Source organism: Rhincodon typus, chromosome 15, assembly GCF_021869965.1.
Source record: "Rhincodon typus isolate 14 chromosome 15, sRhiTyp1.1, whole genome shotgun sequence".
NCBI lineage: Eukaryota > Metazoa > Chordata > Chondrichthyes > Orectolobiformes > Rhincodontidae > Rhincodon > Rhincodon typus.
Window position 1 is genome coordinate 31,324,899 of NC_063346.1, and position 132,397 is coordinate 31,457,295.

The 132,397-nt window shown below is 38.8% G+C and overlaps 1 protein-coding gene across 5 annotated transcripts; it reads left to right on the forward strand.

Moving 5' to 3' along the window:
• Positions 1 to 34,775: 34,775 nt before the first annotated feature.
• Positions 34,776 to 110,598, forward strand: tshz3b (teashirt zinc finger homeobox 3b). Of its 5 annotated transcripts, XR_007263741.1 has the most exons (5): positions 35,376 to 35,792; positions 36,614 to 36,656; positions 39,365 to 39,468; positions 101,375 to 104,788; positions 106,650 to 106,860. XR_007263741.1 is itself a non-coding variant. In XM_020514456.2 (3 exons), the coding sequence occupies exons 1-3, from the start codon at positions 34,830 to 34,832 to the stop codon at positions 104,587 to 104,589; spliced, it is 3,408 nt and encodes a 1,135-aa protein (XP_020370045.1). In that variant the 5' UTR covers positions 34,776 to 34,829; the 3' UTR covers positions 104,590 to 106,860. The 5 variants fall into 5 exon arrangements, 2 of the variants coding, with proteins under 2 accessions (XP_020370045.1, XP_048461589.1); XR_007263740.1 differs by lacking the exons at positions 36,614 to 36,656; positions 39,365 to 39,468; positions 106,650 to 106,860 and adding exons at positions 34,776 to 34,885; positions 110,436 to 110,598 and having other exon boundaries at positions 35,656 to 35,792; XR_002258492.2 differs by lacking the exons at positions 36,614 to 36,656; positions 39,365 to 39,468 and adding an exon at positions 34,776 to 34,885 and having other exon boundaries at positions 35,656 to 35,792.
• The last annotated feature ends 21,799 nt before the right edge of the window (positions 110,599 to 132,397 follow it).

The window sequence follows — 132,397 nt, forward strand, 5'->3', positions numbered from 1 at the left end:
TGACTTTTGTGTCCATGATTAGCATGATTGAAACATAGAAGCATAGAAAATAAGTGCAGGAGTAGGCCATTCAGCCCTTCTACCCTGCACCACTATTCAATATGATTATGGCTGATAATGTAATTTCAGTTTCCTGTTCCTGTTTTCTCTCCATACCTCTTTATTTCTTTAGCCCCAAGGGCCACATCCAGCTCCATCTTGAATCTATCTAATGAACTGGCCCCAACAGCTTTCTGTGGGAGAGAATTCCACAGGTTCACAATTCTCTGGGTGAAGAAATTCTTCCCCATCTCAGTCCTTAATGGCTTACCCCTAATTCTTAGACTCTGACCCCTAGTTCTGGACTTCCCACATATTGGGAACATTCTTCTGCATCTAGCCTGTCCACTCCCAATAGGATTTTATATGTTTCTATGAGAACCCCCCATTCTCCTAAATTCCAGTGAGTACAAGGCCAGTCTATCGAGTCTTTCTTCATACGTCATTTATAAATTTGCTTCTGAATATTTATTTCACGATAGCTTTTATTTTGCATTTTGGCCAAGCAGATACTTTGATACTCCGTAAGAGAAAGAAGGTCAGGTCAGGACTACTGGTGATTGAAGAACTGAGATTACTGTCCAATGAGCTTTTCAGAGACTCCCCAGTCAGAAGGGGCTGACTAGATTGCCTTGTCCCCTCATTTTCCATCTCTTCCTCTTCCATTTTCTTCTGTTCCTCCCCTTGGTTTTCCTTTTCCTCTTCATGATCCTGCTCTTAAGCTGCTCACCATGATGCTGGTGGCAAGAGTTGTTCCCTTACGATGGAGATACTGTGCAGCATGCAGCAGCCCATCATGATTCTTAATATCCCTCCACAGCAGGCCCCAACACTGGGCACATTGCTTCATCAGAGCAATGATTTGCTGTGTTACATTTCATAAGGCACTATGGCCTTCATTGAATGCTTGCCATATATGTGTGATATGGTTGCATAAAAACTCAAGAAATAGGTACAGGAGTAGACCATTGGAACCTGTTCCCCGATTCAATTAAATCAAGGTTGAACTTAACTCCTCCTTACCATGCTTTCCCATATCCTTTCATTTGTCTGGGATCCAACAACCTATGAATCATTATCTTGAATTTACTGAGAATCTGATTATCGATCTAGAATAGAGAATTCTGAAGATTCACAATCCATTGAGTTAAGAAAATTTTCTTCATCTCATGTGCCAATCCCTTAATCTGAGATCGTGAACCTTGTTCTAGTCTCCTCAGTCAAGCAAACCTTCCTCCAGTGGACTACCTTATCAAGCCATTAAGAATTTTAAATGTTTCAATAAGACTGCTGCTCATTCTTCCAACATAGGGAGGTCTTGTGGCATAGTGTGTAGTGTCTCTACCTCTGAATCAAAAGATCTGGGTTCACTTACCAGTCCAGGGCTTGAGGATATATGTTCATATTACAGCCAAACAAGTTGACGATCAACCTGCAAATCCTTCCAATACACTGGGAGCAGAGAGTAAGAGCAGGAGATACTCCTGGTCAACCATGCCTAATGTGGAATGATACCCTCTCTGGGTCTGAAGCCTTTGGCTTGAAACTAATGATCAATTCTGGAAAAAAAAACAAGCCATGGAAAACAAGTGTAACCAGGGGTTTTGTCTGCCTTGTGCATCTCTAAACACAAGTCTTCTAATTTTCATTCTTCCAAACTCTTAAAAAAGAGCTTTGGTCTATTCAATATCACCTCTTAGGCAAGGAGACCAAAACTATACACACTACTCCAGGGTGGTTTCACTATGGCCCAAACAGTTGCAGTAAGACTTTACGCTTCTGCTCCAATATATGCTTTCTTGGCTCAAACACAACTGCCAGAAAGATATGGTTTCTTTTCTGCCCTATATGTTAGCTTGGCTTTCTTGTTTAGGTAGATGTCTTGAAGTTTATTAACAGTGCTGACTATTTACATAATTAAAACACTATAGGCTTAAACATAATCTATGTCCTTTGCTTACTAATGTTATTGTATATTACATACACATAACTGACTGACTGAACATACTATCCTGATACCATTACAATGAAAATAACTGAGGCTGAGGCATGTGCCTTTATACCAGAACATCAAATGTCATCATGTCACATAACTGGCTTAATGGTACACTGTTGTCCAGTCTTATATCTATGTAATATCACAATATAACCTCTTTTCTCTTTAAAGAATGGCATTCCTTTTTGTATAAAGATGCAAATAGGTACATTGTCTCTACACATTTAGATAACACCTTGATGGACATATGACATGACCAGCTCTAGTCTCTATATAGCTATCATGACTTAACAGTACAGCTTCGCTCTGCAGTGTGTTGTCTATCATCACAGATGTACATGCATTAATTATTATAGATGTATGCTTTTGTCTGGCATGATATCGCCAGTATCTGAAATACCATCATGTGTGACAGATGGTTGATGGTATACAATTTTTATATACCACCTATTTCTTCACATGACATGGCAATTGCTCTTTACAATGTTATATAACCTAGGATGTACACAACAATGTAATATCATTCCACAAACCCATGTGTACTGACGAAAATCTTGTCCTGGTTCACATTGGGATAACTGTCTGAAAGTTCATTGATCATGCTCTTGTACCATTTTCTTCCTTTCCATTTCCTGACATAATTTCCCAAAGCAATTCAACCAGTTTAACTTTCTGTTTTTCTTTATTACCCACTTGTTGATCCAGGCAGTAAAGTGATTCTTTCCTCAAATAAATGAAGTTCTGACAAACTGTCAATGGAGTGCCAATCCAAGTCAGATGTTTGTTTTATAGCTTTATTGTACTGTTAAAATACCAGTATAAATATATATATTGCAGCCTAGTGCTTTTCCAGTGGGTTTTTTTTTCAGTTTTTTGTTGGCTTTTATTTATTCTTTTGTTATTGCTTTAAAAGTAGCAGGCTTATGCCCATTCATGTTGTTTACACCAAAAAGAGTAGCGATGTGACACATGATTTATTTTTGTTTTTGTACCCTTACCTAAAAGCAAGATTGTGGAATCAACTGACATCTCCACGCAGGTGGGGTCATATTCATAGAGAAAATGCTCCTATTTTCGGTGTTTTTCTTCTGTACTTTGTTTCAGGATTGCATTGTGAGATTGGAGCTGTCATCTGTGCTTGCAAAACTTTTGTTTTTCTTTTTAAATTGGATCAGTTGTGGCTTCTTTTTTTGAGAGAGTGAAAGTACTCACAAATGTTTCTTCTCCACTGAGGTTACTGTGTTTTACTGCAGGTTATAGCACTTTACTTGTGGTTATAATTTTAACTTCAGTTCTGAACTCAGGGAGTGACTGTTAAGAAGAAAAATCATTACCACTGTCACTGCTGCTATTACCTTTTAGTACCAACTAGTCACCATTAAGTAGTTGTCACCATTAACCAGCTGCTCCCATTGGCTCTTAGTGCCCACTTGCTGCCATCATGATGTGGTTTCTTGGGTAAAACACTATTGCTGGTATGATATGGTCTGCCTTATATGTTAGCTCACATACCATATACCTCAGAGGCTGGATGGTTATTAAGACAGATGTCTTGAGGTTTATTAACAACAATAACTATTTACCTGCCTCAAAGGTACAAGGCCTGTCTGGTTTGGAATCTATGCAATAATGGAGCACTCACAGACTTCCAAATTGCTTGCTGTATCTGCATATTACCTTTCTGCAATTCATTTAGAAAAATATCCAGTTTCTTCCGACTATCTTGTCATGTAAAATAACTTCTGCTTTATTATTTTTCCAACCAACATGGATAACATCATTTTCTCCATACTGCAAATCATGTTCTTTCCCAATCATTTAGCTTGTCTATATCTCCTTGCAGCTTATCTGTGCCCTTCCATTGCTAACGTACCTACCTAATGTTGCATCGTTGGCAGACTTGGATACATTACATTTGGTTGGCATTATCTAAATCATTAATATAGATTGTAAATAGCTGAACCCCAGGAGGCCAGGCAGCATCAGAGGAGCAGAAAAGTTGAAAATTTCTGAACAAGGGTCCCGACCCGAGACGTCAACTTTCCTGCCCTCTGATGCTGCTTGGCCTGCTGTGTTCCTCCAGCTCCACGCCTGCAGCACCTGCAGTTCTTGCTACCTCTGAACCCCAGAAGGGTTCCTTGGGGTACCCCATTATTTATAGTCTGCCAACCTGTATTTCGTACGTCCCTGTTTTTGTCCAGTAACCAATCTACAATCCATGATAATACACTACTGCAATCACTTACAACAATATTGTCAAATGCTTTTTTGAAAATTTGAACCTACTCCATCCACTAGTCCCCACTTAGCTACCCTGCTCATTATAACTTCAAAAAGCTCCTAATAGATTTGTCAAATACAATTTTCTTTTCATAAATCCATGTTGAATCTGCTGTAATGTATGATGATTTTCTAAGTGCCATGCTAACCACATTCTTAATAATGGATTCTAGCATTTTTCCCACTACTGATGTCAAGCTAACTGTCTTACAGTTTCTTAATCTCTCTCTTTCCTTCCATTCTTAAACTGCGAATTGTATGTGATAGTTTTTAATCTGTATTAATCACTTGATTCTAAGGCATTCTGGCAGAACAAAACCAACAGATCTACTATCTCTGCAACGACCTCTTTTAAAACCCCAGGATATAGACAAGCAGGACCAGGGGATTTGACAGCTCTTATTTTCTTTTTTTTCTGTACTATTTATTTACAAATAATAAATTCTTTAACTTCCTCATCTTCACTAGACACTTGGTTCACATTATTTCTAGAACGTTTATTGTATCTTCTACCATGAAGACAAATGAAGTAATTTGTTTAAGGTCTGTTCAATTTCCATATTCCATATTACAATTTCACCCCTCTCTCTCTCTCTAATGAAACCACATTTGTTTTCACTAATCTCTTCTTTTCACATACCTAGAAAATCTTTTACAATCTATTTTTATGTCACTTACTCGCTCACCCTCACAATCTTGCTCTCTGCCTTTATTAAACTTTTGGTCTGAATTCTAAAATTCTACCAAATCTTAGTCTTATTGATCTTGTGACAACATCATAAGTCATTTTCTTTAGTCTAGTACCTTCCCTTGTTAAACTATTGGACCATTTTTCCAATAGAGTTTGTATTTCTTAAGGAATGTACATTTATTTTGATTCACAATGCTCTATATGCTTGTCATTCCTTCCTTACCAGCGTATCTTACAAGATTGCTTGATTTATTCAGGTTTAAAACCTTAGATTCATCTCTAACTAAATACTCTCAAATTCAATCATAATATGATCACTCTTTACCAGAAACCCTTTTACTACCGGCAATTAGTTAACCTTTTCTTATTGTATAATCAATCTAAAATAGCCTATTTCCCAGTTGGTAACTCAACAAACTGGTCTAGAACACTAAATAAAAGCCAAAAGAACTGCAGATGCTGTAAATCAGAAACCCTCAGAACCCTCAGTTCTGAAGAAGAGTCATCAGATCCGAAACATTAGCTCTGATTTTTTTTCACACCTGCTGAGCTTTTCCAGCAACTTCTGTTTTGGACTAGAACACTATTTTGAATGCATTCTATAATCTCATCTTTCACTGCCACACACTTCAATTCCCATTCCCAGCAGCAGCTAAAAATCTCCCTTCAGCGCACAGTCAACACACTATACAGATGCCATTCTGGAGCTTCAGCAAATCAAAACTGATGATCCAAATTTCTTACCTATAGAGTCATTCATTTCAAAAACATATCAATTGGAACTCAAAAGTTAACCTAGACTTTGAAGAGAAAAGGAATTAGAAAGGTTTCATTTAAAATCTCTTGATTTTACCGAATGGAATGTGTCCAGTGAGTAGCTCAGTCATAAAGAACAGGAACAACAGCAGAAGTTTCGGGTCCGGTGACCCTTCCAACTCTTATTTTTTTCTTCACAGATGCTGCCAGACCTGCTGAGCTTTTCCAGCAACTTCTGTTTTTGTTCCTGTTCTTTATGACTGAGCTACTCACTGGACACATTCCATTCGGTAAAATCAGAGTTAACGCTTCGTGTCCGGTCCAGACCCAAAAGGTTAACTCTGATTTTTTTCTTCCCAGATGCTGCCAGACCTGCTGAGCTTTTCCAGCAACATCTGTTTTGGTTCCTGATTTACAGCATCTGCAGTTCTTTCCGTTTTTATAAAGAACAGGAGGCCTCAGGTTTAATTCCCAGCTCATGCTGAGTTAACAGATCTCAACTCAACTTGGCTCTGATCCTATATCTTCTGCTATAATAACTCTCATACCTGGCTTGAATGGAACGTGAACTAGTTGGGCCAAATAGCCTGTTTTAGTGTTGTATTTTCCATGTATTTCATGTTCATGATCCACGATAATGCACATTGCTTTTTCATTCTTATCATCTTGATCACTGACAAGACTTCAGCTACATTCCATATCTCCTCCCAACTCCTTTTTGTTATGCAACATTCTTAGAAAGCTATTGTACAAGTCACTGACAACTGCATTTTCAAACTTTGAATTATCTACCCTCAGGCTGCTCACTCTCTTCTGCAGGTGTCAATCTGTGGAACTATATTTCTAAAGAAGGGAGCCGACCCGAAACGTCAACTTTCCTGCTCCTCTGATGCTGCCTGGCCTGCTGTGTTCCTCCAGCTCCACACTGTGTTATCTCTGATTCCAGCATCTGCAGTTCTTACTATCTCTCTCATCCTCACTCCCTTACGTTCAAGAAGTACAGTTTACAATGCATAGCTAATTTAACAGACATTGTTAGGTCTATTGTTAACTGTATATTAGTTGAGTGGTTAAGTGTATTCAGATGATGGACATTAATTAGAAATTAATTTTCACTCTAAATGTAGGAGCAAGCTGAAATTGTGATTTTTGAGAATGAGTCACATGTTTGAAGTCTGTGTGTCTGTAAATAAAAGCTTATAAAGTTTGTAAAGAATGTTCCAGCTCTATCCTTCACCACATGGCTATCAGCAATTGAACACAGATTGGACTCTATCACACAATAATCAGCTTGCTCTCCTTTCACCAAAAACTTTTCATTAATCCAAGATCACCCAAAATAGCAACAACGTAATAGGGATTTTTTCACCCAACATGCAATTTTTCTGAAATGCAATTTTCCTGCCCTTGACACACTCACCTCGAAGAAAATTCAAGGGGTGCTCCTAGACTCCCATGCCATGAAGACTGACTCGATCCAATTATCTGTTTCTGCCAGATCACCCCCTATCTCTTTCCTAATATTCCAAACTTTGACAAGGTTTCTCTGTATCTGAACCCACATCTTTTCTAGCTTCTTTTCTGTCTTTTCTAATGACCTCACTGCATGGTCCTCATGTCCAAAATCCTTCCTGTATTGTCTCACTTGCCTTTTCATTAAACTGGTGACCATCCCAATTGTCCTCCTTGTATCCATGCTATCTGATACTGTAAACTCAGGTACTGTTAAATTCTGTTTCAAAGCTAGCATTACCAACCCTCTTCTCAAAACAACGCTGACCTGGAAAACCCCTGTCCTTGCAAACCATCACAGCTGTCTGACTCCCACAACTGGCCTCAACATATTTGGGCTTGGGAGTGGAATGTCTTCCAGTGCTTCTCTTTCTGATTACTATTCACTGACCCTTCTATTGGAGGTATCTGTGTGTGTGAATATCAGGCGAGGAGAGAGTTGGATTTGGCTGCAGTACCCACTATGATTAACAGACTACTGGCAGTCACTGAATAATGGCTACTTGGATGAGCTATCAGAGGATGACTGGCCTCTTTGGAACTAAATGTCAGCCTGGAATAAATGTCTTCAGGAGAAGAGGAACAAGAGAGGTAATTAATTGATTCTAAAACCACTTAAAATTAGCCAAACTGGCTGAGTAAGAGTTAAAGAAGATAGCCTCTATGAAGTTTTTTTTTCATTTACAGTTAAGAATGATTCTTTATAATCACTGTAGAAATTTTACTCTGATATTATTCTGTCATTGAGCTGACATTGTTTTCTTCTATTAGTCAGTTTGTATATTACAATGCTTTAATATGTATTACCGGTACACCGTTGGTCCACAGAGCATAAATGACAAGATGCAACACCCCATCTCGTGTTTGGTCTACTATATTCCTATTCACAGTGCTGCCAATTTTTCTCTCATTTTTGGATTAACTTTATACATTAGAGTTTAATTTTACACCTAGTGTGGGAGACAGTGATGTATGGGTTACATCAAGCTTTACAGAAATTATACCATCCCTGGAGAGTTGAGACCTAGGGAGTGCCTAATCCTGCAGCAGGGTCGGTGAGAGGAGGTCGGTACTTGCCCTCTGAACCTTGGCACCCTGCCCTACACACAAAAAAACCTTCAGCCTGAGCACCATTTATTGATTTTTTTTATAGTTTTAAATCTTGTTCAAATTATCTCAAGCAGTGACCTTCACCAGGTGAAACTCAACTATTTTATGAGATAAAAGAAAGGGATGGAAGAAAAGCAAAGAAGCAGAATACAACATAGGGCCATTAATAAAATCAAACTGAGTACAGCAGGTATCATTATTGTCGTCCAGTATTTTTTATCTACACAACTAAACTAAAGAGTATTTGTAGCCTTTTTTTATTTCTGTTTTAAGTGGTTAATCTCATGAATGGTTGCTTTATATAACGTCGTAGCCCCTGCAGCAGTATGAATAATGGCCACCTCTCACCAGCATTCTCAATTTGAAATTGTGCTGGTATCTTGCTCTCTTTTACAGTCTGCTAAGAACAAGTGTCCCGTGAAAACGCTGTGTGGATCTGGCAAAGTATGCACTGCTATTACCACGTAAACTCCCACTGATCACATCTTTCAACTATCCATCCAATTATTTACTACAGCCTCCTTGTTTTAACCAGGAAGGTAATCCCACAGAAATATAGGCACAATAGACATCAAGGTGGACTTTGCAGCTGTGTCTCAAAGGAGTTTATACCTCAAAGTGCTCTTATCAAATGACCTGCCCGACCCTAGTGCAGGGCATCAGGCCACGTTTTATCCATATTAGTCCAAAGAAAACTCCCTTTAAAAACATGAGTTTTTTGAAAATTACTGCAATGATTAATCTTTACTCATGGAAGATGCTGCACCAAATTGAAGTAAGATAAACAATTAAATGTTTACACTGTATGAGAAATATATTTCCTTATGTATTTTTCTTGTTCTTGAAAAAGTTCTCACATGGGAAATGTATCTCTTCTTTCATTCCATGCCTTTTTTATTTATGCAATATATTTGTACTTTAATTATATGTTTCAAAACAAAGTTAAAATGTGCCATGCAGCTAAATGAACAACAGTGATATTCTCCCATTTCTCTCCTGTAAATAAAATTGCAGTTTCTCTCAAGCTTAACAACCAAATCTGCAAAAGACTGATTTCAGCAATTCTTAGTACTTTAAGCTTTTCAAGATAAATTTAATAGTGATGGTTTAAGAGTATCTTGGCCAATGTTGGATCATTTAAGGAACTGGTAGTATGCTAAAGGCTGACCGTGGGAGTGAACAAATGAACCTATTATGTGAAGGTGTTAAATGGTACATGAATTGTCCCTGTTTTTCAAGTACACAGAGTGCCTTTATAATTTCCTGTGACGGTTTGTGTAATTTAAAGAGGAAATACATAATGCAGATTTCTTTGACACTACATGTATCCCCTCAGAACACATTACAGTCAGGAGTGACAATTTCCCTGAGCTAGAAATAGAGTGAGTACTCTGCCGACAAATCTGCTCTGAGCTCTCAGTCTGTGCTGTACAACACAGCAAGTATACAATGTGGCTTCTGTCACAGACCTGTCATCTTGCTTCTAATTATATTTGGCACACTTCTATTAAAAAAAATAGAAATTGTCTTTATACCAAACTCATAGTATAAAAAAATTATGAAAATTGGTTTTCAGGAGAATGGGCACAATAGTGTGTGACAAATAAATGTTAAACACTGCATTGTCCCTCTTTCGCAATCAATATATTAATTATGATGGGCTATTCAATATCAACACAGGGCTAGGAAATAAATTCAGATCAATATTTGGATACATTCTATGAGTGAGTCAGTTTGTCCAAACTGAATAAGAAGCCTGAATGCAGTAAAGCACTGCAACCGGTGAGCAACATGCGCTTCTATTAGATTAGTGGGATCTCAGGCAAATACCACCACTAAATCACTGGGGGAGGGTACACAACTACCACGAGACTGCCAAAGACTAAAGCAGTATCCTCATTACTCCAGGATTATTGAAGAAAATGTATGCATATCAACTGATTGCCTTAACAAATGGCTCAAACATATGAACCATCATTCAGAAAAAAAAAGTCTACAGTGGTAGTCATTCCCTGCTCTAGTACATGCCTTGATAAACAAAAGGCCTATCAACTAAATGCCAAATTATATTGTTTCTACTCTCTATTTTATGAGGACAGCCTCAAACTGAGTGAAATTGGAATTAATAGATTCTTCAAATCAATCCATCCTGTCTCAATTCAGAACAATTGCAGACTGTCTCTTCAAATTTTCAGTTTCCAACTAATATTCTAGTCTGATTTTTATTCAGGGACTACATTACCTTCATCAAAGGGCTAATTGAAGATCACAAAATAAATCATACTTCATCTTTAATACTGGCAGAAAGACACCATATGTTTTTTTTTTAATTTCATGGAATGCGGGCTTCGCAGGTAATGCTAATGTGTCGCACATCTCTAATTGTCCCTAGGAAATGGTGGTGTTCTTGAACTATTGTAATCAATGTGCTGCTGCTTGGAAGGGAGTTTCAAGATTTTGATCCTGCAACAATGAAGGACAGCAATATAGCTCCCAATCAGAGTGCTGTGCGGCTTGAAGAGAAACTCGCAGGTGATGATGTTCCTGTGTTTATAGGATGGACAGCGCCATTGTTAGTTCCAGTGCTTAAGTTAATGCCGGGTAATCCATCTGGTTTTATTCCTTTTTTGACTCGCCTGTAGCAGTTTTCTACAACTGAATAGTTTGAAATGCCATTTCAAAAGGCATTTAAGAGACAGCTACATTCTGGAGTCACGTGTATGCCAGACCACATAGCCATTACTGAGAACAGCTTTCAATTTCACATTTCAAAAATAAAATTAATTAACTGAATTTAAATTTCTCTAGCTTTCACAGTGGAATTTGAAGCTCTATCCCCAGGTATTAACTTGGGCCTCTGGATTACTAGCCCAAAGACTTTAACACTATCCCATCATCGCTGCAAATCACAATTTGTAGAAAATGCTTATTCTGCCACTCTTAACAGGCCAAAATTTACAATATCATTTTTAATCAACCTAGGCAGTAGAGGGTGAAGTTTGGAGGGTGCTGCCAAAAGAGGCTTGGTGAGTTGCTGCAGTAGGTTTTGTATATAGGACACATTGCTGTCAATAGTGGATGCAGTAAATGTTGGAGTTTGTGCATGGGGGAGTTTGTGCATGGGGGAATTGATCAAGCAGGATGTCATACCCTGTATGGTGTGGTACATTTTGAGTGGTATTGGAATGACACTCATCCAGGCAAGTGGAGAGATTTCTATTATACTTTAATTAGAACTTTGTGGTACTTTATGGTTCCTTCTAACATGCACGTTGAACACTTCTAACATGAACCTTGTGGTACCCTATGATACCTTTTAACATATACAGTGTATGCTTCTATCTTGTAACTTGTGGAAGGCGGATAGCTTTTAACATATACGGTGTATGCTTCTAATTTGTAACTTGCAGAAGGCGGATAGTCTATGGAGAATCGGGAGGTGAGTTTCTTGCCCCAGGGTTACAAGCTTCTGATCTGCTCTTAAAACCATTATTTTTACATAACCAGCCAGCTCAGCTTCACAATTATCCCTCAGGGCACTGATAGTGTGTGAATCGACTATTGTAATGTATTCGAATGTCAAGAGGAAATAATTATATTCTAACTTGTTGGAGACGGCATTTGTGTGGCCGTAAACATTGTGTAATCATGAGCAAGCATTTCCACTTCTGATGGTATGCTGAATGGAATTTCAGTGATGAAGCAGCTGCTGATTGGCCTAGGACTGAAGAACTGGGGGTCTCGTGACACAGTGATGTCACCACTTCTGTGCGAGGAAGCTTGAGTTTAAGTCCTACCTGTTCCAGAGCTGGGTCATAATACAGGATAGTTAAAAATATCTGCACTTGCACTTGTAAATTTAGGGCTTTTGTGGCTCAATGGTAGTGTCCCTGCTTCTGAGCCTGGAAGTATGGGTTCAAGTCACATCTGTTCCAGAGTAGCATAATAACATATCTGAGCAGGGTGATTAGAAAATATCTCCAAGGCTTGTTCGTGCCACACTTCATAAAATTTTGCTTTGATTTTAAGGATGGTCACTCTTATCTACCCTCTTAAAGTCAGCTTTTTTTTCATGTTTAGACCAAGGCTGTAACGAGGTCAATTGCTGAATGGCCTGGCAGAACCCAAACTCAATATCATTGTACATATTATTACGATGTCAGTGCCAATCATTATCGTCATCAGTGATCCCATCCATCACCTAGGGTCATGGAGTCATACAGCCATATAATACAGACATAGACCCTTTGGTCCAACCCGTCCACGCTGACCATTATCTCAATCTGACCTAGTTCCATTTGCCAGCATTTGGCCTGTATTCCTTTAAATCCTTCTGATTCATATACCCATCCAGATGCCATAGAGTCACTGTCATGTGGCATGGAAAGAGGCCGTTCAGTCCAACTCATCCAAGGTTTCCCAAACTAAACTAATCCCATTTGCCTGCATTCAGCCCGTATCCCTCTAAATCTTTCCTATTCTTGCAGCTGTCCAAATGTCTTTTAAATATCATAACTGAACCTGCATCTACCACTTCCTCTGTCAGTTCATTCCATATACAAACCACACTCTGTGTGAAAAAGTTGACCCTCAGGTCCCTTTTTAAATCTTTCTCCTCTCACCTGAAAAATTATGACCTCTCGTTTCAGACTTCCCAACCTTAGGAAAGACCTTTGCTATTCACCTTATCTATGCCCCTCATGATTTTATAAACGTTTATAAAGTCACCCCTCAACATCCTATACTCCAGGAAATAAAAGTTTCAGCCTATCCAGCCTCTCCTTATAACTCAAAACCTTCGTCCTGGTAATGCCCTTGTAAAACTTTTCTGCAATTTAATATTATCCTTCCTATAGCAGGGAGACCAGAACTGTACACAGTACTCCAAAAATTGCCTCACCGATGCCCTGTACAACTGTTATATGATGTCCTAACTCCTGTACTTCTGATAAATGAAGGTAAGTGTGCCAAATGCCTTCTTCACCACCCTGTCTACCTGTGGCGCTACTTTCAAGAAACTATGTACCTGAATCTGTGAGTCTCTCAGTTCGACAACACTCCCCAGGGCCCTACCATTAACAATGGAAGTCCTGGCCTTGTTTGTCTTACCTCACATTTAGAGCCATAAATCTGTAGAGCTGTACACCAAAGGAACAGACCCCTTGATCCAATTCGCCCATGCCAAACAGATATCCTAAATAAATCTAGTCCCATTTGCCAGCATGTGGCCCATATCCTTCTAAACCCTTCCTATTCATATACCAATCCAGATGCCTTTTTAAATGTTGTAATTATACCAGCCTCCACGGCTTCCTCTGGCAACTCATTCCATACACACACACGCCTCTGCCTGAAAAAGTTGCCCCTTAGGTCCCTTTTAAATCTGTCCCCTCTCATCTTAAATCTATCCCCTCTAGTTTTGGACTCCCCCACCCTGGGGTAGAGACCTTGTCTATTTACCTTATCCATGCACCTCATGATTTTATAAACCTCTATAAGATCACCCCTCAGCCTCCGACGCTCCAGGGAAAATAGCGCCAGCCTATTCAGTCTCTCCGTATAGCTGAAACCCTCCAACACTGGAGACATCCTTGTAAATCTTTTCTGAACCCTTTCAAGTTTCACAACATCCTTCCAATAGCAGGGAGACCAGAATTCCACACAATATTCCAAAAGTGGCCTAACCAATGTCCTGTACAGCCTCAATGCACTGACCAATAAAGGCACGCATTTCAAACACCTTCAACGTTATCCTGTCTACCTGAGACTCCACTTTCAAGGAAATGTGAACCTGTACTCCAAGATCTCTTTGTTCAGCCAAGCGTCCGAGGACCTTACCATTCAGTGTATAAGTCCTGCCTGATTTGCCTTTCCAAAACGCAGCACCTCACATTTATCTAAATTAAACTCCATCTCCCACTCCTCCACCTATTCGCCATTTGATCAAAACCCACTGTACTCTGTCCACTACACTACCAATATTGGTGTCATCTGCAAACTTACTAACCATACCTTCTATGTTCACATCCAAACCATATATGTAAATGATGAAAAGCAATGGACCCAGCACTGATCCTTGTGGCACACCGCTGGTCACAGGCCTCCAGACTGACAATCAACCTTCTATCACCACCCTCTGTCTTCTACCTTCCAGCCAGTTCTGTATCAAAGTGGCTTGTCCTCCCTCTATTCCATGTGATCTAATCTTGCTAACTAGTCTTCCATGAGGAACCTTATCAAACGCCTTACCAAAGTCCACACAGATCACGTCCACCGCTCTGCCCTCATCAATCCTCTTTGTTACCCCTTCAAAAAACTCAATCAAGTTAGTGAGACAAGATTTCCCACACACAAAGCCATTTTGACTATCCCTAATCAGTCCTTGCCTTTCCAAATAAATGTAAATCCTGTCCCTCAGGATTCCCTCCGACAACTTGCCCACCACCGATATCAGACTCACCGGTCTATAGTTCCCTGGCTTTTCGTTACCACCTTTCTAAAACAGTGGCACCATGTTAGCCAACCTCCAGTCTTCCAGCACCTCACCTGTGGTTATTGATAATACAAATATCTCAGCAAGGGGCCCTGTAATCACTTTCCTAGCTTCCCACATAGTTCTAGGTTACATCCAATCAGGTCCCAAGGATTTATCCAATTTTATGTGTTTTAATATGTCCAGCACCTCCTCCTCTCTAGTATGGACATTTTTCAAGATGCCATTATTTATTTCCCCGATGTTCTCTATCTTTCATATGCTTCTCTACAGTAAACACTGATGCAAAATACTCGTATAGTGTCTCACCCATCTCCTGCATTTCCACACATAGGTGGCCTTGCTCATTGTCAAGGGGCCTTATTCTCTCCCTAGTTACTCTTCTGTCCTTAAAAAAATTTGTAGAATCCCTTTGGATTCTACTGAACCCTATTTGCCAAAGCTATGTCATGCTCCTTTTTTGCCCTCCTGATTTCCCTCTGCCTTTATACACTTCTGGGGTTCATTTGATCTCTGCTGTCTATACCTGATATATACTTCCTTCTTATTCCTAACCAAAACTCAATTTCAATAATCATCCAGCATTCCCTACACCTACCAGACTTGCCCTTCACCCTAACAGGAACATACTGTCTCTGGACTCTCATTACCTCAATTTTGAAGGCTTCCCATTTTCCAGCTGTCCCTTTACCTGCAAACATCTGCCCCCAATCAACTTTTGAAAGTTCTTGCCTAATACCTTCAAAATTGGCCTTCCTCCAACTTAGAATTTTAATGTTGAGATCTGGTCTATCCTTTTCCATCAATATTTTAGAACTAATAGAATTGAGGTCATTGGCCCCAAAGTGCTCCCCCACTGACACCTCAGTCACCTGCCCTGCCTTTTTTCCCGAGAGTAAGCAAGGTTTTGCACCTTCTCTAGTAGTTACATCCACACAATGAATCAAATTAAAATCCATCTGCCACTTCTTGACTCATTGGTCCAACTAGTCAAGATCCCATTGTACTCTTGGATAATCTTCTTCACTCTCCACTACACCATCAACATTGGTCTTATCCACAAACTTACTAATGATGCTTGCTATATTCTCATTCAAACCATTTATATAAATGACAAATAGTGGACTGAGCACCGACTGATGTGGAGGACCACTGGTCACAGACCACCAGTCCTAAAAACAACTTTCTATCACCACTGTCTGTCTCCTACCATCAAGCCAATTTTCTATCCAATTGGCTAGTTCTCCCTGAATGTCAGGTGATCTAACTTTACTAATCAGTCTATCATGTGGAACCTTGACAAAGGCCTTGCTAGTGTCCATGTAGACAACATCTACCACTCTGCCTTCATCTATCCTCTTGTTTATGCCCTCAAAAAATTCAAACAAGTTTGCGAGACACAATTTCCCATTCACAAAGCTATCCTGACTGTCCCTAATCAGTCCTAATTACTGTTTATGGACAGGAGGCTGATGGGATGGTAATTGCAAATGCAGTTAAAACATACCTGGATAATTTTCCATGTTGTTGGGGTAGATTCCAATATTGTGGTTGTAATTAATCAACTTGGTTAGGAACATTGCTAATTCTGGTACACAGGTCAGTACTATCACTGGAATGTCGTCAGTGCCCATACTCTTTTTCAGTATCCTGTGCCTCCATTGCACGCTGCTTCTGCTGTTTTCCATGCCAATCATCCTGTGTTGTACCTTCACCAGGTTGACACTTCATTTTTAGGTATGCCTGATGCTGCTTCTGGCATGCTCTCCTGGACTCTTCAGTGAACTATGTTTGATCCTCTGGCTTGATAGTGATAATAGAGTGGGGAAATGCCAGACCAGGAGGTTACATTTTGTTACAGGTTACAAGCACATAATGCTGTTAATGTATCCATTGTCTGAGTTGCTAGGCCTATTCTGTATCTTTCCTATCCTGCATGGTGGGACAGCTACTCAACACTATGGAGGGTATTCTCAATGTTAAGGCCTGTGCAGTCCAATGGATACTATCATGGACGGCAGCATTTGTGACTGGAAGATTGGCGAGTTTAAAGTTGAGTAGGTTTTTATTTCCCTTGTTGGTTCCCTCACCTATCACAGAGCCAGTCTTGCAGCTATTTAAGATTTGGCCAGCTTGGTCAGTGGTGGTGCCATTGACCCATTTTTGGTGATAAACAATTAAGCCCTGTACCCAGAGTACATTCTGTGCCTTGGCCAACCTTAGTGTTTCCTCCAAGTTGTGTTAAATATGGTGAAGTGCTGATGCATGAGCTAAGGGATGGTGGAAGGTAATAATCAGCAACAAGTTTCCTTGCTCATATTTGACCTAATGCTATGAGACTTTCAATTTTATTCCTTTTTTAAAAATTTCTGTAGCAGTTTTCTACAACTGAGTGGCTTGCTGAGCCTTTCAAAAGGCATTTAAGAGAGGCATTCTGGAGTCACATGAAGGCAAGACCAAAATAGCCATTACTGCAAACAGCTTTCAAATTAGATTTTCTTTCTAAATTAAGCAACCGAATTTAAATTTATCCAGCTGCCAAACTGGAATTTGAAGCTTTATCTCTTGGGTATTAACTTGGGCCTCTAAATTGCTAACCTAGTGACTTTATCATGATGCCACCATCCCCTCAGTAGTGATTGCAAAAAATGCTTCTTCTGTTACTCTAAATAGGCTAACCGTCGATTAATTATTATTAGAATTATTTAATTATTGTTAAAATAATTTTCAACTAACCTGCATGAAAACATTACAACTAAACTCCTGGGGAAATACGACTTGAAACCAGAACTTCTGGTCCAAAAGTAGAGGCACTACCACTGCATCACTAGGCCTTAGGCCAAACTTTATATGTTGTGAACAATGAGCCAAGGGAGGAAAAGGATCCAAGAGTAACATCACAACAAACCTGTAAATTTATTAACTGGTGAGAGACTGCTATTAGGGAGTAAGTATAAATGCTCTAAAAGTAAAAAAAGTATATTTCTAAAAACGAAGCAACTACTTGGATTTCACAAACGATCTCTAAAAGGGACATAAATCTAAATCAAGTCAAATTAAAATAAAACTATAAAACAAAACTGAAGGAAAATAAAGTTAATGTAAATGAAGTTACTATCAAGTTTTTATAGTAAGTTTGTATTTATTCTCAGGATAACAAATAGTTTTCAGAGTTACAGGATGGCAAGTCAGCAGTGACAGTGGAACGTACACCCTGTGGCAAGTGCGAAGTCATGGATATACCATGTGTTTCAATCAAACACATCTGTAGGAATTGTCACCAGTTACACAAGCTTGAACTTTAGCTTCAGAACCTGAACAGTGGCTAGAGTCACAGTTGCACATCAGTAAGGTACAGGACAATAGTGTTAGCATGTATAGGGACAGGGAACGTCACAGATTAGAAATGTACAAGCAGAGACAGAATGGGTGACTACCAAACTAAGAAAAACACAGGTAATGTAGGAGTCCCTTGAATCTACAGTGCTTTCCAATTGGTTTTCAGTTTTAGAAATGATAGAAGGTGATGTTTCTTAAGGGGAGTTTACCCAAAGACAGGATTTCAGTGAGATCAGAAGGAAATTAAAATGCAGAATCTCAAGAACAGTGATATAAAAATGGATTGTAGAAGCTTCTATAAGTAAGTTAAAAAGGAAATGTTTGGCTTATTCCAATGTGGATCCACTTAAAGTAGAGACAACACAGTGTGGAGCTGGAGGAACAGAGCAGGTCAGGCAGCATCAGAGGAGCAGGAAATTTGATGTTTTGGGTTGAGAGCCTCAGTTCTGTGTCGTCTCTGACTCCAGCCTCTGCAGGTTTTGCTATTTCCATTTAAAGTAGAGTCAAGTTAGACTGCACCTGGAGTATGTAAGCAATTTTGGTCTTCTTATCTCAGAAATGATACTATTGCCATAGAAACACTGTACTGAAGGTTCATCAGACTTGTTCCCAGGATGATAGGGCTGTCCTATGAAGAGAAATTGAGCAAATTGGACCTATATTCTCTAGAGTTTTGATGAATGAGAGGTGATCTCATTTAAACTTATGAAATACTTAAAGAGATAGACAGTGTAGATTCAGGTAAGATGTTTCCTCTAGCTAGGGAGTCTAGAACTAGGGGCTAAAATTTTAAAATAAGGGGGATACAATTTAGGACTGAGATGAGGACAATTTTTTTTTATTCAGAGATTGGTGAATCTTTGGAATTCTCTACCCTAGAGGCCAGTGGAAGCTCAGTCTTTGTGTATAATTAAAGTAGAGGTTGACACATTTTTGATTATGAATGGCAAAAAATGATTATGGACATCGTGCGGCTAAAAGACATTGAGTGTTCTATCAGCAATGATTGTATAAAATGACAGAGAGGGCTCAATGGCCTCCTTCATATCTATGTTAGCTCAAAATATCACAACTAATTTTACTATTGACCAGGTTGCCAAAATTATAAATACTTTTTAGGTGTCTGTATGGCAACATTACTAATACCGGTATTGTAGATCTTGCTTCACTTTTTTGAGCCAAATCTAAGTCAAAAGGAACGCACTATTCATAGGTTATGGTAAATATTTAACTCTTTGACACAGAGCAAAACGCTTACTGGAGACTGAAAGCAATTGTTCACAGAGCACAAAAGGATGCTGAAAATTAAACTAGGCCAACAACAGAAGATATAAAAAGACTTAAGAAGGAGTGCATTCTTTCCAGAAATCTACTTTGCCTATCAGAGTAGTCGGAATTATGTAAAATTAGCCTCCTGAGAATTTCTGAACAGCTTATGTCAACTACTTCAGGGATTTGAATGGGAATCTAAGGATATTTGCTGTTGTTCTCCAAAGGTGGATTTTTAGCTCTAAAGATGCATAAAAAAAAACTTCCTACAAAAATGTTTAAAGTATTAAGTAATAATCCTTGTCTTATTGGTTCCAAATTCAGGGTTATCCAAATGCTCCATTACAGTTTGGGTATGGATCGTATTAGAAGTTTCAGGTCTTCTCTCACATGTTCTTTTGGGCATAAAAGCATCTGTCACCCCATAAACAATATGACATTTAGAGATGTGCCTGTAGCACCAAACATTTAAGTAGGCAATGGCATAGCTCATCGGTACAACAATGGCACCCTTTGAAATCAATATTTTCTAATCAACCTGATTAGAGATGTTATTACACACCTCTGGAACAGGTGGGACTTGTACCCAGGCCTCCTGGCTCAGGAGGTACAGTCACCATCACTGTACCACAAAGGCCACACTGTCTGGTAAAATAAAGTGAATACTGATTTACTATCGAGAGATAACATGGTGTAGAGCTGGATGAACACAGCAGGCCAAGCAGCATCAGAGGAGCAGGAAGACTGACGTTTTGGGCCTAGACCCTTCTTCAGAAAAATTTAGAAAAGATTTATTATACCTGTTTTTCTTCAAACTATTCTGATAAGGCAGATCAGGCAATCACTTAGTAAGAAAAAACCAGATACAAGTCATAAAGCTTTTATTTCAGAGGAAGTGAAAGTACAGAGGAATTGATCAGGCTCACTTTATTCAGTTGTAACATATCTTCACAAAATAATACAAAGCAATGAATTTACGACAGCTTAGGTAAAGTGACTTGACTTCAACTCCTGATCGTCATCCTTTATGCTCCAATTTCTGAGCATGCGATAGTTTGTCCCTACAGCTTTCTAGTTGAAATCCTCAATCATTTTCTCAACCTGCACCTGTAACTCTGTTTTTATTTCACCATTTTCCCAATGAGAGAACCAAAGACTTCTCAACACAATGGGTATGAGGTGTTAATAACAATCAAGGTGAGCTAACAAATTCTTTAATATTTCTACAATCTTAATGCATATAATATACAATTAGGATATCTTCCACCATGACTTTGGAACATTGGAACTTTGGAAGACTACGGGACCAGTCCAGAGGATTCTAACACTTCCATTTATTTTAGTGACACCAACCAGCATTTCTTTACTTCCCACTGAATCATAAATCTGTCATTATTCATTTTTACAGTTTGATAGAGGGCTCACTCCCTGCTAAGTTGTTGGGTTGTTCCATATGTTAACAGTAATGCATGAATCAATAATTCCTTTTCCTAAATCATGTTCATAATTTCCTTAATGTATGAGTAGATTCCCCAGTTGTCTTCCTCCTACTTCTGAAATTCTCTGCATCCTTCATGATTACTCTTAAGTCATTTTTATTGTTGATCTGAAAATACATAGTTTTTAAAGTTGGCAACTGCCCTGTAGAAAATGGCTAAGTGCAAATATCTTTACTAGCTCTTTACTCTAAATATGTTTCAGAATAAAATGTTCTGTTACTTAGTGTTTCTCACGAATCAAGTAATCTGCATCAAGCTGCTATTAATTTCTGATGAGAATCTGTGACTAACTTCTATAGCTTGAATGGCCTAAAATACGGATTCTGAGGTCATATTCATTTGGTTCAATTTGATCTATTCTTAGTTAAAACTTAAGTGATGAATGGGTACACAGAATATTATTTTCTTTTTAGGTTTATTTTGTGTAGAAGTGAATATCTATTAAAAAAGATTAATTCTTGTTTTCACCCTTGTTTACCACAGGTTAAACTCCTCAAACATTCATTGCCACACCCTCTATAAAAAAATCCATTTGCAAGCCACAAGTGCTATAAACGAGCAGGTGGATTTATACAGTCTGGGCTGGGTAGCGTGGGATGAGCAAGTTATCTCCATAAGCCCTCAGTTGTGTAAATTCTTCTGGGCCCATTTTTCTAAAATGTTATGACTTCTACCGTTATGATTTTCACTGAACGTAGGCTGACACACAACAGAAATATGTGTCACTTGCTTTATAAATACAGACCCTAGAGTCCATGTTAGTTTAGGGATAACCAAAAATAATGTGGAAGAGAACCTACTCAGGGAAAAAGGATCATGAGAGTGATTAATCTACTTTTGTCTCACAGACAAATCATTGGGTAAGCTTGAATGTATCAAGTGACTCTACAAATAACTAGTTAGTAATAAGGAACTAATACCTTCCATTTTCTGGGTTTTAACAATATGTATCATTTAACAGTAATATATTTAACGTATAATTGATGCTGTATTTAAAATATTGTGCTATGTAATTTTGTAAAATGGCTTACAGACTCACAATTACTATACTAATACAGTTAGTTAGACTATTAATCATGTTAAAGTATAGCAAATGATTTTAAATGCAGCATATTCCAAATCTCAGTTGAATGGATACCCATAAATTCTTGAAAGGCAGTTACTCTGTATGCAAGAAGTAGTAAGTAGCTGAGCAATCCACAGGATGCTTTAACACTCTACAAAGCCAGCGTGTGAGAATACTCAATTAATATAAATTCTGAGTATTGTACTATCAATAAGAAGAGTATTTTAGTACCTGTTGCCACAGTATCAGGCAGGATTGAGCGTAAGGAATAGTCTAAATTAACCTGATATGAGTATTAAGGACTTGATTAAATATCATTGCAAGCCAATGCTTCAACAATTTAAATTTGATGCTATAATTAGATATTGTTGTGCTGTTCGTGACAATAGTATGTATCTCTCTCTTGGTACATATGAACATCTGAGATCTTCTACCAAGGTCAAATTTGGACAATTTGTAACATTAACAAATGTAAATGGTCAAGTTTGAATTTTAAGCTATTTAAGCTGTATAAACAGCAAAATGACATTTTCATATATTTTTCATAAACTGATTCAAAAATGCATGTTAAAGCACACAGTAAAAAACAGAACACAGCTTGAAACTTGGTCTACGAACATCCTAACTTAGAATATTTACAATATAGATATACGAATACACAGAAATGAAGTAAATGATTAGCTGAGTTGTAAAAATCTGCGTTTTCATTAGTAAAAGATAATTCAACTATGTGATCATACTACACATCTGGTACGTAAGGAAGTTACTGAAATTATTCTGGTTTTACAACAAAGGATTGCAAAATATTAAATTTCACCTACATCTAAAGCATTATTCATTAATTAACCATTAATTAATTCTTGATTGTAATTATTACCAAAACTTGAGCTCCTCCTCCTCACAGCAGAAATATCATAACTAGCATTATCATTTTAAAACAATCTATTAACCCCTTAACTGTGGATGTGCTCACTACTTTGTTAAAAATTCAAAGGATAATTTTTTTCACAAATTAATTTACATATTTAAAAAGCCTACTGTGACATTGGATGAGATGTGACGATAATAAGATAAGGCAAATTGGAGTTTGTAGCATTTACAGTTGTTTTCCCTTAGGTAGGAAGATGGATTGCAGGCTGAAGATAAAGTTCACGTTACCGGGTTTCTGGATATATTTATTTTTGAAAAATTATTTTAACTTTCCAAAGTTGGCTGGTAATTTATTGCAAGGCCTGAACGGAAAAATATTGTTCTTTAACATGTCTGAAGATGTTGGGTTTTCCAAATCCAGTTTGTAGATAGTGATGCATATCCTTTTTGAAGGAGCACATAAATGTATTAATTTTGATACTTCCCATCTATATTTCTGAAATACCAATTTTACAATTAAAAAACAATGTTGGGTGTTTCTGTGTCAATATCTGTAAAGTGAGTTTTAAATTCTTCACGCAAAATTTTCTGTCAATGCACTATTTCATCTCTGCTGTGCTTTTTATCCTTAAGCAGTTACTCCTTAACCAACAATTCTTAGCTTCAAGCAATTTTCATTATTTTTTGAAGAGGAACGGAAGCAAATGGAGAAATGTTATATTTGTTTTATTCATTTATTGAAAAGAATTTAAATTCATTTCCAATTCAGTTGAATATTCACTTCTTATTACTGCTGACTTCTCTCACTGGAACCCTCTGGTCTTCACTGGTGTGTTAAAAGAACAATTTAGTTCACACTTCAAAAGATATTGGAAATCTGCTGTTAGAACTGAATAATATCGAAATGGTGATGGGGATGGCGGGGGGGGGTACATGAAATTTAACAAGTAACATTTTGTGAAAGTCAGCATTTTTAAGCACAGGCAGTCTATGTATAAAAAGATGATTGATGGATTGGCACTGCAGTTTAGAATGCCGAAGCTTCAATAGTTAAACTGCAAACTGAGTGGATTGGATTACCTCAGTTCTACAAGACAAATTTCCAATCTTAGTTGTGCCATTAGGGAGAGGTAAGGTGGAAACCAAGTGCTTGTGCATATGGAAGAAATGAAGCATTGTTGGACAGCAAGCCACACTGGTCTCACACCTTCTAGGGGTACTTAACAGAGCAATACTGGAATGGTCGAAGGTAAGGTTGTTATTATATTTATCCTACGCAATATATTCCTAATTTTATATTTGCCAGTACAGAAAGTGTCAAATACTTTCCCAAAGAAAGGGAAAGAAAATTTTGGACATTTGTGCACATCCTGTCATGGTTGGATTGCTGATCGATATTGATTTGTGAGATGGAAGCAGAAGAATGAAACACACAAAAATGATGATTCTGGAAGTGCTAGATTCCCTCCTCTGTTCTATCACGTTTGAATTTTGTCTTCTTGAGTAATTTCTACATTCAGCTTTCAAAAAACAGAAAATCTTTAGTGACACAAAGAAAACATTTACCAGATTCCTTCTTCACAGGGCCACAATTTGGTTGTTTTATTGCTTATTTCTTGATGTTAGTTATACAATCCTAATTGTATGCTCCTTTTACTTGCTAATTCCTGCTTTTGTTGAGGTGAGCTTTAATTTGAGGTATACAAGCATTTGTACTTTCACTGTCACGCACTCCCCACCACTCCCCAACAATCTATTCGTCTTCAAAGAAGTAGGCTATTTGGTTTAGATTTAGTTTTCATCACATTGGATGATAATAACGAGGCTTCATCTAAAGAATATATTAACACACCCAAACTTTTTTTGGTTTTCAGGTTTAAAGGTCACTGCAAAACCCTTCTTTAGGCAAGACTTCTGGTCATTGTTCAGGTACGTCACAATTGGGCCAAAAAAAGGGTATAGTATTTGCCAGAGAATCATGCATGTTAAAATAGTCATAGTCTTTAAAAATATTTTTGTGATTAATTATGATGAGACCATGACCATATGAAGACTGTCAAAGATAATGGCAATTTATATCTAACACTCTGTAGATTTACATAAACCCTAATGCATTTTTCTCTTTCCAATTTTCCCACCTCCAGTCATGAAAATTCTAACAGACTTTATGTTTCCACATGGAGCAACTGACAACCTTCCAGTACCTGACTCAAGCAGTTATTCTCATTGTCTAAACCTAGACATTGAACATTGGGTGTCATCACAGCTGAGCTCAAGCCTGTTGTGCCCTGACATCCTATACCCACACTTGCCAGTCTGAGTAATTGGAGAATAGTGAGGTTTGAGAATCCCAAATTTCGACAGCAGTAAAGGCAATTCTTGTCATCTGACATTAAATCAGCTAATTCAGCTAACTTAGCAGAGCCCAAATGCAAACCTCAGATTGTGCCCACTTTATAGTTTTGTCCTATGCCAGTAGTAGATTCACCTATACTAAGCCACTGGATTAGCTTTGAAATTCCAGTGTTCTATAAAAATGTCAACTTTATCTGTGAATTGCTGAAGTAGTTGTTAATAAGGCTTAATCACACATCGGTTTCTTATGCACCAGGATTATTCTCATTTGTCCTGGTGCGCCATGATCTATGTTAATTTCCAATGTTAAATCCAATGCAGCGCTCGTGCAGAGTGTATTGACATGCACATTGTGCTGTGTAGATTTGTCCACTGGAGCTGTACAATGTTAAAAAGTAGAAAACAGGTAATCAGTATGTTTTACGACTGCTCTTCTTCACTTCTTACAGAAATATGACTAGAACCGTAATTCAGTAATGCAGTCAATATTTAATTGTAATTTACATTCATACTTCTACATTGATTCTTTAAAAAAATCATAGCGTCTGTCTTAATCTGTTTGAGGAAATTAATATGGAGTTAAAATATCTAAAAATGGGAATGGGGGAAGGGAGTAGGTGTGCGAAGTAATCTGTAAAATTTGGTAAGGCATTCGTGCTATACATCAATATCAACATGCAAGATAACGTGCCATCCAATACTTGTTTTAGGTGATTTGATTACACATCAATATTTACACTATGCTGTATCACAGTACTTAGCAGGCTGGATTGGAACTGTTTCTGCAAAATGGGTTCATAGCACTAGGTCATGGGATAGTCAAAACTATTGTATCCTTGGGGCCAACAAAATGATAATTAATCTGTACTTTTGGTCAAAGAAGCAGCTCTTTGCAACTCACTAATGAAAGCCAAGACTCAAATTTTGACAATTTTAACTGATTTCATGAAGTTTTCACTACATAGCTGAATTTTAAATCACTATCACATATTAACAAGAACTATTGAAAAATGTATAAAATAAAATCATCTTGAATGGTGTTTTACAAAGTGAATCCTGGCAGTGCCATCCTTTTATTATATTTTGTGCCTTTAAAGAATCCATACATATACTTGTACCATTAGCAGCAATGTTCAACAGTTTATCACTCATGTTAAAGATTGCCTGGTGAGTTATAAAATGGTAGCCTTTCCAGTTAATACAAGAATTCTGAATACCTGGTGCTGTAGACCTGAAATCATAAATACAATCAATGGTAGTGTGGGCACTAGATATCTCAGCCATTTTATAAAGCCTTTGCATTATTCCATGGCAAAACATCTCATCAGCAAAAAATGTTGAAATTTGTGATACTCTTCAGCCAAAACATCAAATACCATTATTGTCAAGTAAGTAAATGATTACAGCCTAAAGCCAACAATGTCACCTACTTGGAACTGAAATGACCCAGCAGCAAACAAAGCACAACAGCAGCCAAATTTGAATCTCTGGTGGCAGCATTCTATTCTGCGTGTCCTCTGAGACAGTGTTCTTTACTATGTTCACAAGGCATTCGACAGCAGCACCTGAAAGATGGAACTGTTTTCTCACTAGTGAACAACCATTGTAAAGACAATATTTGTTTTTCCTCTCACTCCTCCTGCTTTTGTCCACACCATTTAGTTCACATCAAAACTCAACTAAAATGGCCCATACCCAGATTCAACTCACCTTGAGTGGTTCATTCATATGCATACACCATGACCTCATTTGAATTAACATAATATAATCATTCAGACTGTTCATTTTAGGCAGTAGTTTGAACAACTTATATTTAACCATTTACTGAAAGTACATAATCCACCAACATGAACCATGTTGGAGGGGTGGGATGGGGTATATGCTGCAACCTAGACCAAAGGTTTTTGGTCCTTTGACCTTCCTTAAATTGTAGATGCAACACGTGAAATATTGCATTTCCATATAGCCGAGTTCCAATACTGGACACAAGTGCAAATCATTTGTGGTTGATAATTCCTAATCAATCATACTATTTGAAATACAGCACTTTGACTGGTTGAAACCTACAACATCAAATTTGGTTGAATACACTTATTCTTGATGGTATAGATTTCTTCACACACTTAGCAATCTGTTTTCTTATCAAATCAGCCCTGTCAAACTATCATCAGCATTCTGCACAACAGCTTATATCCTGGAAATTAAGGAAACCTATTAATTGTTTTATATTCAAAGCAGTCTACAGCCCCTCACATCAGCATTGCTAACCAAGAATGAAAATTAAAAGAAATTCTAACCAGATACCAGAACTTTCAGATCAATACATAAAAGGGCTAAGCAACAAGCATTTCACTGTGTCAACACAGCTACGAGGCAAAAGAAGAAACTATATTTTAACCAAACATAATTGCATAGTTGCTGTACAGAATATGGACACAAATAATATTCAAAAAATTAGAATATATTGTGATTGTTCTGTTGCATATTGCGTATACATTCTAGCTTATTGACATTTCCCATATCAACCAATGAACCACCAATAATCCTCTCCAACATCATTGCCTGCAAGATCTGCAATGACATCAATCACAAACCAAGAAAAACCTATCATGCAACTCACCAAATTTGGAATAAAACTCATTAATTCATATTCCTATTCATACAACACAATATTGGATCTAAATGTCTGAGAATGAAAGTATGTAATTGTTATTTACTGCAATAATGTAAAAGTACCTTTATCCAATAACCTTTACAATGATAAGTTCACTGCAACAAAATTAGTTAAGTTAATGAAGAATAATTATTGTTTCCCAAAGAGTTCAGATATCCCTTTGCATACTGAGGAGTTCTGATACATTTGTGCATCTTGCACCAAAACATTTATTACATTTCATGTATTATATGCAGAACTAACTTTATTAAGCTAAACAAATGTAAGCTATTTGCATTTTGTGCGTTGATTGTACTATTATAATAAATGTCACTTATACAATGGTATAATGTCACAAAATAATAACTCAGTAGTTTATAATATCAATACAAATGATTGAATCTATGTTCATTTATGAAAAGATATAGCAGAGTTCTTGATTCTCCTGTTAATTGTATATTACTTGATGCAATATTGATGATATTTTTAGTTTGAGAAATAATGACACAATTTTAATGTTTAAGGCTTTCTTGCATGCTAAAAATTAAGTGTGTCAAATTTTGCTAAAAACATCAAATGTGTTCATTTTGAGAAAAGGCAATATTGTGGAAATTGTTCATATTGTTTTGGAGCTGTGTGTGGAGGAGGCTGCAGAACTAATTCTTAGCACATAGTAATTTCTAAAATGCTGCTCTTAACTAAGTTCTAAATTGTGAAGTGTATCTTATGAAGAATATCCCAAATGACAATTTGCAGTCTGTGCTTTCCAAGATAGAGTAGTAAGGGCTTGGTGTCATTATATATATGTCTAGCCTTAACTAACCGGGAAATTAGAAGAAATACAGCTTACTCATGGATACAAGTGCAAACTCTCCTGTATCTGTTCCCACAAACCTTCTGCTTAACACACGCAGATTTTCATGCTTTTACATGCTAGAGATAGATATGTTCTTTATGATGCTTGTATGCATTCTATTTGGGTGTCTCAATTTTTGAAAATAAATACACTACGATAGGAATATATAGGATTGCAAATAGAAATACCTACAAAATAAGCTTCTTAATTATTTTACTCTTTTACTCACTGGTATGAGAAAATGGTGTCAAACTCATGCTTACAATTTATCCAGTTTACATGATAGAAGTGATAATTTTACTAAGATTTAAATAATCATTTGATTTGAATGTTTGCAATGGTATGTGAATCCCAGCACATCTGTGAAGCAGTGAAGGACATGCAATCACTACAGCTTCGTGTGTTCCATAACTGTTTCCACTCCTCTGCCTTGCTCTTCTTTTAAGACATTTTTCTGAACAAATCTCTTTGACCAAGTATTTGACTCCCTCTTCTAATATCAATTTTTGGTCTGGTTACACTTCTGTGAGACATCTTGGGCTGTTTCACGATGATAATGCTGTTGTGTAAATGCAATTTGTTGTGGTTTATGTCCCACATTATAGTTTTCTATCACTTTGGGGCACATTCATGGCATCAATAATGGTGACGATCAGTATAAAAAAGGTCGGTACTTGCACCTTGTATGCTCTGTGGCATGACTACTACTCACTAAAGCTGTGTTGCTATTAATTGTGATTATATAATGGTTCTTTTCTACTCTAAATGATTGATAAATTGTGTGTTAACTTGAATATTAGTTTCATTTTATGTATAAATCGAGCAACTAACCTTCTACGGCATCAAGTGTTCAAATTGTAAGCTGTAGGTTGATAATTCAACAGCAGGTGATAGGAGTATTGCAAAGGTTAACTGCTGACAGTGGAGACAACTATCACAATAAATATTTTTACCACTAACATTGATGACAATCAATATGGTGCTCATTGCAGCTCTAGTTCTGCTCATTTTTACTTTGCTATGATCTGGATAAATTCCTTAGGGAATTTTACAATTAAATTTTTAAGATGCTGTCACAGGCTTTTCAGTGGGAGGTTTGCATTTCTTTGGGAAGCTGTGATTGCAGCTGATGCTGTTCCTAGTTTTCAGATGTGGACTGCTGAAAAAATATTCACCGGCCAGTTTGGCATACAATAAAACCAGAGCATTTATGACGGCTGATAATTTTGAAAATGGTTAAAATAGATTGAACTGCTCTTTGAACTGAATTTGATGGAAGTATTTTAAAGAAAGGTTAAAATGAATCGGAGCTCCTCAGATAACTCCGAACATTTGCAAGCGCAGTCCAGTCCCTTTAACACCAAAACATGATGAAAAGTATACAACACGAGTATAAGGTCTCTACGTGACTACAGTAAACTTTGTGAAAGAGTTTTAATTGCATTTTTTAAAAGTATGTACGGAGATGCTAACTTGAATTTGTCCTGCATCGTTAGAAATCGGCTTCCCATTTTGAACACAAACAACTGTATCTCTGTGTTGGGAATACTGGTCGATGATGACGGAAAATAGATGTCCCCAGAAAAAAAAGTGAAAATATTTCACCAGCAGAACTAATTCGGAATGTACGGAACTACAACCGTTTGTAAAATCCTTTCCTGCTAGATGGTATTTAAACTGCAGAGTTTATCAGCATCTTAACGCCATTACGAAATGAAAGCCACTCGGTAAAAATGTTACTGTAACATTTGGCGAAATGGAAAGTATATGATTATCTTTGCAATAAATCTTGGTACATTGTTTTCAGATCAAGGACAATTTCTTAGCGGCTGCGGTGGTGGGTAATTTATAAATCAAATATTTCGGTTGTTTAGATAAACACGTCAACAAACGATCTTACAGTTCGTTACCATTCCTGTTGGATGTAGCATCGTATCATCAAAAGGATTTATATAAAAAAAAAACTGGATTCTCTGTGGGTTCTTTGCGGGCAGTGATATTATCTGCTATGGCAGAAATGCGTCTGATTGGAGAAGGCAGACAGCAACATTTATAATATTTTGTTTTAGCAATGGAGCAATTTAGCAATGTCATTCTCGGGTTCAACGCCGGATCATGAGCGACAGTAAGCTGTGCACCTTTTATGCGGCAACAAAGCTGAAACTCGACTGAAACTTCGAAACCTGTTCTGCCCCCATCAGCTGTCTGAGTTAAATGTAACGCCATACACATAACAATTACAATAGATGTTTTAAATATCAACCCTTGATATCACCAATTAATAATTAGAGGTGATGGTGTGACTTGTGCTTCGGAGTTGGATGGAAGATGTTATTTGGCCAGAAACGATCTCTTTGCTATGGCTTGCGTTTAATTTTTGATTCTGCAGTACAGCTTTCGGCGTTCCCTGTGACCTTTCTTTGTTAGTTAAGAACAGAGATGACTTTACAACTTTTAAAAGGCGGTCCATTTAGTCTTTCATTTCACTCGTTCGTTTTGATTAACGTGACTTTTGAGCTCAGTTCGGATCCCTCACCTGACTAAGACGATGTACGTGAGGGCCCTGAAGATTCCTTCGTGATCTAGTTTAAGGCGTTAAAACTGCAATTCGACATTCTCTGAGCGTCACTTTTAAAGAATCCAGAAACACGGCTTTTACTGCACATTTCGAGTCGCGACAGTCAACGCAAACTTCAATCCGCTGCTGTTTATTGCCTTGGTGTGTTTGCACTCATTTTGTCTAAAATGAAATTCCTCTACCCCGGGCTTAGCTAATGACCTGCTAATCAGATGTGTAACAGGATATGATCTGAGCATGTATTTACCGGATGCATATAAATACAGCCAGCACGCGGAGTATAGACCAGTCTTCAGAGAAAACACAGGAAACGTGCTATACAGTAAAACAATAAAAAAAAAGCTCGAAATGAATTGATCAGATATGTATCTGCTCGTCTGCAAGGCATCAGCTCAAATCAGAGTGACTTTGAAGCAACTACAGTCTCTGACCAGTACACACATCAAACTGGGAGTCTCTCGCCCGGTTCGAGCACAAAAGCTGCTTCGCTAGGAGTGTCTGCCTGGCAGATTTATTGTTCGGACTCCTAAAACTGCATAGAACCCGCCCAAATGATTACAATCACGAGTGGAAAAGATATAAAACCCATAACTATCAGTCATCTGAGCCCAGGCAGGGCAAAGGACTTTTTCAGAAAGGTTCCAGAGCCCTGCCCCCTCCACACCCCTCCTCCTCCCACCCCCGTACACCCTCTGCCCCAGGACATCTGATGTTCACAGGAACTTGTTCTTTGGTTCCTCGCCAAGGCGCTACTTATTCTCATAGATTAGAAATATTTAAGTATGAATTCTACCGAGCAGCAGCCCAAAACGCCGAGTCAATTTCACGCATTGGGAACGTTGCGAGAATAATTTAAAAGTTCATTTTAATGTCCCTTACAGACAAATCAATTATTAGTGCCGAACATAACAGTACATTTGAGCAGATGGAGGGGTTCATTGAACGATAGAAAGTAGACTGTATTCACCAAAAACGGAGGGGAAAACACTGGAACATTGTTTATCGAATTTGGACATGTAATCTATATCGATTACTTTGTGTTGGGGTGATTGTTAATTCGTATGCATCAAAACGCTCCAGTAAATAGATAATTAAAAGTGTCATTATAACTGATTCCAACGTGCAGATATGCAATGTGCAACTTAATATGTACTTCCGTCCGTAGCAAATTGTTCTAATATAAGAAGCTTCGCCGCAACTAAAAAAGAAATCTAAATCAAGAAACGAAGTCAGGGTTATCAAAATAATTACGAATAATTGGCACTATGTTGTTTAGAACATGTAAATATACAAGTTGCAACTTTGACAAAAAAATCCCCAACTTTGCACTGCACTCCGCTGTTGTGCTTTCTGGACACTGGACGAAGCGAAAGCTACGAAATTCCAGATAATGTGACCCGCATTCTGGACAACTGCAAGATGTTCACTAAGTATGCACATTGGGACAGAACAATGTTGGCTCGGCGACAATATTTGCGATTTTATATAAAGTATTTTAGCCATGTTTTGGGAGGGGCCTTCCGCGAAACACGCGTTCCAAAAACTCCAGCTTGAATTGGCGGGTGTGTTTGAATTTAAGATTTTTTTTATTGAAATGAATGGCTTGAAATCCATAATATTGAGAAGTTCAAAAGGGAGGTAAATTAATCAGAACATAAATTGACAAATATAATTTGTACTAAAGTTGTGGATTTAATTCTGTGCCAGTTGTGGGGTCATGATGCGGAGTGGAATTCATGCAGAAATGCTGTCATTTACATAAATTTATCAGTTTCAACGTTAACACCATCAAAAATGGAAAAACTTAGAATGGCCTGAACTATAAACGACAGTTAAAGTGTTGGCCCACTATTGTTGTTCTGGATGGAATACAATTAAATACTCAGTACATTAATCTGCACATCGTCCGTGTAATCAACGGCACTCCCGAATTACTGTACATCCTTACAATCGCTCTGTTAAAATGTTACCATTATCTGCTGAGGTTATATACAAAATCAAGTTACTAACAGAAGAATGAGTTTTAAATAACACAAAGTAGGGTTGAAATAACTAAAACGCTGGAAGGCCATCCAGGGCTGACTGAGCACGGGGCTGTGGTGATATTCTGAAATGTGGCTCCGCGTGAAAAAAGTTGGCCCCCTTTCTATTCTAAGACGATGTGCGAATGTCAGTGAGTGGGGTGAGAGAGCTGATGAAGTTGCTTGTGAAGGGGGCGGCAGTGATTGCGAGGCTGGTTTGTTGTTGCCGTGTAATTGTGTAGTGCTGGACGGTTTTGTGTGTTGTGTTGTGTCTAACACGGAGAGATCGCGCCTGATGTGCTCTGGTGTCGTTGTTGGAGTGTGCACACAGCGTGACACTGATGGATGCGCCAATGGTTAGACGGACAGATGTTAGGGCGGATCTAACGGAATGTGCACGTCTAGATTGGGCTAAAACCATCTCGAATCCGTGAAAGTCACTTAGTCAGCCCTAAAGGCAAGCCGGGGAAGATGCAGGTAGCCTGTATGGCCGGCCGAATTGCTCCTTTTCCCATCAGAGCGGACTGAATGGAGAACCCCCTGCGACTGGCGATGAGATAAAGCTGACCAAATTTGGCAGGAGAAGCAGAATTTGACAACTCACCACTTTTTTTTCCCCCCCTCTCTTTCTTTCTCTCGTCAAACAATTCGTCATTTCCAGGAGCACCCACACTTCCCGGGACTCGGCGACTTGCAATGTTCATCCTGTGACAAGCTGGAAAAACAGACACCTTAGCCATGAGCACCAGCCGAAAGTGAAGCGGATTTTTCGGTGCGGGAACTTGGGGAGGGGAAGAGAGGGAGAAAAAAACGAAAGAGATTAGAAATAAAAGTCGGCACGGCGCGCAAGAAGTTATGACGCAGGATATTTAAATCTGCCCAGTTTTTCAAACATTTGGAATGCTTCCAGGGCTTGAGAGAACGGGGGAGACTGGCGATTCCCGATCTTACCAGCAATAGTCAGATCTGCCCTCATCTTCTGCTCAACTCCTCTCAAGAATTTGCTACCGCCTGCCTGACACCTTGAAAAGAAACGCGTCTGGGACAGAAAGATGGCCCTGCTCTGCTCTGGCTGTCACTAAATACTTATCTGCCAAGAAAAAAAAAAGTGCAATTGGTATCCAAGAAACTGTTTGGCATTTGCTGATCCATGTTCTCCAAAGCAGTTGAACACAGTTCGAGTCCGGCCCCTTCTTCTGATCTTCATTTCCGTAAGGGGCGCGCAATCGAGTTCCAAGCCAATCGATCCTTGTCTAAATGGAGGTTCCTGAAAGCTATCTAGGCGAGAGGTTCACCGGCGAGCAGCAGGAAGCTGGCGCGTCCCCCCGGCACAGCCCCGCCACAGTCCCCGGGGCGTGAGGCTCCGCCGGCGGGCCACCCCCTCTCCGCTCCCGCAGGCACCGAGAGGCGTCAGGGCGGCGGGCAGCAGCTGGACTCCCGGCTCGTATGAGCCCTCAGCGAGAGAGAGCCAGCTTCAGTCAGCACCCAGCCGAGCAAACCCTGTGAGTAAAATGTACAAACAACACAACCTCCTCCTCCTGCCCAGCGGGCCGCCGGCTTCAGCACTTCAACAAGTACTCTCCCCAGCCCAGCTGCAAAATAACACACACGGGGGTGGGGGGCTGGCTGCTACTAGGTTGGGGGGGGAGGTGTTGAGTGAGTGAGAAACACAACTTAGTTCACCCTCTTACACTTCCATTTCCTTCCCCGTAAAGAAACTTATTTTAAAAAGTAAGGGTTTTTATTTTTAAAAAAATCACAATGTAACCTAACTTGGGGAGCAGCCGTGTTGTTGCTGTGTGTCTTTTTTTTTAAAAAGGAGAAACAAGAAAGGTATGTTTAGGGAAGTGAGTGAGCTAGGGGATCATGAATGTAATGGCCCTGGGTTGAAGGATGCTGACGATCGGGGTGGGGGGCGGGGGATGGTGTGTGTCTGTCTGTGTGTTGTTTTTTGTTTTATTTGGAAGTTGACAGTTAAAGAATGTCGACTTTGGGTGACGCGATGAGCTCGTTTTCTTTTAAGCTTGCCTGTTGCAGCTCCCAGCGAGTGGCTGTGCGGATCCGAGACGATGTGTTGTATGGAGTGAGTGAGTGAGTGAGTGTGAGAGAGAGAGAGAGAAACTGTGGCTCTCTCTCTCTCTCTCTCTCTCTCACTGACTGACTGACTGCTTCTGCTCCCTTCTCCCTCTCTCTCTCTCCTTCCCCCTTTCTGAGTCTGTGTCTCACTTTTTTTCCCCCCTCTCTCTCTCTCCTTATTTACCCGCTCCGCCAGCCCGAAGCCCCGACGTAGTTTGCATGAAAACGCCGCCCGGCCGCCGCGCAGCCACCTTGGAAGGAGTTGGGGATCTGTCGGGCTAACTCTGACCAGCATGCCGCGAAGGAAGCAGCAAGCGCCCCGGCGCTCCGCAGGTACAATCCCATGTGGGAGTGACAGAGGGAGGGAGTGGAGGGATGGAGGGGAAATGGGCAACACAGATCACTTGCTTCTTTTTTTTAAAAAAATGATCCTGCCGCCCTGAAGGGAGAAACAAAAAAAAACCTTCTTTGGTTAACTTGTGTCACGCTACTTCACCTTCTCCCAGCTCCCACCCCCTCCAAAAAAAAAATCTGGATGGCTCAGAGTTTTAATGTTTTTATCTTAAGACATGCACAAAACAAAACAAGAAGAAAGTATTTGTCAGCAGGACGCACAGGCTCCTGTAACTGACAGGGTTTTTCCAGTCTGTACTTTTTAAAATGCGCTTTATTTATATTTAGCCATAAAAATGTCAAGTCCAGTTAAGTTTCCCCCACCTCTCTCTCTCTCTCGCTCGGTGTGTTTGTTAGAGGAACTAGGAAGCTCCACCATCAACAATGGGGGTTGTGGAATGGAACTGGTTTTTATAGACAATTGCCATCCTTGATTTGATGCCTGATTGATTGCCTGTCATCTGGCGTGCTTTGATCTATTCATTCCCGATAAACATCAATAAATCACTCACCATGGCAACGCACATGCCTATGACGTAACACCTCCCCTGTCATCTAGCTGTCAAACCACTTCACTTCACCCCCCCCCCCAAAAAAAAGCTGGAGATCGGACAAGTTTTTTTTAAAGAGAAAGATAAAAGGTGTTGACAGAAACTTAAATGCATGTCTTCTAAGGGATGGAAGAATAGGACTATTCTATCAAAATGACCCGTCAAAACGACTTTGTTTCATATTTGATTTAATTGTCTCTCTCCTGACAGGCACATTCATCAATAGCTTAATGGTCAATCAGAAGTTGGCAGAGTGAGTGCTTTCATTCTTTCCCATACACAGGCTTTGGCGTACTTTATCAAAATGCCTTTGCCTAATGGATATAGGGAAGGGGGTGTTGATGACTGAAAGACCACTTATTTAAAAGAGGGGGGGAAAAGAATAGTAATGCTGCTGATGGGTAGATGAAGACAAATTAGTGAGCAGTGCATGATTTTTTTTTTCCTCTGTTTTGTTAGAGGCACAGCAACTTCCTGTAATTTTTTTTTCTCTTGGCCCTCACAGCTGCAAGTTATAAGGTTCATGACTGCTTTGTGGTATACAAAGAGTGATGACAAATTGATTGCTCTGTAGTGATGGAAGTAGCACACACACAAAAAAAAATGTCGGCTGATGTGCTGTGATGGTAACTTCGGGAAACCAGTCCCCAGCAACCTTGAGTGGATTGAGTATACACAAGATTTCCCAAACTGAAAGGTCCGCTCAGCCGTAAAAAAAGAAAAGTTGTTTTGCCAGCTTCATTAGTGTTCACCTAATTAGCTGTAAACCTGATGGATTCCTGACAGGTTCAATGATTGGAGATGACAAGCTCCACGCACTGTCATACAGCAGAATTAGGTTTGCAGCTAGTTTGATGTAATCAAGTTGATATTACACAGTCCTAGTTGCCTTTAGTTGTGCATTAACTCAATTTTCTGCTGCAGGTGACAAATGGGCTTTGGTACCTGGATAATCATGTCACAGAAATTAGGGCCCTTTAATGGTCTCTGGTAGAATAACAACAACAATGAACAAATCCCAGCAATGGATTTTTTTGTAGATATAACAGACAGGTGCTCAAATTCTTTATGTCTTGCTGGTTTGTGACAGCATATTGTGAATTGTCTAATAGAGAAGACTAGAATTATCGCCAAGAATCTGTAAAAAGATTGATTTAGTGTAGAGGTTCACTAAGACAGAAATCAACAATCATCAAAGGTAACAGGGCAGGATAAGTGTACAGCATAATGCAATTTCTAAAAGAGTTCTTAATAACATATTTGTATGAGAGGATTTGCTAGTTGTCTCTCATCAACTTAAGCAGAAATGTTTCTATTCTACTATGAATACAGATATAATAAAAGGTCTTTCAACTGTATTTTTAAAAGGTAGTGTGAAAATGAGTAAAGCAAGCAGTACGTTTCCATTTTTTTCTTGTCGTGGTGTATAAAAGTTTACAATTTTCACATCAACAGTGCTATCCCTATTTAGATACATGATAATCTTCAGAAGGAAAAGTATATCAATCATAGAGATAAACTACATGGAGCACAAAGCTGTACTGTACTCATTGGATTAAGATAATCTGTTTAGTTGTTATTGCCATCATCCCAAACATGAAGAAAGCAGCAAGAGGTAGAGTACCTACAGAGGTACTTGTGGTTGACTGTTGCAGTGTTATTTGCCTGCAAACCTGCCACACATTGCTCTGCTGGATGGAGATTCTCCCTAGCAGCCAACTGACAGAATGATTAGTTATGGCCGTTCTCGGCTTTTGCAAGGGATGAACAACAAAGAGAAAAGAAGGAATAAAGCATAACCATAAGATTGCCTGAAAGTTTCTTTGAAATATTTAACCAGTAAACAGAATTTTCCAGAATCAACTGGCATTGCCTCCATTAGCTTGACAGCTGTCAATTAAGGCTTCAGTGCTCTCCCGGGCAACAGTTTATTGCATACAGTTGATGCTGTCATTTTGTTCCCAGTTTTGCCTTGAGCACTATCATGAGCAGGAGTGAAATAGTCAATAACTGATGTATCAGCAGTTATTTCTTAAATTGGCTCACAAGTCTGCATTTTTCTTTTGCTAAAGATTGTTTTGTAAAGTGATTAGAATGAATTGTGACTGCTGCAGGGTTATGGGAATGCAGTGAAGCCAGGGTGAGTTAGCAGGATGAGACTGGTTCATTTTGCAACAATGTGGCTCATAGGATTGTTAGGGCTGGGCTATGATTGAGTAAAAAGGACATAATCTGTCAATCCATCAATTCTGTTATTTGAAATTGAGAATTCAGAAAAGATTCATTGATTAATGTATTACGTACAAAGGATCATGTCCTACACACCCTGAACTATTTGCTATGTTAAGTGAAGGTACAATATTTAAAGAATGTTTTGATCAGTTAACTTTTTATATATATAATTATGAATTATTAATATGTATTGTCAGGGCACATGTTATCAATTATGAATATCTGGTTTCATCACCCAGAACAGCTGTTCAGGAAGGGGGATTCATAACTAAGTTAGTTTATCTTTAAAAAATTGTTTTTTTGTCATCCATTGCGAAGTAGTGGTCGTCTTTATTGTCTAGTCTGTGATAAAACACAAAGCTTGCTTATTCTTAGCTATTTGGAGCTATACTTAGCTGCCATCTGTGTTACGGTAAAAAGTAATTATGAAGTAACTTGGTTAGATAAGAAACCTGAAACCAGCATCCAGATATGGCTGTAGCCTTGGTTGTGACCTGCATCATTTCTTAACCATGGATACTGCTGTGTATGGTCAGAGGTGATCCAACTTGCGTACAGTCACAATGGGGCAGCTCCCTACACTGATATCCATGCCCGCCAGAAGAGTGCAACCCTCATCACGAGAGCTGCATTGTATTTTAAATTTGCACATAAGAAGGACTGGGCAGATGCCAATGGAGAGCGTCATAAATCGCTGGCAGTCACACACTAACATCTTCATTTCCATAGGGACTGTAAAGCTGGCAGGATACCAATACCAGTTTCATGCCGCCTCAATGTCTACAATTGGAAGATGCCAGCCTGAAAACTGTGTGAAATCCAGGGATCAGGAGGTGACACTTTATGCTGGTTTCATACCCATACATTATGTCAGGAAGCTTTATACTATCAGTGTTATGCTAGAATGAATTCCATTTGGCCTTCATGTAGAATTGGTAACATAAATGGTAGTTGATTATCCATTGGAAAACTCAGCATTCTTAAAGTGTATATCGCTGCATTTAATTTTGAAAATGTGTCCCCTCAGTTACCACAATTTGTTTTATTTGTTGATAAGCAGAGAAAATTCTAGGAAAGTGGAAAATGAATTTCAGTTCACTTAGTTATATTTCTGAAGTTCTGTATTTGCATTATCAGGTGTTTCTTAGCAACTAGTTTGACATGTGCTAGCTAACTTAACGTTTGAAGATACTGTTGAAAACCCCCAATGTTACCATACTCAACTCTATTTACCTGAAAAACACAAAGCTCAGAACAGGAGAGATCTGTCAGCCCCAGTTCTTCCATTCAGTTAGATCCCAGCTAATCTGTACCTCATCTCAATGTACCTGCCTTTCATTTGTATACCTTGATACCCTCCGTGAATAAAAATCCATCAATCTTGGTTTCAACAAATTCTAGGTGCTTTTTTTTGTCATCTATAGTGTCAGGTAGTAGCTCTGGAACAAAAACACCTTAACTCTGCTTTATGGCTATTATATAAATATGTTTGATATACTGTCAGTATTTAGGTCAGAAATCACATGACACTAGGTTATAGCCCCACAGGTTTATTTGAAAACACAAGCTTTCAGAGCCCCTTGTCCATCCCAGTCCAATACTGGCATCTCCACATCATGGTCAGTAACTGGATTACAGTAGTGACCAATTTTCTGTCACAGCCCTTTTCAAATTACTGAACAAAAAGTTTGTATTAATGGTTTTGAGTTTTAAAAAAATCTAACTGCATGATTTTCGTAAGAAGCAGGATGCTGTTTAATACATCTACAGGCTTGGGCTCTGTGCCTAGAGTATTTTTCCTGTTAGATCAAGCCTATTGCTTGAGGGCCAGATCTCAGCAGGGACCCAGGAGGCTTGGTGAGGTCAGTTAAGACTGGCAGCCATCAGTCATCCATCTGTGACACAGACTGTGTTTTTGATGGCAGAGATGATGAAAGGCCTGGGAACTGTATAGGCCCCTGTAATCAGGGCCAGTGCTGACATCCTTCTCAACTTTGACAGCCTCTTCCTTTTCTCTCTTCACTGCCAAGACTGTCTCAACTGATTTTTTTTTTCCCCCCTGTTTCATGTAGTTGATCAGTCTCAGATGCTGGGAATTATTTTGTGAAGGGAGGGGGTGTTACTGGTTAGTGGGCTGGGCAGGTGTTAGTGGAAGTCTGTTTTTGTACTGTAGGCCTGTTGCTAATTAATGTTCTTCCATAAGATTCTGTCTGAGTTGAGTAATGTTTTTGATCTTTATGCCTGATAACTGCATACTTAATGAGATTTCAAAGCTTCTTGAGCTGTGAGTGCAGCTCCCTGCAATTATTGACAGATGCCTTTTCTTTGCCATTGGGTTCAGCTTCATAAATCCTCTTTCAGTAATGAGGTTCTGAAGTGCCACCCTGCCAGTGAGCTAATGAAGGTGGGGAGGGGGGGGGGGGTGGGGGTGTTGTGTGTAGGGGAGGGAAGAACTGCTCACGCCTGTCTCAAATGTTTTGTTTTTCTTAAAAAATTTACTTTGCAGATGTTAAGCTGTGGGAAGTACTCATTCGAACGTGCTCATTTTTATCTCAGTTGTGTGTGGGGTTTGGGGCCTGCACTTTTAAAAAGCTGCAGGGCTAGAACTTGTTTACATATTACTCCTCTAATTGTAACTGTCGCAGAGCTTGATAGAGGCCCTTTTTTTTGTGGTTTCCGTCAGAGAAACAATCTTAACACAAAAAAAAGCGGAGGGCAAGGAGGAAGAGCTCCTCGGGTCTCATGTCAGCTTGCCCTAACTATGCACTTGAAACATGGTAGATTTCATTTTCAGTGTTCTGAAACCAAATCCTGGTGGAGAATAGCTGCACCATGCCAAACAGTCGATTTCCTTTTCAGCAGAGTCGTATATCACTGACCCACCCTTTCCCACTGACAGAATGACATGTGTCATTTATCAAATGGGCCCTTCCAGACACTGAGGGAGGGAATACAGCCCAGTTTCATGAAAAGCTGTCTTTTTCTCTTAGCACAGAGTTGAGGAGAGGCGCTGCTGATTTGGGAAGTGTATGCTTATGGGAGGAAAGGGAGTAGGGGGAAAGATCGAGGTTGGAGAGTCACCGAAAGAGATTGACAGAGTAAGTGAAGAGGTTGTGTGCTCTGCTATTATCTCCTACCCCATTCCCTAAACCCTTGCAGCAGATTTTGCACTTAGGGGACAGGCTGACAGGTATCAGTCAAGCAGCACAGCTTGCTGGGGGTTGTGTAAATGAATCTGGGAGCTCTTGGTTTCACATGATTCAAACGTGCATTATTGAAGATGGATGTTTCTTAAAAAAAGATTGATGATGGATATCAGGCTTATGGTGCCATTTATCATTTTGAATATTATTTAGACTTGCCGTGTAAAGCTGTAACTTGAGAGTTGGACGAGCTGGGACGGAATAGGAGCCTGGATGTGCACAGTTTGATGGATGGCTTTGCTTTCTAGTTGTTTGTTACCAGATACCAGCTGGTCATTATGGGACTGCCTCACATTTTTGTAAGGGAATAAAAAGGCTGTGTTTAACAAGAAGAATATTCATATTAGTCAGGACAGAAAAGTTTTTTGTGTGGGCATGATTAGGTGGATAGAATGCAACTCGGGCACTATCACCTCAAGCCTAAAAGAGTAAAAATAATAGTTGGAGATGAGGCGTTCAAAGAATAACTTAATAGTATGTAGGACAAAGTGGTTTCCAGCACCCAGTGGTGAGGTTGAATTTCAAATTCCAATTTAATACTTAGTAACAATTTATTTTTAAAGTTTTTGATATCATTTTACACTGATTGTTCCCCTTGCAAAATTCCAGTCTTGTTTGGTTGGGGTACGAGGCCTATACCTTTTTACTCGTTTGTAAACTTTTGCTCACAGCAAACGTCAAATCGATTTCGGGTGCAAATAAATACTGAACAAAGTTTAAGAAATGAAAAATGAAAAGTACTTTTGTTTTGGTTTGTTTTATTCTTGTCTTTTTTCCCCCTGTTTTATAGTCAGGAGACATGATTTATTGTAGCCATCCATCTTTAGAGCTCATCCATCACATCCTGGTTGCTAGGCAATCATGGCAGCAGCTGTTTGCTTTGAATCAGACAGAAAAGTTGTCAATCATCAAAGGCAGGTGAATAGCATTAGAAACACGCTATTGTCAGACAGAATAATTAATCAAAGCAAGAAAAGATAATTAAAAAGATATGACCCTTGCAAGTACTTGCTCTGGATTGCTTGAAAAAAAATGCCTGGTCTTTTCTAGACACTTAAGCAGCTGAGCACTGATAAAATATGTACTCTGTTGTGCATAGTTTTTAATTAATAAAAAAAAATGATTTGGCATTCATGGTTCATTCCAGAGAAAATTCTGAGCAAGAGCTAAAGAAATTAGTACTATTTGCTTGAAAGGTCTGACCGAGACTTACAACTTTCCATCAGGAGTCTGTTGTGTGTTTTGGCTGCATACTTCGTTCAGCTGCATACTGTCCACTTTACAGTAGTTAAAACCCATGCAACTTTATGCTGTTATAGTGTTGACCTTCTTGCATGCACTCAAACATGGAAGCTGGATGGCAGCCACTAATCTGAAGTTTTTATCCACATTTGGAATATTAGCACTGTACCTCCTACCGGAACTAGAAATTATATTAGAGCCTAGTTCATTTTTGTTTCCCAGTTGACGTAATAATGGAGTTTTGATTCCTAGAACATAGAAGAAAAAGAGATTGGGTCATACTCTACCCAGTCATGGCATCTCACCATGCCTGCTGTTATTTAGACTTTACCTTGTACATTCAGTTTTAATTTCTTTGTGTGGCAAGTTGCTAAAAGTGTGAGGTCCTGAGGTCAAGGTGGGATAAGCAGGGTGTCTGGGACCTAAATGAACAGGGGAAGCGACTGTGTATCTCCTCAACCAATCAGATTCAATAATTGTGAAATTAACAACAAAAGGACTGAAAGAAATATATGTTAGAGTAGGTAAATTCAATGTCAAATCCAGTATGTAGAGAGGGAAAGAAAGATTAGATTAAATGAGAGAGCACAACAAAAATAAAGGAAAAGTAATTTGTTTTAGCATTTTCAAAATATCCAGCGACAATTAAAGTCTAAAGTATTGAGACTTAATTTTATAATAGTTAATATTCTGTGCTGCAGCAATTGTCAGTTATCATTATCATTAAAAGAGCACTTAGAGTTGAAATATACAAGATTTAACTTTTTGGGGTGAATTTAATTCCTGTGTACTGAACAAATGCAGCAACTTCACACCATTAAGTGGATTTTGGCAATGAGGCATACAGTGAATTGTAGGTTTCATAAAACTTAACGGTGAAAGGGCATATCTCAGCCAGCAACTTTGGGATATTTCAGTTTAACTGCGCATCCTCCCTTGCCTGCAGCCATGTAGCATTTATACAAGTAGTATTGAGTGCCATTAGCCTCACTGTTATTTTGACAGCAACTTCTGACCTGTTGTATGACTATTAAAGATGAATAACTAGGAATTACAGATAACTACTGTAAAATTTAGTGGAAAATGTTTACGTTCTCGCAAATTTGAACAAAAGGATGATACTGTTCTCTCTTAAACTGATATTTTGCACTGTAAAATGATTTTTTTTGTGATTTCCCTCCATGAGAGTTATTTCAGTCTTATCAGTTCACTTCCTGTTAACTGCTCATTCATGTGCATTCTAACATTGCTTCTTTTTTGACTGATTTGCACTTGAAATGCAGTGAAGAAGTGATACAATTTAAAAAAAGCGATAGTGTTTTATTTTTTCCAAGGAATGTGGGCATCACAGACTAGATCATTTTATCTGCCTTTTTAAAATGAGGTGGTGAATCAACCTTTTCAAAACTCTGGTGTTCATCTAACACAGACCTATTAATAAAGGAATTTCAGGATTTTGGTCTTGGAATAGTAAAGGAACAGCAATACGTTTTCGTGTCAGGAGGAGGTACGGATTGGAGGAGAACTTGCAGGTTGTGATGTTCCCATGCTTTTTCTGCCCTTGTCCTTCTAGGTGGTAGAGGTCACTGATTTGGAAGGCGCTGTCTAAAGAGCCTTGGTGAGTTGCTGCAATACATCTTGTGTAACGTATACACTGCTGCTGCGTATTGGTAGTAGAGTGATTGCATATTTAAAGTAGTGGATGGGGTGCGGATCAAGCAGTCTGCTTTGTACTGGATGGTGTGAGCTTCCCGAATGCTGTTGGGGTTGCATTAATCCAGGCATGTGGGGAGTATTCTATCACATTCCTGACTTGTACCTTGTCAATGGTGAGCAGGCTTTAGGGAGTCAAGCGGTGAGTTATTTAATTCAGAGTTCCCAGTCTGGATCTGTTCTTGTATCATTGTATTTATATGGATGATCCTTTAATGTTTCCAGGCAGTGGTAGGCCACGAGACGTTGATAGTGGTAATTCAGTGATAGTAAGGCTATTGAATGTTAAGAGGATGTGAATAAATATTCTTTCATTAGAAAGTACAGATGTGTGGCTGATGTGGATAGAGCAAACGAGGAAAACAAAGCTACTAGATCTTATCCTCACTAACCTACCTGCCCATTCTACCCACACTGTAGTGAGCAGATGCATCTATGACTGGTAAGTCAGTGCGGATAATGTCTAGTAGTTTTTTCCCTCATTTGTTCTATCTGCATTAGCTACAGGCCCAACATGGAAGATATATCCTTCAGGACCCAGCCAGCTCGGTCAGTAGAAGTGTTTCTGGGTCAGTCTTGGTGATGGAAATTGATCATCCCAGCCCTGAGGATACTTCTGATCTTTACCAATCTTTGTGCTTCCTCCAAGTGGCATCCAAAATGGAGAAATAATGATTCATCAGCTAAGGCCAGTGGGCCTGATGCCACAAGGTGTCATGAAATCCTGAGGCAATTATCAGTATCGTTAGGGCAAAACCCTTCCCAATGTATACAACTGTGCTATCGCCACCTCTGTTGAGTCTGTTCTGCTGGTGGGACAGGGTATACTTGGGATGTTGATGGTCTGTCTGGGATGACCCCGTGACTGAGTATGTCTTGCTGTTCTTGATTTGTCTGTGGAACAGTCCTCCCAATTTTGACACAAACTCCCAGATGTCAGGAAAGAGGAATTCGCAGATCAACATGTGTCATTGTCATTTCTGGTGTTTAAGGTAATGCAAGGGTTGTTTAAAATTCCTTCTTGACTTTTCTATGGCAGTTGGGTGCAACTGAGTTGCTTGCTAAGCTTTTTAAGAGGGAATTTAAGAATCACCTGCGTTGCTGTAGGTCTGAAGTCACATGTGGGCCTCAACCAGGTAATGATGAGAAATGTCATTCCCTAAAACACATTAATGAACCAGATAGGCTTTTTAACAACAATCAATGATAGTTTGATGGCAACATTACTGACAAAAGCTTTCAATTCCAGAATTTTTTTTTTTATTGATCAGTTGAATTAATTGAATTTAAATTCCAGCAGGTGCTGTGGTGGGATTTGAACTTTGTTCCCAGGGCAGTAACCTAGATCTTTAGATTACTAGTCCAGTGACATTACCACTATGCTATTATCTGTCCAATAAAAATCATTATAATTACTCTTCATAACTAGAACTACAATTTTTTAAAATAAATGCTTGCGTTGTGAGTGGAATAAAATTGTGGATCTTTGATAGTAGTTGCATTACGGCAATTTCTGCTCAATTTGCATTTCAACTATTCGGCATAATGGTTTAGTACACAGAAGCATCATAGTTTGGCTTTACTCTGCTGATAAATCGATTATAATTACTTAACGTTTTTTACTGACAGAAATTTAAATAATTGGATAATCAGCTTGTCATCAAGCAGCTCATTCAGATAGGGATTATACGGACATTCGATTGGCCAATCAGACGTATGAAACATTGTGATGTTATTAGAGTAACAGAATTACTCCCCCTCCCACTCCACTTTATTGGCTGGCTACGCATGTACCTACTAAGAAACCTGATACAAATAAGTTAGTAGGTCGATGGGAGTGACGCAGATGTGGTTACTGTACAGGACATAGAATGCACATTTAATCAGGAAGTCAGACCCTTTAATGGTGGTTTAATGTATCTAAATATTGAATCAATCTTTTCAATAGTCAATATTCAGTCACCGACATAGTGGTCTGTTACAACCCTACCTGTTGTTTCTTCCAATGAAAGAAACCAGTACACTGGTGGAAATCAAATTTCGGACCAAAGTTAGTTAGGTCAGTTTAAATTTTTGTTCTTGAGCTGAAATTTGTGAAAATAAACAGGTGGCGTACATTGCAAGATGAAGCACTTTGAGTCCCTTCTTTTATATCGTATAAACACATTTTTAAAAAAGCATTTATATACAATTTAGGCATTGGGGGAGAAAATGGTACGGTGTGAGAAAGAAAAATAAAATCTTCATTTTGTAATGTAGTTTGTGACCGTAGCGATGTAATGGAACAAGCACAGTATTGTCAGTCTTAAATATATTAGCATACAATGGTCTTGTATTCTATTATCATACTACAATATGATTTGAACATTGCTGATATTTTATAACCCAGCTAAAATTCTCTTATTCCTGTTGCAGTTTTATAGAGACAATATTAGGTTCCACTTTTTTTCTACCATTGAAGTGAAGTACATCCAGTGTTAAAACACAATTGCATTATATACTGTAAACCAAAGCCATTTTACACCTGGTATTAAAATCCTGAAGATACAAGACTGTTGATGAACTGTGGGTCGTACATTTGGTATTGTCAGGACTGTATCATGCCAATAATAACTGTTCTAAACTGTAGCAAACGTGAGCTATAAATTTTAGTCCATCTTCTAACAAATATTCGACACAGATACCCAAAGAAAAATTAAATTTAATCCTATTGGGATGCTCAGTTTTTAAAACACTTTCCCCTGTTGATTGAATACAGATCATAAAGTTAAGAAATCAGTGATTACCTTAAAGTACTGAATTTTCTTTACAGGATTCATAATATCTTGTATGTTGTAATATATCAGACAGAATTTTCTGTAACTTTGAGATGCTGAATATTGTAATAGGATATTTGAAATCCAGGACATGTCAGTGGATCCTGTTATGTTCCAGATTTTATTTTTGTGAATAAACCAAAAGAAGATTTTGCAGTTTATGTGGAGAGAGAAACATAGCTAACAGTTCAAGTCCAATATGACGTCTTCTGAACTTCTTCATTTCTAAAGAGATTTCCGATTGAACTCAAAATGTTTAGCTCTGTTTCTCTTTCAGCAGATGCATCCAGACCGGCTAAGTTTCTCCAGCATATTCTGTGCTTGTTTCAGATTTCTTCCAAGCACAGTATATTGGTTTTCTAAAACCAAAAGAAGTTTCCTTTTTAAACTTCAGAGAGGAAAATATTTGTCAAATCCTTAAGGCATTTACCTACCCCTCCACAATGAACAATGACAATAAATAGCTGCAGAAAAGAAAATATAGTTCCTTGATTCTCTAGCTTTTTCATGTTAAGTATACATGTCATACTAAGTTATGTATGGTGTTATACAGAGAATTCCCTTGTCAGACTTGCCTTTCAGTGATCACCCTTCAAATCAATCCTCCTCCTTGCATTTACAAAATCATGGACTGTTTCCTTATGCTTTGAATACATGTCAACCTCACACCTATATCTTGTTTCTGTGACTATCGTAGATATGGAATCATCATTTCACCTTTTTAATTCCCTGAGACCTGTTCATGTTCAAACTCTTTGCAGACTGCTATAGAATGACTCAATTTTAAAACAAATGCTAAGAAACTAAAATAAGCTTCTCAATTTTCAGAGTTTGCTGACAAATTAAGATTGTCCAGTTCAAAAGTTTACTGATAAATTATTGCTGCAGTTTATGCAAATTGTTATGTTTTGGAACTCAAAGTTTGGGAAATCATAAACAGAAACCATAGATTAATTTTTTTCTTGCCATGTTTTTTCGATAAAACCCAAAAGTTGGACTTTACTAGAGTTTTTGTTTTAACTTGAATTAATGCTGAAATGAATGGGGCCATCACCCATGAAACTGATTTTGAAATCTCTCCATATGGCAATGGAGGCTAACTGGTGGAAGTAGTGTTTTTCTCTAATTGAGCAAATATTAAAAGTTCTTTGTTTACCACAGGAAAATTGTAAAGAAAATAATCCTGAAATGTTTACTTGACTACAGCATGGAAAATTATCTGAGCATGTGTGCTAAAATAGCTGAACTAGAGGTTATTTGAAGTATTATTCAAGCTTCCTTCTTTTTGCTTATAATAGCAGTAAAACTGGAATGCAAGATGAAACATTATTAACTTCACTAATTCAGGATGCATTATTTAGTTTTTGTTGGTGGAATTCTGCATAGTTTCATGAGCTGTGGAGGAGTACATCACAGTAATCAATTGCTACAATATTAGTTCAGTTTAATATTAAAGTGTACTTATCACAGCAAAGTTATCATAGTACTACTGACAGCTCAATAGTTGTCATATTCTGACTAGAAACCCTGTATTTTGATAATATTACAACTTTAAGTGGTCATTTATCGTACAAGAGAGATGTCACTGATGGTACCTACTCACACAGCTTCTTTAGTAGAGTCGGAATAGTCTAATAATAAGCAGTATTGATTGGAAAATGGAGAAAAATAAATTGCTTGCCATTATTTAAAAGACTGCACCTTGTCATTTAATTCAAGTATTCTGTATGTTTAACCACTTTTATTATTCTCATACTTAGAAATCAAAAACAAAATTAAAACTCATACAAAAAATCCTGGATTAATGAAGTAAGCATTACCTGAATGAAAGCTAAAGATACTATATATTTTTGGCAGAAATCAGTTGCATATTCGTTGAGTAAGAAACTGTGTAAGATTTGGAGCCTAGTATAGCTTTCATTGTCTTGTTTCAATGGCCTTTTCGTCAGCATTGTTCAAAATCATTAGCGTAGATTGAAAATGTAACTGATGCAGCACTTGAGGGTCTGTTGTAGTGACCCTATCTTTTGCTCCTTGCAGACCATTTTATACAGAATAAAACAAAAGCATGTTAAAAATGACTAAAGGTGAATTGTCACCTTTTCTCCATTTTAATTCACCTGAATCAGCTTTGAACCGTTCATAAAAAATTGAGTGATTTAATGAAGAACACAGCCATAAACAATAAAACGTTCTACAGATGATGGCCGTCATTGGAATTTGTAGGGCCAGAGGAAATGCATAACAATGATAATTTAGTGTCTTTAGAAAATTGCAGTTTTCTGCAAGAGACTGTTCTATTCCCTCTCCTACCACCCCCCCCCCAATGTTAATATTAATATTTGGGAATAAAATCTAAGCAGGTGCACAAAATGGGATGCATCGATATTGTTTTCAACACTAACCTGTCTGAGTATCATTTACATTGGAAATATTAGCGTAATGTTCGGTTTTGCTCCTTAGGTGTTCTTTTGATCTTTCATCTGAAATTATTCTGGCACCTATGTTCCAGAACAAATCCCAGATAACTGTGCTATGTTGTGCTTAATTTTGTCATGAATTTTTATGATGGCAAATTGATCAAATATGTCATAAATAAAAATGACTTATGCAGCTTTTTGTAACAAGCTGTTGCTTATTAGCTTTAGCCACCCTGAATGCGAACAATGTTAACATTTAAAATTGCAAACTGATGTTCATTTGAAGGTACCTTTTTTTAAAAAAAAAACTATATCTGAGAGACCAATGTTAAATCACAAAACAAGTTTCAAAGACACAATACAGTTCCACAGTGGAAGCTGTGAGACCAGGTGGCACAATTTTCACAGCAGGGGATTTTAAAACTGGCTGAAAGATTTCAGCAGTTTAATGAATTGTATTTAACTTGTTGTACAACATCAGTAGGTGACAGCTTTAAGCATCATCCTGTGGTATTCCTTCGGGGAAATCCTTTCTTAAGAATCAGAGATAACTTCAATGTGCTTTATGCTAAACTGTCAAAAATCTCATTTATTTATGATCAGTGTGTAGATCTCCACACAAGTACCATTTCTTTAGAGAATGTATTAGAGTTTTCATGAACCCCCCTGCTGATACTCACAATGCATACATTTAGTTGTTTTTTGATGCACAAAATGGAATGTTTGCATTCTGAACAGTGTATCAAAGTATCATTCACATACTTTTTTTGGTCTTACTTGAGTGATCTGGAGCTTAAAAGGAGAAAACAGAGTCACCTTGACAAGGCTTTTATTTATATTAACGCAAACTTCTGCTCATTCTTATTACATTGTCTGTATATTGTAGGAGGTGAATTTTATGGGAGAGCCAGAATTTCATTTTGGATAATAGGACATGACAGTGTATTTAAAAATTATAGACTGTCAAAACCTCAACAATTTGTAAATAGTTTTTACACTTTTCCTTTCTCTTCTATCCGTTGTGAAGATGAATAGCAGTAAAAGTAGCTTGCAACTGCACCTTCTTACTGGGCAAACAAATTATAAAGCAATATCTCTGCACCTAATCATTGGAGGAAATTCTGTATTTGGAACATTTGAAAGATAAAAAGAGTTTTTGGTCAGTTCAATTATTTCTTGCTGTCAGCTCCTCACAGTCATGTACATGCAGTGTCATGCAGTGATTGGCCTGTCTGGCCCTGTGGTGTCTTAATTATGCATCCTGTTTACATCCTTTGTGTTTAATTTCATCACATAGCCTCAGTCCCTAAAATATACTTCATTCAACTTTCCCAAGGTGATTGGGAGATTATGCCACTTATGGTTCTTTTTTGCTAGGAAACTGCTTTTTTCTTGCTTTCTGAAAGTGTTTTATGCTTTCATGTTCTCCTGCCTTACTGAGCAATGCAATAAACTTTTAGTAGGCGTGCTGGTTTTATTTTGCAAATGCTTTCGGATCAGAATTCTTCAATATTTTTCATCCCTTCTTTAGAAGTTCTTTTTTAATACCAGTGTAAAGCTAGCTACAAACACAGCACTTCCACAAGGGAGTCTGGCTGATTGCTTGAATTTTGATTGCATCATTAGTTCTGAAGTGGGTGCTCAGTGAAACAAGCCAGCATCTTGGACATTAAAGTAGTATCCTGTTGTTTATGAAGAGAAGTCTGACGGTCCCCAATTCATCTTTTAAACCTGCTTTTTCCCATGAGTATTTGTGCTGCATTAGGTGAACAATTACACAAGATGACTTTTTAGCGATATTTTGTATTTTTCTATTCATGCATGCTGCAAATTTTCATTTACTGCAGCACTGTATGTAATGTGTTTTTCTTTAAAGTCTCTTTGTCCAGCTGGTTATTTTTTTATGCTCTCAGTGCACATCACTTTTTATTAGCTTAATAAATCACCTTTCTTGTCAATCAAGCAGCAGAGAATAATTGGATATGGTTGAAGCCTTGCGTGATGGATTATAAATCATTCAAGATTAAATTAAAAGATAATGCACAAACTTAATGGTTTGTGTTTTGCAGTCTGAATTGCCTCAGAGCACTGCTGTTTTTAGCTTTATTGCAAGATGTTTTTCTCCCTCTCAAGAAAACCACATCTCTTTCGGCTTCATTCTCCATCTTTTAAATGAAAGAAACACATCCTGTTTTTAGAAAGAAAAGGAAAAGAAACAAATAGAAAAGCCGGCTGTTAGCATGGGAGCTGGGAACTGCTGGGCGTCCAGTGACAGGCACTGCATTATCATAATTGTCTCTCCTACATGATAGGACAGAAAAATAATAATGTCATTTTATTTATAGCAGGGATGCCCCTTTATGAGACTTCTACAAGTTTCTGCCAAGTGGAGTAGGTCAAATGACATCTTTTGATCAGGCCTGTCCAAAGAGATCAAAGATGAATGGCAGGTAATGGATATCCAATGACAAACCAAATCTAAAACAGAAATAAGACTGCCAGAGCCTGCCAGTTACCCATTAAAGACTTACCTAACTGCAGCAGGCTGCTTGACACGTCTGCTCAGTCCACACAGACCACCTAAATCAGTTGAGCGTAGTGTTAAAATTGTGTATTATCATTGGAAATGGCTATTATTTCCTCAGTAACATTTCTGTTAGGCTCTGTTTGCGTAAAACTGACCTGCAGTCAGGAGGAGTCAAGTTCCGAGTCAAGCAAGCCTTCAGGCTCCCAGCAGGTTTTATCTGTTCATATCCATTATCTAGTTTTACTTTTTTGTTTCTAATGGGAAATTGACAGCCTCCCATGATTCTGCTGAACACTGCTTCATTTGATCTACAGAGCTGCACTGTTTCTTTCAGTGAAATGCACTGGATACATGGGGTGAAATGTTTACATCACCCGTATCTCCCTCACTGATAGCAAAGAGGCAATGTGCTTACACTCATGGGAACAATACTAGAAGACCTCAGAATGCCCCTGCAGTTCAGGAACTTGAAGGGTCTGAGCACGGGTTATCAAAATAACAAAGCTACTGTGTGGCTGCTTCGTGCACTTCTCTATTCAGTTATCACTTACGCTATCTATAACACGTCAAGTCAGAGTGGGGTCTCGGCATAATTAGACAACAGTTTTTCAATGCTGTGAGCATTGACACAACTGTCCTACCAGTAATCAGTTAATATGGGTTTCTTATTTAGAGTTTTGATATTCTGGAACAGATGATTTTTGAGTTCAGGATGAACTTATTGAATCACGACCAAAAGTTGTTTATGATGAAATAGACTTTCAATATATTTTCAAAGCAGAATTTTTTGACCATATTTTGATATAACTACTTCATTTTTAATTTAAATTTATTAACCAGTTGAACTGGTTAGTCGGTACATGTTTGTTTTATTTCACATATCGAATTTTTTAACCTGTGTTTTAACTTAAATTTATATATTTTAAAAGCTCATATTGCTTTCTTAGTGTGTGCCCTAAATGGTACTAAGTAGACAACTGATCATTGAAGAATTGAACACTGTTGGACACCAAAGCCCATAAATTTGACCATACATGGGTGTTAATCAGACTTGATGGGCAAGAAAAGCCATCTCCACCTTTCTGGTGAATTTCTTGATGAAATGGGGAAGGAACAAAAATGGGTATCCACTCCTGAAACAGGCATTAGGATCAATACATATTCAAATAATTAGTCGAAAGCCTTTTTCAAGTGAGGACTGGCTTTACTCAGTAAAACCAGACCCTGGCTGCTACCAAAAAGACACATTTCTAAAATTTATTTACCTAAACAAGGAGTTGGAACAGCAGGAACATTCCTTCTGACCGCAGATTTAAAGTATACAGGTCTGACCTTCTCACTGTTTCTCCTAGATTTGAGAGCTGCTGTGATGATAGCATTGGGCTGACTTTCATTTCTTCCTTATTTGTGCTAGACAGAGTCCCATTATCCGAGGTACCTAGGACTTCAATATTCAAATGAACGGGATGAATCCTAGCCCCCTTATGTATCCAAGAATGAGCCCATCAAATTTCTAACAGTGTGTGTTCTAAGTGAGTCTAGGTTTATTAATGTAGGTGGGTTACTTACTGCATGTATGATGTGCAATCTTATTTTTGAAATAAAATTGAGATCCTCAATGGAAAGTGTTTGCAAAGTATTGTGTTGTATATTTTCACAGACTAATTGTAGCCTTTCCAGCACAGAAAGTGAACAACATAGAATACAATTTAGAAGCAATGTGTGTTGTGTACAATAATTGTGTTGCCTAGAATTTATTTGCCAAAAAAGAGTTTGAAGAAGCAGAACATGTTTCAAATGCAGAGATCAGATTAGTGGCATTGTTGTTTATTAATAACCCTCTAAATATATTTGTGGATTGTTTCTGCTTTAATCATTATTGTTGGGTGCATGTTGCAAATTAAATTTCTCATTTATGGCTAGTAATTCCAAGATTAATCTTTGTACTTCTGTGGGTGAGAAAACAAATCAAGTTTGTTAGTGGATTGGAGCTGTGCCAGCTTAGACAAACTTCCATCATTTGTCCTGTATGAAGCAAAGATTGTTGTGTTATTGTGGGTAAGAACATTACAAATACGTTCAGGAAAAAAGGGTGGTTTCAGTATTACTACAGATAATAAATAAAACAACTATTGCCCTCAATTATATTTACAGTTATAATTATTTGAAGCTTGCCAAAATGGTAATGAGCATATCCTTACATAAGAGATTATATTAAACTTTCACCAATTACTGCGTAATTACTGCTTGAGTGGTTGACTTTTATATTAATTGGTACAAAACTTAAAAAAAAGCTATATATGTTTCAAAAGTGTTGATACATATAATAAAATCAAGTCTAACATGGGTAAGTGTCTTGATAATTGAATACCAACATTCCCTGTTACCTACATTATGAATGCATTCCTACTATGTTTTTTCCTATTTTAAAATGTAGCATCCTTTTTTACATGATGCATGAAATTTTGTTGAACATTTGTGTATGATCTGGTCTCTCTATAAGCAGTATGTGTTTTATCAGAAAGATTTCAGATTGTATAGATGAGGTGTCAGAATGCTGCAGCCACTGCTCCTAGATAACAGCCAGCCAGATACTTGACTGTTAGGCCTGTTGGCAGAGATTTTGGTCGTGCAGTCCCATCTAATTTGTCAGGTGCTATTGTAGCCTCACTCAGCAGGAAGCTGCCAGCATGGGTCCTAACACGTCACCTGTCTAGGTGAGCTGCCGGTGCCTGCATCTGAAGTGACAGGGTACTTATGCATTCCCAGCCTCTTTTACAAGCAATTGAATGTTTTAGCTACTTGGGAGTGACATTCTGCAACATCAGGTGATTTTACTGTCAAACTTTCACCTTTGACATTACAGGGGCATTAACTCGTTGCTTCCCAGTCAGACTGGAGAGCTTTAAAGATGTGACTGTGAATTTCTTTACCAAAGAGCCACATATGGCAATAACAATCTATTAACAAATTAAAATCTTCAAAGTTAAAATGGCTGTAGGTGAAATTATGCAACTGATCACAGTCATTAAATAACTGCATCTGCAAAAGAAGCAATCAAACCCCTTATTATAGTTAGCAGTTTTGAATGTTAAATGTCAAAGAGTTACCACTGCACTGCAGGGAAGCGAGTTACAGTTAAAGATGCATAAAATATCTGCAGGTTTTTTGTGCCTCTGCAATCAGCGATGACTTGCATTATCTAGTGTAGAAATAAACATATTTTTGAGAAGTACCTGGGGAATAGATTATGTCAATGTTTATTACAGTTGTGTGGCATTTTGAGTTGTTCAGATGTTCCTGTTCGAAATTATGAAGTGGTCATTGGGGGTTAGTCAGTAATGGTAATGCTGAAATCTTACTTGCGCTGAAACCATTTTCTTAGTTTGGGTGAAGGGGAGACCAGTCCATCTGAGGCTTGTTCTCAATTTCTACACATTTCTGTTTAGCTGTGAAATCAGTCAGTCTTTTAATTCTGAAAGCTCTAAGGGATCTAGCCTAATCTTAAATATAGTGTGCATGTGCCTTGCTGTTCTCTGGAAGTCACATTTAGAAATGAGGAGTGTGGTTTTAATATGAACCGTGTGAAAAATTGGTGTTAGGAAGTGGTCGCCAATTATAGAAACTATCTTTAATTTTTCTTCCTGCTCAAAGCACAAAAATGGAGAGCTTTCTTTAATAGAGGCTGAGACACAACGTGGGCAAGTTGAAAATCTACTCGGTGTTGTGCAGTCAGAATAAAAACAAAGTGGTGGAAATACACAGCAGGTCTGAAAGCACCTAGGGACAGAGGAACAAGAGATAATGGTGGTAATTGTCCCCTCCTCGTGGGTGGGTAAAAAATGAGGAGAAATGAAAAGGGGGTACAATTAGGATAGCTGACCCTAGGAAGGTACTTGCCACCTCAACAGCTAAATGTTAGGTGAGAAGGTCCATTTGATAGGCTTAAAGAGATTCAGTGACAAACATTTAAGGGGATAAAACGGTTAAAGATAGTATCACACTTAAAGAAAAGCTTATTATTATGCAAAGACAGGTGTTGGGTCAGAAGATTGAACAGAATATATAAAAAAACAAAATGACTAGAAGATTAATAAGGAGTAACAGAATATGAAAGAAACCTAGAGAGAAATATAAAAATAAAGCTTCTATAACTATTTTTTAAAAAAGAAAGGTGTTAACAAAGTGACCATTGGTTGTATGAAAAGTGAGTCTAGTGAATTAATAATGGAAAATAATGAGATTGCTGATGAAATGAACAAGCACTTTGCAACATTTTTTTACAGTAGAGCATATAAGTAACATCCCAGAAATTACCAAAAATCGGAAAATGGAAGGGAGGAAGGAACTCAAGAAAATCATGGAAATGATGCTAAGTAAATTATTAGAGCTGAGATCTGACAAGTGCCCAGACTCTGATGGACTTCATCATCCTAGGTTCTTAATAAGACGCCTGAGGAAATAACTGTGTGTGTTTTAATTCCCTAATTTTGGGAAGGTTCCATGAGATTATATCTACAATTTTACAATGTTTATTCATAAAAGGCGGGAAACTGAAAGCAGGAAACTACAATCCAGTTAGCTCAACACCTGTCATAGGGAAGATGTTAGAAACTATTATTAAAGATGTTATAGCAGGCAGTTAGAAAAATTCAAGGTAATCAAGCAGAGTCAATCTGATTTTTGTGAAAGGAAAATCATGTTTGACCAATTTTATTGGAGTTGTTTGATGAAATAACAGCTACTGTGGTCAAAGGGATGTGATTTGCAGATGGCATTTGATAAAATGCTACATCAAAGGCTGTTGCAGATAATAGAAACTCTTGTTGTAGAGAGTAACATATTGGTATGAATAGAAAATTGACTAGCTAACAGGAAACAGAGAGTAGATGTAAATAGATCATTTTATGCTTGGTAAGATGTAACAAGTAGTTCACAGGGATTAGTGCTGGGACTTCAGCTTTTTGCAATTGATATAAATGACTTTGTTGCTTAATTTGTTGATGACGGTAAGATATGTAGGATAGGTAAGTTGGACAGAGAAGATCTCGCTTTGCTGCAAAAAGATATAGTTTAAGTGAGTAGGTAAAGCTTTGGCAAATAATGTTGAAAATGTGAAATTGTCCATTGGGTTGAAAGAATAGAAACGAAGTGTATCAGCTAAATGGTGATAGATTGCGGAGCTCAGAGGTGCTGAAGGATCTGGTAACTTTGTGCATGAGTCACAAAAGTTTGGTGTGCAGGAAATTCAACTGATTAGGAAAGCTAAGAATGCTTTCATTGATTGCAAGGGTAACTGAAGCCTAATCTTCCAATTTTTATATTCAGTTATACAGAGCTCTGAAACAATGTGTGTAGTATTGATACACTTTTTGAGGAAGGGATTTAAATGCACTGAATGTAGTCAAAGTAGGTTTATTAGACAAATACCTTGAATGGGTGGGTCGTTTTATGAGAAGAGGTTGGACAGAGGTGGATATATTCTTGAAGATCAGGGGGTAAAAGGCATAGGCTGGAATATGGACTGATCAGATCAGCTATGATATTACTGAATGACAGTGAAGGTTTCAGGGGTTGAGAGGTCTACTCCTCCTAATTTGTTCATTTGAATGCATCTACTTTCTCACCGTTGATGCCCTGAAGAGTAGTTTTTGACTAATGTCCTTTAAGACCAAGGAGTTATTGGCTTCTGTTGAGTCAACATTTTACTGTCAAGGCCTGTGATTTGTTGAGAAGCTCCTAAGCTGATTGGCATTGATTTTGGCAGGCATTTTTAAATTATGGGTGGCAGGTTAATCAAACCCTAGCACGTCTGTTCGCGCATGGAGGGTAGAATATTTTCCTCCCTTGACATGGCGTGAAGGGGAAATTATTGGATGAGTTGGTCCTGGAGAGATCTCACCTTCTCATCACCTCACCAACTGAATTATGGATGTGAAGGTTCACCTCTCTATCCATCACCAATTAAAGCCGTTTTGGCCAATTCACATAAGTACTGTGGCTGCAAGAGCAAGTCAGAGGCTAGGAATCTTGTAAGTAACTTGCCTCGTGATTCTATAAAGCTTGCTCACCATCTACAAGGCACAAGTCAGGAGATGATGGAATACTCCTCACTTTCTAGATGAGTGCAGCTTCAACAACAGTTGAGAAGCTTGACACTGTCCATGGCAAAGGAACACTCTTGACTGGCACCACATGCTCAAAAAATATCAGTCTGTCGACTACCAGTGTTCAATAGCAGTAGCAGCAAGGTGTACCATTTACAAGATGCACTGAAGAAATTCTCCAAAACTGTTTACACAGCACGTTCCAAACCCACAACCACTCTAATCTAGAAGGACAGGGAAGCAGATACACCACCATCTGTGAGCTCCCCTCCAAGCCGCACACAAAACTAAAATATATTGGAAATATATTGCGTTCCTTCAGTGTCGTCTGGAACTCCCTCCTAATGGCACTGTGGATCTGCCCACAGCAAATGGACTGCATTGGTTCAAGAAAGCAACTCATGACCACCTTGGGATGGGTAACAAATGCTGGCCAAGCTCGCAACACCACAGCCCATGAATAAAGGCTGTAAAGGAAAAACTGCCTTCCGGACAGGCATGAAACTGCTCGTCTTCCAACTTGGATACGAGGACAAAGTGTTCCTCTTCTGAGAAGTCGTGCACTGGACATCAAGCTCCACTATTCCCAGACTCACCATAAAAGTTAAAGATTTTCAAAATAATGCAAAATTCCCCAGCTGACCTTTTAGTTGGCAGGAAGCATGGATTCCAGGTTTCTGTACTTAATAAGACTGACTACTTTTTAAAAATTAATAGATTCTAACTAGGGATAAACAATTATGAGCCATCGACATATGACTCCCTATTAGTTATAGCCCTCTTTATAAACTACCCTCTATACACACACACACACGCACTTTAAATAAAAAGGATGTTATGAACAGAGGGAAAGACTGGGAAGGCCATTCAATGATTCCTACCACAGGGTTTTCTGAGATGATTCTTATTGAAAGTTTTGGTAAAGATCTGTAGCTTGGGTTTGTGAATGAGGTTTTTGACTTGCTCGCCGAGCTGGCTTGTTTTTGTTCAGACATTTCGTCTTCATCGGAGGCTCCACTGATGATGTCACCTGGCATGCTGTTGAAACATCTGAACAAAAACAAGCCAGCTCGGCGAGCAAGTCAACAACCTCATGATTCTTATTTTCATCAGAACGCTGCTTCTCAATTTTCTTTCTCCAGGTACTTTCACTTGTTTGTAGGAGGCACAATGTAACTTGTCAATTAAAAATCACATCTTAAAGCAGCAGGAAAGAGGAAATAAACTGACCATATCTAGACCTCGGATGCTTTTTACTGCAGAACAAATACAACCTTTTCTCCTCCAAAGGTCTGACTATTTATCCACGATCCAAACTATCCTGGAAGCCAGTCACATTGTTGGCAGACAAAACTGGTCACTAGTCTACTGACCAATTAGCTACTTGTTGCTAGCCAAAGCTCCATTCATGCTCACCCTTTGACTTTTGAATAAGCAACTGCATAAACAGTATTTAAAATCAATTTCAGGTTACTTGCTTTTAAAAAGTGCAGCAGTCCTTGGTTTTTAGAACATTTATTTTCCCATTTCAATCCGTAATCAAAATTACAGAGAGAAGTATACTGTCTTTTCACTAGGTTGGGGACTTCACCAGTTGGAGGTATAAGGTGGCTTCTACCCCCTTGAAATTCTCTTGACCTTACCACTGAGCACCCCCATTTTCCCTCTCTCCATGACCCCTATCCCGTGATGAGATAAAAATCACTTAGCTTTTCACTTTTTACTTTCACTTACCTTTCACTCCAGGAATGGGCCTCATCCATTGATCTTTAGGAGCCTGAAACTGCCAGCTTCTGATTGGCCAACTGCTTCTTGTGACCTGAGATGCCAGTATTGAGGCCTTGTGTTGGCTGATACGCTCCCATATGAGCCTGTCAACTCTATCAAGCTATCTGACATGCGATTGCCTCAGTTATCTCAGCAGTGAGGAGTGGTGTGTTTCTCGTCACCTAATTTACCCACTTCCACTTTGTAAATTGGAAAATTGCATTCTTAGTCTGCGAAAAGGAAAATTGTGACCAATATTTCAAGTTCGTACAATTGTTACGATTGGTGACAGTTTGGAATAAGGGTCACTGGACCTGAAACGTTAACTCTGCTTTCTCTTTACAGATGCTCCTAGACCTGCTACATTTTTCCAGCAATTTCAGTTTATGTTTCTGATTTCTAGCATCTGCAGTTCTTGCATTTTCTTTTCTTATGACCAGTGTGCAGCCTGCTTTTTAGATTCTCTGCTATTGGTTTTCTGAATTTTGAACACAAGCCTGAATATTGCAGCTGTTTGTTTTTTTCCTTTTAGATACCAAAGTTATTTGTGAATGTTGTGGTCTATAGTTTGCGGATACAGGTTTCAGCTTGTAAATGAAGGTAAATAACTGGAAATGTGTGAGGATAAGTGGGAACCGCATCTCTGTTTTAAATCCATGTTTGTGAGATTCACAGCTCATTGGCAGGCAGCGTTTTGTCATGCATTTTTGTCTGTCTTGGTCAGTTGGACAGCTTGTGGGTATTGATGTAACTGGCAAAATACATGATTGTCTTTACCAGTGATGGTCTTTACAGATTGAGTGAAATGCATCCTGGAAAGAGGCATTGAGTATCTATTCACAGTGTCCCGTCCAGTCTTTATCACCAGGGCACCGATTTTTGTAAGGTTGGTGCCTTACAGGTTGCAACAATTAGGTTTTGATTCCCTTAAGTAGAAAAGACTAAGGACTGATCTAATTGTGGTGTTAAAGATATGATCAGGTGAATAAAGAGAAATTACCTGGTCTGGTGGAAAGTCCACAAGAAGGGACATAACCTTAAAGCTAACACTAGGTTGTTCACCCATAAAGTCAGGAAACATTAATTTGTACAACAGATTGTGAACATCTGGAACTCCTTCCTCTAAAAGGCTTTTGAAGCCAGATCAATTGAAAATTTCAAAATTAGGAAGGATAGATTTTTGTTCAGCAAGTGTATTAAGAGATAGGGAAACATTGTGGATAATTTGAGTTAAGGTTCCTATCAGGCATGAGCCAACTGAATGGCAGGGCAGGCTCGAAGCGATGAATGGGTGTCTCCTTTCCTATGTTTCTTTGAAGACGCTAAAATGACTGAATTTGAAATGTACTACTTTAAAGTTACAAACAGCTGGGTTTTTTTTCAGCAATAATGTAATTTTAGCTCCTGCACATAGTGCAAATTAATGTTCAAATCTGGAAATTGATTTTTAAAAGCTACAGCTGCTTACAGTAAAATACTGTGGATGCAGGAAATCTAATTCACAAACTAAAAATGCTAGCGATCTAGAACAGAAAATGCAGGAGAAAATCAGCATTGTCTTAGAGTGAAACAGAGTTAACATTTTCAGTCTGATGTGAAGTCATGTGGAGTTTCTCCATCACCTTCTGCTTTTAATAGGTTTGGAGGGATTTTCAAAATGCTGATAATCACATTTACTGATTTCTTGATAATCACATTGGTTACATATTCAAAGAGCAAGATGCCAAATTGAATTGAAAAGATCACCTAAACACTCCTTCTCAAGCTATTGCTCATTCTAAAACAAAACAATTAAATCTTCAAATCATTTTTTTGGGAGAGTGGATTCTAAACCAGGCAGCACAGCCTCCTTGATGCTATGTGTAGGTCAAATGCAGTGACACATCTAACAGCAAGCCTTCCAATTTTATCTTTGTAGCAAATACTGTTGAATAGTAGAAATCAAGTTGCAGGTGAGCAAGACCCATCATTGAGTCCCCAGTTCACGGATGGAAACAAAAATTGACAGAGCAGCTCCAAAAGTAACATTTAAACAGTTTATTAATGTCATATGTGTTGTATGCTTTCTATTAATTTGGAAAATCAAAGCAGCATTGTATATAATGTCTTTTTGTTTCAGTGAATTTTTGGAATTGAGCTGATTGCAAGGCGATGTGCCCACTGATGGGATATTGGAACTGAGTTAGTTTCCTGTGGCAGACACAGTAATATGATACCTAAGATGGCAACATCTGCATAATTTCAGGTCACCAATACTGTTTGACCAGTGCCTGATAGGATTTGAGGGGCTAGTCACCCTAATGTACATTAGTGAGACATTGGAATAAAGCTATAACTGAACCACGTTTCTTTTCATCAGTTACATTAAGACCTTATCGATTCTTAATAAGCAGGGGATCTATTATTGGACAAGTTGCAGACTTTCCTGTTGACCTGGGGTTAATTATAGTAGAACACTTGGGTCTCCCTACATTTTGTCAGTCTAACTCTCTCAGAGTTTAGTTAAGTTAGAATATACACTCTGTACACTCCATACACTCCAAAATGAGTGTACACTCCATATTAGCCAAATAGAAACTTCGACTTGCAAGGCATATTCAGTCATTTGACTGGGATACAGTTATCCATAGAGGTTGGTTTTTTCAAATCGCAGACCAAGCTGATCCCCCAATATTTTGTCGGTAATTCTTTTGCTAATAGCTTAGTATGAAGGTGCCCTGCTCTTTAGAGATGTATTAACATTGCAGTGAGAGATCACGTGTGTGTGGTTTGTACACCGTGACAATTGGATTTACAGCACTAGTTTTTGCACTAGTGATTGAAAGGAATTGGTGTCAGAAGTTTGATATTGTATTTTGTAGACAGAGGTTTGCTGTTCAAATGACAAAAAATTCTGAAAATATTCAAATGTCTTGAAAGAACAAAATATAATCTTTAGGATTTATACTCTAATCTTGTAGACTGACAGTTACTTCTTAATAATTGTGTTGATTATGGTTTGATAAACGTGCCATGATTTTTTTCACAAGCAATAATCTTTCATTGCGAGTATTAATCATATAGAGCATGCTTGCTGTTACTATCTATCAAAAAAGCTGCTACAAAATTATGTAAAACCACCCATAAAAAACATAAGTAGAAATATACTTTTATTTTATAACATGATATCAAGGCAACAAACTTATCTTGGATTTCAGACAATGGTTGTATACCACTTTTGCAATTGATCATCACCTGAACCTATTAAAGATTGTTGTCTCTAATTACTCCTCCAATATGTTCATTTTTTTAATGTATCTGCGTGGAAATTACAAGATGAATATTGATGTTTAACCAGCCCAGACCATTAGCAAGTACAAAAGAATTAAGTGTGTACAGCTTGAATTTTAGATTTTCCTCTTACAAAAACAGATTATTGTGCATCATAATTAGATTGGATTTTCAAGAGCTTACACAGTTCTCTTGTCTCTTCAGCCAACATGTTGATGATCAGAAAGTAATATACATATCATGTGTAGTGCATTTTAAACTTCACAGTGAAATAGGCACCAGGTTGAGACATGTTATTTACTGGAAATGTTACATTCAATAAATTCTAAAGCCAAAAAATGAGGCTAGAAATTGGGGGGGGGGGGGGGGGAATTCTGTTCCCTTGAGCAGCATAGACAGTGGTGAGAAAATTGGGTAAATATGGCGAGATTGAAAAGAGTGAATTTTGACATTCAGCAAATATTTCTGATTTTGACCATAAAGTTTCAATGGTGACTCACTATTAAGAGGCAGCAACCTTATTTCCCTCATTTGCATTTCATTATTAGCCCAACTCACCTCATTTCTCTGCTACTTGCAACTCTACTCTCCTTCCTTGAGAAACTAGATGGCACCAATTCACAACATGAAAGCCAGTTATCTGGTGCCTGCAGCTCACCACTTGCTTGCCCAGCCCCTTATCTGACTCTGGCTTCACTACAACATCCTTGCAGCCTCCTTGAACACTATATGCTTCTCCACTCTTTGACTGTGTAAGTTGGCATCAGCAATTTACCAGCCTCCTCACATCATCATGCTTGCTCTCAGACTAACTTTTACATCTCTTCAAATGTTCAAGACTTTGGAGCTCAGGGATACTTATGATTTGCATGTTTCTGCCAGGGCACTTTTTGTGCAGACAGACACATCTCACACATCTACACAGGATGTAGCTTCGTTTCTTAGCACTCACTCAGCTTCCACTGACTTAGGGGGTGCCACACTCTGTGGTTTGCACTGCATTTTAGCACAGACAGAGAGGCAGGCAGCTTGTTGTAGTGGGGAGTACTGAACAGTCAAAGGGCATTATCGTGTTGCTATATGTCAATGTCACATCTCCCACCATGTCCCAGCAACTACGAGGCAAACACAATGCATGTGGTTCATTACAAATGGACATGAGTGGAAGTCAAAGGAGACCAGCCCTTAGCGGGATGAAGGGGGATTGCAATTGATTAGCAGCTACTGCCACAGTCAGTCAAGGGACTCATCTGATTTTAGTCCAGGGAGTTGGTCACAGTTACTCAGTCTTCCCAAAGTCTGGATTTCCCATGTCTTTGCAGTTTGGGCATTGGACCATGGTAATTCCTGCAGGTCATGTACAAACAATCTAGGCATTACAGGTACATCAGCTGGGGTGCTTCGGAGACATCAGTATCTTCCGGTAAGGCCCAAGCGGAGGCTTGGGGACAGCTTTGCAGAACACCTACGCTCGGTTCGCAACAAACAACTGCACCTCCCAGTCGCGAACCATTTCAACTCCCCCTCCCACTCCTTAGACACATGTCCATCCTGGGCCTTCTGCAGTGCCACAACAATGCTACCCGATGGTTGCAGGAACAGCACCTCATATTCTGCTTGGGAACCCTGCAGCCCAATGGTATCAATGTGGACTTCACAAGCTTCAAAATCTCCCCTCCCCCTACCGCATCCCAAAACCAGCCCAGCTTGTCCCCGCCTCCCTAACCTGTCCGCCGTCCTACCTATCCCCTCCTCCCACCTCAAGCTCCACCCCCATCTCCTATCTACTAGCCTCATCCCGCCCCCTTGACCTGTCCGTCCTCCCTGGACTGACATATCTCCTCCCTACCTCCCCACCTATACTCACCTTTTAATGGCTCCACCCCCGCCTCCTTGACCTGTCTGTCTCCTCTCCACCTATCTTCTCCTCTATCCATTTTCGATCCGCCTCCCCCTTTCTCCCTATTTATTTCAGAACCTCCTTCCCCTCCCCCATTTCTGAAGAAGGGTCTAGGCCCGAAACGTCAGCTTTCCTGCTCCTCTGATGCTGCTTGGCCTGCTGTGTTCATCCAGCTCTACACCTTGTTATCTCAGTATCTTCAGGTAAACCCACTTTAAGTATCTACACATTGCAGGCCCTACTAACTGTTAGGGGAAAAAGCAGCAGTCAGTGATATAAGGTACTAACATCACACGGCACAAAGGTCATGTAGATTTAGTCAGCATGTGATATTCGAATGTCATGCATTAAAGTCTCCCATGATAGGCAGCAATTTGTGCAGAATCCTGAGGCACCTCCTTTCGACCCTTAAATCACTGGTTGGCCTTCAACATTTTAGAGTTTGCAAAGTCTGCTAACTTGCCCTGAAATGTTTGAACGTCCTGTAGGATACTATTGAACCTGAGGGAGGCAGTGCTCTGTGCAGTTTTTCTCTGCAGACCACTGCTATGAGGCAGAGTGAACATGCAAACTGCTTATTGTGATTTAGGGTGGGAGATGTGCAATGCGCTCCCCTGAAAAGCTGATAGATAGAATGAATCTTTTGCTGCAAAAATGTGTGAAATAAACACTGGATTCAAACTCTCACTAACAAGCTGGGTGTAAGTGTGAAATGTGTGTGCAGGGCAGGCCCTAGCACAATCACTGTATATTGTGTTTAGCTGCAGTGTTGTCTACATCAAGTGTAGCATTAAGCAACAAAATTCAGGAATCGCTATGTTTGAGGTTATCTGCAGTCAAGAACTCTGTTGCTTGTGAGAAATAAATAATGTTTGGCTATTACAACTTCCTTCACCCTTGATGTCTGAATAGCCTGCTCATCTCTAACAAGGTTGCAACTTAACTAAGTCCACCAGCAACAAAGAGAAGGAAACATATTAAGAATGTAGGTATGTATAGATTTTCAAAAATACAAGGTTATTTACAACTTTGTGTTACCCATTCCAGCTATGTACCTTCAGAGGTGAAGGTTACCATTGATTAGAAATTGAACTGAGCGAGTCGTATAGAGTACAATGGCTACAACAGCAGGTCAGATACTAGGACTCCTGCAGCAAGTAACTCGCTTCCTGACTCCTCAAAGCCTGTCCACCATCAACAAAATACAAATCAGGATTGTGATGGAATACTCACCACTTGATTGGATAAAGATGTACAGGTTAGGTGGATTGGCCATGCTAAATTGCCCATAGTGTCCAGGGATGTTTAGGCTAGGTGGGTTAGACATGGGAAATGCGGGGGTAGGGGAATGGGTCTGGGTGGGATGCTCTTCGGAGGAGCGGTGTGGACTTGTTGGGCCGAATGGCCTGTTTCCACACCGTAGGGATTCTCTGATTCTTCGAAGTGCAACATAAGCAACACTCAAGAAACTTGACACCATCCAGGATAAAGTAGCCCACTTGATTGGCACCAGAACCACAAACATTCAACCAAAGATCAGAGAAGCAGATTGTACCATCAACAAGATACACTGCAGAAATTCATCAAGGTTTCTTAGACAGCACCTTCCAAATCCACGACCATTCTCACCTAGAAGGACAAGGGCAGCAATACCTGGGAGCACCAACATCTTCAAGAACCCCTCCAAGCCACCTGCCATCCTGACTTGGTGATATGTCCATTCCTTCACTGTCACTGGGTCAAAAACCTGGTATTCCCTCCCTAACAGCATTGTGGGTCTATCAGATGGACTGCAGTGGTTCAAGAAGGCAGCTCACCACCACCTTCTCAAGGGCATCTAGGGAGGGGCAATAAATGCTGGCCAGTCAGTGATGTTTGCATCCTATAAATGAGTTTAAAAATAAACGGTGGAGCTGAAGGCCTCCAATGCTGGACTGTTTAGTGTGGTTTTACTGAATATTGCCCATTTGCCCATGCCTGCTTAAGAAAGAGTGAAGTAGTTGTGTAATTGGGATAAATCTTGTGTGGGTGAAGAATAAGTTAGTGTTGGTTGTAAAGGGAGAGCAGCAGAGCACAGCACAGTGATGTTTACTGGGTTTGTTGCCTATTGACGTCTGCCGGACCCCACATGAGCAGCTGTGCTGTTCCTTAGCCAACTCTGGTATTTTTCGTCATGGATAAACATATGGATGATAATGGAATAGTTTAGTTTAGATGGGCTTCAGATTGGTTTCACAGGTCGGCGCAACATCGAGGGCCGAAGGGCCTGTACTGCGCTGTAATGTTCTATGTTCTATGTTCTATGTTGTGAGGAGCCTTATACTCACTACCTGACCACGGGTCTTGGCACTCTCAGCCCAGTTGTGAGACAGGTTTTCCTGCAGTGACACAGAAGAAGGGTTGAATCTGTTGGAAGTGCATGGCAGAGCCATTTGTGGTGATACAAGAACAGGAGAGGTGGTGAGGTGTCCCTAATGAGTGAGTAGGAAACGCAGCAGGCAGCAGGGTCAATGGTTTGGGAGGATAAGGTGGATGAGGGCTGTTGAGTGGGTGTGACGCATGTAATAATGAGAGGTGTACTCCACGAGCCTTGGTGAGAAGTATGTGCAGGACACCTACCCTTATGAAGTGAAGAAGATCCTTAATCTTCTGTCTGCACTACTGTGCATTACATTTTACCCAAGATACAACACTGACCTGGGCTGCGATCTGTAGCAGGCTAGTTGTGTGGGTGGTATGGCCTGCTTTGCCAGTCAACAGGATAAAGCACTGCTCTCCTTTCCACCACTGTGTCTACCACTAATCTTCAGTTCCTTGTCAGTGGCAAGTGAGCTTTCGTTTCCTCTGGACCATGTCCTGGCTATAGGGGCTCGAGGACCACAGAGGGAGGAGCAGTTTCGGGCTTGTAGCATCTGAACTGTGCAGCTGGACTTTAAATATGATGCCAGAGATATGAACGCTGGAAAGTCGTGGGTGTGGTGACCACATCTGCATCTCTTGCTGTGTAATTCCACAAGAAGGATGCTCTAGGGCCCGGCTACATAACTAATGAGGTGATGAGCAGACGGTTGCATGAGAAAAGTCGTTGTGAGCCATGAATCTCACTGGAAAATATACTTTGACTGAAAATGAGAAAATTCATTCCTAAGTGTTTCCTACACTCCAACAGTGACTGCAATTTGTGAGTACTTAATTGGCCGTAAAGTGCTTTTGGACATCCTGAGGTTAATGGAAGTTTTATTTTTCTTTAAACAAATTTGAGAGCAGGTCTAGAAATCCACACCTCTATTGTAAAGAGGTAAAAGAAAGGAATGAAGAGCAGAAGATGGTACTACATTGCAAAACCCTGCTAAAAGTTCAATAAACTCATCTTGGCAGGGCATTTGTTAATGAATTTGAGAGGTAGCTGAACCTTTTAGACTTAGTTCAGTTGACACAGGGAATTAAATTACATGGTATCTTGCAAAAACCACAGAATGCATATAACCTTGTACATCAGGGGCCAAGTGCCCAATATTCTTATACCAACAAATGCAACAAGATGATTCCTATTCCTAGGTATTTGGAGGCGAAGCAACATGAGGACACACATGAAGTGCCTGCATGGCTTCCATGATGTATGAGGCAACCCAGCTATAAGCTGTGCAACCAGAAATGGAGTCTGTTGGTGTCCCAAAGGATCCTCTAATTTCAATTCAAGTTAGTTATTTGAAAAAAAAGGAGAATGAATCCTTTTTATTCCAGATCACATCCTCCATCTTCTACATATGCATCACACTAATAGCAGCAACTGTAAACAAGCCAGCCATGGAAGTAATGTAAATGCTGAAATTACCTCATAACTGGTGTGCAATATGCATAAGTAAAAATTGGATTCTGAACTATGTACTCTAGGTCTCCACATGCATACTTTTGTTTGTGGAGAGATACTATATATAAGTTCCTGCCTCCAAACATCTATATTGAGCTACAGATAGGAGTTTGACTCATTGGCTTTCGTCATTTTACGTTCACATCAACTCTTCACTGGATTGGTGGAACAAAGAAGAATATAAGCCATTGTGTTAGTTATGGTGAGCTGAGACTGCTAAAGTCCCAAACTGTTTTTGTTGATTATGAGAGCCTGTTTAAAAATGCTGCAGTTCCCACATTCCCTTGAGAACGTCTACCCTGTGAGGAAAGTAACAGTTCACCCTGACAAATTCAGAGCAGCGAGCCAAGGACCACAGAATCTGGAGCAGGCAGTTGAGTCATTCAGCAATCCAGGCCCTTCAGCCTACTCTGCCATTCGGTCAGATCATGGCTATTCTGTAGTTCAGTTCCATTTTGCCCATCTTTGATCCTTATACTCTGATCACCATACCTAATGCACAACTCTGGACTCAGTCTTGAAAATTCCAATTCACGCAGTATCCAAAGTATTTTCACAAAGAAGATACCAATTCCCACTATATTAATATTGGGAAAATGTCCTTCCTGAATTCAAACAATTGCATTGGTCTAATTTTACAATTCCATCCTACTTTCTTTTTTTTTCAGGAATCTCCCATTAGAGGAAATAGTTTCCTAGGGACAAATAATTCAGAAACAATAACGCTCATTTAAAGATGATGCATCTACGTAACTGAAAACGGCCCCACTGTCTGGATGATCTAGCAGGTGAAGATCCTGGTTTCAATACCTTACCTGTTCTGAGTAGCAGAATGTAGTGATTGGGGTATTAACTGACTTTGCTACCTCTTGTTCAAGAAAGGAAAGTTTGCTGAGGGTTTGTGCTCCTTATTATTGATCTTGCTAGGTGTGCACTTGTATAAATGTTTGGCAGAAAAACATCAGAATTAGGTTGTTTGGCTACAGAGGGTGTTACAACTGTCAGTACTTCTGGCTAAGTGTATATATTGAAAACAGTTAGTTGAGGAGAGCTGTCAGTTTTGATGCATGAGATGCCAGCAGAAGTCAGTGTTTTTGGGAGATGAAGAGAAAAATTGAAAGTGAGGAATAATGACAGGACACTTATTCTGCATTATTGCAAATATTTGCTCTGGTAGGGTTAATAAAGACAAATGAAAATGATAAAATGTTTTATTAATTGTGATTCTAGATAAAGGATTGCGTGCAAGCAATACAACGTTAAAAATGTCTCACTGCTGAATATTTTGGCCATGTAGTTTGATGACCTTACAGCAGTCACCACAGTCCTGAAACTTAATTTGTTGTGTAAATCACTTTTGAGATATTTTTGAAGTATTAGGTATTAAATAAGTTTAGGAATATTGTTACTGCCACTATATAGTTGGAAATTAGCAATATGACTTGTCCCATTGAAGACAATGAGAATGGAACACCGCATTGAACTATAATGCGCTATAATATATCACCCTTCACTAGCTTATTCTGCCATTGTTAGCGGTGAGAAACCTGTTAGGAATGTGCACTATGTTCTGTGCACACTTGGTGTTCTGCTTAGATTCCATTGTTTGCACTGGGCCATGTGCCATGCATGCATCAGAAGATGAAATCATGGTAAATGTTTCATTGTTGCAAATTTCAGAGAAGAAAGCATGGGACAATAGTCTGATCTCAGGAGATTCTTATTTGGAATAAAGGACAGATTTAGAATGAAGACTATTTTCAGACTTGCACACCATTCTCCAATTACATATAGTTATTCTCTGCTACTTTCCAGTGAGCAACAGCTGGTTATTCTGATTAAATGAACTTTGGAATGGGGCAACTTGGACCAAATGAAGCCAGTAATGCAATGTGTAACTGCCTTGACAATGGGCTGATACTTTATCCATTTTATAGGCTTGGCTTGCTTGTGTTCCTCAGCCTGTTTCACACATACATGCATGGGAACCTTTTACATATTTTTTGCATCTAAAGTTTGCATTTCATAGAGTACAATTTTTGTTGCCTTAGAAAGTACTATTTATTAATACTGTTTTGTAGGACAAATCAGTAATTGCTAGCTAATTGATTTCTTGTTTGCTTGAGAAGAGTTTGTAGAAATGTTTGCTTCTTCATCTCTGACTTATTTAAGACCACAACGAGAACTTGCTTGGTATTGAAAGGTGTGATTTCACAGGCCATGTTTAATCCAGAGAGGACAGGACATTAGAAATATCATACGTACGTGAACGAGTTCTGAAGTGCACAATTTAAAATGGCTATCTTCTGAGCTGCCATTTTCATTTTTTGGAAGATTAGAAATGTGTGGAATTTTACCCACTGGATTTTTTTCTTAGAAAGCTGATATGTACTGATTAATTTGGAGAATACCAGCAATGAGGAATGAATAAATTCCTCATTTTGGTACCCACACTCAGCACTAAACACTTCCAAGTCATGTTCAGGTCTGTGGAACAAACCTCGCTTTACTCCCCTGCAAATATGTTTCCCAAAACCAGCCACAGAAGACTTAATAGTACCAGTGCACATTTCCCAAGTAAAGTATCCTGACACTTAGACTCTGCCCACAAAGTGTTGGATTGAGGATTTTCAAAAAGGGTCATGATATAGACTCCCAAGAGCAGTAGTTCCTAGTCCAGACCTTGAAGGTCAAAAAACTTTGTGGGAACTCCTTGTTCCTGGGAAGCAGGGAACATACAATTTACATTGCACTTTCCTAAAAATAACTTTGGTACTTTTAGCTACAATGTGACTCAATGGATAGTACTCCTCAAATTCCCTGTGACCTCACTTCTGCCAACGTTGAGCATGATTTAAAGATTTAAGAATTATTAGCTGTGAAGCAGACCTCCATTTGTGTCAGTATGTGCCAAAATTACTGTGATACAAATAGTATTATCTTGTATTCATTCATAGAATATAGGTGTTGCTGGCAAGGCTAGCATTTACTAACCTTGCGAAGATTGTGCCTTCTTGAACTGCTGCAGTCCATGTGATTATAGGTACACCCCACATTGCCATTAGAGAGGGACTTCCAGGATTTTGACCCAACAACATTGAAGAGTTGGCAATATGTTTCCAAGTCAAGGTGATGTGTGGCTTAGAGGGGAGCTTGCAGCTGATGGTGTTCCTATGTATCACTGTTCTTGCCTTCCAGGTAGTCGAGGTCACATGTTTTGAAGGTGATGTCCAAGAACCCTTTGTGAGTTGTTGCAGTGCATATTATAGACGATACACATTGCTGTTATTGTGCATTAGTCTTGTAGAGAGTGAATGTTGAAGATGATAGGTGGGGTAGCAATCAAGCAGATTGCTTTGTCCTGTATGGCATTCAGCTTCTTGAGTGTTGTTGGAGCTGCAATCATCCAGGCAAGCTAAGAGTATTTAATTACATTCCTGACTTGGGCTTTGGAGATGATAGGTACTGGGGAATTAGGAAATGAGTTGCTCGCTACAAGATTCCAAGCCTCTGAACTATTCGTGTAGACACAGTATTTTTATAACTAGTCCAATTCAGTTTCTGTAACTCCTAGGATATTGGTTGTGGGGTTTCAGTGATAGCAATGCCATTGAATGCAAAGGGGTGATGGTTGGATTATTTCTTCTTGCCTCAATTAAACACCAGGAAAGTGGAGTGCTTAGATTTGCAAAGGAAGCTTCAAAAATATAAGCTCACGTTTTCTACAATACACCATAAACAAATAGATATTTGAGAAGTGCCTTAGAGGATAAACCAAAGAAGAGTAAATTTAACAATATAGTAACATTTTCTTCCAATTGTTATTATGCTCTGCCATTGTGAGGTGAGAATGATAAGATGCATAACCTCAAGTTTAGAACTGCTGTCATGTTCCATCTGTGTAAGTGGATAAGCTGTTTTATACATAATCACTTAAAATTAGGTAGAAACCCAAATGAATGTCTTTGGAAGCTTGTGATACCAGATAGAACAGATGTGCATGCATAGGACACTGATTTAATAACTAAGGTGTACAAATAAGAAGGCAGACATCAGCAAAATTACTATCACAGAGGTGAAACCATACACAACAATGTCAGCTTTAAATTCGGAGTGTTTTGCATATTTGTTTATTTCCTTCAGTTACAGCTTTTGTTTTAAAACAGAAGGGTCTAAATGTAATGTTACACCAATTTTGTGAGCACAAGACAAATGCAACAAGAACCCATTACGGCAGGTTGGATCCGATCTCTTTGGGCAGTCAAGTTAGGGTCTGTTTTGAGATAATTCTGGTATACATCTGAAAGTGATTTCTGGGTCATTTCCAAATCTGGTATATTTGTTTACACTAGTCACTTCTCTTCCTGGACTCCGCTGTGTTGGTTAGTTACTAGTGGGGTCCAATATTGACCTCCGTGTTTCAGACTCGGGGAGAGGAAAACTAATGGGAATTCGACCTCTTTTTGCTACCTAGTGATCCCTGTTGGAAAGTACATTTTGTGTGACCAAAATAGGACTCTCTTTGCGACCTCTGATAGTCATACCTATGTCACCATTCTTCATTACTGAGATTTTAGAGGACTTTTGGTGCACCAGTTAGAAACCAAACTTTAAAATGGGATGAAAGTACTGGAGTGGAATCAAAAATTGCAGCTGTTAACTGTATTTCTAATCCACAAGTTTATTAGCTTTAGGTTAATACTAATGAAGGCTAGATTTTTGTGTGAAGTTATCGTAACATTAACCCAATGAATTTAACTTCAGAAATCTTTGACGTGTAGCTCTAGAATGTACAACGTGGAACACATTCTCTACAGAATATACATTGTGTTAGTTTTCATTAGTGCTGTAAGTGAATCAACACATGGCATTTAATAGTTTTAAGCAGAAAGTTCGAATAGATTCAGTTTGGTTTTCAGATAAATTTGACTGGTTGGGACAACTTCTTTTATGTGGTTGCTTTGATATGGTTTTGTGATTTATTAATGTTATTTTTAAAACTCGAAGTGTAGCTATTTTTTCCTAAAATGTCATTGTGTCACAGCATTTTCATGAGCTTCCATATTTCATACGAGAGCATTATGTCTCACTCTGGCAAAAAGAAAGAGACAGAAATCCCTTCCCACTCCCCCACCCCCAAACCAAGTGGACTGTGACTTATTTGATTATCCGCCATTTTACTTCACTGATGCAGCAGCAGCTCCCCGTGGAAACCCTACCAAGACGCACCTTGAAAGTTCAGCCTCAGGACTTCACAGCTCACCAGCATGGGTTGGAAGTTTTGTCTAAACTGGATGAATATTAGGTAAAACTGTTCAGCTCTTGAGAATAAAAGCCTCTATAATGTTGTACCTGTACAGTGTATTGGGGTTGGTGCAATACATAAACTAGTTGAGTTTCAAACCAGTATTTGCAGATAAAGTGCAACAGCCATTCAGCAAACTGGACTGACAACACCAATTGCGCATTTCTGTGAAATCAAAGTTGCAGATGCACAGAGATTATATTTTATGTTCACTAACCGCCCCCCTCCATCTCTAGTTTAAACAGACAGGATGGTGATGAGTTGGGACAATGCCATCCCCTGCCTCCACACCAATTAAATCCATGACTGGAAGGCCCATGGATTACTTTGCTGCTGCATCACCACTTAAAACCAAAATGCAATCAATGCATACCCAATGGCCTCAACACATTGGTGTTGGTATTAAACCAGTGACAGGCTCTGGCTCATGGGGAGCAGGACACCAAATCTGTGTGGGGTTGTTTGTGGTCTCCAGGGAGTGATGGGAGGGGTCTAGTGCAGTGGTTTCTTCATTCAAAGGAAAGCGGTGCCAGGTCGAGGCATTCAACATCAAAACTGGGGAGGAATGGTGAGAGCCACCTTTCTACCAACCACACCACCACCACCTGCCCCCCCCCCACCCCGGTCCAGTACCCTACCAAACCCTGCTCATCATCACCTCTGACCTGGAGCATTCCGTGATCCCAGGCCTATTTCCCACGGCAGCCATCATCTCCCCGACAATGCTGCTGATCAAAAGAGTTATTGGCTTCTGATTGAACAGGGTCCTCGCCCCATGGGAGGCCCATAGATAGATAGCCTGATTTTTTTTCTTCTCCGGTAACTTTGTGGACCTGCGCAAGGGTGATAATGTTGGTGTCTTGCCTGCTGTCCTGCTGGTGGCCGAGGCTCCTGTAAACTCAGTAAAATTCCTCCCAGACATTTGTGGTTGTACAGCTACTCAACACTTTACCTCATTAATATTGTATGATTACAGGCAGGATTTTGATTTCTTTTGGGAGCAGCTTAGTACCACAATGGCCCTTTGAAAAGGGTGTCTCCGATTCTGTAAGATTAGAAAGGTCAAACAACAAGTTTAGCAAATCAACCATGAATTCTATCATATCAGCTGAATACTACTCAAATGTGGCTATTCTTATGGCTTGAGCTAGTCTGTCACTGTGCCATCACCCTGGCCTAAAACACACAAGAAGGTCCTATTCATCCCATTGCACGGCACTGAGCACTGCAGGAACCCGATATGTTGGAAGCATCAGAGGCAGGACGACTGAGAATATGGCATGTTACATCACCCCACTGTTTCCTATTTCTGTGTCGTCATGTTTCTGAGAATGAATGGACTTATGAATTGCTCCCACATCAGAGTAAACTTTCCTATAATTAACTTGAGTGAAGATCCAGCATTACCACACCTGCCTTGACTTACCTCCCAAATCTGCCTTCACCCTGAAGAAATCTGGTGCTGTCATCTTTAACATTGCCATTGGTACGTGCATGCTTGGCTGCTCTGATCTCCCACATGAAGCAGTTATGCGGCTAGATATTTATTGTTCAGTTATTATTGATTGAATAAAAGACTACTGGTCAAGATAATTAGATTTTTTTTGTACTCCATTAGATACATATTGAATAGATGAGTTCTAGTTTGTCTGGATTTTGATTCCTTTTGGGAGCAGAGCAGTACCATGGCTTTTTAAAAAAGGTATCTCCGATTTTTAAACTGTGCATCAAGGAGTTGTACGTTCTCAGCTGAAAACAGGATACTGACTGTGCTCTCCTGCAGGGAGGGGCTGAAGATTATAGTTTGTCAAATGTATCACCAATATTACAAGAATTGTATCATTGCCAAGAATTGGAATCAGTGGGATTTAGTCAAAATATGGCTTCAGGGTCTGGGGAGGCCTGCAGCTATGGAGAGGTCTTCAAAGATCTTAAAATTAATGCAAAAATTAAAATCATCATAAGGAAACTGAAAATGCTTCTGGCAATGGCAGACTGCAGCATCTCAAAGTGCATTCTGATTTCTTTGAAACAATAAGCACATTTATCTGGTGATGCAGAAAGTGTGGAAAATGAACCCCATATGCTTTCTTGAAGGTAGCTCCAATAATCCAAATTTATTACTGGCTGGAGGGTTCATCCATTTTGAAACAAATAATCCGATGCTATGTATGCATTTGAATTACTTTGAATATTTTTGCAGATAAAGAAGTAGCTGTTTTAAAGTAGAAGGTTTGGCAATTTATACTATCAATTGTTTTTAGCAAAATCAATAATTATTGCGCAATATCACTTCATGTCATTTATAAAAAGCAGCTGTGATTCAATTAACCAAGCTTTAGAATGGCAGTTAGTTACTAATTCAGAGCAAGAGTTGATGTCATTAAAAGCAATGCTCACCCAAAACAATTCATAAACCATCCTACTCACCCAAGTTTCTGCTTTGCCGAGTACCACTTGAATGATTCAGTGTTACTGGCAAAAAAAAGCTTACAACACATAGGAAATAGAGAGTCAGATGTGTTTAATGTAAATATGCTGTCAGATCCCTTTCAATAAATGACATGAGCAGATGATTAACAGTGTTCTCAATAGTTTTTTGCATAATCTGCCAATTTAGTGGAACACTTCAACTATTCTCACAGAACATTAATTTTGTCATTTAAGGTTTTGTAAATGTTCAACTATGAAGCTGTTATACGAATAAAACTATAGTTACTACTTGTAGCAGTAAGAACCTATAAATCCCCAGATTGCTACATACTTGAATGCATTCTTGCTGGACAAGAAGAGTAGTCTTAGGAAGATAATGTGCATTTTTTTTTAACTCTACTCGGCCTACATATATCATATTTATTAAATGGAACTGCAGGCATTGCCTATCATTATTTCAACGATGTTAAAAAATTCAGAGTAACATCTTAATTTACATTTTCAGGACTGACATAAAATATCAGGGTCAGAGCAGGTGAGTAAAGATTCTGGAATTTATATATTCTTTATTATTTTGGAATAGTGAGGCTTTTTTTACAAGGGCCAAAACAAAGCAACTTAAAAGAGAGAAAAGGGAATCCAAACTCGTGTCCCTTGTGTGTTCTAAGATCTATGAGATTGTAAAAATTCTGTAGGATTTATGATTCATTTTATAGGTTTTTTAGAATTTATTAAAATAAAAGCTATGCTAACAGTTTTGTGGAGCCTGTAGAAATTCACTGAGTAATGTCCTTTGGAGTATTTTGCACCAACAGACAAACAGAGCTAATCTCCTCTGGGTTTGTGGGAAGCATAGTTTTCTGTGTTTGTCTGTGTGGGCAGCTATGAATTGATATTTTCAGGCTTGCAATTCCACAAAGTGCTATTAAAAGATGCCTTCACTGTACAAACATTTAAACCTAACAATAGGGTGCTGACATGCTCAAAATCTCTAGAAAAAGTGTCCTGTGCCCACATAGTTTCATTTAGAAACGTAGAGTGTACCATAATTATTATTATGAAATTGTTTGACAAGATTCATGCACATGATACATGGCACAAGTAATGTAATCTACGTATGACACAGTAACTGTATGTCTGACATAGCCAAGTGGTCAAGGAGAACAAAACACCAATTGTTTCAAATCTAAAAGTAAGTCAAGAACATAAATTTAGAAAATCTAATATGAGTTTTAAAAGAGATTATAAGGAAATAATGGAACTTGTAAGAAACAAATATTTAGGGTCTGATGATTTAGACCCTTGGGTATTGAGTGAAGAAGAGGTAGAAATTGTAGATGCATTAGATATAATTTTCCTGGGTGACTCCAGCTTGCTGCTTGCTCCTCCAGACCTCATTCTTGGACACCTGGCACCAACATCTTGGGGCACACTCCAGGGCACCAGCCAACTTCTCCTCACCATCATGGTACATGTTCAGTATGCTTCTTCGTTGTGATACTGGGCTTCAAAACTGCACCAGCACCTCGCATTTGCAAGGCTGCTGCAAAAACACTTTGCATGCAGGGATAGACACCCCGATCAGAGATTGGACTAGGCTACATCTCAGGGCTGCTCAATTGTTCTCCCTTACCTTGCACCTACATGGATCCTCTCAGTATCTCTGCCTTGCCTTTTAGCACCGATCCAAAGCCAGGTGACTGGTCATGGTTGTCAGCAGTTAGTATTCCAAGAGATGAACATCCTGCTGCTGGTCACCATGTTACATCAGTATTATGCTGCTACTGTGTGTAGCAGCTTCCGCAGCAGGCATACTGCTTGTGCATCATTCAAATGGTCATGTCCCAAAGTCAGAGGGATGGGGTGCTCAATCTCCTCAAGGGAGACACCTTTCTATTACATTAAGTCAAGGACCTGTTCCAGTTTCAGTCCAGGGGCTTCTGCACAGTCAGATTGTCACTGTCACTGAGGGCAGATGGTCAGGACCTTCTTGTAGGGGTTGAAGAGCCAAATGTCAGGCACCCCAACACCCATCTTGACACTTTTTGCCCTAATATGGGCCATTTCCTCCTGCACTGAGAGAGAGAAAACAATTGGGGGAGTTATTGCTGGTGCATATCAGGGAAAGGTGGTGAGGTGTTCTGAGTGAGTGAATAGGCAGCATGGAGAGATGCAGGGTTAGTAATGTCCGGAATTGGCTGCTAGTTCACTGGAATAATCCCCAGTATGGAGAGATTGTGTTACGAGCAAAGGTTACACGGGTTGGGACGCTACTCATTGGAGTTTAGAAGAATGAGGGGTAATTTAATTTAAACATATAGGATTCTTAAGGGGCTTGACAGGGTAAATGCTGAGAGAATGCTTCCCCTCATGGGGTCTCTAGGACTAGAGGACATAGTCTTAGAATAAAGGGGTGCCAATTTAAGATTGAGATGAGGAGGAATTTAGAACAGAAATCTGTGGAGGCAGAGTCCTTCTGTATATTTAAGGCTGAAAGAGATTGATTCTCCTACTGTTCAAAAATTTAGGATTATTGTGAAAACACAGGAAAATGGAGTAAGGAATGTCAGGTCAACCATGATCCTATTGAAAGGCAAAACAGGCTCGAGGGACTGAACACCCTACTCTTCTGTTTGAATGGTCAGATGGCTGAGCATAAATGAGTAAACACAAGTTGCTGGAAAAGCTCAGCAGGTCTGGCAGCATCTGTGAAGAAAAACTCAGAGTAAACATTTCGGGTCTGGTGACTCTCCCTGAGAACTGATGGTAGCTGGGAAAACGTTAGTTTGTATGCAGAAAATAGGGAGAAGGATGGGGTAGGGAGTAAACGATAGGATAGAAGCCAAAGAGAGAGAAGAGCAGTTGAATAGACAAAGGAGTTGATAACGATCAGGCTGGGAGGGTGAGTAGTTGTTAATGGGGACTGTTAGTGATTAACAACAGGGGGTGTGTAATGGCAGGCTATGTGATAACAAGGCCTGGTGTGTGGTGTAGGGGGCTGGGACATCGAAGAGTTTAGGCCCTAAAATTATTGAACTCGGTATTGAGTCCAGAAGGCTGCAGGGTCCCCAAGCGGAAAATGAGGTGTTGTTCTTCCAGCTTGCGTTGAGCTTCTCTGGAAGACTGCAGCAAGCCTGAGACAGAGATGCTGGTCAGGGACAGGGTGTTGCGTTAAAGTGGCAGGCAATAGGTAGCTCAGAGTCTTTCTTGCGGGCAGAACATTAGATGTTCTGCGAAGCGGTTACCCACTCTACGCTTCATTTCCTCAACGTAGAGAAGACCACATTGTAAGCAACGAATGCAGTAGACTAGATTCTGGGAAGTGCAGGTGAAGTGTTGCTTCACCTGAAAGGTATGTTTGGGCCCTTGGATACTGGGGAGGGAGGAGGTAAATGGGCAGGTGTTGCACCTTCGCCGGTTGCAGGAGAAGGTGCCATAGGGCTGTGGCGGGATGTTGGGAATGAAGGAAGAGTGGACCAGGGTGTCCTGGAGAGAACAGTCCACTCTTTTTTTTTCTTCACAAATGCTGCCAGACCTGCTGAGCTTTTCCAGCAACTTCTGTTTTTGTTCCTGATTTACAGCATCTGCAGTTCTTTCGGTTTTCATAAATGAGCAAAGTTGTTGTAATCAGTTATGATAGTGGTAGAGCTGAGACTACATTGACCCAAGTGGCAACCTCAGACCAGGTTGGCAGGGTCTGGTGTTGTGGCCTCTATTGCCTGATTTGGGGGTAGTGGATGCTCCACACCAACAACCAGGATCCCCAGGTCCCTGCTGGAAAAGCAGAGTGCTACTTTCCCTTATCTGCCAAATCTAGGCAAATGTCTCAAACAGTACAGGGTGTCCCCAGATTGACAGTGCTTCTTAAGGCGTGCAACAACATCTTAAAGATGGCATCAACTGTTCCGAGGATAGAAAGTCAGTGGAAAAATTTACCACTATGATGATCGGTAGAATTGGGCATGCATTTGACAAGAGGAACACCATGGGGACTTGGTAAGCAGCTAAGGGGGTGAGTTTGGGCTGATAACATGAGAAAACTAGAACTCGCTGCAACCCTTCTTGAAATTGGAAAAAAATGACAATTTGCCAAAATTTAATAAGATTCAGCCCAAAGTGACTGAGCACTTGGACAGGCATCCGTGATCATTGACTATCAGCTGGTATTTGTAAAGGCTAGGACATGTATGACTCACCGTGAATTTGAGGAGTTTCCACGCTTGGTTGTTGGCAGAGCATCAATGGATATTTTTGATATGAATTTCCAGAAAGAGATATTTGATATTTGCCTCACAAGAGATTATTAGCAAAAATGAAAAGTATGCAGTTGGAAGTAAACTTGTGACATTTATTGATAATTTTTTATTTGGCAAAAAAAAAGTAGCAATGGAGAACATTCAGTGATAGGCAAGATAAAGTAAGTGGTGTTTCCCAGGGAGTTGTACTCTGGCTTCAGCTTTTCAGTGTGGATACCAGGCCAGAAATTGCTAACAGTGCAATGACAATATTAATGCACATAGCATCATTAGTGATGTAAACGTCCAGCAATTTGTGACAAGAAAGAGAGACCCCACTGAATGGTCTGCGCCACTCCACAGTCAGCTTTGCAAAAGCAGCAGCTCACCTGCAACCTTCCTGTAAGTTTCAAGAAATTGCTGCATTTGTGCATTAAGTAACATTTTTCTCTCAATCATTCTTTCTTCTCCATTCTCTTTCTAGACCTGAATTGACCCTTACACAACCTATTTCTTCTTTCTTTCCTCTATTCCTTTCTTAATCCTTAATTCTCATTGGTTATTTTGCTATAGACTGTTAGTTCTGTTGTTTACAATGTTCCCAAATACCCTATTGCCCACTTGTCACCACATCATTGTCGACTTTAATTTCCAGCTATTTGTGGCACATAACAGCCATGGGGGAAATAATCTAAATAACAGTACACACAATGACATGTACCTCTCTAGCAAATCCTCAACTTTCAATGAATTGGATAAAGAGAGGGTTATATATCCAAGTTCACAGATAACGCTGAACTACGAGATACAGTAAATTGAGTTGATGGAGTGAGCGTGATTCAAAAGTGCATAGACAGATTGAGTAGGGAAAATTTTAACAAGTTGATTTCAATTTGGGGATGTGAGTCATCATCCGATTTCAATTTGAGAAGTCGTACCAACATTTTCTTAATGACAAGATTAACAGCTGAGTAGAAACGAAGGGATTTAGTTGTCCACGTGCACAACTCACTGAAAGTTAGTGCACAGATACAAATGTAAAAAAGAAAGGCTGACTGGGAGTTGGCCTCCATGCACAAGGAGTTTGGAACATAAAAATGAGGACATGGTGCCTCACTTGTACAGTATCATCCTGAGACCAAGCTGAAGTATCACATTCAGTTTTGTTCACTGATTTATATATTAGATGGTAAAACATAGATTAATTGGCTTTGGTCTGTTGTTCATCTATCGTTCGTTCTCCTTCGTGGTTGTGCCTGTGCTGCAGAATTTGTTCTCTAAACCTTCCTACCCTCTGGTAAGGCCTTTCTGAAGACATATTTCTTGACCAAGCTTATCCAAATATTCTGAAGTGCTCAGTATTAATTTTTGTCTGAATACCGTTCTCTGAATCCATTGTAATGTTTTACCCTGTTTAATGCACTATATAAATATTTAGGCTTAAATCCTGAGCACCAATTTCATAAACCTGGGCTCTATTCTCCTGAGCTTAAATGGATGAAGAATGACCTAATTGAGGTATTTACAATTATTCAGAAAGTCAGTATGGTAGATCGGCAAATTATTTTCTATGGCGAGGAAGTCAAGAACAAGGAATATAATTTTATGTTCTAGAACTAGATCACCTTGGAATGAAATTAGGAAACTTTGTTTATACAAAAGATGTTGGGAATTAGGAACTAGTTTTTAAAAGACTGCAAGTGTTTGGCCAATTGAAATATTGGAGAAAGGTGATAGATTTTGGTTAGGTGAAAGCATTAAGAGAATTGAAACAAGGGGGTATAAATTAAACTGCGGTTAGGATCATGGTTATCAACCACAATCTAATTAAGTAATAAAAAAATGCTTGAGTGGCTGAATGATCTACTCTGTTCCTCCTATTGTTTAGATTCCTTGGGGAACAAAAGATCCAGTTGCACATAAATAAAGGCAATGAATGGTGAAGTTATGTTATTAAAATTATGGCATTAATGTAAGCAAGAGGAGAACAAAGTATGGGGAATACTGTAATTTTCTTGTAGGCCAAAATAAATCCATACATTGAAGTATGTGCATGTGCACATGTTTCGTGATTTGAGAATTTATTAAACATTTCATCCATTCAATTTTGCCTAAAACTGCTGCAACTTCTATTCTTTGATGCTGAATGGTGAAGTTAAAAACATGCTTTGTATTCAAGGATGCTTAAACAACCTCAGGGGGACAGTATTGATGACAAGACCTAAATCAAACAAAATCAGAACTTATTTATATAGAAACTAATACAGAAGTTGGGACTGTAGCCTCATTTCAAGGATAAGACAATATTTCAACTTTTATTTTGCAGTTCATATTATTGAACCCCCACAATGAAATGTCTTGTCAGCATCATATACTGAACTCCTAACAATGGAAGACACTGATTTAAAACTTTCAGTTTTCTTACCCTACAACTGAATAGAATGGTACTTTTGTTGAAATTGAAGTTATTGTCACTTAGAATGAATTCAAATACAGCAAAGTGCTGTTAATAATGAAAAATGCGATGCTGCTCTAATTCACACACTTGAGACTGTACAAAATAAAATTCCATTCCTTAGTTTCACTGAGAAATAAAATTTGTAATCTCTTCATGCTTAGTAAATCTGGAGAAGTTAAATATATCTTTTGGTAATAAGGTTGGTTATTATTTAATATTTGTAGTGCGTCTGTTAATTTTTCATGAATTCCTCTGTCCATTATTTAAATTTGATTTACAGCTCTGTTAGAATAGAGGATAAAGGAATTTGACATTTGTTCACTACTATTTCAGCCAGCCTGAAACAATGGATTAGTGTTTCTCGTCATGAAGTGCTTAATATCTCTCTATGCAGCGACGGCTTCAGTTGAGGAATTGTGCCAGTACAGGCAAGATAGGCTAGGCTTCCTCCATCTATGTTTAGTTTCTGTAATTCTACTCAGGACTTGAATACATAATCTAGGTCGATAATTCAGTGTAAATCTAGTGAGCTCTGATTTGTTACAAATGGTTCGAAGAAGAGATTAAACTGTAGCTGTGTCTGCTACTTCCAGCAATAAATTAAGGATCTCATAGTTTGATTCCGAGTAGAGTGGGGAGTTCCAACACCTCAACCAAATGCACCAAAATGGATTCACTGGAATTTCATCTAATTTCTGTTTTGATTTTGCTATGTTTTTTTAAAAAAAAAAGTTTTTGTTTTCACTGACATTATAGCAGTGAATATACTTCCAAATAATTAATTATATGTGAAGCAGTTGGGATGGTTCTGAGAAACCTGACAAGTCGCGGTTGATGTACAGACTAACTGTGATCTCATCAAATGGCAGTGCATGCTTTGGGGGTTGAATGGCATACTTCCTATTTCAATATTCCTATGCAGTATCATTCCAAGTTTTGAATTTTGCAAAATAAAAACTGCACGCTCAATATTTGCTTTATTCTCTTATTTTAAAGAAACACCATTACAACACACGTGATAAATTAATTTAGAATACACCTTTGGTGATCATTGCATTTTTTAACATTGTTCATGGGATGTAGGCATTGCTGGCCAGGCCAGCATTTATTGCCCATCCCTAACTGCAGAAGGCAGTTTAACGGTCCGCCATATTGCTGCGGATCTGGTGTCACACGTAGATTAGACCAGATAAGGAGGGTATATTTTCTTTCTTAGAGGGCATTAGTGAAGCAGATAGGTTTTTGTGATCATCAACAATGGTTATATGGTAAATAAAAACCGAAAGAACTGCGAATGCTGTAAATCAGGAACAAAAACAAAGTTGCTGAAAAAACTCAGGAAGTCTGGCAGCATCTGTGAAGGAAAATACAAAGTTAACGTTTCGGGTCCGGTGACCTTTCCTCAGAACAGGTCTGAGGAAGGGTCACCGGACCCGAAACGTTAACTCTGTATTTTCCTTCACAGATGCTGCCAGACTTCCTGAGCTTTTCCAGCAATGGTTATGTGGTCACCATTAAGTTAGCCTCTTTTAATTCCAGATTTTTTATTGAATTCAAATTTTACCTTCTGTCATATTTGTGAATCTCTATAATTCGCAAAACCAGAAACACTTGGTTAGGACTAAAAATTTTATTCTGCAGTCTTTTCCAGTTTTGTCTAACTTTGCAATTGTGTATCTGTGACATGGCATAATTAAGGGCCTAAATACTTCATAAGTATGCATTGGTTTCCATTGATCTGTGAAGGGCTCAGTAATGGTTTAATATTGTTATGGATGTGGTTTTCATTGCAGTGTTAAGTAAATAGTTATTTAGAAGGTTGGAAATACAGATAGGATAGTGAATGATAAATTATTACAATGTGGTTAATTTCCATCTTTCCTCTTCCAAACTAGAGTGCAGTTTCATGGGTGACTCCAACAGTGATTGTTGGATGGTGATAAAGAGCTGGAGGTTTTACCAATTTTACCAGCTAAACCAGCAGGGCTGTAGCCCACTGCAGACCATTTTCCTTCTTCATGGCCAAGATCAGGTAACTCCATACAGATTGAGCTAGGATCTTCTTGGTTTATGTCTTAATCACTCATAAGCCAAACTTTCTCTTTCCATACTTAACTTCTTCGATTAAAACGAACGTAATAACTGGGGGAACTTAGCCACATCCATTGAGTACTGCTGCATAGAGTAGCTACCAGCTTTTGGGAAAACTATTAAGCTAGACATCCAGACTAGTGATCAGCAAAGCTGGTGCTGACTTTAGATTACCTTTTGGCTCTTTATTAAGGTAAGCTTGTTATTAGAATGATAAAACTAGTTAGTTGTGTTAGTTTTTATCAATAGTGATCTAGGTAGCTACTGTTGCAGCCTGGATAATTTGACAGCAATATTTACTTTTTAATGCTTAAAAAATGCAAAAGTGTACTGATCAAAACTGATCCAGCCATCAACGTGACTTAATCCTGAATCATTTCCAAATCTTTGGGTTGGCACCATTTATATCAAGAAAGGGAGATTGAGCAAAAATGGACAATTCGATCAAATTTTAATTTTTGCCATTTTTGTTGTTGAAATCAATTGCTTTGTGATTAAGAATGAAGTATGTTGAAGACTGAGACCGCTTTCTGCTGTTATCTTTCAATACAAGTATAGCTGCACCATATGGCACCACTGGGTGCACCAGAGGTGGAACTAGTAAAATGTCTGATGATCAATATTATCCTATGAATATGATGTCGGCATGGGAATAGGCAAGATTGGAGACATTCAATACTGGAATTTCATAATGGAGAAAAAAGACTTGGATATCTTGGTAATCAGATTTCAACCAACCCACAGACTGATATTTGTCATAGAATACTGTCTGTTAACTCCTGTGACCTAAACCTAGATCAATCGAATGTAAGTTTTTGTCTATGTTGGTAGCAGGTGGTATTTCATAAATTGAAGTTAATTTGCCAGTTTTAATAGAGTTCTCAATTGGACGCATCTATATCATTAAAGTGCCCAAGATTCAACACAAATTGCCATTAAACTGGTAACTCCTTTGAGAGAGGTTAAAAGATTGGAGTGAGAACAGGGAAAGCATGATACTGGTATATCAGGAAAGTACAATATAGAGGTTGGTGTTAAGACACATTGTTGAGTTAAAGTGTAAATGGCACACAAAGGGCAGACTTTTTCGATCTTCATAGGAAATGGGACTAGAGAATAGATGGTCCACAGTTTCCTGGCAATAACTGTTGCACTGGTTTGTTATCATCACCTCATCTCCAGGCTATTTCAGAATATGCCAGCTCATGTGGGAAAAGGTTGTGCACCACAAGTGGCAGGTCGCCAATTAAGTATATTAATGGGCCCATTATGGCCTCCCTTTGAATTTTACTGTTGGAACTTGGAGCCCCCTGAATCTAGCCTGAAGACGGTGGTGACTGCCTAGCATTGGACAGAGAGGGGCTAAGGGAGAGCAGTGCGCCACTTGGTTTGTTAAACATTCCCTCCTCCCTCCCACCACACCCACAACAATTTAGCAGCCATACTCGAGTTCAGAGTCCACTTTGTGGTGGTGCTCACTTGTGTCTCTCATTTGTATCGGCAGCACTCACCTCTGATGAGCTGCTAAATAGTCAGTGTTGGAGGCCTTCCTGTTCCCATGGGAACCCACCTACTGTTCTTAACTGGACAGTGTACATGCACACCTTGGCCGCAAATTGTCTGTACCTTCAAGAATCACAGTGACAGACTCCATAATGCTCCTGATATAAGGGTCCCAAACCAAGAGCAAAACCTCTGCCAAAGTATGATCTGATCAATTATTTGGATATTGCCTCTGTTGTGATAATGAAATATTAGTGTTTGAGGTAGAAACATCTGTCACCAGTGGTGAATGTGCCAGTGAAATTATCATTGGCTTTCCTGTACCACGGATAGTTATGGAAGTGAGAAATGATCCATGAGATAAAGGAATAGTTGACCTTGTCATGCTGAGGGTAACAAAACTAAAATTACCTCAGCATCCATTAGAACAGAATTAAGCTCAGCTTTGATGCCACAGTGATTGAATTGTCTGTCAAGACTCAGATTCACAGTTGAATAATGACCACTTAGGCAAAATCTTGGAAAGCAACTGACTGAACCTCAGAGGGGTCAATAGATTTAGAAAAAGACTGGTTTGGGAAATAAAGGTTGGCAGAAAAGGGAAAAGATGCCCTCCATTTGTCATTATTGTTGTTACAGAGTGCAATGCATTTTTTCAAAGATAGCATGTAGATTTCCATATTAGGTGGTCCATTTATTGTGTTCTTTCCAGAGGCAGAATGGCTACAACTGAGCCACGTACCTATGGTAGTTTGAATAGGGATTCTTTTCCTTTCAGTGTGCAGGATTTGAGGAAGAAGATGAAAGGATAGCTTTGTCAAGTGTATGTGCCAGGTTCTCCCTCGGGCATGTGACTGAGGACAACGATGCTGGAAGTATTCCTAACGCTACATCCAGTGGGTCAAGTGGCTGTCCTTTTTTTTTTGTTGTTCAAAAAGTTTTCATGAAAATTAGTTTGTCACTGCTGTGATTGAAGTAGTTGATCACCTATGTGCGTAGGTTTCCAGTTGTGACTGGACTATATGCCACCTCAGCTCCAATGATCAGAGACTTGTGTATTTCAGTTTGCTAGTGACAGCTAATGTGAAATACACCAATGGCTTGGTTGATAGAGGTACCCATCAGCAAGAATGTGCCACAGCATCCAATGAAAAATCAAGACCTATATTGTCAACTCCCAGTTGTCATCAGCAAAGAGAAAGCTATTTTTGCACAGAGCATGCAGCAATACGATCAGTATCATGCAAGCAACATTACTGGTGATTATAGATTTCCAACATAGGATTTGACATTTTCTTAAATAATACACACCTGGAACTTGTTATTTAGCATGACTCATAAAAGGCCAGTTATACTATATCCATGCAATGACAATTTATAGGCTAGATACTGCAAAAAAAAATGACCGCAATGGTGAATGTCACTGATACTGTTATAAGAGCAGATCACGGCAAGTTGATTTCAGCCATTCAGGAGAAAACTCTTGCTTGTAGAAACCTAATAAAAATGGAGAGTTGATAGTCAGAAAGCTTCTTTTTATTGTATTTTCTAATGAAGTTTTAATGCATTTGCTACAATTGATTCAAACGCTTTTAATGTGTATGTGTACACCACTCCTGAGCAAAGCAATATATTTCAAATGACATTCTTAGAGAGCTGGGACTGTGTAGCCTACATAAATAATGTTGGGATATGGGCTGTAGCACTAAATGTACAAAAGCAACATACATTTCTTTCAAGCATGTGGCCATATTAATAGCATTAAATAGATGATATTCCATTTATTACCCTGGGCATGTTGGATTTTAAAGCTGGTGTATTAAACATGAACCTGCTGAGCAGTCCTGTGGCTTCAGAATTCTCAGTCATTTCAAAACATCACCAATAAATTAAGTCAAGGATGACCATAGCACTACAGTAATTGGAATGCTCAGAAATGTGCTATATTAACAGTAACTCCTTATGAATTTCTTAACCCCTTGCCTTTGGTTAAGAATATAACAACTGTACCCAAGTTACTATTGGATAATATCATGCTATGACTGAAGTTTCTGCTTAATGTCACACTAGGTTGAATTGTATTGTTCATTTTAATATTGCTGTATGCAGAACATGTATTGCTCTGAGAAGAATGAACAACAATCAAAATGGATCTGTTGTTAAAGAATTGCGTGAAATGTATCAGATGCTTACAGACAGGATAAATGTTATATAATCTTGGAGTGAGTCATAAGTTATGAGTCTGGTTTTGAGCAACATGTTAATATGCTTTAACCAAAAATTCAGTTTGCGTCTCATTCACTCTCTAGTGCCCATTTTAAATACAAGTTATATAATTGTTGTAAAAGTTTCTAATGATTTACTTTAGATCAACCCAAATTTCTTTTTCTTTAAAGAAGAAGTTTGGGGGGTATGTTAAATAGACTGTCAATTCATTACTAACTGTTTCATCCTACGGGTTCTTGCTGTTCGCATCCCATGACCTTGCAAGTATTAAAATACTCTGTAATGTTAAAATTTCTGCAAATCTTTAGTAATTTTAATGGATTAGAAATGAGTTGCTCTAGTGCATGGGAGAGACAATTTCACAATTTTCAGTCACAGTGTGAGTGCCGCAAGATCACTTTGATTAAAGTACAAGTATTTAACATCGGAAATATATCTTCATGATATGATTCCATGATCTTAGTCAGCTAGTTGGAAACAAAGATGCACATAATGATGAGCTCCTGTTACAGGTTAAAAAATTCCTTCGCTAAGGAGGCTAATCTTAGACAACTTTGCCACTAATGAGTTAATCTTAGCCAGGGCTATAGTTTTTCAGCTCAACCAGTTTCTTTTCTTGAAAGAGTCATCCAGTGTTCTGCTGTGGGCAAAACAACATAACCACACAGGGGCTCATTTTCAGGTGTCTGAAGAATATCTGTGAAAGTTGTGTTCCTTTATATTGTACTCATTCCTTTCTTTTATTTATCAGCATGCTGATAAATATTCAAATGTGTGTTTAAGTCTATATAATAGGTCCCTGTCCAGCAAAAGGGCCATGGAAGTTCATAACATAGATATTTCAGGAAGGTTAGAGTTATAATTTAAATTTCATTATCTACATTTCTGTTCAAATCTGAGTGTGAAAGCAGTATCTGAATCACTCAGAACAAAATGTTCAGCATTTATTGGGGAGAAGGTGGGGAGGTAAAGAGTTAGTAATATTCCCATTTCTATCAAGCCAGATGTCCCTTTAAGACCAGATGTTTACTTTTAAGTTCTAATAGTCATTCTTTCCATTCCAAACTGAAGCAGACTTTAGGACAGTGTTGAACTGGATATGGTCAGGGACAGCAGTTAAAGCATTCTTATGGAATGCTTATTTGCAGTTATATGGTGATCACATTTGTCAGAGCATTAGTCAATTGGATTATGCACCAATCGATTGTAGGTCGCTGTGATTTCTCAAAGGCTACAATGTACTTGCCTCTCCTGGAATACTCTCTCATTTTCTCAAGTCACAAATCCATTCATCTCACAATGTCAAATTGTAATAATTAAGCATTATTGATCTTAGATTCAATTAACTGCATTAACACTTGACTAGATCGAAGTGATTGTAGGGGCTGGCCAGACAGAGCATGTGCCAACACCTAATTGAACAACGCCCACCCAGAACTGGTGAGGTTTATATTGTAAACTACAGCAGCATGTGATTGTTTCAGGCCCAGACAGTTCCCACCCAGTATAAGGAACCTACACCTGTATCTCATTAAGATTTTAATTTTTAAAAAATCCCACGAGCAGAAAGCCTGATTCCAATAATGGATCAATTCTACAGTTAGTATTAATCAAAGTAAATGGCTGCAAAGGAATACAAAAGGGATTTAACAATAAGATTTACATTGATACACTTATTTCAGGCTTTTGCTGGAGCATGTCTGAATAGTGTTTGTCTTTGTGCATATCTCTTTTCCTTTTCATTGGGATGGTAGGATAATTACAGGCACAGATATTGGGCCAGGGAGGGGGTGAGAACAGAAGCTGGCAGGCATGTAAATTGGTGCAGCCAACCACTACGCTGTTTGCCAGCACTGTCCCGTCTCTGGGAATTTCCCTAGAGGCAGGATGGAGGCAAAATAGCTCCCTGCCCACAGCAATGGGTAGCCAATTAAGGTAGTGAATGGGTACCTAATTTTCCGAGACCACATGGAGCTTTTCAGTTGGCTTCCAGGTCCCAGCAGTGTTGGGTATGGGGCAGCTGCCTAGAGGTGACCTTCCAGCAGCAGACCTGATGGGGCGGGGTGAGAAGGCAATGCTCCAAGCAGGCTATGAGCCCGTTCCCCGTCCACCTTATTACAGTCACAGTTGCACATTACCCTGTGGGGTGGTTCCTGCTCCGTGATGTGGCCCTGCTTCTGGAACCAGTTTTAAATGCAATCGATTGAGAGCTGCCGAGAAGCACCAATAAAGAGGCAGCCTCTCTCTAGTTGCAATGACCAGTTTCATCTCCCTTCCAGGTGGGTCTTGTCTTTGACTTCATTGGACAGTGAGTACACGCCCTCTGGTCAATTTAGTTAGTCAATTCAACAAAGTGTTGCTCCCAATTTAATATATCGAACACCACAAGACTCCCGTTTGATCCTGACCCAAAACTCTGTCCAGGTTAACTTCCCCAGATGTCATTGTTTGAATGGTGTATGTTGATGTCTAGTCAGTTTATTCCCCTAGAGATGGTGACTCATCTTTAAATAAAGGTTTTAAGAGTAAATGGCAGTTAAGACTCCATTTTCTATTCAGGCCCAGCAATCTTGCTTTGTTGATACCATACCATCTAAGAGTTTATTTCTTTAAATATCAAGCCTTTCCTTCGCCACAGGCAATGCTGTGACCTGCAATGAGAAAGTTACAAATCGAATACTAACTTGAAAACTATCAAGAGGCACTGAGGGAGATAAGCTGAATGCCCCAAATCTGACAACAATTAACACCAGAAACCCTTCTCTCAAAGCTTGGTTGATTTGATACTAAAATGTTCAACTTTCTGCATGATAATTTTGGCAAATATGTCTTGCAACTAGATATTCTGTGTATACTCCTTTTCCTGTTATTAATAATATTGGTCTGTTAAAGAAGCTGCTGAGGGAATTGAATACTCACAGCCACTCAACAGCACCTTTAGTCAAAACCACAAATTACTACACGGCACCAAACTGCAACATATATTTAATAGTTTCCATGCATGTTTTATGTTGGTATTGTAAATGTTATTGTTCTGTTACACATTAATGGTGAATTAATGGTGCCACAACTGAAATGCACCTTCAAGAGAGGCAGGACTCATGGCCTTGGCAATTTTTAGTGAGAAGGTAGACTTGGCACTTGTGAACAGGGAAGGCTGATTATTACAAATTCCTCTTACACTTCTCATGAATATTTTAAGGCAGAGTCCTATTTGAATTCTTGCAATATCTGCTGTATTCGTTATGTGGATACAAATCAAAGATGCAACTTTTAGAAGAGTTTGAAGCAAACCATCTTTCTGTGTAGAGGAATTTAAGTCACAGGCCACGATTTTCCATTTTGTCACCTAAATGCGAGGCAGGAATATAAAGTGACCACTGATTGTCCAGCCCCACCAATAAGGAGGCTCACCAGATGGAGCTCCAATGAAATTGTTAAAGGCTGACTGGTGAGTTTCTTGGCAAAATGTAGCTGATACCGATGTCCTGGCTCACCAGGTGTCAGCCAGAGTTCCGCTGCTTCTGGATCCTAAAGGTTATCATTGGAGGTGTAGGGTGGGGTGATGGGAGAGGAGAATCAGGGGAGTTGGAGACAAGGGCACTGGGGTGACTTTCATCTGCCACCACCTTGTCCCCAAGCCTGCCTAGGTGAGCTGCAAACTGAAGGATAAGATAACGACATCGTGCCATGACTGATGGTGCTGGAAACTAAACTGATAATGTTTAAAATATCTGTACAAACTGCATGCTAATAGTACAAATGGGAATATATCCAGTAGCAATGAAAAGGTATTGTCTCTGAGAGTTTGCTCCAGTAATTGAGCTTGCATGAAAATTGATAATGCTTCCTTTATACAGGATTCCTACTGAAATATGGTGGGATGATATGTGGAGCTCCAATGTATCGACACATGGATTGATGGCATGTGGAGAGTTCACAGTTTTGTTGAATTGCCAGCCTTAGGGATAATACTGTGGGAAACTGCCAATAGAGGCTAGATATTTCCCTACAGGGACCATCTTGCTATCTAGGTATGTTGGCATTGGTAGAGACCTGAGCATAATGAACAGTCTCTCCATTGCAATGGGTATGTTATTAACAGGGACTGGAATAAAGGAGTGAGAACAAAATATCAACCATAATTCAATCAATAAGGAGAAATATGAAGAATCACAATGAATTTTAAAGTTTTTTTTAAGGAGGGATGTTTATTTAAAATTTACAAAAATGGTTCTGTTTTAATTTAAATGTGAAATCCACATATCCTATTGCAGAGCGCACTTCTAAAATGCACTTTGCAATCTGTCAATTTAGAATATGCTAAAAGTGTAGTTTTAAACACCTAAAATACTCTGAAGATACTGTGATGACATACTTGTCCCTGTCCACACACTCTACTGAGAAACACTGACCTGCCTTTTAAGGCATACTGCTTGAAAAGAAATAATTTCAGCAGCACAAATGGATATATTTATCTTTCTTGTAAAGTGCAAAAAATGTTGTCCTACTTAGTAGCCAACAACTCTCTAAAACAGAACAGTGGGTGGAATTTCCCCCTTACTTGAGCTCTTGGGAAGGGAAATAATTGTTTCAGTGAGTTGGCCCTGGAAGGATTCTTGCCCATTTCTCGCCACCTTGCCAATTCAGAACTGAATGAGTGGGTCCACCAGGGACTTTCTGAGCTCAGAAGTAAGGTCCTTGAGTGGTCCACTGACAGCCAATTGAGAGCCTCAACTCACCCCCGATCTGTTTACTTGCCTTCCCAGCAAGCGGAAAAAGTAACAACAAAGAAGCCAAGTTGACATACCTGCAGGTTGACAGCGTCCTTCATTTACCTTAATCTGGGGGAAATTGGAGGCACAGCTGTGGGGCCAGTGGTAGTTTCTGAAAGCCACCCTTGCCTTTGACTCCCCATAAACTCCGTGAAGCAGTAGAAAACCACTATCTTCTCACAACTGAATCCTTTTTAGCGCTAAGATTCAGCAAGCTATCTTTAATGACCTGATACCAGTAGCTTCTAGCAATGAGTGACTCCACTGTTGAGGCTTGCGATAGGCTGCGAAACTGACTTATCAGCTGTTAACAAGCTGATTGATGTGCAATCCAGCAAACTTTCTCTGGTCGGGGGATGTTTCAGTTGTCACTAAGCACGCCTGTCCCATCACTTTAGTCTGAAAAGTGGAGAATGGCGGTTAGTTTGTATAATTTGAATTACAGGCATCATTAAGACGATAATTTATAGTTGATGAATTAGATCAGTCTTCTATCAAACGATATTTGGATAACAAATAATATTTTATTCAACAATACAGTTGCAACGGCTTTATGCATAGCTAACTTGGCATATGATGATGATCCAAGGTTTGATCCCAAGTCTGTGCTGTTAACTGATCTCGATATTCGGTATGGAAAAAATAGCTCCAGTGCCTAAACGAATAAGAGTGAAAAAATGGGCATGGGTTTCCACTCCTGCTATCCAGACATCTGTGGCAGATAGCATGTGCATGTTGGCCTCGGCAAGGGTGGAATCAAACTCCTTGCAGCCCAATAGCCTGCCAAATCTCTCTGCAAGTTTAATCAAGAAGAATTGCTGCTTGAGCAAGATATTGGAGGGTACCTGGTGATTCTGGAATTATATTCCATCAAGCCAATAAAATCCAGAAAGGGGCTGGGAGAAAACTACCAGTCAACACAGGCACTAGAATTAAAACTTAATAAGAATGTAGGGCACTAAGAACTGATTTGAAATCAGGTACTACTGAGTTCATGTTAAAGAGGAATTTTCTGCTAAGCATATTTCATCACTAGTAATGAGTAAATTGCAACAGAAAAGATTTTATGTAGCTTTTGATCACATTATTAGAACTAGCTACATATGATGTAGACTCAAATTCATTACGCTATTAGTGTTTACAAAACAATATGGGAATTTTTAATCAACATCAGTTGCCATTAAAGCAAATAAACAGAAGCTTCAACTTGTCTTGAACTGGACCGAGGTGGTGGAAGACTTGCACAATTGAAACCTGGCATACGGAGATGAGACACCGGTATGGGCTTGTGCTTAAACAGTCAGATATGTCAAACTCGGATCATTTTTACCTCACCAGGTTTAAATTGTGCAAGCTTGCCACACAACCTCAATCAACCTTAGGACAAAGTAGCATTGCTAAAGTATTGCAGGTCTCTTCCCTTCTACCGCTAATAAGCACAAGGAAAGGGAGAGAAATTCTTCTAGCGTGAGATCTTCTGTGACAATCCTGTTTCATTATCAAAACCCGGTGTGAGTTAAAAGCCTTTAAGGCATGTTAGTAACATTTATTCAGTTTATTTTATGAAAGTTAGTTTCTAGAAGGAAACAGAACAACAAATTAGGCTGTACTTTCTATCATTAGATATGGTCCATAGTTTTATTTTCCACACTTGGGACGAAAATGTTATGGGTTATGTAAAAATATGCTAACTCAATAATCATACTAATTTTTAACCATGACAATGGTATTCAGAATTTCTGTATCCTAGCAACCTAGTGATTAGTTTGTCAATCGTGAAAAGCAGAATTCTACTGAGTAAAATATTTGATTCCATGCTTGATTCAACAAAATGATTTAAACCATTAGTGGGAGTCGAGTCACTCTGTTTTGTTCTTCGAAATCAGTGAATTACTTTGTGCTGATATACGGCAATCAACTAAACCCTGCTCATACCAAGTCGGGGTATTCAGTACACTCTGCAAGGGAAGGACTGTGTGAATAATATTTGACAGAGATTAACAAATGATTTTTCAGAAAAGGAACTACTTACTGACACAATGGGAAAGGAGCATTCTGAGTATAAAGGAGATTTGTTTATCGTACGGGTTGTGAATATTTCTAAAGATGTGTTTACCATATTGAAGAGTATAACAGCTTTTGTTCAATTTATGAAACATAAAGGTGAATTTTCTTTTGTGATGACATCAGAATTTGTGAAAAATCACTTTATTCCTTACATTTTGCTTTGATTTGTAAATTAAAAATATGTAATTATTTCTTGCAGGTTTTACATAATGAGGAAAATAAATGTGTAATTACTTGAACCAGGAAGTGGTCACTCAGTGATCAAAGGGTTACATTTTTGAGTATAAGTGACACCATATCTGGGCTCCAGTGAAATCCATTACAAGGCCACAGTCATGTCTTTAGTGTTCACCAGATTGCTCTGCATTAAAAGGCCTTCACCACAACTAAAGCATTTGCCAAAGCCTGCAATACATTTCTGTCTCAGTGTTGTTTTATTGTCTTATTGGCCACACGTCCCGCCGTTATAAAGCTTTTACATGTAGATTTCCAGTCGGTTTCCAGGCTGTTTACTTTCAGATATTTTTCCTGAAAATTTTGAGAGGTTTTACAGTAGCGCCTGCTCAGAACCACTTGACTACTTTGGCCTCAAATAGTGAACGCTTGGCATTATAACATTTGTAGCACAAAGTAATATGTCACTGTTTATCTTTTGCTAAATCAGAATTCATAAAGCTTTTACAAACCTCCGGTGATGGTGTAATTATTAATTACATATGTTTCATTCATAATTCTAAAGAAGAAGAGAAATGGCAGAAAAAATTTGAAGTGTGCACTAATTTATTAGGCAATAAAATTGATGTATTCACCCAGCCTTCAAAATTCATCTGTTATGAAAAGTTTAGGGCCAAAGCCCAGCAATGGGTTATGGGACATCCTCCCCTTGAGTACTGTATAATTTGAATAAACGAAAATAGAATTTGATTTTTGTGATCATACAGTGCCTTTTTGTTTTAAACTGAGGATAGGCAAATGGACGCCATATTAATAATTCCTATTACAACAAAATAAATAATTCACACTTGGAAGTAAGATCACATTCCATGTAAGTGGGCATGGCTTGCCTCCAGATGTATAATGTACAGATTCTTTAAGTTACCCTGAATAATTAGTGTCAACATTTTTAAAATATTCATTAAACCAAAGGTAATGCTGACTTTAGTATCGAACCCCTCCTCCAACATGTGAGTAAAGCATCTCCATTTCCTAGTCCCACGCAGACTGTTTTATGGCCTCTGAAGGTAACTAATTATTTGGAAGTTTATTCGCTTTGATGTGGATGGATACCAGAACCCTTTATAACTGTCAGGGTGCAGAAACCTTCACCTCTCTTCCTTAGCAAATAGATATGCTCCCGCATGCCAAAAAAAAGTAAAATAAACTGTGACCTAAGCAAGGGGAGCAGGTGTTTCAACTATAAGAGGACTTTGACCCCAACCTCATGAATGGAAAGTTGAACTCCTGAGTTCCCAGGTTTTTGAATTTGTTGCTCTTGATTGTGTCTTTTTGCCATTCTCTGTGCTTCTCACCAGATGGAATGTGATGCAGAGTCAATATGTTTCACTTTTCTGGTGTTGGTGGCAGTGAGGTGATATGATGATGAGTAAACCTGGCAGGAAACAGTTCACCCTCCACTAAAGAGATAAACATGGATGACCAGTAAGTCCGCAGTCTCGAACTTCTTTGGGGTGAGGATGAGTAAGTGAAGAAGAAAATATCAACCAAAAGGAAAAACAGCAAATGAAACTTGTCTGTCTACAAGTTCTGATATTAAGCTATTTCTCAAGCCATATTTCTTTGTACATGAAAGTATAGTATAGTCATCAAGTACATGAGAATAGTAAGGACATTTGATATATCAGTGTCCAACTTTAATCACCATAGACTTAATCCCAGTGTGAGCGTTTGGTTTAGAGCTAGCATGTCTGCCTCTTCTGAGTCAGCAAGTGAAGAGTTTGAGGACCCCTCTGTACTACACAGAGATTGAAGAGTGGAATATAATCGCTAAACCGTAGGATACTTGTATCTGGATCATTAGCTTTGTGTCAGAAGAATTCAGTTCTAATCTAAATTGTCCAGGTTAGTGGGGACCAAAACAGGGACCTGAGTGCTGGATTGAAGATCTAATAAATCCACCTGACCCCCTTCTGATTTCTCATCATAAGGATCAGATGGAGTTTCTCAGCTTTAATTGTTGCCTGCCAAGGAGAAGCTCCTATATTAGAACTCTGAGAGGTAACTAGGCCTACCTCAGATACTTATTCCTCTTAAGTATCTTGAAAATGTAATGGGAGGGTTGAGTAAGGGCTTGGCATAGAGCATATCACAACAGATGGGTGAGCTCTATCATTGCCTTCTGATCCCCAATATAATCCGGCAAAATCTTGGATATCAATATAGCTCTCAATACGCATCATTCAGCACCCAATCTGTTTTCAGACTAGGCTCTGCAGACTCCAGAAGATTCAAAAGGTTATCAGATTTTTGTTTGCCTGAGACAAAGTACGGAACTCGAGTATGCGACACAGTACATAACTCGAGTACAGTGTGTCAGGAATTCTGCATGCTATATATTTTTGTTAGTTGCTTCCATTGTACTGTCTACTGCAAATGCTAATAAATATTTTCTGCTTCACTTGCAGTGCTCTCCTTTTGGCTAGTACTGCTTGTTCGAAATGAGGGTGGGAAAGTTTCATTAATAATATTTCCATAAGGCCTCTGTGAATATGACATTATTTTCACAAAGTGCGTGAATATTTTCAGCAGGTCAAAGAAGTGTGTCAGTATTTGCAGAGGTTCTTGTGCATATTATGATTTGTAAGAGTATTACAGAGAGATTGCCAGTGAATGCGGGGATTCCCCAGGAGTGTACTAATACCTGAAAGTGGTCACAATATGTGGCAATATTTTTGGAGGTGTTAACTTATTCAGGGGCTTTCTGAAGTGTATGACTATTTGCATAGGGTTCTAGAAGTGTGTCAATATTTGCCGTAGGTCCCAGGGGTGTGCCAATATTTACAAGAAGTCTCCCACTGGGAAAGTTAAGATGCTATTGTCCTAGGTAGTTGCATTTCACAGATGATATCTCAATGGTCTAGACAGCAGTGGTATCTACACAGAATACATGATTCACTGCTGATTTTAAATAGTTTATTTATTCTTAATATTAAATTAACTCTTTTATTTCTGCTTGACTCAGCTACCTTCCCAAATATGTTTTCTGATCTTGGCGTCTTCTGAGTTTTCTCTTCCACTGTACTGTCTCGTTGATGAATTTTGCACATTGTAGTTCCTGTTCTGGGTCAGATCAGAGTATGAAAGACATCTGCATCTACTTTTTCATGATCATTTCTTCTCCTAGTTGTAAACAATACTCGTGTGGAAACTGGTCTTTAGCATTTGAATCTTTACGATATCCTGATTCTTTGTACAGTACAGCTTGTCCATTGCTGATGCATGAAAACAATTCTTTCCTCAATGCCTTAAATGATTACTGTATGTCTGACCTGTTGGAACATGATGGAAAAAAAATTGAAAAACAGCATACAAAGAGTTTTCCCCTCAAATTTCTGGGGGATATGTCTGATTCTCTGCTTGCCTCACACATGATGCTGGTATTTGCAATGATTAATCGCTGTTTTCTCACATGCTGTTTCTGCTAAATTGGATTATGACATCATTTTGTTGGCATATACGGATTCCAAACAACTGTTCAAATCAGAACGCACCCCCCAACTTCCCAAATTTGCCTATAAAACATAGGGATTTGTTTAATTCCAGTGAGTGGAGTCCAGCTTTATTGAACTGATTACGCAATGGGAATGATCTTTTACTGTAACTGATTTTACATTCAGTGCTGATACATTTTTTTAACACCACTAATGGTGAAAAATCTAAACAGGAGTGTGAAAACTATGCAATATAAACAACATACATTTTCATATATCTCAGTTCTCTCATGGGTTTTCAGTAGCATTTTATAAATTTATTCAAAGAAAATTACTGCAGCATGAAAACATCAAATCTTATTCCAAAACTTGGCAATCTTGTTATTGTCATATTTTCCAAAAGCTTTTTTTCTAAACCCATTTCTGACATCTGCAGGCATGCATGCATTTCACTGTTTTGACAGAGTGAAAGTCTGATTAAAATGATGCACACTTAAATGTCAGTGGGTCGAAAGTAACATTCTTCCACAAACCTGTATGTAGCTGTGATTAGTCTGTACAGAATTTTTCAACCATCTGTTCTTCCATAGCAGAATTTTTGAAGTATAGAAGGGCAAATCTGGATGTAGCCCTTTAAATCATCATGAGGTTTTTTTTTTGAAATTGGGAGCCCAAATATAAATAATCAACCTGTATAGTTCAAGCTGCTTTTTTTTTTTAAATATTCAATTTACTAAATACTGAAACACAGAAATTTTTAATGGTTGCATAATTTAAATTGTGACTGTCTTTGCCTGGAAATGCATTAGAGGTAGAAGAAGCATAAGACATATTAATTGACAGACAGGAACTGCTGTCTCTGAGGTTGATACATGTAATTTATTACTTTAGAAATGAATGCCACCTCCAGAATTTGCTTCATTAATTTCAAATTTAGTTTTAATTTCAAGCTGTTGCCCCTTGAGAAGAATAAGGTGGCAAATTACGTTTGAAGAGACGATTTTATGCACCCAAGAAACACTACATTTTAACTATCTAACTTTGCAGCAGATGTTGCCAGTTATGATGTTTTGCCATATTTAATTTCACTCCGTACTAGTAGCAATTACCTTAAAACTGTTCTCTCCTCTTTTTAAACACAGCCTACATTTCAGACGAATTGAAGGCAGCAGTATTAGGGGACGAAGAAACTGAAGCCAATGAGTCTGGAGCTGATGGAGAATCATCTTCAAAGTACACATGCAACGAACAGGAATTTAACAAGGAATCGCCTAGCTACCAGGACTCTCCAGCTGCTGAATTTTCTGGCCAGGAGATGGACAGCACCTCTCATGTCAGTGAAACCAGTGATCGATTGGCTGACTTTGAGAACAACTCTATAAAGAATGAAGATGAAGGCAAGGAGGTTGGTGGCCTTCCCGAGGAAGGAGTACAGGACAGTTTAGAACAAATGAAAGCAATATACAACAACATACTATCAAATTCCTACTGGTCATCTCTGAGTTTGGGCTTGAACCAGCCAAGTGAGCCAGCAACAAATGGCGGCAGCAGTAGTAGTAGTAGCAGTAGTAGTAGCAGCAGCAGTTGTGGAAGTGGGAGCTTTGACTGGCATCAGTCTGCCATGTCAAAGACATTGCAGCAAGTCTCTCAGACCAAGATGATTCAGGAGCCAAGCCTCTTCAGCACAGTACAATTGTACAGGCAAAGCAGTAAGCTCTATGGGTCCATATTTACAGGGGCAAGCAAATTCCGCTGTAAAGACTGCAGTGCTGCTTATGACTCCTTGGTGGAGTTGACTGTGCACATGAATGAAACTGGACACTATCGAGATGAAAATAATGAAACTGACAATAACAATCCTAAAAAATGGTCCAAGCCTCGCAAACGTTCTTTACTGGAGATGGAGGGAAAGGAGGATGCTCAAAAGGTGCTAAAGTGTATGTACTGTGGCCATTCATTTGAGTCCCTTCAAGACTTAAGTGTCCACATGATCAAAACAAAACACTATCAGAAAGTGCCTCTGAAGGAACCTGTAGCACCAATCTCCACAAAGGTCCTCCCCTCCACCAGAAAAAGGGCGATGCTTGAGCTTGAGCTGCCAAGTTCTCCAGATTCCCCAGGCGGTACGCCAAAAACTTCTCTCTCTGACACAAGTGATGCAGTACAGAAGTCCTCAAACCCTTATGTCACACCAAATAATCGCTATGGACACCAGAACGGCGCCAGCTATGCCTGGCAGTTTGAGGCGAGAAAGTCTCAAATCCTCAAGTGTATGGAGTGTGGGAGTTCACACGACACGTTGCAGGAACTGACTACACATATGATGGTCACTGGACATTTTGTAAAAGTGACCAATTCTGCAATCAAGAAGGGGAAGCAGATTGTTGAGGCACCCCAGACTCCAACACCAACACCCGTGTCAGCCATCTTAGAAGATAAAGTACAATCTGTTCCCCTAGCTGCAAGCGCTTTCACGTCATCATTAAGTACCCCGGCCAGCGTTTCACCAAAATTAAATATTGAAGTGAAAAGGGAAGTAGAAAAACAAATTGAAAGTGATGAGGACAAAGTGAAAGAAAAAGATAAAAGCTGTGATGATGATGAAAAGTATGACATATCCTCAAAGTATCAGTATCTGACTGAAGAAGATCTGGAAGAAAATCCTAAAGGAGGCCTAGACATCCTAAAATCTCTAGAAAACACAGTGACCTCTGCTATTAATAAAGCTCAGAATGGGACTCCAAGTTGGAGTGGCTATCCTAGCATTCATGCAGCATATCAGCTTCCTAGCATAATGAAGTTACCATTTGGTTCATCAGGGAAGAATACACAATTGAAGTCTGCACATAGCAACATTGATAGTATGGCATCTCCAAAGAGCCAACCACTAGTTTCACCACCTAGTAGCCAGAGTTCCCCTGTACCCAAGAACAATTTCCACGCTATGGAAGAGCTAGTGAAGAAAGTCACAGAGAAGGTAACCAAAAGTGAAGAAAAAACTAAAGATTCAGAAAACAAGTTATCTCGACTGAAGCATGAAACACCTTCTCCATGTGATAGTGAAGCAGGAGAGGAACAAAAAAGCGAAGTTTCAAAAGACCCCAGTCCTAAAAGCCACGACAATATTTCCAACCACCAGAAAGACCCGTTGAAAGAGAACACAGCCAAGGATCATTTAGAGAATGGCACAGAGGCCTTAAAACTCACTACAAATAGTCTGTGCACTAGCACAGCTATTATTACAGACCACCCTCCTGAACAACCTTTTGTAAATCCATTAAGTGCATTGCAATCCGTTATGAATGTTCACCTAGGGAAAGCGGCTAAACCTGCACTGCCTACCCTGGACCCCATGAGCATGCTTTACAAAATGAGTAACAGCTTGGCAGAAAAGGCTGCTGTGGCCACACCAATTTTGCCAGCCAAAAAACCAGAATCCATAGATCGTTATTACTATCATGTCAGCAGTGACCAGCCCATTGATTTGACGAAAGCCAAGAGTGACAAAAGTGGTTCTTTGGGTTCAGTGCTTTTGTCATCCATATCCCCGTCGTCAACATCTTCTTCATCCACTGTGACAACAGCAAAGACATCTGCAGTCGTGTCATTCATGTCAAACTCGCCGCTACGCGAGAATGCCTTGTCAGATATATCCGATATGCTGAAAAACCTGACAGGAAGTCACACATCAAAATCTTCTACACCTACAAGCATTTCAGACAAATCCGAGGTGGACGGTAGCACTATGGAGGAGCCAGAGGAGATTTCTCCAGCTCAGAAACGTAAAGGCCGGCAGTCAAACTGGAACCCACAGCATTTGCTCATACTGCAGGCGCAGTTTGCAGCCAGCCTGAGACAAACCACTGATGGGAAATTCATTATGTCGGACCTCAGCCCACAGGAGAGAATGCACATCTCAAGGTTTACAGGGCTCTCCATGACAACAATCAGCCACTGGTTAGCCAATGTCAAGTACCAGCTTCGAAGGACAGGTGGAACAAAATTTCTTAAAAACTTGGACTCTGGTCATCCAGTGTTTTTTTGTAATGATTGTGCATCACAGATCAGAACTCCTTCAACCTACATTAGTCACTTAGAATCACATTTAGGCTTCAGGTTACGAGACTTATCAAAACTTTCTAGTGAACAAATAAGCAACCAGATAACACACGCAAAACTGCCCTCCGAAAAATCGGTGTTGCCATCTCAAGACGATGAGGCTGGGACAACGTTCCAGTGCAAACTTTGTAATCGGACTTTTGCCAGTAAACATGCAGTTAAACTGCATCTCAGTAAAACTCACGGCAAATCACCAGAGGACCACCTTCTGTATGTTATAGAGCTAGAGAAACAGTAGCATTTACTTTAGTAGCTTGACTATTGCTTTGAGGACAAATCTGAAAGAAGCCTTAAAGCTACTGTAACAACTCTTGGCACATGTTCTTCATTTACTGCAGAGTAGCACTCTGATCTGAACTCTTTTATATAACTGTACAGTGTTTTAATGGAAGCACGTAATCAGCTGTTGTTACTGGCTGATTACAAGGGTAAAAATGGTAAGTGTTTGGAATTTTGTGTAAATTGGATTTAGTTGCTGTGTATCGCTCAGATGCATTAAACTGCATGCGTAATGGACAATTTAGTTAAGCATTTAATACTGAACCTGGTGCACTTTCTCATGTGAATTAAGTGTGCTGGCATTTCTCAGCCTTTAACCTTTAACCCTCTGAGCACTGCTGAAGCACTTCTGCATTAAGTTGCAAAAACAAATTGGCAGCATTCTTATTTTTCAGATCACTGACTGAAAGCCATTATTAAAATAATGATCTGCAGCTGTCTTTATTCAATTCCATTGTCATGATATTTGTGCAGATGATTTTGCACAATATAATTTTCAGATGTATTATTTAATGGAATTAACTACTATTTACAGAGCTAAAATGAATAGTCAATGCTCAAAGGGTTAATAAAATTAGAAAGAAAAACACTTGTACTGTATTTCTTCAACAATAATATACAAAATTCTTTCAAAGGGTTTATGCTATGAGATCCTGCTACAAATGTAAAAAGGCATTCCATGATGTAACCTCCTTTACTTATTTATGAGCACTCTCACTTGTTATTTTAATGATCATCATGTGTAGAATGCCTTTGATTGGTAAGTTTTGTTCTGCCTAATTATTCTCCCATGATTCCCCACTGCACCTTTATTTTTTGGCATATAAAAGGTAACCCATGGTTACCAGCACACTGAGTGAGTCTGTTCATCTCCATTTTTCAGTTAATTTGCACAAATAACTGACAGCTGACACCATACGAGAATATATGTATAAAATAGACATGTAAACAGCATCGATACTGTACTGCACTCTGTGCCCTGTCTTGTTGCTGGAAATAGAACACCATTATGGCTGTTCATATAACTTTTTTTTTCCCTTCTGCAACATTAAAACATTTTACAATGATTTTGTGTTGCTTCCACACAATTGTCTACATATGAGGTGCAACAGGTAATGAACCCATTTACACTGAAGGTTACATGTTCCTGGCTGGAGCTTGAGTGGGTTTATGGTCCTGTCAGGCAAGGGTTTTGGTTAAAGTATTATAAGTCAGATAACTGCAGCACTTACAGAGAGATACTTTAGGGGTTAGCACCTTTCACAAGGCCTTAATTCACAGGTGCGCATTGAGACCTAGCTGTAACCCCACCCAAGCACTGGCTTGTTCCGACACATTGTATATCTTCCAGCCGCCACATTTACACAGTATCTTAAAATAACATTTGTGATAAGTGTGCAATTTACCTAATTTATGGCACTATGATGTGCTCAGGGCTACGTTGAAGATGAAAATCTTAAATGGAGCTTGAACAGTGCACTTCACAACAAGAAATCAATATGCCATGGCTTTAGAGAGCTATCTGCTAAAGTGAAATTAGCAGAAGCCAACTACTAAGGAGCATAGCCCCAAATCTGTGACCACAGAGTGGTTATAGTAAACCAAAGTATAACTTAATAAAGGATTGGTATCTAACAAACAAGACTACCAACATTTGTGCATGAAATCTCAATTTTTGTAATATTATGTCCTGTACATATTGATCTCAAAGCTTTTGACTGCGGTCCCAGCCAGCTATCTCTCTTGCAGGCACCACACAAGCTGTAGATGACAGGGAAGGGGGCCATGAATTATGTTAGAAAATTGGGCATTATATAAAAAAAAAGTCCACATTACCCAGCAAGCTTGACTGTGATATAAACAAAACATTTAATGAATGGTTCCTCATTGAGAAACCACGAAGGAGACTAAAACATCGGGCTCACTTTTATCAATATTCCCCCTTTTTTTGTATGTGATATGTTTTGCTCAAGAAGCATCAATGTGTCTGAGATTTTTTCCCCTTTTCCCCTTTAACAGAAACACTGTACATACTGGGCAGCTTTCACAATCAGCTTAACCCTTACAGTGCTATTCACAGCATTCGTTGGGACAGCGATATGGAACTCCTGCCTATACAGCAGGGGCAAGAATTAAACATTCAATCCCATTTTGTATTTGATGGACTTTAAATGGATTTCTAATTGTCATCTGCTTTCCATGTTTGAATACAATGGATATATGTACTGTGCATACCTGCTCTACATGTTGGAAGGCGAATATTGGTTATTTTATATATATGAGAATTTAATTACACAATTTCTAGGATTCTGCTGAGCCATGTTCTCAAACATGTAAAACAGGCGCGGTATCTGCAATTAGCCTGAGTATTAAATTCAGAAAGTAGTTGCAATTCAAATTCCACGTGAAGTCAACATTGTCTTTTTAATTTCCTTAAAATTGTTTATTTAAATTTTGTTACAATGTCAACATCTTTTCTACTGAAAAATATTTTATATGTTAACATAATCGATTATTGTATGAAAGCACTCTGGACCACTGCAACAAAAACAGTGTATGAATGTAACAGGATACAATAAAAAGAAATATACATGTTACAAAACCAGTGTAGGAATTCCAGACCCTCGGTTTAAGTAAACAATTCAGCCAGTTTGAGTGGTGATTATTGGGTCATGCCATTCATTTTGTGTGTGTGTGTGTGTGCGCGCGCATATATCCACACACGCTTTCCAATGAAAGCAACACCTCCTGATGCATGTTTTTATTTTTCTGTAGAGATGTAAGTATGAATATCACAAACACTGATAGACATAAAAATAGCTAAATATACAGAGAAGAATGGAATATTCAGAGGTCTAAAAGTCGCACATTTCAATTCTAAACAAAATGCAGTTGCAATTAGCAGAATGCCAGTCATTTTCACGTATGAAGAAGCCCCATTTAACAATACTGATAATCTGTTATTATCAGGTTATTCCACAATGTTGGAGGATATCTATTCTGAATAAACAACAGGGGACTGGATACACAATGATACCTTTTATAGCTCAAGGGATCTTGCAGTAGCATTAAGTGAGCTAGCGCCAATGGCATCAACATTCTGTGAGGTCGGGAATATAGATATTCCAAATCTTGTGTTAATTAGTGCAGACTCCAAACACTTCAATTGAATATCAGAAGAAATAAATGATGGGATTGCCATTAAACTTCCAAAAAAATTCATGGTGGTTGAGCAGAAGCAGCTCCAAGAATTTTCCTGGGCCTTGTTTAAATACATATTTAATTGTCAGTTCTCATTTTTACTGTTGCACAGTCTCAGATTACATTTGCACAATCTGAAGTGTTCAGTGAGTAATAATTAAGCATTCTGTTGGACAGCAGAGCTTAATATAGGATATATTGCAATACCAAATGTAACCACAGATTGAGAATACAATACACATCTAATTATCCAAAGTGTTCAGAAGCAGCCTCTCACTCTGCTTGGATAAATTAAGAGTTCAGAGAACTATAAATCGGTTATCAAAGAGTTAAATAATGCTAGCAACATCAGTGAGGTTCATAAAATCCAGAGGTTCCAAAGAACAAGAAGAATTGGTTACAGAGGAATGCTCATTCTGATTACACTATACTTTGCTGAACACTTATGCATTAGTCAATATGAATGCTGACTTTTGTGTCCTTGGGGAGATATGGAGGTATGGATAATTTTGTTTAACTAAAAATGTCGGTAATGTTCTCTCTCCTGGGACTTTGATTCAGGTTATGTCCCCAGCCATTTGCTTGACCCTGAAGAAAGGGGCATTTGCGGCTAAAATGACATTTAAACTATTAAGTGTGATTACCCTCTCATTGTCACAAGCTAGAAGCTCAATACATTTGCAGACGGGGTCATTGTACAGAAGCAATATCACTTGAAGAAAGTGATACTTCACTGCCCTGAATTACAATTAATGGGGCAGGGAGGAGAGGTGGGTAAGCACTGAGTGATTAGTAGCTTGTCAGTTGTGTACTCAGCATATACAATGTTGTGTCCTTTTTCTTGTACACTTTATAGGGTATATGTGGAGTTAGAACAGGCACTGATTTATTGTACACAATCTTTAAATGTCTAGTATTCTGCCTGGCTGCGGCAGTGCAGGTCAGAATGGTTGTCTTCTTGGGTTATATTTTGAACATTCTACCAGAGGGAAACATTTTTAGTATTTGCAAATCTAACAATTCAGTAGAATATTTTTGTCTGTCGTAGTTACATATTAGCCATTCATTTTTCTAAATTATATTCCAGCTTTAAGTTAAATCTTAAATTTGAAACCATGTTCATCTCAGAATTTTAAGATTTTTTTTCCCCCAATAGCTAGTTGCTGTTGGCTCAAATTTTACAGCAAACAGGATAAACGCTTTTCAATAGTTCATAGCACAGCCATGTTAAGTCACATTAAACTATATGTCATCTATAACATTGTACTCGAAGGCAGAGATCTCCAGCTAGTCCTTTGCTATTTTAAGATTACACAGTATTGTTGCAATTAAGTGGCCTTAATGTTAGAGCCTGAAGATTTTGACAGAAGCATACAGTGTGTAGAGTACACACTTTAAATCTGTGGGTAAGTACTGAATGCAGAAACGGAAGGTGTATCAGGAAGCACAGCAAAATTGTCAGCTTTTCTGAAGGTACAGTCGCCTTGGTTACGCCTCAGTGGCCATGAAACCGAGTCTGCAAAAGCTGAAGAACTCAGCTCCTGAAAGCCTCATCAGGACTTGTCATCGCTCTAATGAATATCATTTAAATTGCTTTGTATATTGGAGGAGTTTGGATGTCGATTTAATTTGCGCATGTGTTTGAGTTCTTCTGCTTGGCTAGGCTAACAGAGAGTAACAGTCTAATGAAAAGTGAGTTGGTGACAGTGTGATGAGCTAGATCCCAATCAGACTTGTTTGAAGGGTTATTTTGACAGAGTATAGGAGTCAAGAAAGTGGATTTAAAACAGAATGCATCGATTTCTTGTGTTTTGCCCATTTTTTTGTCTGTTAATTATTATTCCCTTGCCTGTGGAAGTGAAGCCTGTTTTATTTTTCATAATTTTCAAGTTTTCACAACATCAACCTAATTTTATGACTGTGAGAATTATTTTAGGGTACTAAAATCAAACATTGTTTCTGAAACTAACGATATCTGTTTTCTAAATTCTCCACTCACAGCAACACATAGTTTGAATTCTTTGATTTTAATGTTATCAGAAATGTTTTGTGCTAATATGGTCCTTTGCTAGTTAAGTTTGCAGCAGAATTGTTTAAAAAATGATTCATTAATTGTATATTGGTATTGAATAGATGTACACAGGCAAACTCATGTAGATATAAAAACAATTCAAAATGCATACCACAGCTGCAGTGTCATTCTCTTATTCACAAACCTTTTTCATTTGTGCATGTGTACTTTTACATTTTTAAACACAAAAATATTGTAAGTTGGCTTATATGTAAGAACATAGTTACGCTCTCTGTTTGTTTTAAAATCTGTCTTCAGTGTGATGTCTTCCTGAAAGTCATTATAGATAGCTCGCAGTGCATCATGACAGAAAGCTGCATAGTGTTAATTGGACATGAGATGATAGAATGGGAACATTTGAAGTGTAAGGGTGATTAGCTCATATTTTGTGCTATCTCGATATGAATTGCTGAAATTAAAAGTTGAAGAAAGAATAAAAACTTGTTTTTTAATGATCAGAAATTGAAAGGAACTCTCAATCCAGAAATCCAAAACAAAAAGCATTGAACTGAATTTTGTTTCTTTTTTTGCAGGAGTCATTTCTAGCACTTGGAAGATACTGTGCTGCCATAAGCAAGAACCAATGTCTTTACAGTATTTAGCTTTCAAAATAAAATAAATGCACATTCTGGCCTTGGCTTTTAATTTCTGTTCCTAAGTACAGTTCGTGTTCTACAGACTTCCAAATTTTTTTTTTAAAGATACTTCAAAAACCAGGTGAATGGTTAGGCAAAGATCAAATTTGTTTTAATGTTACAATGATGCTAAGGTTAATTATTTGTATCGTGATGACTTGATTGTCACTCACTTCCAAACTTAGAAGCTTTCATTTTCTGATTTTAACTGTGTCAAATGGAAGACAAGACATGTCAAATTTGGCAGATAAACTTCTTTGCAATTTATTGTATTAAAAAGCATTTGTTTCGGTGAAGTACATTCTTGTGTAAATTGGAAACTTGCTTTGTTGACAACACTTAAAGACCCTTGGTACTTTATAGCTTAACAGCATATATCATATTGCTTTGTGTTTGGCAGATATACAGTTTTACCTCTATTTAAATTGTTATGTTACAATAAGCAGATTAAAATGGACTAGCTAAAAAGATTTTTCAGAAGTAGCAAAGCTACGGTTGTCTGCGACTGATCCAATCACATTTTGATTGGCTGGAGAATTGCTGTGAGCTTAACTAACTTGCAGGTTGAAATGGAAGACAGTCTCTCAGTGCGTAATTAAATGATAAGTTCATATTCATGGGACAATGGTAAGTTACTGAGACTGTCATAGACAACGCCAAAAATAGTCAGTCTCATGATGAATACCCTTATTAACAGCTACACTGCTCTCTGTTCATTGAGTCTGGCCTGGGAATACTATGAGATGAAGCCCTGTTTGTAGAGTGTGTCCCTGAAGATCATTTAAAAAGAATCTTGGGAAAGACAAGGTAGAATCTGATCCCTAACCAAAACATACTTCTTTACAGAATTTGATATATCTAATATTATAAAGCATATTTTCCAGACATTAATTGAATAAATTTCAGCTAAAAAAAGCAATAATATCTCCAGAAGCATACTTTTTATATAACAAAAACTAATTTTTATAGTTTACCATCAATTATGTCTTAACCACATGATTGATGATTCTATGAGTTTCATGAATTACTACTGAAATAAGTAGGATATGCTATAGTTCCTTTTAAGACTTATTTTAAAACATTCATTATTATTTCAACTATTCTGCTTCTGGACTTCCAATGTTACAATTTCGAACAACTTCAACCACACATTTAAAAAAAAAGGAACAATGACCTGCAGGTGAATATGGTAAGACGTACATCTTGTCAGGAATAAATAGTAACCATCACTTTAAAATGGTCGAAGAAAGATATCTTAACTCCTTTCCTGCCAAAGATGCCATTTGACATTGTTGCCACAGTATTCCCTGATGCTAGGAACACATCAAATTATGTCAGGTGTGCAGACTGGGTATAGACAGCAATAAAGTGACAACCCAATAAGAATCTGTGGCATATGACCAGCTACAAGACTAACAGTGCTAGTTTCTCTTGCGTATTTGCATACTCTGCATGTACCTGCATCCCAGAAATTCCTGATCTGTGTGCAAGGGAAGCAGCCCTGTTCTCTGTATGCATTTTGTACTGGATTGTTATTGGGATATTATGGCACATGCAATAGAATGATGCTAGTTTTACAAGATCAAACTTTATTTTATTTGGCTACTTGTTTATCTAACATGGCCAATGAAGCACTACAATGAGCAAAGCAACCTCATGATTCCTTAATTATAATTATATAAAAGGAAGAAATTAAATGATTTTAATATAATGAATCTCTACAGTGTGGAAGTAGGCTATTCAACCCATCAAGTCTACACCAACCCTCCAAAGAGCATTCTACCCAGACTCTCACCATCTCTGTAACCCAGCATTTCCCATGGCTAATCCACCTAACCTGCACATCTTTTGACTGTGGGAGGAAACCCACACAGATAGAGGGAGAATGTGCAATCTTCACGCAGACAATCACCCAAGGCTGGTATCAAACCCGGTTCCCCGGTACTGTGAGGCAGCAGTGCTAACCAATGTGCCACCTTAAGATGAAATAAAGAAGTAAAAAGATTTGTTTTAAATTTTGTACATGATGTATCTAATTAAAAGGTAGCTCACCATCTATTTGCAAACTTTTCCAAATTAAAGCAATAGTTTTGTAACAATTAACAAAGCCCGTACAGCATCTGTTAGTCATTCATAGAGACTGAATATTAATTCCAAAAATTACAAATAAAACAGGGTGTATGATTTGTAAATATAATATGTACCAATCACTGAATCTCTAGTGAGGTGGTGGAAGTGGAGGGTGGTGAAGCTAAAATCAAGGTAGTCAACTTATTACTTTATTTCCATTTTACCCTAATTACCTGAAGCCTTCTACTGGGTGATCCCAGTGTCTGCCTGAACAAGATGGGAATCTATGCAAATCAATGGTCCTATGACGCGTAGAATCTTGAAGCTATTTGTATGGCCTGCAGAAAAGAGTATGTACATCATTAAGGCTTTTTGAGAGTTCAGAGCACCATAAGGGCTACTGAAAGAGACTAAATGGCCTAGAAAAAAAAATGAGCATTGAAGTATATTTTACAGAGCCAAAGTAACAGGAGTGCTTCTGGCTGCCACAAAAATAACATAGGCCACTGAAAATATGTTCCTGTATTCATTATGACTATGCTGGTTGGATATATCTGTTTGTGGCCAGGTCTCTGGGCTGCCTGATATTGCACCAATTAACTACATTGGGACACCAGTTCAGCACATGCAGCTCACCACTATAAGTTAAAAAACAAAAACAGTCTCTCAAAGTGAACCGAGACCCCCACTGAAGTATTGGCAGACTACCAACATGCTTCATTAGCGGCTGATTGATCCCTCCTTTTGTGTCTTTGTGTACACTAGATATCCAATGATATCAAAGTTCTTAATTACAGCTGAAATATTTTTCATCATACAAATTATGATTACTTTGGGATATCAGACTAAGTAAATTGTGCATCATATGCAAAGTGCAATTTTTCTATAAATGAGTCCCATCGCTTTACCTTATTAGATTTCCCACTGCATTGGTGTGATACATCTTTTAACAGGTTTATCATCTTAAGGAAAAAGTGTCTGATTAGTGCTAGTTTTAGGGCAGTTGATGGATCTTGTGCAAACCCCAACCTGCCTACTTTTGAATACAACTCATTTGGAATTTTGGCTCTGGAATGTAATATATTTCAGTATTGTAGTTGCCTTTTTATTACTGTATTATTGTAACTCAGTACAAAAAGGCCACAACTTGCACTCAGCAGGTCCAACTGTCTCCTTGCAAGATTCACTGTGATAACATAATATTTACTTAACTTGGTAATTTTAAATTTAGACATGGGGATCATTTAACCCAGTTGGATGGATGACTGGATTGCAATGCAGTGTGATGCCACAGCATGGGTTCAATTTCCACGCTGGCTAAGGTTACCACCTTCTCAAACTCTCCCCTTATCTGAGGTGTGGTGACCCTCAGGTTAAACCATGATCAGTCAGCTCTCCCTAATGAGAGAGCAGTGCTATGGTCCACAAGGACTATAGCAACTTCATCTATACCTGATTTTAAATAATTCAAGCTCCATCCTTTAAGATTGTGTAACACCACTCAACGTTGATGACGACATTGCTACGTCATACATAAAATCTTTCAACGTCATTCCCTTGAAAACTGCAAGGTTGTGAATTAGAAATGGATGTTTTTACATATACTAGTTAACAGCCCATTCCCTCCTCATAAAAGTGGTTCAATTTTAATTTTTTTTCCGGGTTAGTTGATCAAAATCATATTATAATGTTGCAGTAAAGTAAATATTTTTCAGTTATTAGAGAACAATATTTTCAGAAGCCATACTAATTTCAAAAAGCTGTTGGGTATTCGGTATTCTAATGGTACAATATAAAGTTCAAATTTTTTAATCTGATATGCTCTAATATTTCAGCATCAGATCCAGTTACAGACTAGTTAATGTGTTGCAGATCTTTGGATAATTAACAGTCATGCGACAGTGTAAAACTGAACTATTAAAAGATACCATCTCCTCAAGGTCACACCTGTATTTACTGACAAATTGAAACCAACTTACAATGCAAATATTTTAAAGAGAAACATTGTTTATGACAACAACTGCTATACTGCAACGATTACACAATTATTAACTCGCCCTTCCATAATGCAGTTGGTTATTTAGCTGCAGATGTGTTATTTATTATTTTATTTATCTCTAGCTGTAATTAGATCGCTACAATATAGATTAAACAGAAGACGCTCAATAAGAAGTAAAAGTAACACAAGTTTCCTTCCTGAAAAAGAAAATAAAAGCGTGGTTTTCAGTTCACGCGGATTAATCTTCCTTGGTGAAGGTAAACCAAGCTGGGTCAAAAAAAATACAGATGGTCAGAATAATAATTCAAATAAATTTGTTTTACATATATTCACTGTTCATTATAGAGTATCATAAATCATTATTTACTCAGACGATATGTATGGCCTCTGTAACATTACTTCTTTCTGCATGATTTGATCCAGGACAGAAATCGTGGAAAATTACCTTTAATATGTTCTAAATGACCAGTTCGTAAAATTCAAATTGCAAGGACACACACGGTAAAACTAAGAATATTTTTGTAAGTGCAATAATGTGGAAAAAGCATTTCACGAACTAAATTCGAAACGTGATTGTACAACAAACCTGTTAGCTTAGTCAGGGAAACAGACACTGCTCCACAGCAGCAGCAGCAACAGTTAGTCTGCACAAATAAGCATGTTGCACAATAAATACCAGTCATTGCTTTAATTAGGAATTCAATTGCAGTTGAAAACCACTTGCCTCCAGTGAGATTATACCATTTAACATTTCTATTAACATTTTTAATCGCTCTTCTTAGTTTTAATTTACCCTGCTGTGTTTTCATCAACACATGTAAAACCGCTTGTTTTCTCTTTTTAAAACATTAGTAATATGGAAAAATTGTGTTTGCGGCTTTTTTTATATAAAAAATGTCAATTACTGAGGTGTTCATTAGACTTGCATTTCACATGTTTTCATGATGCGATGCCATTATATGAAAAATATAACTCTCACTTTTTAACAGGAGAGAAAATAATTTCAGACTAGTCATTCAACCTTAGTTGGATTCATACAGATCAGGCAGCTACTAAGAATTTAGGGTTACGATAAAGCTAGGTGTCTGCTTCAGAGTGTCAGATAACATAACAGTGGTTACAAAAGGGAATGAAATTTTTGTTTTTGCTCATAATAGCAAAGACAAAGGCAGAGCAATTCACAAGATTAATCATGATAGTAATTTTGGCCCTTTATTCTGTAGGATTCTTTTGCTCAGAGGCTGAGTTTACTGAAGTTATAGAATTCCAACACACTGCTCATGTTAGAAAACTAAGCATTGCTTCATTTATAACTTTTGATAAATTTGTTTGTGATTTAGCCATTGCAAAGTCCTGAATTCCAATTTGGTGCGTCATCTTGTCTTGGATGCATTTAAGATTTGGATTTGAGTCATAAGTGGATGTATTAACTGCACACTCCTTTCTGTTCTTAGTATTTTAAAAAAAGACTATTGTCCATAACCAAACTTGTTGTCCCACAATTGTCTCGCTCATGCGTGCAGATGCTATAAGATAGTAAGAGAGTTCAGAGTTGGTTGGGATCATTTTCCCTTTTACTTATCAATCACAAAACCAGACTCAACAATAAAATAACTCTGAAATAAAATCCCATCTGCTGTTTGTTAAAAGGAATTCTTTCTGATGGCCTTGAAGAAAAATGTAACACAGGTCAAACTGTTTTCTAGTCTTACGTAGGTCACAAAAAATGGCTGCAATGCTAGTAAAGGCAGAGATTTGTGTTTTAAAATTAGTACTTGCTTGTAGAACTTGACACCAGCAAAAGAGATTTCTAGTATTTATGGCCCTTCTAGAAAGCAACAGGTTTAATAAATATATGGGACAATGGGGAAGCACAAAATTGAATGGTAAATTGTCTTTGAACAGCACAGAGCTTGCTAGAATTGCTGGAAAGGACACATGTTGTTGAACCTTGTTTTTGCAAACCCATCAGGACAGAATCACAAGAATACCAAATCTCAAAGAGAATAATAATTTATACTGCATGACAATAAGGTTGTTGTTTGGTTGATAAGTGAATTATGATTGCTAGAGGTGATACCATGGATAATTGCATGTTCTTATTATTTCGCAAGCACAGAATCACATCTAATATTGAACACTGCATGTCCTGCATTGTGCAAGTAGAGTCTGATTGATTATAGTCGGACATGATGTAGCAGCCAAAGGGATGTGCTGGTTCAAATGATCTGCCAGTCGTTGGGGTGGAAGACCCATATCTCACATTGCTAAGAATGACACTAAAAAAACAGTTTATGATATCAATTAGCTTCACAATATGGATCACTATTATATGTTGGAAGCTGCACGTAGGGGCCCCTCCTTTGCAAGCAGAAAGTTTATATCCACACATTGTGCCTTTTTTCAACCAAACAGTAATTTGGAGGAGAACTATTTGCTGACCCATTCCAGATGGCAAAGTCAGAGTTACTAGTAACCAGTTGGAGCTACCTTGCTGATTTGAATTGAAATGAAAATGGTTCCCTGAAGCATTCTCCATGTCAACACCATTGACAAGGGGACCATGATTTGTAATCAATCTGCAGCCTGTTCTCATGAAGTTAAAATTATTGCTTCCCTTGAGATTCGATATTCTTGTGATTCTGTGCTGATGGTTATGAGACAAAAAGCTTCAATAGCAAGGATAGAATTTCTTACTCTCTGGTGTGATGTGGCAAATGTGAGAAAGTTCAGAAAGTATGATGACATTGACATGCAGAAAATAATGTTTTGTAATTTTCTCCTTAACTTTTAAATAGTGGCTTCAGAATCTCACTATTGAGTGGATACTATCTTGCTTCCATGCATTTGCATTTCGTTATTAATCAAACTTGCCTTTTTTCTATACCACATCCTTTCTTCCAAAACTAGAGGCCCAAATTTATGACATGAAATTTTGAATGGGTACCAGGCAGCTGCAGGTCATTGAATGTTGTGTCAGCTAACCAATCAACTGTGCAGGCAGCGCATTCTCCATTGTTGCTTCATGGCTGCCATCCTACTCAAACTATCATTCACACAATCGGATTTACAAACTACAGGCCGATGCAATGAAACAAACTCTCATACCACTTTAGCCATTTCACACTTGACTTCAGAGCTCAGGGATTCCTATGACTTGCATGTTTCTGCCAGGTCACTTTTGCATGCAGGAACTCACATGCGTCTTATCAGGATGCAGATGCTAACAAGGGCATGGAAATTTGCGTAGGCATCTTATGGCTCTTAGCTTGCTCAGCACTCACTCACATTGTGCTTACTTGCATGTTGCCAGAGGCTTGCATAGCTTTTTAGCACTCAGGATCTTCAGTGTTAAGTCCCAGGCTGCGAGCCTCTGTTTCTTTGCATAGCCTTTTTGGTGCAGATGGCGAGGCAGACAGTGTGTCACTGTGCAGAGCATTGTATAGTCAAAAGGGTTCACATGTCAATGTATGCTATATCTACATCAGACCTGTACCATGTACCAGCAGTTTATGTGGCAAATACACTGCAAGTGTTTCCGAAAAATGGCTACATCATAAAGTCAAAGGTGGACCAGCCCTCACTGTTGTTGAAGGATCTATGGTCCAAGACCACAATACATCATTAAGCATGAGGCGCTAGTGGGGGCCTAACTGAGACCACTTTCAGGATGAATGACCTGGGTTTGGTCCTCTTTTATTTGTTTCAGATTCTGTTGGTAATATGACAAGCAGCAGCTGCCTCATGCAATGGATATGTGGACCTTGTTACTTCTGCTGTCCTTGACTTTTTCTGTTGTTGTATTAATGTCCAGTTGTCCATCTTACTGCATTCTTGATAACTTCAGGTGATGCCACTTTAAAGTACATACACATTATATGTCTCATTGACCTTTACGGAAAAAGTAACAGTCAGTGAGAGGGTGAACTGATATCAGATGTGCTTAAGGTTAGTTAGCTTTTAAAGCTGCCATCAGGATATCATACCTGACTGTTGTGCAGTGAAGGGTCTCACGATAGCCAGCAGGTTGGGAGGAATCCTGAAGAATCCTCATTAGATGTTTCCTTCATTGATAATTGTTCAATATTTCAGAATGCAAGTAGACTGAAAAGGTCCCCTGAAATATTTGTGTGGGACAGCATTGAGCCTGTGAGCAGCAGCACTTTGTGCAGTTTTTCTTGACAGTCCAGAATGCTGCAAGGGCGTATGGTCATATGAACTCTCTGTTGCACATCTTCTAGCCCGGAATGACAGTATGTTTCCTAGAAAAGCTGATATATCAAATGAATCTTTCCATGCAGAAATTTACGGAATCATCATTTGGTACCATACTCTCACTAATAAGATGTGTGGAATGATATGTGTAGGCCAGGCCTGTGTATTGCACTGAGCCTCACTGTTGACTACAACAAAGTGCCAAGTGCCTTGGCTACAGTCCTGGATTCTGTGGCTCAAAAATCCATGATATCTGAGAGTATCTGCAGTCAGTGAGTTGGTTGCTTATAAGAGATGTGCAAGTCTTGGCCATTAGCCTCTTCCATCCTTGGGATATCTGAGGACGCTGCTCATCTCTCACAAGGATGTGACTTAACCAGATTTGACAGCAAAAATGATACTAAAGCAGATGTTTTAAGAGTGCAAGTGCATATATATTTATAAAAATGCAAGGTTATTTATACTTATGTGCCACATGTGTTAGCTATGTAACAGTGATAACTTTCAGTACATTTTTCTCTTTCTCTCCCTCCAATCACATCTAAGTGCAGTCTTGCCTTCTACAGCTGAGGTGGATGGAGCCTGCTCTGTAGTTGGCCCCATTGGCTTAAAAGACCTGGGCAGTTGTTCCCGTGTTGTTTGGCAATCAAATAGCATCCTCGCAGGACTGTACTGAGCAGTCAGCCTAAATGAAGTGTTCAAATCTCTAGAGCAGGGCCTAAATTTAAAAACATCTTATGCCAAAAATTAACCAGAAAAGATTAAAAGGTTTCTACGAAAAGGGAAAAAGAGCACTTGGAAGTGTGATCAATTGTAGGAAAGCTGCCATAAATGAGGAAGTGCATCTGTAACTTTCAACTACATATTCTGCTGGAAGATTTAAATAAAACATTGTGAAAACATTGAAGTTTTCTTGATTAGAATTCATGTATTGGATTGGTTAACCAGCAGGTAAATCTCTGCTTTCTATCACACTCATAATATGTGATCATTTTGGACAACAGAAAAATATTCATAAATCTGGCCTTGTTTTGGTTTGGTCCAGAGGGAAAAACCAGTAAAACTGGACCACTGAAAGACCAATATACAATGGCAGTTGGGACCAGGAAATAATATGTCATGGCATCAGTCATACTGGTAATTGTACCAGCCACAATGATCAGGGTGCCTGTCGCGATGCAGCATGCCGGCAATACACATTATGGCACCAGTCTGTGTGCAGTAAGTGTTACTGTCTATGGGACGGTATGCAGGTGCTACCCAGATGGATTCTCTGTGCTTTCTCAGGGTCTAATGAATTAATATAAAACTCTATGGGCAAGAGTTTGTCCTGCTGAGGATATGCATGGCAACAAAAATTGCAGCACTTACTTAAGAAATGAAAGAGATCATTGAGAATGGGATTGGAAGTGCACAGCCAATATAAAAACAGTCAATTTTTAAAATACCAAAAGGAACTACAACATTCCCACCTCCAAATACATGTCTTGAAGCTCATCTTTTCTCTGTTATCTGAGATATAACCATGGACCTGGGCTTGCTCCTTGCAGATCATCTCCACAGGTCATCCCATTGGAGAATAGCTGACAACCAAAGGAAGCTGTAGATGAGGCAAACAAAAGTGGGGAAGAAAAAAATTAACTGTTGTGAACACAACAAAGTTGACAGTGTGACATTAAAAGCTGAACTGTTGGTCAAAGATGGTGTAGAAATGTATCAAAGGCATGTTGGTAAGTGCACAATTAAAATATCTCACTGTTTTTCATCCACCACTGGTACTCATCTTTATCTTACAGCAACGTCGTGCCTCCACCTCATAATCATCCTTAACAAATACTGTCCATCTATTGATCAAGCACATGCCAATACTCTCAGTTACAGACCTCTTCTTTCCCTCACTGTGGGAGAAGTGAGCACAGAATGCCAAGAAGAGGGAGAAAGAGCAAGCATGACCTTCCAGCCATCTCACAAATATCATGTATAGAGCTGGAACACAAAAGGCATCAGCGGAGGCTCAGTATCACTCCCTGTCAAAATTGGAAGAGGTTCTCTCAGCTACCTGGTTGACAGGATTAAATATCATAGGTTACGGTATACAACATTCACTCATGTTAACTTGACATCAACATCAGTGAAATGTAAGCATGTGGATAATGATAACTTCCATCATTCATACCTTGACAATACCAAGTCACTGTCTTTTATCTTCCATAGGGCCATCGTGCATCCAGAAAGAGAAGGATGTTATCATTGATGATGCTTCCTCAGAGGAGCTCATTCCTTCTGGATGTTCATCATTACAGGACTCATCCAAACCTTGCACCAGCTCAGATACACACAATTCTGTGGGTCAACTAAGTGACATCATTGGGTTCCCACATTGTGAAGAGCACTCCACAAATGAACAAGAGCAGATGGTGGAGTCAGGGACAGCAGTGAAGGGTTCACGTTGAAAGGCGTTGATGTCTCCAAGCTCAATCCAGTGGACACAGATGCTATATTCAGAGCATCAGTAAAATGGATAACTATTGATTGCTTGCACAATTGTACGTCTGCTTTGCCTTAATGATGTTGAATTAGGGACGGGTCAAAATCAGATTTAGTTTCTGTGAGGGTACACCAGCAGAACCCAGTGAAACTGACAATAATTAGAGTGTTTCAGATAGCAATCTGCACTACTGTTCGTGCATTGCCTTTGGCACATGTCACCACCCCCTTCTTTTCTTCCTCCTTCTCCTCCAATTCCCTTGAAGTAGCTAGGAGTTCAGCACTTTGGTCCTCTTGGAGTTCTAGACCTCATTGCAGGGCAATATTGTGTAAAATGCAGCAGACCACAATTATTTTGGACCTCTTGCCTGGTGCAGATGGAAGACCACCTCCAGATCTGTCCAGGGACCTGAAACACTTCTCAACATCTCGTGGCCACCTAATATTTATCGCAGTCTTGCTGAATCTAGGTTTCTAAGAGGTGAAAAATTGCCCAGGTATGTCATCTACACAAAAAGCAGGACACATCCAACACAGTCAATTACCATTCCAGCAGCCTAATCTCAATTATCAGTAAAGTGATGGAAGGTGTCATCAACAGCGCTATCAAGCAGCACCTGCTCAGCAATAACCTGCTCAGTGACGCCCAGTTTGGGTTCCGCCAGGGCCACTCAGCTCCTGATCTCATTACAACCTTGGTTCAAACATGGACAAAAGAGCTAAATTCCAAAGGTGAGGTGAGAATGATGGCCCTTGACACCAAGGCCGCATTAGACTGAGTGTGGCATCAAGGACCCCATGCAAAATTGGAATCAATAGATATAAAGGGGCAAACTCTCCGCTTTTTGGAGTCATACCTGGCATGTCGGAAAATGGTTATGGTTGTTGGAGATTAGTCATCTCAGCTCCAGGACATCTCTGCAGGAGTTCCTCAGAGTTGTGTCCTTGTCTTATGAACCAGACCAAACCCCCTTCAAATATATCAAGGAGATAGTCTAGACCCTAACATTTTCTTATTTAAAGGCAAGTGTAAGGTGCTGTGTTCCAGATGTAATTCGATTGGTTACACTACTCAGCTTTAGACAACACACACTTTATTTTTAATCTACAGTTAAAATACAAACAAAAGAAAGAAGAATTGGTCTAACTTTAACTCTCTTAGAAAACTTAACAGAATAATAGATTATTTAACTACTAAATGGCAACTGTTCGAACATAGTAACATCCCATAAGCATACCCTTGGCAAAGACATATTCAATGAAACAAACTGTCTCACATGTGGCAGCAGGAACAGAACCCAAACTTTTACCTGTGACAGAGAGAAAGATCTAACAGCTTCATTCAACAGCAACTAGTGAAAGCTAAACTAAAACCCTGGTTCTATGGGAGCCTGATTCTACCCATTCATGGTGCTTCTTTTGTTTCAACTTTAAAAAAAAACCCAAGGCCTACAGGATGTTTACTTTATTAACCTGGAGAAGACAACTTTTCACATATGGCTCAAAACCTCTCTTCAAAAGAAAACAGGACAAAATACACCTTGTAAAGTCATAGTATTTTCACACTAGGCCCAACCATCTTCAGCTGCTTCATCAATGACCTTCTCTCTCCATTATAAGGTCAGAAGTGGGGATGTTTGCCAGTGATTGCACAATGTTCAGCACCATTCGTGACTCCTCAGGTACTGAAGCCGTCCATGTTCAAATGCAATAAGATTTGAACAAGATCTGGGCATGTACTGTTAATCCAGATATGTAGATAACATTCTGGGGACCCAGGTTCAAATCCCACCATGGCAGATGGTGGAATTTGAACACAATAAAAATATCTGGAATTAAGAATCTAATGATGACCATGAATCCATTGCCGATTGTTGGAAAAAACTAAACTGGTTCGATAATGTCCTTTGGAGAAGGAAACTGCCATCCTTACCTGGTCTGGTCTACATGGTACTCCAGACCCACAACAATGTGGTTGACTCTGAACTGCATTCTGGGAAATTAGGGATGTGCAATAAATGCTGCCAAGCCAGTGACACTCTCATCCCATTAATGAATATAAAAAAAATCCAGGCTTGGACTGACAAGTGGCATGTAACATTCACGCCACACAAATGCTAGGCAATGACCATCTCCAATACATGACAATGTAACCTCTACCCCTTGATATTCAATGGTGTTACTGTCACTGAATCCTCCACTATCAACATCCTGGGGGCTTACCATTGATTAGAAACTCAACGGGACTCACCACCTAAACACAGTGGCTACAAGAGCAGGTCAGAACTTAGAAATATTGGAGCGAGTAACTTACCTCCTGACTCCCCAAAGCCTGTCTACCATCTACAAGGCACAAGTCAGGAGTGTGATGGAATACTTCCCACTTGCCTGAATGAGTGCAGCTACAACAACACTCAAGGAGCTTGACACCATCCAGGACAAAGCAGCCCGCTTGATTGGCACTGCATCCACAATCATCTACTCCCTACACTACTGACACTCAGTACCACTAGTGTGTGATATCTATATGCACTGCAGAAATTCACCAAGATATTCAGACAGCAGCTTCTAAACCCATGACTACTTCCCTCTAGAAGGATAAAGGCAGCAAATCCATAGGACTACTACCACCTGTAAATTGACACTCCATCCTGATTTGGAAATGTATTGTCATTCCTTCACTGTCACTGGATCAAAATCCTGGAGTTCCTTCCCTAGCTGTATTGTCTGTCAACCTATAGCACATAAATTCCAACAGTTCAAGATAGGAGCTCAGCACGAACTTCTGAAGTGCAATTAGGGACACGCAATAAATGCTGACCAATCAATATCACCCACATCCCGCAAGTGAATAAAAAAAGCTGCTATCAGTCACGTTTTAATTAGATATCCTTTGTTTCTGAGCAGCCAACCAGTGGCTCTGTCTGAAGTTGTGAAGATGTTTGGGAGTGTAAGCTGGTGCAGCATGGGAGCATCATGGTAGCTTCACAGAAATCTTTAGCACACCAGCAGCTTCAGATTGATGGAGTGGAAACATTTTAGTGATCTGTGGATGTTCTGATTGCTTGAAGTGCACAGCCGATGATGCCTTACATGTGTGCAAAGCGATACCACTCATTCAGTTTACCTTTATTGAAGATCTCATCGGTGACTCTGTCAAACAATCAGTCAATCATGTGCATTTGACTGCTGCTGGCTGGAAGATTCTGGGAGAACAGTGGAAACAGACAGACGTGACATATTGAGCCTCCAAAGATACTGATGTTCAGACATATCAAAGAAGCTTGTATTCTGCCTATGGACCCTACGTGTTGGGTGTGACTCCCAACACATTGCTAATTTTTCAGATTTTAATGTCCTCCCATCCCATTACCAACACCCAAACACATATGTTCCTGCATATTAAAATGAAGCTTAAATGTTTTAATAAATTAATCAGTCATCACAGAAGTTCAAAAAATGAAACAGATAGACTCAGATTCCTCCTTTCACATTTTTTTCAAATTCTGTGATTGGCTGGATACTTTAGTCTTCAACCTAACCAGAAATCACAAAGGGCTTCACACAGTGAATCCTAATTTCACCTTAAATCAAGTCATAATTGACGGTGTCAAAAGCTTGCCTTGGGTCAGCAGCAAAAACATTCTCACAAGTTCAGCACAGGCACCAGCAACTGGCTATCTATCAAAAACATCAAAGAACGACACACAGGAACAGTGGCAGGACCACAGTTGAGCTTGGATCAATGTGATCATTTTTTCAACTAAAAAGGCTGCTACTGAACATTCTTTTTAAGAACACTCAAAACAACAGGAATAAGATAACCAAGCTTATAATTAACATAAATCTAATCAATTTTTAGGCACTAATTTCACTGCTGCAAGATAACCAACCTTAAAATACACATTGATTGTAGTTTTGGCACCAAATTGTTTCCAGTTAATGGTTTTATGCAGCAATGGAAGAGCTGATGCATGATTCAAAATTAAAACCTCAATAACACTTCAATGCCTGAATTGCATGATCTGAACACAACAGAACTATTATTAGTCTGAGTAGCCCTTGGTTCAGAATGGGATGGAGCTATGTTGGTAAGTACATATGTTAATAACATATACTAAATGAGGACAGGATCCGTCATTTCTCAACGGTTCTCAACGTCTGTGGTCATGTACGATGAATGGTTGTATGAGCAAAGTACAGATGATATCTGGCACTCAGGAAACTGCACTCCAACAGACATTGAAAGAATTTGTGAAAGAAACAAAAAGAATAAAAATAAGAATGTCAGAAGAGATTCGCCTTCCAATCTTCCTGTCCCAACTTCACACACGTGACCAAAATCAGAATGTTCTACTCACTATTTGCCTGTTGTAAAATATATACACTTATGAATCTGCCATCAAAACTCTGAGCTGTGGTCCTGTCACTCCATCATACTAGGTTCTCCCAGAAGTATTAGCATTGGAACGATTGTGGCATAAATAGATTCATGTAAATTACGATGACACAACCAATTACATCTTTCTGGCCTCAATGAAAGAGAAGACATCAATCTAGAAAGAGCATGTAAAGAGATCCAAAAAGTGGGACTGAGTCTGATTATCACAGGATGTGGGTTAGCCATCCATTCACATCATCAGATAGTGTGAGAATTGTACAAGTGTTCCAGATACAATATAGTCCCATCACCCTAATGTTGAATTTAAGTGAACCAGATCGAAACATCCAGCCAGAGTCCCAAATCAACTCACCCTGATTTGGTCTTTATTTGTGTGTTTTTGTTTCGGGTAGGGTGTGGATGGGGGAGATACTGATAATGATAATCTTAATGATGACGTAAAATGAATTGCCTAGAATAATGTACACCTAGTAGAGAGAAACTTGGAAGATATGTGGTACAATGAGATTCATGTAAACCAAGATGGTGAACTGATCAAAGGAGCAGGAAGGCTGACATTTCGGGCCTAGACCCTTCATCTAATGAAGGGTCTAGGCCCGAAATGTCAGCCTTCCTGCTCCTATGATGCTGCTTGGCCTGCTGTGTGCATCCAGCTCTACACCTTGTTATCTCAGATTTTCCAGCATCTGCAGTTCCTACTATTTCTGGTGAACTGATCAATTGAGTTAATAAGTGAGAACACACCAGCCTATGATGAGCATATAAATAGAGAGGTCTTAAACACTATATTGGAGAGCTGTATGAGAACCTACTATGTACAGATGTAATTAAAGCAGGGTTATAGTATGTAAGAAGTTGAAGAGCCTTAGTTAGTGATAAGGAGCACGCAATCTCAGGGACTCTGGATGTGCAGACATCCACAGCCTGGGATACTCCAGACCATTATTTCATTTTGCAGTTAGCAGTGTTGGTTCAAAGCATAAGATAAGGCAACTATTTTCTCCCTGATGTACCTCTTAACTTGTTCCATAGTACTGAAAAAAATATTCATATATCAACAGGAATCCATAGGTGCTACAGCTTAAAAGAAACAAAAGAAAAATTGGGCAAAACTATAATAGTCAGTTGCCAATGCACAAATCAGGGATCTTCATTATATTGCTTTCACTTTATCTAAAACATAAAGTTATCAAATCATAGTCCACATAGTCCAGAAACACAGATATCCAATTTATTTTTGTCAACAATATATGCAAGACATAAAACAATATAAATAAAACAGTAGCAGTGTTTATTTGATGCAGTGCACGGAATGCTTTGCAGAACAATTAAGGAAGTGCTGGAATGTCAAAAATTCAATTTTGATCTAAATCAAAGGGTTGAAGTTACTGAAAGCATTGAGACTAGGCAATGGATATTTGACAGATATTAGTGGGGGTGACGGGTTGTGGGTGCATCGTGGCAAGGTGATGAAGCATATTGGTGCAATCTATACCACAGAATGGTAGAATCCAGTTGTATGTGTAATTGCCAATAAGATCAAACACAGATTAAAACAAAAGTTGTGCTATCCGGCTAATATCTGAGCTAGACTGATGCTGTCAATCTCACACCTACCACTTACCTGCCTACACATACTTCCAGCTATTCAGGTGTGGCATGCACAACATTTAAACATAATCACTGACATTTTTCCCTCCATCTTATAAGGCAAGGTGGCAAGCAATAGAAGAGAACCATGAGGAGCTAGCATACAGCAAGGATATCTGCAGTTCGTGAGCTCTATCAAGGTAATGATTCTCGGCATCATGGGGCAAGTATGACTGGAAGTGTTGCATCTGGTGGCACTAAGAACATTGAGAATGGACTTATGCTCCTACCTTATGTCTATTCTTAACAACAAATTCGCCCTCATTGTGCAGTCTAGCATGATGAATAAACAGCTGATTGTGTGTCGGTTGACATCTTACTTCCCACCAGATATCCAAGAACTCTCATTTGCCCATTCATGCATTACCAGAGTGAGAGATGAAAGGAACAGGACTAATGAAGAAGTCACTTCACCTGACACATTGGAACTGAATGTATGTTAGAGGTGAACATAGAATGGGGATGAATATGTAATTTGTTATTGAAGTATGAATGGAATACAACCAGGCCATGAGGGAAGGATTGTCTGTTTGCTAGCTCAGCAGACAAGGAGGTCACAGATTGCTTCTATTATAGATGGCTCAGATGAAAAAGACAGGAAATCACTGACAGGTTTGCAAGCTGAGGTGCTGACTGAATTGGCTGACTTCTAATAGACTCATAGAGTCATGCAACATGGAAACAGACCCTCCAGTCCAACTCATCTAAGTCAACCAAGTTTCCCAAACTAAAATAGTCCCACTTGCCTGATTTTTGCCCATATCCCTCTAAATCTTTCCTTTTCACGTATCTATTCAAATGTCTTTTAAATATTATAACTGTACCTGCATCTACCACTTCCTCTGGCAATGCTAAGGAACACAAAAGAGTCCAGCTCCAAATTGGTGGTGAACATTGTAGAGAGTTTGCCCTCTCTACGGTGTCTGCTTCCTCTCGCTGGTTTGATATATAGACCGAGAGACACTGCCACTTTTGCTGCCATACCTGTTGCAGTCTTTGTGTGGATAGATCACCTAATCCTTTGCTCTTTCTGGCATTTTCAAGAACTCGCTGCAACCCCTCTAGAATACTGCCAGCTGCTTGGCAATAATAGAAGATCTTCAAATTTACCTTAATTATAATCTGAGTGCCTGGCTCTTTAAAGAACATATGATCTGGACCTTGTTGAAGTTCATTGTTAGCAAAGTGACATAAAAATTTATTCTCTGGAGTTATGTGCCACAGATGGTAATTAGCTGTGGTCCATGTGTGACCCTGTCAAAGACACCCAACTAGTTGCGAAATGTGAGAGACACAACTCTACTTCAAACATAGGACAAAGCTAGGAGGTAGGCCTCCATGAATGACTACAATCAGCATGGGGATTGAATCTGGGTCATTGGCATCATTCTACTTTATTACACACCAGCCATCCACGTCAACACAAGTAACTCCTATATTTATTCCTTTATTCATTCACAGGATAAGGGCCAGGCAGCATTTATTGCCTATCCCTAATTGTCCAGAGGGCAGTTAAGAGTCAACCACATTGCTGTGGGTCTGGAGTCACATGTAGCCCAGACCAGGTAAGAATGGCAATTTCCTTCCCTAAAGGACATTAGTGAACCAAATGGGTCTTTCCCCCAAAAATTATCAATGGATTCATGGTCATCATTAGATTCTTAATTCCAGATATTTATTGAATTCAAATTTCACCATCTGCCATGGTGGGATTTGAACCCGGTTCCCCAGAATATTATCTGGGTCTCTGGATTAACAGTCCAGTGACAATAGCACTAGGCCATCACCTCCCCCATATAACTGCACTATATAGTCAGGATTTGGTATCCTGATATTGATTCCAGCAGTCGGGCTGTATAGCATCAGAATAACATTAATTTACAGGTTTCAAAAGATGTTGAACGCAACCAGGCAAGTGCATTGTCAACAGGATGTACTACACAGATTGTGTGAAAGCAACAGACAGCAGACTACACCTAATCAAGAAAGCTGTAAACCTCTATGAAGTTGAAATTCAGGTACATGAAAACTAGATTGCGAGCCATTTATAGTCAATGAATGAAAAATCTAAATCCACTTGATAAGTCACTCATCTGTCTTGTTAGGCAGGGAATAGTACCTGGGATGGAAACATTTCAAGAGAAAGGAAGATATTAGCTACAAAATACAATAGAAAAAGGATAAGTGAAATAAAGGATGGCCAACAATGATTATTCCATTGTTGGCAGGAAAGCTTCAAACATTCAACACAAAGAATCATCTGGCTACACATCTGATCAGCCTGAACTTTACCAGAAACTTGAAATTCCTTTCAGGGCTTTGCATTTGTGTGCTGTCAATATTCACTTTATTTTACTGCTTCTCAACCATGTGTAATAAAAACACATATGAATTGAATCAAAGTTGAAAATAAATTTAGGCTACTCATATTACAGCATAGCTACCAAATATTGCTGCTTATCAATTTTGTTGGTGTCCCAGTTTCTCTGTCCTTTTAAAATATAGCAGTTCATATTTATGGTGGTACCTGAACAGATTGGTTTCTGGCCGGTGGCTTGGTTTGACAAGAGCAGAATGTACAAGTGGGAGGAAAGAATTGAGGTGGGAAATTCCTTAGTTGCTCAATCCATGCAACATACAATCTGCTGTCTGGCTATGAAATGTTGTCACATGAAAATTGCAAGAACATCATTTGAATATTAAATTGCCATTATTAATAACAGCTGAGTCAAATTTGGGGAGTCAGACGGTGTCTGATTGTAATGTGGGAGTAGACTAATGGGAGTTGCTGTGGGTGCTTAAAAGAAATAAACTCACAGAATTAGGTGGAAGTTTCAGTGGCTAATTGGACAACTCTACTAAAGAGCCAGTAGAGACATTATGAACTGAATTTCCTGAGTGATATCATTCTGTGATTTCTTGATAGTAGTTGAGACTATTCATATATTTCTTGTAAACAATAATCTTTGCACACAGCTCACAATTGAACATAGCCAGTTAAGGTCAGGCAAATGGTGAATTTTCAGCAACTCAGTTCTTAAATGGAGAGCTACAAGATATTTTCAGGGACAATTTTGATTGAGAACTTTCAATCCTTGCTATATTAGTTTTTGTAGTTTCCCTCCTTCATTTCTTTGGCAGAAGGTGATCTCAGCCAAGGTGAATGCCTGTGGTAAAGTTTTGCTGGGTAATAATCACTGAGTGTCCACATGAATGCGCAACAATGCAACATTTCATAACAGTTTAATTGGAGGTTACATCGTACAAGCAATTCTGAATTGTTTTGCAAACATTTTTGAAATGTTGTTTAGAATCCTCAGCATTTGTCCATTTAAATGCGTTGTGCTGAATTCTGGGAATTGTAGGCTTTCAGCAATCTTATTTTAAATCTTTAATTTGTGAGTACTTCCTATCAAATGTATCCATAATAAATTCCAATGCTCAGATTCACAATGGAAGCCTCTCATAAACATTTCATGTTGTAATTACACCATCCTGCCAGCAGTGATGCTTTAGTGCTTCAGTTTTACATGTTGCAACATCTGTATTTCAACGGAACTCCCGTTTTCCAATTGAATTTGGCTGAACGCATCACTATTTAACCATCAAAAAAAAGTTACTTTGATTTCGGAACAGAATTAATGACATTAATAACTGAATTATTTGTACAGATTCCAAACTAGAGAGGCCTGCAACTTTAAGACGGACACATGACATTATGACATGTAATGTTCCGGAATAAAAGCTATCTGCCTGGTTTTCATTCACTCATTCAGTGTTTGAAGACAATATAATATCATCAGACTGTCAGCTATGCACATAAAATGTGTTTTATGCATAGAACCCTCGTTATTTAAGTAAATCTGTGATATAGTAGCTATGTAAATAGTGTTGTTAACAAGTATCAAGATAGCTGTCATAATAAGAACCCATTCTGTGGCATATATTATGCAGACTAACATGCAGCAAACCACAAAATGCACCATGGTGGCAGTAAGTGGGCACTGCCTAGTTAGTTGTGCCAGCTAGTTAGCGGTGTCACTCAAGGTCGAAACTTTGACTACAACAAAGTAGCTGTGGCAAGTCTTTTATCGTCACAGTCATCCGTCAATCTGTCTGACTTCAGAGCTGAAGTTACAACTACAACCAAAACTAAAGTGCTACAACCAAAAGTAAAGGCAATGAACCTATATTGAACCACAATGATTATACTACCGCTTGCTCTCAAAAAAATGCTAATTAGTAATTGATGAAAGGATAGCTCTAACCTAAGAAAACATTTCCAGAACAAAGTGTAGATAAAAACACTGAAAAGGTATATGCTAAACAGGCTTTACCTGTAAACAGACGTCAGTTGATTCCACCATTTTTCCCCACAGTTGTGCAGAAATACAAAAAGGTACTTTGTGACATCACAGTACTTTTTAAGCACCCACAGGCACAAGCATGCAACATTTAAAGGGGCAATCCATTGACATTATGTCAGAACTTCAGTAGTTAAATGAAAGAACTAATATTTATGGATCAGCAGAAAATTAACATAGAATGGCTGGCAGTGACATCTCTTCCCATTTTGTACTCTGAAGTTTTAAGAAGAATAAAGTCTCAGTTATTTCTGACAATAACTGCAATGATCTTGACAAAACTTCTCAGTCATTACAAAATCAGTTTAAGATTAAAGTCAAATTGAGGACACACATGCCTGAGTTCGACTAAAACCATCAGCAGCCAGATGAAATAAGATATACTTTCAGTCTGTGATATCCTGTCTATCATCATGAATGGTAGTATATCATTTATCATTTCACCAAAGGTGGCTTAGCTGAAAGGCTTATGGAACTGGTCATTGCCTGTACATTTATCAGATAAGCTTCTTTGGACAATCCCAAAGAATACACCATAAGAATAATGTTCTGCTAGAATTTGGATACAAGTTCAAAGCAATTGCAGCAGGCCAGCAGCATCTGCTCCCAGGATGAGGCATTCCACTCCCGTACATCTCAGTTGTCCTCGTTTTTCAAGGACCGTAACTTCCCC

Bases quoted from the DNA above. Each gene is read 5' to 3' on its own strand.
- tshz3b (XM_020514456.2), top strand. From the start codon at position 34,830: ATGAGCCCTCAGCGAGAGAGAGCCAGCTTCAGTCAGCACCCAGCCGAG. The intron at 34,886-35,655 runs GTGAGTAAAATG...CCGCTCCGCCAG, and splicing joins CACCCAGCCGAGCAAACCCT to CCCGAAGCCCCGACGTAGTT. The intron at 35,793-101,374 runs GTACAATCCCAT...TTTTAAACACAG, and splicing joins AGCGCCCCGGCGCTCCGCAG to CCTACATTTCAGACGAATTG.